This window comes from Ictidomys tridecemlineatus, chromosome 14 (genome assembly GCF_052094955.1).
Source record: "Ictidomys tridecemlineatus isolate mIctTri1 chromosome 14, mIctTri1.hap1, whole genome shotgun sequence".
Taxonomy (NCBI): Eukaryota; Metazoa; Chordata; class Mammalia; order Rodentia; family Sciuridae; genus Ictidomys; species Ictidomys tridecemlineatus.
This window is the reverse complement of record NC_135490.1, coordinates 38,415,393-38,534,250: the sequence shown is the minus strand read 5'-3', so window position 1 is coordinate 38,534,250 and position 118,858 is coordinate 38,415,393. Positions and strand designations below refer to the sequence as shown.

Genomic DNA, 118,858 nt, shown 5'->3' with positions numbered 1-118,858 from the left:
TGGAAAAAATACTTCCTTTTATTTTAAAATCCTCTAGAGGATTTTCTAATGTGTAATAGGTGACTTGTTAACTCTGTTAGTCATGTTGTGCAATAACTTCAGACTGAATATCCAGGTTCATCCTTTCTTTATTCATTCTGATGTTACTCAAGTAGTTATTTGCTCTTTGTTCTGTGGTCCCTATTTATTAACTCAGATTCCAGTAAAATAGAAGTTGTATTTTCCCTCTGTTCTTCATTGTTTACTGGGCTGGAGCACTGGCTGTGTTTGACCTTCATATTAAACATTTTCCTGCACTTTACTTGGAAATTTAGAAGGAAAAGGTAATCCTGGTGACTTGCTGGAAAGAAAAGAAAATCAATTAAGCTGAAGTGATTTACATACATGGGAGAATGCAAATCATACATTCAAAATGGCAGAGAATTCAAGTTGCTGACTTTAAATTTCAAAAGCAAAATTTGGAGTTATTTAGCTAACATGATAATTATCTCTGGTAAAATAAAATACTTTGAAATATAAATCTACTTTTCCTCCTTGTGTTCCCGTTGCTTTCTTCCCATTCCAGCAATTTGTAAACCCTATGTTTACTTCCTTGGAGGAGGGTGGATAATATTAAATAATAACTGTTCCTATCACATATGGCACACTTATTGCATGCTAGATAAAGTAACTATGTGCTCTTTCCTTTTCTTTTTCTTCTCCTCAATCTCTTCTTCCCACTCCTTCTCTGCTCCTCCTTCTTGGTGATTGAACTCAGACCTTCTACCACTGAGCTATCCACCCAGCCACAATATTAATTTTATTAACTCATTCAGTCACAATAGTTCTACAAATAGGCACTTCAAATATCTCCCAGTTCATGAATGAGGAAATTAACACAGAGAGGTTTAAGTGACTTGGTCTGAGGTCACACAGCCTAGCAAGAGGCGAAGCCAGAATTCAAAAGCAATCTGGCTCAGAATCTGTGCTTTCACTATTAAAGCCAGATTATGCTATCAATCAAAGATTTAGCTGAGGTCATTTCTTGGAGAAACTTGGGGAAAAAAACTAATCAGTAAGGACAGAATCTAGGGTCAGTATTCTGTGAAGGCATGCAAAAACTGAAATTGCTAGAAATAATATTATTCCTTCTGTCCATGATACATTGCCAGATATAGTGGAAGAATTGACAGCAAGAAAGGCCAGGGCTGGGGATGTACCTTGGTGGCAAAGCACTGTGATAGTAAAAGCAAATGGGACTCCATTTTGTTTTGTGACTCCGTTCTGTAAAACATGCCAAGGAGAAGGGTCATGACTGGTGCAAGATGTTCTTTTCCTTTTGCTATAGAAACCTTTAAGAACACAGAACTGCCTAATGGGGCATTGTTTCTGTAACTAGGGTAATGGGGCTCTGTTTCTGTAACTTGGGTGACTGGGCTAACTGTGATTGGTTAGGCTTCCTTTTGTGGTTTTCAGGCTTATAAGGAGAGCCCTTGCAATTGTTCGGGGCTGATCAGGGGAACAGCTTTATGTTCTAGTCAGTCGTCATCGGTGTGCTTCAATAAAGGCTTGATTCAATTATATGTGAGTGGTCTGGAAGTCAGTTTATGAAACCCCTGGATGAAGCTTTAACTATAACAATACTTACTTAACATGTGTGAGCCCTGAGTTTGACCTCAAGCATGAAATGTGTGTGTCTGTGCAAACACACAAACACACAAAGGTAAAAATTGGGAACTTGCATGATGGTGCCAAAGCTGTGAAATAAGAACGAGACTCGAATTCAATGGCTGTAAGAAGTGTGAAAAAATAGTAATATAAGATGAACAGTTTGGATCCAGTGTTTGAGGCAATGGACAAGAAATAGAAGTAATGCATTCTTGTAGGCATGGTTTTTAAAGGGGGTTTCCCTGAAAAGAACTGTGAGATTATTAAGGCTCACATCTCATATTCACTTGCCTAAAAGTTAGATTTTCTGCACTTAGCCTCAGAGCAATTAGTCTCTGGAGAACTGACTAAACACTTCATTTCTCAAAGGATATATAAAACAGAAATGGTAACATATTAATTTAGAAAAAGAGAATTGCCTTGTAAAATAACGCGTTCAGATATTTTGCACAGGAGACTTTCTGTGGGCAAAGTCACACTGGGTTGCAAATCAAACTAAAGGAATTTTGGAGAACAAAGAATATGAATAAAAGGTATTGGAGAATCTTGGAAGCCTCCTTGTTTTTCTCTGGTTTGAGAATATTTTCACTAGACAACAGGCAGGGTTCCATCAAGATCAGGTTGCTCTGGTTCCCAGATAGATTAGATGACCACTGACAAATTCTTCTCTTCTCCTTTTGGAAGACCTCATTCAGAGAACTCTTCAATTCACACATCAATGCGACACCATTGTCATTCAAACCCTCTGGATCCTCTACTGTGCCTGCTGACTTGGACACATGCCTTTTATGTGACATTTGACCCAGTCCCAGTACAAAGTTTTAATTTCAGGCCTCTTCATCTCCAGGACCCTCAAACCTGCAGAAGTGGCCATATCTGCTCTCAGCTCCATCATCAGCTGGACTTAGGTAACTGATCTTATGCCCGTTAGTGTATTCTGCCAGTATACTGTATTTTCCAACCTTGACTCACAATTAGTGAAATGCATCTTTTATGGGGGCTTATAAGACAGTATGTCCTCTATAAAATTATAAAATTTACACTTAAGATGTGCCTTTTATTAAAATATTTAGAACGGAACATATTTAAGTATTAAGGAAATTAAGGAATTAAGAATAGTCTTCATCCCATATTACTCTGCCTTAAAGAATGAAATTATTGCATTTGCAGGTAAATGGATAGAGTTGGAGAATATTATGCTAAGGGAAATAAGCCAAACCCCCCAAAAATCAAAGGCCAAATATTTTCTCTGACAAGTGGGTACTGATCCATAATGGGGGTGGGGGGAGGTAGGGAAGAATGGAGGAACTTTGGATTGGGCAGAAGGGAGTTGGGGTGGGGGTAAGGGGTTTGGGGGTGGGAAGGACAGTAGAATGAGATGAACATTATTACCCTATATACAGGTATGATGCAGGACTAGTGTGACTCTGCACCATGTACAGCCAGAGGAATGAGCAGTTGTGCTCCATCTGTGTACAATGTGTCAAAATGCATTCTACTGTCATGTATAACTAATAAGAACAAATTTTTAAAAAATCATTAAAAGTTAAAAAAAAAGTATAGTCTTATTCCAGACCAACAACAGAACCTTTTCAGGTGGAGATAATAAAACTTCTTTCTAAAATGTTGATTTGGATGTCATCTCAGGCAAAGTCCTGAGACGATACAATATTTGTTCTCATGTAGCAGAAGTCAGAGAAATTACAATGGAAAGGCATCTTAAAATTAGTAAAACCAATTTTACTAATTAATCACTTTTAACTATTCTTTTTTTTTAATATTTACTTTTTAGTCATAGTTAGACACAACGCCTTTATTTCACGTGTTTATTTTTGTATGTGGTGCTGAGGATCGAACCCAGGGTCTCTCATGTTCGAGGTGAGCCCTGTACCTCTGAGCCACAACCCTAGCCCTTAACTATTCTTGTTGTCAACGTAACCAGTGGAATTTATCCTGGTGCTCTAAGCAGAAAATGACAAATTGCAATGACCAAGTTAAAAACCCATACTATTGTCTTAAAAAAAAAATAGCTATTTTGCTCTGTTGCTGGTCAATTCCTGGAGTTCTGGAATCATCGGGGTCCCTTAAAGTACTACTTCTGCCACCTGGTAGATCTTAAAAGAGAATGGAGATGGTGGGAAAAGGCTACTTCTTCTTTCGAGTCTAACCCAGACTTGAAAACAAGCACCTTCCTGTCACAACACACGACTAAGTCATTCAGGGTCACTCTAGGTGGACTGGGCTGGCACGAAATAATCATACCAAGACAGAGAAAATACTTTTTTCTTGGGATTCTTCAGCCGTGGCCCCTCTTCTCCAGCTCCCACAAGGGAGGCAGACAAAAAAAGAGGAAGAAGATGTTCTGAAGCTACATTTTATTGAGGGGAAGACACTCAAGAAAGTTCCACCCAGGGAGAGTCTAGCTTCCTGATATCTTGTGGTCAGCAGATTGACTGACAACTTGGAAGGCCACACCCATCTCATGTGCTGTGTGGGGATCCTAGGCAGAGTGAGTGAAAAGAACACATTCATCGCCAGCCCAAACAGAGAGGCAACGTCAATCCAGTCCACTTATGTGCTCGTGCTCATAGTTCACACACCCACAGCCCATGGCTGGCTCACCACACCTTCTCAAAGAATCTTTTAGTAGGCTGTGATATTTAGAAAAGTGTCTGAAACCTGGGGAATAATGGAAGAAAGTTATAAAGTAGAGCAGGAAAACTGGGATTTCCTATTCTCCCTGTGTCCATGGACCCGGATGACTACCACATTGAAGGGGCTACATAACCTACGTGGCAGAAGTGACCTTTTTAATTTTTTTTATTGGTGTCTTATAATTATACCTAATAGCAGAATTCATTATGCCATGGCAGAAGCATCCTTGTTCATGTCCTACCCTTAATCCTGTCTTGCCTCATAAAAAGGGGTGAATATTCTATCTCCCCAGTCATTATAATAGTAAACACTGATAATATAGTCACGACTGCTGAAAAGACAAACATTTAGGATTATGCAGAGAAATATTGCTTCTTATTTCCACAAATTTTCTATTTCACAATATAATCTGGGATTTAATTTTATGGTAATAAAAATCTCATTAAAGCTTTTCTCCAAGAAAAGGGAATGTTTTCTCCCCCAAATAAATATAATTCTGCACCTAGATAAAAAGAAGATCATCGTCAAAACCTTCTTAATAACTATGGTGGACTGACCATACATTTTTATCTGGGTTCCCTCCCCAAATCCCTCTAAAATGACAACAAAGAAATGAAAAGGCATAAACTCACAGTGCCAAAGAAAACAGAAGTGATACATGAGAAGACAAAAGCTCATAACTACTTCTTGGAAGGAACACAAAATTCAAGGGTGAGTCAAGGCTGAAAATGGGGGTGGTAGTGAAATACTATATCAAGTGAAGTGGCCCCTACCTCCATGGAGTTCCTACTCTCTATCCACATATTGCCCACTTTTTTGCCCCTATTTTGCCCCTAAGCTAATTTGATCTGGAAAGCATTTTCATTTGGCAATGTCAAGAACATCAGAAGAGATGAGTCACTGTTGGGAGCTGCTCTGGACAGGAGCTATGTATGTGGCAAACCAGCCATGGGCTGTGTATGTGAGCTGTGAGCATCTGGAGCGCACAAAGTGGGCTGGAGATGTATGGATTCCTCTTGGGAGAAATGGAATAGCTCAGAGAAAAAAAAATGGAATGATACAAACATACAGTAGCCTTTACATAGATAATCTAGCTCACCATTTAAATTGCACATTGAAGCTTTAGGGTCCACAAAATCCATCTACGCACATAAAGCTAGCTTTCAGTTTGCGCTTTGGGTACCTCACATAGAGACAGCCAAAGAGTAGCAGACAGATGGTAAATGTCTTCACTGTGAAAAACAGATAAAAACAAGGGAAAAGAAAAAAAAGTGGGGGGAGGGATCCAGGGAAAAAGAAATATTGTTGCATATCTACTATGTGATGGTCAGTGAAAAAATGTCCCTGCCCTCCTAGAGCTTGCATTCTGATGGAGGCAGAAAGTAAACATCAAACAGAGTAAGTAGTTGTTCAATACATTAGAAGGTGATGTCGTATATTGTAAAAGACAGTGAGAGAGGGGAGATTGGGTTGCGAGGAGGAGATACAAGATTAAATAGAGTAGGTCAGGCAAGGTCTTACAGAGATGATGTTTGAGCAAACTCTTGAAGGTGATAGGAAACTCAATAATGAGGATTTCAAGAAATGGGGGAAAGGAGAGGCATTCAGACAAAGGCAATCTGACTGTCCAAGGAATAGCTCAGAAGCAAGCAATCTGTGAATTCAGAGAGTTAATGGGCATCCAGATCACACAGGGCCTACTAGTCTGTCAATTCACTTTGAGAGATGTGGAAAGCCACTGAGGGATATTTGAACCAAAGAATAGTATATTTAAAAGAAAAGACTCGGCTGGTGCCTTGGTTGTGTGTCTATTGTCTTGGATACTCAGGAGGCTTGGGCCCCTCCCCTCTGTCATCCCTTAAAAAAGGAGAAAGAAAAGACTTAATTTTGGGACCATAAAGGTAGAAGTAAAAAGACCAGTTCATGGACAAAGGGAATATGCCAGGCAAGAAATGACAGTGACTGAGAACAGGGTGGTAGTTATCAGGGTGAAGAGAAAGGATTAGATTTGGGGTATAATTTGAAAGTGAAAGAATGGTTTCATTGGATTGAATGTGAATAGTGTGGGGAAGGAGTCCAAGATAACTTTAAAGGTTTTGATCTGAGCAATTAGAAGGATGGACATACCAATTAGCTGAGGCAGGGAAGAATAAGAAATAAAACATTTGAAGCTGACGAGGAGAGATCAAGAACTCTTATTTTGGATATTTTAAGTGCACGCTGTTAAACATGCAAATAAAAATGCTGAGAAATATTTTGAAGTGAATGTCATTAAAGAATGCTATTCAAAGTCATAAGAAAGGATGAAGAAATCAAGGAAATGAATATGTATCCAAAAGAGAAGTGGTACAAAGAACAGAGCCCTGGGATTCTCAAATATTGATAGACTGGGGAGAAGAGGAGCAAGAAGCAAAGAAAAATAGATGGGAGTTCTCAGTGAGGTTGAGGGAAATCAGAAGAGAGTGGCATCCTGTAAATCAGGTAAGAAGATATTGTTGGGAAGAGGAGCTAATCTATGGGATCAATAGAGTAAAGTGAGGACCAAGAACGGATCCTTGAAATGAATCAACCTATTCTGCTACAAGTGGCAAGTAGGGTAAAGAGAGGTTGTTGTTTTTAAAATATTTATTATTTTACTATGCTCTATTTTTTGTAACAGGATCTCACCATATATCCCAGGCTGATCTGCAAGTCACACGCTCAATCCTTCTGCTTCAGCCTCTGAAATAGCTCACTACAAGGATATACCACTGTGTGTGGCTATTTTTAAATTTTTTTTAAAGGAAGATATTTGCAGAAGATAAATGTTCCCCAGACTATATTTAGTAATATTATCAGAGAAATAAAAGACAAGAATAGAATGCTATTAATTTTTAAGGGGAACAATTTGTGAAGAAGAAAGAATACAAAAAAAATTAAATATAGTAGTTAAATTTTTTTTTAAATCACTGAATCGATTAGAATATATATTCAAGGAAACCTCCCAGAAAAGTAGAATAAAGTGACAAGGATGTGGAAAACAGGAGAGAAAAAGATAAGAAAATTAGAGGTTTAATTCAGGGAATCAAGAATCCACCTACTAAAACTTTCAAAGAGAGCATAGGAAACAATGGAGAGTAAATTATCAAGGAAATAATAGAAAAATAATTCCCAGTATCAAAGGAAATGAAGTTGAAAGAACTCATGCAGTGTCCAGAAAAATCAATTAAAAATAAAATCCCACACCTTGATCAACATCATGATGAAAATTTGAAAGATAGTGATAGTGAAGAGCGGCCAAAGCTTTCAGAAGGGAAAAACTCATGTAAAAAGAACTGATGCTAAGAAAGGCAGTACCCTTTTCCACAGAAAGAATATCTTAAAAATTCAGAGGGAATTTATATTTTCCTAATAAGGTCTCTTTGTACAACCAAGCTGTTCAGTGGGATGATCGAATAGACATGAGGAATTTTAAAAATACTCTCCTGACACCAGACTTAAAAAAAAAATAAGGTAAAAATCTATAAAAAAGAAGATGGGAAAGAAGTGGGGCATGTTGGCTAGACTGAATTAAATTTCCTAGAATTCATTTCCCTTTATGTTTCTCACTGGGTGAGCCACAAGAGAGATTCATGAGGTGATATGGAGGACAGAAGGGACATGGTAACCATCTTTGTAGCTCACACATGCTGTCACTCATCTCCATAGCATAAAAGAGCCAGGCCTGTGACTGCTCCCCCCTGCCCTGGATCTTCCTTCAGCACATGACAAAGGGTCTGACTTCTGCAGGATGCCCACATCACCAAAGGTAGAGGCCACAAGAACTGACTCAGGTTTCAACGGTCCATCCTCATGGACTCCAGCTTCTTGTTGCCTTATATCCACCTACCATTCTTGTCCAGAGCCATCCGTGGACCAGCATCACAGCAAGTTAATAGGAAATCTGGTGTCTGGGAACTTCCAGTGGCAATGCTGCCAAATACATTAAGACCACCCAAATACCTGTGAATTCCTATGCAGCTCTGCCAGGTCCCACACAGCACCAGAGAAGGGGCACATGGACTCACAGAGATGGGTGTGGCTTCCCAAGATGCCAATCAACCTCTTGACTGCAAGACCTCAAGAAGCAAGATTCCACTGGTGAAACCTTTTCCCTGTCCTTAAATAAACCACCGGAGCCAATGTCTAATTGCTTTGTTCCAGCTCCTGCGTGGACTGGAAGATCCTATCAGGCGCTTCCTTAAAACTAATTCTGACTTTGTCCTATTTCTTCACTAAGTACTTCAGACTTTATTTTCTTAGGTAGCTTATCCCCTCCTGAACAGGAAAAATCACTAGACAGGTGCTAGCCACATCGCGATACCTTCTTACTTCTGTCCGTTCAAGCTCTAACATGATCTGTAAAGAGCAACTTTTCAGAGAGAGCTTAGCCAGCTCCCACAATTGCATTAAGTCAAACCCTTATAGAAGTTCTGCTTCTCTGATTGAACTCTGACCCTTGAAATAAGTCTCCCAAACAGGTAAGCTGAAGGCCAGAGAGAAATTTTCTGAGTACACTCTTGGCTCCTGGAGACCTCCCAGAGTTCTCTGAATTTTGCTCAAACCTGACTGCTCTCCCGGTAGGCCTGCTACATGAAGCATGTAAAAAATAATATTGATAGATATTTGACATATTTCTCAAAATGCATAGCTTTACTTTACACAAAACTTGTGTCCTCCCCAGTATACCAGTTAAGATAAAATGAAATGCTTATTCATTACTCTTCTTTTCAGAGATTTCTCACCTACCTGGACTTTCTTATTTCTACTCTCTCATTATCTAACCATGTCTACATTGATTTCCTAACAGGCAAAAGTGCAAAAGATGTTTTCTTATTCTATTTTTTCCTTCAAAATTAAAATGAGTTCTAGTAAAGGAATGTTTGTTTTTCTTTTACTATACTATATATACAAGAACTTTGGAGCTGCATACATTTTATGCTTTTGAACAATAACAGCTTTCTTATTAAAGAAGAATCTCCCCATAAGCTTGTATACCATTAAAATTTTTCCACCCAATAAGGTTAAATTCTAATAGAAAACAGATTTTTTACACTTAAAAGATGAAGAAGAAATTAAGCTGTATGGTATAAAAATATGGGGACAAAGAAGACAAGAGCTCATATTAAGACACATTTTTAAATGTCTTTTAAAATTAAAAAAATAATAAAAGGAATTATCCAATATTTTCCTACCAAGTGCCAGGAACTGGGCCAAGTTCAGAGTAAGCAGACGAACCCTGGTCTATACCTTCTTTGTGTTTACAGTTCATTGCCTACTGAGGGTTTCATAACCTCAGTACTAAGGACGTTTGGCTCTTGCACATTGTACTGTTTAGCAGCATTTCTGGCATCTGTCCACTGAATGCCACTGACATCTCCATCCCTGCCTTCCTAATTGTATCAACCAAAGATGAATACTGGTGTTTCCAAGTGTCCCTGGGGGTCAAAACTGCCTTCAGTTGAGGGAAAGAGAAGTTACTGGGGAATGACATTGATCGAATTACATTGATTGAATTTTTGATAAAATATGATCAAGGGCTGGGGGTTGTACTCAGAGGTGGAGCATTTGTCTAGCATGTGTGAGGCACTGGGTTTGATTCTCAGCACTGCATGTAAATAAATAAATAAATAAAGTCCATCAACAACTAAAAAAAGTATTTTAAAAAATATGATCTAAATGGATCTCTTTTCTCTGGTTTTTAGATTCTTAAAACATTATTTCCACATGAAATATCATCCAATTAACTAGAAAACACATGATGATACATACTGTTATGATATAATCTCAAACTATAGTCCCCAGCGTTGTTAGTCCTTCTGACAAAATTTTGGACTGTAGCTGAAAATTTTAAAACATAGATTTGAACCAGGGACTATGGTATGCACCTGTAGTCCTAGTCATAAGGAGGATGAGGCAGGAGGATTGCTTGAGCCCAGGAGTTGGAGGTCAGCCTGGGCAACATAGTAAAACCCTGTCTCAAAAACTTTTTTAAAAATGTGTGTGTGTGTGTGTGTGTGTGTGTGTGTGTGTGTGTTTATGAAGATAATACACATGCATATATGTACTTTGTCAAAAAATGTATTTGCACATTTAAATTTAAAATTTGACCTTGTTTTTCAAGATAAATTTTCTAAATAGAGAGCTGGTAATGTGGCTCAATGGAAGAGTGCTTACCTAACATGCACAAGGCCCTGAATTCAATCTCCAGCACTACAGATAGGGAGGAAGGGAGGGAGGAAGGAGGAGAGAGAGAGGGGAAAGAGAGAAAGAGAGAGAGAGAGAGAAACCCTAAATATCATTTTCGATGAAACAGTTTCTTGCTTTCACTTTGAAATAGCTGTATGTTATGTTGAGAACAAAGAAGTTTAATGTTCACAATTATATACACATTTTGATTAATTTATTGATTGTCCTACATATAGTTCATTTCAAACAACTTATTTTCCTACATGTGTATTAGAGATAAGAACCTAGCATATTGAGCTTTTTAAATTCTCATTTAAAATTTTTATATTTGCACTAGGATGATTTTACCAATAACTAGAAATCTCTCAGGATCCAAGGCAAAGGTATTTGCTCATATGTGCATGGCAAAAATAGTCGTCAAAGTGATTGATTCCTCTAAGACTAATACATTTTTTCATGCTCTCTCTTTAGAGTCATTAAGGGAAAATTCTAGAACTTTTAGATTAGACATTTTATGCTTGCCACCGGCCATCAAAGATTCGGAAATATTGAGGTCCAATCTCACAGTTATTTATTTATATGGTGTAGGTTTTTGTTGTTGTTGTTGCTGCTGCTGTTGTTTTGTTCTGCCATCTGCAAAGAAAAAAGACAAAAATGATAGAATTTGTGAGAGGATTTTTTTTATTTGTTGTAATTTGCAAGGACATGCAACTAAATCAATCAGGGTCACTCTGAATAAATTTGGGCTGACTAAATAAAGACACAGACACACAAAGTACCTTTTTCTTTGGGTTCAGTGACCGCTCCTCTGCCACAGCTCCCATAAGCTGAGCAAGGCAGGCAAGAAAGAGGAGGAGTATGCCCCGAACTCACGTTTATTAATGGGGGGAGCTAATCCATGGAACATTCTTTCTAAAAAAGGACAAAGGATAGGGTTACAACAAACAAGTGGGTGTAACTCAACCCCATCGGGTGACACCCATTCCTGGAGCTGCACCTTTCTTATCCAAGTGGAGGTAAGGTTCAATTACATTGCAACGGGTGCAATAACAGTTCAGTACCTCTTTACTCAGCACTTAAAAGTGTGTACATAGCTCCTTCCAGAATGGCTCCAGATGCTAATTAGTTATACATGACAGCAGAATGCATTTCAATTCATGTACACAAATGGAGCACAACTTTTCATTTCTCTGATTGTGCACGATGTAGAGTCAGTCACACCATACATCTACCTAGGGTAGTGATGTTCATTTCATTCCACCATCTTTCCTACCCCCTTGACCCTCCCCTCCCTCTGCCAATCAAAGTTCCTCCATTCTCCCCCTCCCCCATTATGGATCATCATCATCATCCACTTATCAGAAAGAACATTTAGCCTTTAGTTTTTTTGGGATTGGCTTACTTTGCTTAGCATGATATTCCCCAACTCCCATCAATTTACCTGCAAATGCCACAATTTTATGCTCTTTTAATGCTAGGTAATATTCCATTGTGTATATATACCACAGTTTCTTTATCCATTCATCTGTTGAAGGGCATCTGGGTTGGTTCCACAGTTTAGCTATTGTAAATGGAGCTGCAAAAAACATTGATGTGGCTGCATTACTATAGCATATTGATTTTATGTCCTTTGGGTATAAATCAAGGAGTGGGATAGCTGGGACAAATGGTGGTTCCATTTCAAGTTTTCCAAGGAATATTCATACTGCTTTCCATAGTAATTGCACCAATTTGCAGTGCCACCAGCAATATATGAGTGTACCTTTCCCCACACATCCTTGCCAACACTTATTAGTGCTTATTGTTTATATTCTTTTTTTTTTTTTTTTGGTGGTGCTGGGGATTGAACCAGGACCTTGCTACATGCTATGCAGGCACTCTACCAACTGAGCTAAAACCCCCGTCCCTTATTGCTTGTATTCTTGATAATTGCCATTCTGACTGGAGTGAGATGAAATCTTAGAGTAGTTTTGATTTGCAATTCTCTAATTACTAGAGATATTGAACATTTTTTCATATATTTATTGATCAAATGTATATCTTTTTCTGAGAAGTGCCTGCTCATCTCCTTAGCCCATTTATTTTTTGTTGAAGGGATATTGAAATAACAGAATCAATGACTGAGTAGAGTATTCTCCCATGTATTTGCTTTTCCTCTATCACAAATCTCTGCAGCATGCACCGAATGCCTCTCCTCACTAAAGGGAGATTGGGGTCATATTGTTGTTATTTGCATATCCATAGAAAGCAGCACATACAGACTATACAATAGGAGCTAAGAGATATTTATTTTTCATTACATAATAACATTTCCTATCAGTAATAGCATTTAAGGACTCAAACTTAGTAACCTGATCCAAATTGATAATGAATGTGAACTGCTCACTACAAAGCCTGATACACAGAATAAATGTAATAAAGTTTCATTTTCTTTTCTATCGAAACAAGATTGGGACTGTTTAATTTCATATATAGTGAGCAAGACAGCCATATATACATACAGAAAATAAAAAGAACTAGAATTATCTGTGAGATGAGAAAGCTCTGAGTCCTGATGCACATAATATAATCCTCTGAAAATCACTTTACTAACATTTTCAAATTCGTTCACATTTTGGCGCAGGAATTTTACATTCCAATAAAGAAAGTTGAGAGAAATTTCTGGTTTAATCTGTAATGAAAGATCTTGTAGCAGAAAAAAAAATAGTGTTACCTTAGATTAGGTAGAGAGAAGTGATGGGAGGGGAGGAGAGGGGATGGGAAGATAGGAAGAATAGTAGAATGAAACAGACATTATTATTACTGTGTGTATATGTGTGACTGCATGACCAATGTGATTCTGCAACCTGTATACTTAGAAAAATGAGAAAGTATATCCCATCTGATTCAAATGTATGATATGTCAAGGTCATTGTACTGTCATGTGTGACTAATTAAAACAAACAAACAAACAAAAAATGGCACCAAGAAAAAGTTGAAGACTGGGTTGGGGGAAGCTGAGTGACAGAACAGGTGCTCAGTACACATGAGGCCCTTGTTTGAGCCCCAGCATAACCAATAAATGAATAAGTAAATAACTAAACAAATGAATAAAAAGGAATGAAGTAAGAACCATCAATGAGCTACTAAGGAGTCAGGTTTTGAGGGACCAGGTTGTCAAGCAAAGAAAAAAGCTCATTTAGGTAATTAGTAATTAAGCTGCACAAGACACTGAGGCAAATTTTAATTTGCTATAACACAGCAATTAAAAGCAGAGTGGAGTTTCAGCAGCCCTTAGAGGTGAGGAGAAAGAAATCATCATTTTTTTCTTTCTTTGAAGAACCTTCAAGGAGGAGGAATTCTATGAGATACCTCAGGTTGTCTGGACAACTATAGGACCACATTTAGGATAAATGTTATACATCAGAAGTAAAGTCAGTATTGCAAAGACAACAAATCAGACACAATAAATTCACTATTGCCTAAATTAGCCCATCAGTAACCAACCAAGAATTTCAACTGATATGTTGATGTTACTATTTTCCTGCTACTCTTCATCTCCCAGATTTCTCTCCTACTCTGGCCTGTATCTATTTTTTTTTTTAGTCAATGACACAGATATATGTAGCTTTTGAAATGGACTTACATTTAGACAAAATGCATCTGTAATTTTAGATACAGACAAAGGAGTAGAAGTAGACATAGCAGATCTCTCTAGCCAGCTATTTGAGGAGTAGGATTCAGAAACAGTGGAAGTGAAGAACAGTGACATAACTTGATAGCTCTTCTGCTGTTTTCAAACATCTCTCCTGAAAAGATCCTTTTTTAGACTACTCAATCTAATATAGCACCAACAGGTATAGACAAAGACTTAGACATAAAAGGCACAACTTGTATCCAGAACATGGCATATACCCAGTTTGGCAAAAGGATGTAGTATATTTAGATGTAAAAATCCAAGGCCTAGCATCAGAAAGCCTTGGATAATGTCTGAACTAAACCTCATTTAAACTGGGGTTCTCCCAAAGCATATGAGATGAAGATATGGATGCAAGTAGTTTATTTGAGAGAAATTCCATGAAGCATACATCAGAGAGTAGAAAAAGTAGATGGAATGAAGAAGTAAATTTATAAAGGGGTTCAACTGAGTTGGGTATAACTGCAGACAATGTGGCCTCACCCTCTCACCCTATTAGAACCTACGAGAGAGCCCACATCACAATTTCCCCATGTAGTAAAAGACCTGATTATACTTATTCACCAATGCCAGCCCTTATCGCTGGAGCTTTGCTTCAATGGGTATTGATTCCTCCTGTTTTAACCTAAACAAAGTACCTGTCCTCCAAATCCCAACCCAGTTCTTCTCTAGAATTGTTCCTTTGGTTCTCATCCCCCCCACCTTTTTTGATACTGGGGATTAAACCCAGGGGGGCTTTAACACTGAGCTATATCCTTTGTCCTTTCTTACTTTTTGTTTTGAGACAGGAGCTCTCCAAATTACTGAGGCTGGCCTTGAACTTTGAACTCTTCTTCTGCCTCAGCCTCCAGAGTTGCTGGGATTACTGGTAGGTGCCACCACTCCCAGTTTGTTTACTTTGTCAACATTACTTTCATTATGTCGTCCTCTTTTTCTATGGTCTTGCCCTCTTTCCTTCTATTAGGCAAGTTCAACTCTTCCAAATTGTAGAAAATCAAAACCTCCCTTAATCCTGCCTCTAATTACCTTCCTATTTCTCTTTCTTTTTCAATTAATCTTTGTAAAAAGGACAATCTACACTCACTGACTCCACAGTGCCTCTTCACATGAACTCCTTAACCAAAGGCAATGACTTTTGCTCTATGCACTTTACAATAACTCCTTCCAAGGAGACCTCAAGTCTAATCATGCAGTTTCTTATTAATTTCTCACATTAAGCCTTCTTCATCAAAACTTATTCTTCTAAAAGTTTTCATAAAACTCATCTGCATTTGTTTTCCATTCTGTTAAAAACAAACACCCAAGATTGAGTAATTTTTAATGAAGAGAGGTTTATTTTTCTACTTTTCCTCCCAGTTTGGGAGACTGATAGTCCAAAAAGCATGGCACCAGCTCTGGGGAGGACCCTCTTTGGGCTGTGTCAGAAACAGAGAATGGAAGAAAGAGGCAGAGTGGAAGCCCAAGGCAATGGTGACTGAGGGTAACATGAACTTGGAGTGTAATATATTATGAAGAATCCCTCTCTCCATGTCAACCCAATCCTGTTCAACTCCCCTACCCAAAACACACACACATCCTTCATGAGAAGCTTTTATAGACAAGAATAAGAATCACTGCTGCAGAGGGTAATGATGGTCCCAGACCATGTGAGAATGTTTCAAATAATAACAAGAAGGCGGAATGGAAGGGAGGAAATATATCAAACAAACAAAAAATGACACCCATCTAAAGTACTGGCCACGGTCTTTAATTCCTCTCTGCCATGATTTAGACTAAAGACTGGCCCCAATAACTGAGTTAGCTGTCCCCTACTCTATTCTTGAATATCAGGTGAGGAGATGTCAGGGAAATGGAGATGTTTCTTCTCACTGTATCTGCTAATCAGGATAGTTGAGGACTTTATGCAATTAGTTTGAACATTCAAAGAGGACGTCTGTGGGGAAGCCACTATGAATTATTTGAGGGTCTTCACCTGGTATCAAAGCCAGGCAAATTTAGGTTTTTCCTTGGGAACTATCTGCAGCGGCCCTGTGCACATTAGATTGCCCAAGGCACATGACCTCAACCTCTGCTTTACTAAGAAGACCCCTCTTGTAGCTCCGAAGTTGGGCATAACCAGTTGGGAACTGAACAGCCCATCTCCTACCTTATTTGGCAAAGAATATTCCATGGAAAATCTCTGATATTCCCTGATATGAATAAAGTAAGTTAGGGCTCCATTTTGCTTTTTTTCAGTGTGGAAGCTCGATCCCTAAGATTGTCTAGCCCATCCCACCCCCACTTTCTAAAAATATTTCCTGTGTTCTGTGGTTTTTTCGCCACTCTATTTTTTTTTAGCCTTTATTTTGCAGCCAGCCTATTCCACCAAGAGGAACCCCATTTTCACTGCCCACGAAGGATGTGGGTGAAAGACAACCATTTCTTCGAACTCCATCTGGGAGTCACACAAAGTGTAGCAGTGGATAAACAGTGCTCATTTTAATACTAAGTATTGGGGTCGATAGCCAGCATCTCATTGGGGGGTTCTTTCTTCCTGTCCAGGAAAATCCAAGCCACCCTAAACTTAAAATCTCAAATAATTAGTGAATTTAAAAACACAAATATTCAGAAATGTATTTACAAAGGCGAACCCCCTCTCCGCCCATAGGTCTAGTCCACATTGGTTCTGGAATTAGACAAACAAAGAACCACCTAAGGGTGGTTTGTTTAAGGGGGTACATCAAAGGCAGAGATAAGGTTTCTTGCTTCCTGATGTCTTGCAGTCAGCAGGTTGATTGATATCTTGGCAGGTCACACCCATCTCTGGTGCTATGTGGGCCACGGCAGAGCAGGACAGAAATTCACATTGTCCCTGGGCAATTGACCAGAGAAAATGTCCACTGGTCGGTCATTCCCAGGAACCAAATGTCTCTATCCACTAGGCATTCATGCATGGTGACCCACATGCAACCAGTGGACAGCTCTTGACAAGTAGGTCTGGCTGGAAAGGGCTAAGAGCAAGCTCAAGAAAGCAAAATTTTATGTTAATGAAGAATGGAGTTTCTACAGGTAATACAAGAGAAAGAGGTGAAAACAGGAGGTGTGAATGAGACATGAATGGGGAATAGGGCCTGAAGAAAGAATCCCTAGAGATAACAAGGAACTGAGCAAGACAGAGGAGCCAGTGAGAAGTTCTAGGCTATCGTCAAAGATCTTTAAAGCACAGGAATGCTGAATAGTCAGTTTTCAGATGTTTACTGAAGGTTAATTCCTCTCTCTCTTTCCTTACCTTCCACTGTTAATTTTAAATCTTCAGTGAATATGCATCCTATCAAGATGCCTTGTGTCCATGGTATTTTGAGAAAATAATGAGAAAGAGGCTTTGTTTTGCTTTGGGAATGATATACAATGGAGAAAAAAATATAGCCAAAAAGAGACTAGATGAGAGAAATCACAGAAATTCAGTATGAAACCAGAAATGATAGAAAAAACATAAACTCCAAGGATCCTAGAAGACATCAGCCAGTCAGGTTAGGTTTCTTTCTGTATATATGATGGAGATATGTATACCCTGGCAACTTTGAGGGCTTGCAAACATTCAGGTATCTGACATTTGAAATGTATCAATAAAGTAACTCTCTCCTTCCTTCCTTCCTTCCATCCTTCCTTTCATCCTTCTTTCCTTCCTTCCTCCCTTCCTTCCTTCTTTCTTTCTTTCCTTCCTTCCTTCTTCCTTCCTTCCTTCCTACAGTGACAAGCATGAGATTTTTTATAAGGGATATGAAAAGGGAAAGAAGACACTCTCAAAGGAGGGAGTGAGAGCTAGTAGGTAGTTTCTTGTGCCATAAATTTACATGTTCCCTAAAGGCTCCATTCTACAGGCTTGGAGAAACTTAATCTCACTTACTTCAGTATTATATCCGATAATTCAGTCTCTCTCCAGTCAGGGGATTGCATGTGATTTCTGAGGATGGGGTGAGGTTTGCATAGTGCCACCATGAGCATCTATGCCTGCTACAGGTAAGGAGATCTGTTTTTAATCCACACAGATCACTTCTTCCTTTTCAGAGATGCAAGTGAAAACATCCAATTATTTTAATTTACCCCCAGTGCTTCCTCTTTCCACCCCAGAAAATCATGAGGAGGGGGATCTGCTCTGATTTTCACCTTATCTTTCTTCAACGTTTAAAATTTTATGTTTTGCTTTTGGTACATCTGGATGTGACAATTCTTTGCAGAGGAAACCTATTCTTACATCTAGTCTGGAAAGGAGATAACAAAATATATAAGAAAATATATGGTACAAACTAATACCTATAAATATTGTCCAGTTACATTTATGTTCCACATCAAATAAACACTCTGCAAAGTAATTAAACTATATTTTCTTCCATTGCTAATTTCTACTTTGATCTAACATTAATTATCTAAGAACTAAAAGTATTTAGTGCTCTATGTCACAGGTCAACAATTTTATCTCCTGTGGGCTAAATTGTAACCACTGCCTGCTTTTATATTTTTAAATGGTTTAAAATAATAAAAAAGAAGATTAATATTTGGTGATATATGAAAATCATATAAAATCTAGATTTCAGTGTTTGTAAATAGAGTGGTTGGGGGACATAGACATGCGCATCCTTTACATTTGCCAGTGGCTGCTCTCATTCTACAACCACAGAATTGATTATGGCCCACAATGTGGACAATATTTAACATCAGAACTTTTACAGAAAACATTTGTTAACCCTTGCCTTATTCCACTCTGTTTTACCTATTGTCAGGGTTTTCCTTGTTTCCTTCTCTGGATCAGGGGTAGATCCTTCATAGTCCACCCTATCACCCATTATCCCCAGTTTTTGAGCCTGAAAAATTATTTAGTTATCTGCTGTTAAAGAGAGCACATGCTAATCTTTCTCACCCGGCTAACTGGAGTTCATGCACGCTTTGCCAATTCTTCTCTGACTTTAGAATCTTTATCATGGAAGGAGAAATGCAGCATGGGAAGCCTATTTATGGTAAAAGAGGGGGGGGGGCCCACAGCATATTCAGTTGTAGCTTCCCTAAATAGTGAGTGAATTTAATGTGCATGAGTGTAATGCCAATTGTGTTGGACCCTCATTAGCCCACACTTATTTGTAGGCGTGTATCAAACCAGCAGATCTTATTTTTTTTTTTGAGGGGAAAAAACACTTTTCCGGGTGAAATTTAATGTTTTATAAAGTCACTTTAGATTACTCTCTTATAACCATGGCAACTGTGAGTCATTACTTCATACAATTTTGTTTTCCATAAAGGGTTTTTAAAATTTATTTTTTAGTTGTAGGTGGACACACAATTTTTATTTCATTTTTATGTAGTGCTCAGGATTGAACCCAATGTCTCATGTGTGGTAGGTTAGCACGCTACCACTGAGCCACAACTCCAGACCCTCCATAATGGGTTTTAAAGTAAAAGTTGTGGTTTGATTTTTATTCCTTTCTCATATTTTTCTTATGAATTAGAAAATAAAAGCCCATAATTTAATATTTTTGAAACTCTTTCATCAAATTACCTGATTTCTCTAATTAACAACCTATATCTGGTTATATTTAATAGTTTTATTCTGTAGGGATGAAAGAAGGTTAAGAAAAATATATTTTTATTGTAGACTTTTTATTTACTGCTACTCATAATCCCTCCAACTTGCTATGTCCTACAGAGGATTATACTATCCCAACCCTGACCAGTTTACAATGAATAGGGATTAGAAGGTAAAGACATATAAACCCCCAAGAATACATGCAAAAGAAATATAAGAAGTGTGTCATAATTATAGCTTTGTAGAATTAAAGCCATCAAGACTGGTGAAATACAAATGTGGATGAAGTTACCAGAATTACAAGAATTTCATTTGTTGAGTGAATGCTTTTTGAAAGAAAAGAACATAAATTGTTTCTGAAGAAAGAGACAGTTCAGATTGGTGTAGACACTAAATGCTGTATATTGAAAACAGCAATTAGGTATTTTTCTATTTAGTAATGAAGATCTGAACTAGGCGGTAATGAGAGATGTCATGGTAACCAGATATAGGAAAATGGGGGAAAGCAATAAGAGCCTTGAAACATTACTTACACGTGTGAATTTGATATAATTAGCTGATATGATTATACAATTGATTTCATTATGTATGTTAACTTCAAGTTTTTGAGCAAAAGATTTATATAAAAAATCACAATTAATGTAGTTTTATTAATGTAAAGATCAGATCAGTGTTTCTCAAGTGGGAATGATTTTTCTCTCTTCCCTGCAACTCCAAGGAACACTTGACAACCAATGCCAGGAGACATTTCTTGGCTTTCTTAACTGGGAATGGGGGTTGCTAGAGGAATCTAGTGGATAGAGGCCAGGGACACTGCTAAATATCCTGCAATGCACAGGACAATCCCCAAGAAGAAGAATCATCCTTCCCCAAATGCCAATATTGTCAAGGCCAGATAAAAGAAGAGAAGAAATAATGCTTAAATTTAACCAAAAGATATACAAGCTAGGCTAAAGGTCTTCAACTAGTCCCTTCTTTGGCATGACCAACTATTTTCCCTTCTTTGGCATGACCAACTATTTTTTCATTAAGTTACCCACTCAATTAAGTTAAAATCCTGTTACATTCTTTTAGATATATCTCAAAATATATAAATATGTTCCCATCCATCAACATGGATGAATCTCAGAAAGATATTTTGGACAAAAAGTAGTCATATAAAAATATATCCAGTATGATACCATTTACATAAAGTTTAAAAACAAGAAAAATAAGCAATATTTTGGTGAACATCCATAGTTATATGAGGAAAATGAGAGAATGATAACATTGAATTCAGGTTAGTACTTTTTTATGTCTACAGAGAAATGAGTTTGGAGAAAAGAATGAGAAGTCCCTTAACATATTAAATTCTATGTGTTAGGTGAGCTGGTGGGTTCTTGAGTGTTATTATTATTTTACCTTATAATTTACAAATTTGACATATATTTTGGGGGGTATCAAAAATCACATAAAAAACAATGATATAATTTAAGTTAATATAGTCACTGAAAATTTTTCCTTTAAGTTCTATCACCACCTGCAGGTTGAAAACAGGAATTGCATAAAACTGTTTGTTTCAAAGCCCAAATTAATGAAAATCAAAATAAAAGAACTGGGGGATATGAAGAAGTACAAAGGCATAGTTTCTGCTAAAGCCATGATTACAGTCTGTGAATAAAGAACATTACAAAATATAACAACATAAAAATAAACAACGTAATACAAAATGTTATAAGAACCACCTGATCAGTGTCCTACTAAATATCAACAGAAACAAATGGTATTTTATGCATTACAACAATATTGTTTATGTTAAAAAAATCCAAATTCCTTGTTTAATTTATCCTGTTATTACCTAATGCCAAGCCTTTCTTACTTCATACCTGCTCCCTTTTGTCTCTACCTTTACTTTTCTTTCTGGTCTGGGCTAAACGTTGCTACTAGATTGAAGTCTTAACCATTTCATTACATCATTTCCTTCTTTCCAAAATCTTTAGTGGTTTCACACTGACTGCAAAACAAAACCCAAACTCTCCAGAGCAGTAGTTCAGGTTTTCTATAGCCTGGCTCCAACCTCTTCATCAATCTTGCCTTCTCCTACATCCCCATCCTTCATTCTACACGAATGCTTTTCTTCACTTAGTCTGGTTCCTGTGTTGTCTAGTGCTCATTTTTGATGTGTTATCTGAGTTTGTGGAGTGTCATGTTTCCTTGAACCTCAATCTGTCATTTATACCCTGCATCTTAACACATGTTAAACTGTCTAAATGAGGACAATTGAAATGTGGTTTCAATATATATATATATCTTAAAGGCAACTCTTCTATTTCTGAGAGATATTTTCACATATTTCTGTCCCTAATTTCATCCTATATAGAAATTTTGGAGCTATCATAATTTCTGAGACAATATATCCCTATTTTATTCTGAATTACTAAAGCACTTTCTGCCTATAACATTTATTTGACATAGTCATGCACAACTGATACAAAATTGATTCATTGCCATAGGGTTTGCTTTTTAGATTAAACATTAAACTTTTGGAAGTTACTGTTAATTTTATAGTTTCTCTGATTTTTCTTTACTTTTTCCCCTGTAAATTTCAGTAATGCCCATATTTGAGTTTAAGAACCCTTTCCCTTTGTTTTTGTGATACTGAGAATAGAACCTAGGGCCTTGCACATGGTAGGCAAGCAGTCTATAGCTGAGCTACATTCCCAACCCTTTTTAAAATTTTTATTTGAGGCAAGCCTTGCTATATCGCACCAGCTGGTCTTCAACTTGAGTTCCTCCTGCCTCAATTTCCTGAGTAGCTGGGATTGCAGATGTTTAACACTGTGCCTGCCTAAGGATCTGTTTTTTGTTTGTTTGTAATTTTAATATTTATTTTTTAGTTGTAGTTGGACACAATACATAATAAATATTCTATTTATTTTTTATGTGGTGCTGAGGATAGAACCCAGGGCCTCACATGTGCTAGGCAAGTGCTCTAACACTGAGCCACAACCCCAGCCCAAGGATTTGTTTTTAATTTAAGAAATTTTCAAATTCTTCCCACCACTAACAGTATAGTATTGACATTCCATAAATTTAAAAATCTTAGTGGCAATAGTTTCTACATACACTTAAAAATTATATATATAGGTGGAAACTTAACAGGGGTGGGGTGTTGGAGGGGGTGAGGACTCTGACTCTGATTTTCCTTATCTGCCAAAGTTCCCCTGCCTGCCAAAAGTATCTGACAAACTCCTTCCCTAAGGTGGCCCTGCTAAACCCTATAAAATTCAGACTCTTGAGGTCTGTCTCCATTTCTTTTTCTTTTCATTTGCTTTGGTAACATATATAACAAAATGATGAGGATAGTAATGTTTGGGGGCTTTGCCATGTGTTAATACTTTTTTTTTATCCGCCCTCCCTTTTTTGGTACTGGGGATTCAACCCAGGGGCATTTAACCCACAGAGCCACATTCCCAGCCCTTTTTATATTTTTATTTTGAGAGGGTCTAAGTTACTAGGCCCTCACTAAGTTGCTGAGGCTGGCCTCAAATTTGCAATCCTCCTGCTTTAGCCTCCCAAGCCACTGGGATTGGAGACCTGTGCCACCACACCTAGCTGGCTGCCTTTTCTGTCTTAACAACAATAAGTTCCTCCAAGGAATCAGTTATACCTCAGTTTAAATCTAGTTTATACTACATGGTTCTGTCAGAACTTTATTTTACTTCTTATTTGTAAAATGGGTCCTATGCAAAACCAACCTCTTCAGGGATTTTGTGAGAATTAAGAAAATCATAGTAATGAATTAAGAAAATCACTGCCTGGTATAAAATAAACACTAAGAATAAAAGTGTTTAAATCCTTCGAAATAGGCAATATTATTCCCTTTCCCTCATTTCATAGATGGAGCAATTGAGGCTTAAAAAGGCTAAGTAACTTGCCCAAGATCTCAGAGCGATAAAAGTAGGATACAGCATTCTGGATTCCAATTAACACCTAGACAATTGGTTGCTTTCTGACCTGCGCTCTCACAGCACTTTTCTTACAACACAAATTACCTACATTAAACTCCATCATTTCCCCATCCTTCAATAAAATATTAGTTCAACGCCAGTTTTTTTTTTTAATCTCTGTACTTAGCAATATTAGAAACAACAACAAAATGTTTTTAAAGTAATAGCATCAGTGATCATTCTGGTCCTGATGACTGAACTCGGATGCAGTAGCAAATCGCAGTGGCTTGGAAGAGCTTTTTTTGAATTGTGTTCTGAGATGTAGTTCTACTAATTGGTTTTGAAAAAATTTCTGTAGGTCACTGAGAACGAATTATTGTTGGAAACCGGAAGCCCATTCTTACTTTTATTTTGCATTAAAAAAAAAGTTATCCCATAATATAAACTGTTTAAAGCTAGAATGCCTTTGCACTCAACTAAAATTGACAATTGTTTTTAACTTAAGAAGTTCTCCTCCTTTATCGAATTTGTTTTTAAAGAGATAATCCGTCAATTTGTTAATCTTAATAGAGCTGTTAACAGAAGGGTACAAATAAAAGGAATTCAAAGGCTACAGGTTATGAGAAAGTTTCCAGAGATTAAACTCTGATTAAAGATATCTTTTTCTTCTAAGGAAAAAGCAGGACGTGATTCTAAAATAGTATTTATTATTAACAATATTTATGATTCTCCCACCGACTAGGTATATATAAGGTGTGGCAAACTAATTTCCGAGGATTTATTTCCTCACGTTAACATTAGGGGGTTAGATAAGATCGTCAGGGCTGTTTTGTTTCCTTCCCTTCGCGACCAGTTTCTGGGTAAGAAAGAAAGTGCGACCTCAGTCTTTTCTTCCTCCTTGGGGCACCACCTGGAGCTGACACCCCCACAGAAAACTAGCCCCGCCCCACGCTCTATCTCCAGGGTCCGGAGGGGCCAATCCACTTCCGCACAGGCCTCGTCCTGGAAGCGCACAGACTGCTGGGATTTGTAGTCTCTCTCCCTAAAGCGGAAGGGAATTTATAACCCGGGACCGAGTTTGCATTCTGGGTTACGTAGTCTCTGGTTGTTCGTTTGTGTAATCTGTTCTGACTAAAGGCCAGAGGACAGGGTAGACGCTGGCGGGTCACGTGACTCGAGTCTAGCGCTTACTGAGATCGCATTGCGGCTCCCGCCCCGGCGAGTTCTCGCCCCCGCGCGGCCGTTTCCGAGGTGACGGCGCATGTCTCGCCTCGCGTTGCCCCCTCTGCAGTCCCCCCGCCCCGCTTCTCCCACCACAATGAGGTCCTAAGATGGCGGTGGCTGCGGCGGTTGGCGCCGAGTACCTAAAGTAGAAAGGCGGCCATTGGGCTCTAGGCAGTCAGGGAACTTGTGGACCTCCCTGCTGTGGTCTCTAAGGGAGGAACGCTGCCAGTGGCGGGTCGTGGGGGCTGACCGCCGCTGCACCCTTGGCAGGAGCGGCTGCTTCGTTTACAGGTAAACGCGTTCCCTCCGCGTTCCCGGTCCCTGGCAACCGAGGACTGCGCGCCGCAGGGGCGGGAGAGCAACGGCTCTGGGACGCTTGACCCTGTTGGGCCCGACCTGGGACCCACGCCTCCTCGGTGTCTCCTGAGACTTTTTGCTGCCTCTTTTTCGTCCCCTAGGCAGACAGTCCGCCCCTCCCCCGGACCGATCGCCGCGATCTCCGAGGTGAGCTTCTGGGGACGCGTTGGCGACTGCAGACTCCCCGTCTCTCTTGTCGTAGACTTGGGGAGGATGTCACCCCGCTTCTGGGGTGCCCCAGGAATGCCCCCTTACGGGTGGAGACAGAAGAGCGAGGGCTGTCGTTTGGGTGTCGGAGTCGAGCTCTCAAAGGAAGGCCTTGGTGGCTGGAAGCCCCTTCATCGTGCTTCCTCCTACTCCACCCCCCCCAAATTCCATTCTGTGGGGCTATGGACGTCCAGGCTCCTGGGTGGAGAAGGGCAGACGAGGAGCGTCGTGACCCTTACAGGGTTGGGTTGGCCTGTGAGCAGCCGGATTTCTGCTCTCTAGTATTCTGAAAGGAACCGAGCGAGGGTCGGCATTCCTGACTTTGGACCAGAGGTGGTTTATTACTTGCGAAGGGAATGTTGATTTAATAGCGCTCTCTCCCTCCCACTCCTCCCGTTGCCCCTGTTCCCCATCCCTTTTGCAGATCTAGTTAGGGTCAAGAATTTGGGGAAATGAAATGATGAGTGGGATTTGGGAAACCTTGCTTACTTTGCAGAAACTGGCGTTTAGGGTTTAGGTATTTGGCCCCATTGGTGGGGGGGACAGTAGAGCTCACTTTTCATCCCGCAGCCCAACATCCCGCAGCTCACCTTGTTAGGATTTTTTTTTTTTTTTTTCTGGACGGTTTGAGGTTTGGGTCGGTTGAACTGTGGGGATCTTGTTTTGGCTTTGGAAAGCGGGCTTTCTGGGCGCCCACTTCATCTCCGCCCCTTAACCGCTTTCCAGACCCCGCCTTCGGGTATTCTCTGGTTACCCGAGTGGGTGTTGCACCTGCTCCTTTCTCTCCCTATCACCTTCCTGGTGCGGGCAACTGGATGCCGTTATAATACTGAATTTTTAAACTGAAGGTACACTTTGTGTTTACATAGAGACAGGATTATTTTGTTATGAAGGAGCTAGCCTTGCATTTTTCATCATCGTATGACCAAAGTTCTTGAATAGTGATAGAAAGTTAATGACTTGATCAATCAGAATCAACTTTCTCATGGATTTTTCAATGATAATAGGAGTTAGCTGTTTTTATTACTATTACAAAATAGATGTTAAGATATCATTTTACAGTTTGGTAGGGTGTTATAGGTTTGGGGAATTTTAACATTTAAATGCACTGTTTTCCAAAAGAGTTAAGGTAGCTTAAGCTTAAAAATACAGATAAATTATATTTTTATTCTTTGTTGATTTCCTAAATATATTTTAGACCACAAATGTAATATTTATTATTCTCTGCTTCACAGTGTTAGAATTTACTGAAGTGATTTTTTTTTATCTTATGCAGACAACAACTTTAAAGTGTGAAGCAGAAAAGGAGCTGTTTCTGAGCTGCAAAACTTGTTTCTAAATAGGTAATTTGACATTATATTATTTTCCTTTGTATTATAGCTGAACACTTTATGATGGAGACTGGTATCCAGTGTATGATTGAGGGCTGTACAAACATTCTGGGGCTGCTGCCTTGTTTGCTCTGCTTTTTGGCATATTATTTTGGCCAGCCTTCCATACTATTCCTAATAACTAAATAACTAGAATGGTTTGTGAAGTATCTTCTCAAATTTCACAGAATTTCCTCAGACCATGTGAGTTCAAATTTATTGTATGACAACTATTAGTATAACCTCTTTCAAAATCCATTTAATCTGAAATGTCCTTCCACAGTCTGCTAATTGGTTTTATCTTTTATTCATAAAACTGTTTTTTAAGTTTGTTATACTTGTTATTGAAATTCTTTTAGTTGTTTAAAATTACTTTTAACATGAATTTTTTGTGCCTAGTGCATTGAAACATGTTAAGTCATTACTAGGGAAAGTTCATTCAGGGAAAGTTAAGGGCACTTTGGAATTTAAATGACTAAAGGTTGAAGATCAGAAGAAATTATGTCAAAACCACTTTAGAAATAATTGGTCTTTAAAAATATCTCAGAATATGAATTTAATTCTACTGTTAAGATTTTTAAAAAGCCTATTTTCAAAATTTGTTTACTATATTCTTGCTTTCTATGAAAGCAACAGATTTTCAGCTTCCCTATGAGACTGCTGTGTAGAAATACAAATTGGTAGTTGATTTATATCTTCATTATAATTCTCAGAGTGTGTATTTGTTTTGTTTCGCTTTTTTCCTGGAAGACTATAACAGAATAGGACAAGAAAAATGGTTAGATGTGAGTGTGTCACAGGTTTTAACAGATGCTTGCTATGTAATAGGCATTTAGTGAAATAAAAAGAATTATAAAATTAATTTTCCTTTTAGCACATTAGGGAAGATAGATAAAAGAAATAAAAATAATGATAATAATCAAGTTAATTCACATTGGAAGAAATTTTCTCTTTTTTATATACCTTTAATTAATTAATTAATTTCATGTGGTGCTCTCATGTGGTAGGCGAGTGCTCTACCTCTGACCCCAACTTTCATTTTCTTAATAGGGGATGTAGCCTTTTGAAGTAAATGGTTTTGAGACTTGAAAAAAGCAAAGGGTTTAGAATGATTACACTAGTGAATTTTGTGTGAAACTAAACAGGAGAAACATAGACTATATTTATTTTATAAATCTAGTTGAATGCTCTGGTGTACTATGTAATGACCATAAAATACTGGAGATAAGACAGTGTACAAAACAGTCAAAGTGCTTTACCTCATGGTAAAGTGTATATGTATAGAATATAGTGTACCTTAATAGTGGGCACAACCAATGTCATTATTATTTCCTCACTGTTTGAGAATTTGAGGGTAGAAGCAACAAAGTAGGTAGTGGGCTTATCTAGAGTTATCAAAATGAGAAAATAGAAGAGAAAGTTGATGAAGCTAGCAAGATGTTTTTAGAATGCATTTACTTGCATTTGTGTTTGGGTAAGGAAACCAGATTAATACATTGAGAGAGAAAAAAAGATCAAGGGACTAGAAAGCATTTGGGGGAGAGCCAAGAGCAAGGTTAACAGAAATGAGGCAGTGAGAAAAAATATGAGAGAATTTATGAACAGAAAGGAATTTATTCAGAATTTCTCTGAATAAATTACCAATTCAGGATGAAAAGGTATTGGAATAGAGAAGATAAGATGGACATTGATATTGAGGCCAGAATCTAGAAAAAGTATTGTAGATGTACAATTCATGAACACAGGAGACTAAAACTAGGAGCCAGTTGTTATTAAGAAAAGTGCCTTGGGTAAGATAATAGGAAATGGTGTCCAAGACAAGAGGAGAGGCATTTTTTATGAATAATTTTTTAAAAGGAAAAGTTAAACATTAAATAAGAATAGTCTGCAAATAGTATCCTTTTAGGAGAATAGGAAAAATAGCATCTTTGTTTTGTCTTATTACTGGGATCAGAACAAGGGGCACTTTACCACTGAACTACATCCCCAGTACTTTTTGTTTTTTATTTATAGGCAGGGTCTCATTGAGTTGCTGAGGCTGGCCTCAAGCTTGCAATCGCCTTGCCTCAGTCTCTCAACTTACTGTGATTATTGACATGCTTCACCACATGCCGCAGGCTGGAGGCAGCAAAATAACCGGGGGGTGACGAGCAACTTGTGTACATTGATACAGACTCTAATAACCACACCCAGCAAGTAGCACGTTTTTTAAGAAATGATTACTAAAAAATAGTGCTTTTAGGGGCTTTGGGATTTTACTGAAGCCAAAGTAGCAGGAGGAATGTTTGGGAATAGATGGAGGATGTATGGGGAGTTTGTACTGGTCCAGTGGAAGAGATAATAGAGTTGTTATTAGTGAGTATGGGATGGAATGGCATTGAAAATAGGGATTTGAGATTGATGGCAGTACCAGGGCTTAGTGATTTTTTCCTAGGGAGGATATGTAATTCATGTAAGGAATTGATAGATTTTAGAGATAGTTGTAGGAAGGAAGAAGTCTTAACAATTAGAATTTTTTATATTGGGAGATTAATCGGCATCGATGGTTCACACTTGCTTTTGTAGAAGGCAAGAGTATATTAAACAAATTTTGTTGGCATAAAATATCCTATATAAATATTAAAATGTATACCATAAAGCATTGATAATGCTTGAGGAGATATATTTAACCTGATTTAAATATTATGTAATGTGTGTGTATATATCAAAACATCATGTTACCTTATTAAGATGTACAACTTTTTTGTTTTTATGTTATCAGTTAAACTTTTTTTAACTAAAAAAATAAATATAGTTATACCATTGGTAACTGTACCTTAAGATAGACCTAATACAAAGCTTGATATATAGTAAGGTCAAATTTTGGTTGATTCAAATTAAGCAGTATATATTTTTGAAATTTATCCATCTCTTCCCAATTTATTTGCAGTGTTAGGCTTTTTTTTTTTTTTAATTTGAAGAGGGTAATTATAGAGGTATCTTAAGTCCTAGAAATTTATTTAAAAATTGAAAAGTCTCAAATTTAAAAAGCAATGGATGGATCTGGAGACTATCATGCTAAGAGAAATCAGTTCCCAAAAGGTCGAATGGTCTTTCTGATAATGTGGAAGAAAGCTAACCCATAGAAAGGCAATAAAGTGGTGGTGGTGGAGGGTGGGTAGAAGTTCACTAGATTAGACAGTGGGGAATGGAGGGAAAGGAGGGGGGATAGGAAAAGTAAAGACAGTGGAATGAATCTGACATAAGTTTCCTATGTACATACGTGAAAACATCACAGGGAATCCCACCATCAAGTACATCCGCAAGAATGGGTTCCTAACTGCAATAAGATATATTCTATACTTGTATAATTATGTCAAATGGATTCTACTGTCATGTATAACTAAAAAGTACCAGTAAAAAAATGGAAGTACAGAGAATTGAAGAAATTCCTCAAATGAAAATTTAGTTAAATTACACATAATACTAAATACTTTTACATTTTCTCTCAGTTTTCATTAAAAGTGCTTGGTTATATACTATATTAAATCTTTCAAAACAGGCTGTTTCTTTTTTATAATCAGTAGAGGAAACACCCCGAATAGTCCAACCTTAAGAATATCCTTTAGATACATAAAATTCCAACAATTTTTATTTTGTGACTAATATTAAGAGAAAAAACTGTCCTTTCTACATTACTGAGAATTTCCTAAAATCTTGATTTTACCCCATTAGTTGAGAAGTAATGTATTTTCAGAGATGCTTATAAGTAATTAAAAAAATTATTTTAGTTGTAGTTGGACACAATATCTTTATTTTATTTATTTGTTTGTTTGTTTTTATGTGGTGCTGAGGATCAAACCCATTGCCTCATACGTGCTAGTCGAGCGCTTTACCACTGAGCCACAACCCCAGACTGCTTATGAGTAATGTAATGCCATTGAAAAAATAATACCTTAACTTTAAAAATCCAGGGGAATTTTTTAAACTTAATTACTTGATTATTTAAATCTTTTCTTTACCTTGTGTTTGATTGATTGATTTAGGTACTGGGGATTGAACCCAGGGACCCTTTAGCACTGAACCACATTCCCAGCCTTTTTTATTTTTCATATTGAGACAGGGTCTTGCTAAGTTACTTAGAGCCTCACTAAATTGCTGAGGCTAGCCTTGAGTTTGCAATCCTCCTGCCTAGGCTTCGCAAGTAGCTGGGATTATAGGTGTGCACCACCATACCCAGCTCTTTTTTTTTTTTTTTTTTTTTTCAGTTTTTGGTGGACACAACATCTTTATTTTATTTTTATGTGGTGCTGAAGATCGAACCCAGCACTCGGCACATGCTAGCTGAGCGCGCTACTGCTTGAGCCACATCCACAGCCCACACACCCAGCTCTTTACTTCATATTCTTATTTCAAAGTCAAACTTCAGTTGTAGGTATTTTCATAGTAGTAAAACTGTGATATTCTACTTGTATATGATGCTTCTCTCTAGTAAGAATTCTGTAATAGGATTTTCCTTTAAAAAGAAAAAAAAATTGCTGGGCACAATGGTGTGCGCCTGTAATCCCAGAGGCTATGGAGGCTGGGACAGAAGATCTCGAGTTCGTAGCCAGCCTCAGCATATGGCAAGGCACTAAACAATTCAGTGAGACTCCATCTGTAAATAAAATACAAAAATTGGGCTGGGATGTGGCTCAGTGGCTGAGTGCCTCTGAGTTCAATCCCTGGTTTAAAAAAAAAAGAAAGAAAGAAAAATCATGGCAAGTAGCTTAAAATTGCTATAATGTATTTACATTTTATATTTTTATTAGCAAGATAAGGAAGCCCAGTAGGACTGTCAAAATTAGATAAGTGAAACTCACAAATTTAACTGTTTCAACTTCCTTTAGTATGAGTAAGAATGCTTCTTTAAAGTAAAAGAATTTTATTCAGATGTTCATTCTTTCATCCATTACCCATACCATTTGTTTTTAGCAGCTTCAACTGTCTCATCTCATTGTATGTTGAACCTGCCTGTCAAGATCCCAATCTTGGATGAATTCAGTGGAGAATTTATTACAAGGCCTATAAGCATTTTTGGAGAAGAAAAAAAAATGTAATGCATGTTAACAAACTAGTGAATGGTCTCTGGTTTCACCTAAGTACTTAGTGCTGCCTTTAGTCTTTCTGTTCGACACTCTTTCTTTTCAGATCTCGCAGCCACTGCATCTCACCCTTTAACCTTTAACATACAATCTTTCCTACTTCACAGGACTTGTGATCTCCCGCAGTTTCCTAGTACTGAATCTGCTAACCACCGTCCAGTTACATCCTTTCCTTTCAGAGAAAGAGATGTTCCTCTGTCTGTCTAAAACTAATCATTCAACTACATGAATGGGATCCTAATTAGAATAAGTTAAGCTCCATGTATGTGTAATATGTCAAAACACATGCTACTGTCATACATAGCTGAAAAGAAATAAAAAATTAAAAGCTAATCATTTTTCTTTTGCCTTGGATCCCAGTTGCTCGTATTTTCTCAGAGACTATATCCAATCTCCTTTCTCCGCTGCATCTTCAATTTTACCCTCCTTAGGCTCTTCCTGACAAATTTTAAACATGCTTAGGATAGTTCCATTTTATTCTTCATGATCATTTCTGCTTGCTTCTCTTCATGGATTAATTTCTTAAGACTGTTGTCTAGTGATTTCCTTTATTTTTTTCTCCTTTCTCTCAATAATGCATCCTAATTATGGAATTGAACTCATTGCTTTGCTGAAGTTGCTCTTACCAAGGTCAGAGTAACCTTGTTGCTAAATCCAGGTGGACACTTCTCAGTGCTTTTCTTATTTGACAAAGGTAACATTTGGTTTCTCATCATATGCTTGTCCTTGGTAAAACACCCTCCCCTCCTTCTTGGCACACTTCCTGTTTTCTGTCCTAAACTCTGTGCCTTCTTGCTGTCCTTTTCTTCTCTCTCTCTAAATGTGAATGTCCTTTAAGATTTAATCTTTTCTTACTCATCATCTTCTTCCTGAGCCCTCTTGCCCACTTTCAAAGTACTTTTATTTATGACTGGATGACTTACAGATCTATCTCTGTAGCTGAGATTTTTCTTGTGAGAAATGTGTATTTGCTTACTAGATGAATTTAATTGGGTGTAGCATAAGTACCTCAAACCTAATATTTCTAAAATTGAATTCATCATTCTTTTCTCTCAACAATTAAAACTTGTTTCATTTCTAATCACTTTGACATGATTATCATATACCTAGTTGCTTAAGCTAGAAACCTGGGATTCATCCTGTAACTGATTCCTCATCTCCCAATTGTAATAGTCTCCAAGTTGTATTGATTCTACCACAGAAATCTTGCTTGAATTGGTCCCCCTCCCCTGCCCCACTTTACTGGAGATTGAACCCAGAGGCACCCTATCACTGATTTATATCCACAATTCTTTTTATTGTTTTATTTCTATGATCTTACAAAGTTGTGTAGACTGGCCTCAAATTGGGATCCTTCTACCTCAGCTTCCCAAGTTATTGGAGATACAGGTTTGAGTCATTGTGCAACAGCCAGATTTTTTTTTTTTTTTTTTTACATTTCTCTTTACATTCCTAGTCTTTTGATTATGGGAATCTTTTTATTATTCTAAATATTAATTTACATTTATAGGTCTATAGATTAAAATATAGAGGGCAGAGATCCATATTTGTTTTTTAATTTTTTTTTAGTTGTTGATGGACACAATACCTGTATTTATTTTTATGTGGTGCTGAGGATCAAACCCCTTGCTTCACATGTGTTAGGCAAGCGCTGTACCACTGAGCCACGACCCCAGCTGAGATCCCATATTTTTAATGGTGTCTTTGACTTGCTACTCTTTTCTTTCTTTCTTTCTTTCTTTTAATATTTATTTTTTAGTTGTAGTAGGACACAATATCTTTATTTTATGTATTTATGTCTATGTGGTGTTGAGGATTGAACCCAGGGCCTCGCACTTACTAAGCAACTGCTCTTTTACTGCTGAGCCACTACCCCAGTCCCTTGCTACTGTTTTCTACATTGTATAGGGGAGATAATTTACTATCTTTGAGAAATCTGCTGAATGTTCATGTTTTGAGAATTCATCCAAATGTAATTATTTATATTAGTAATTTGACTTCTGTTATGTGCCTTTAAATTACATTTGGTATCATTATTAAGTTAATATTCTATATGGCAATTGCAGTATAACAGTGAACAAAATTATTTTACTAACAGTAGATAAGACTTTAGTAAATAGTCTTTTAAAAGATTTTTTAAAATTCTATAATTTTTTCCCCAAATAATTATAATGTACAATTTTTGAACTGTTTTAGAAACTTACTTAATAGTATTTAGTCATTGATATATAAATTCACCTTTAGAACAAGTTCTTCATTTAAGGGTTTTTTTTTTTTTTTTTTAAATATCATGGATTGAACTGGGGTGATTAACCACTGAGTCACATCCCAGCCCTTTTTAAATTTTTTATTTTGACACAGCATCTTGCTAAGTTGCTTAGGGCTTCACTGAGCTGCTGAGGTTGACTTCAAACTTGAGATACTCCTCCTGCCTCATCCTTTGAGTTGCTGGGATTACAGGTGTGGGCCACCACCGTAGCTGGCTATAGGAAATTTATTGTAATTCAGAAATAGAATGTAAGACCTTCTCCAAATATATTGTTAATTAATTTATCTTAAAGTGAGTTTACTTTATTGTTGTTTTGACAGAAAGTAAAACATGTAGGTTGGGGATGTAGCTCAGGGATAAAATACTTGCCTAGTATGTGTGAGGCCCTGGTTTCAACCTCCAGTACAAAACACACAAAAGTAGAAAGAACAGCATACTGTATTTGAAGAAAAAGCTAGCATATGAGAATTTTTACTTAAATATCATAATTTAATCTTCTAACCTATTTACTTATTTGCAGTACTAGGAATTGAACCCAGGGCCTCTTCATGCTGGGCAAGTACTTTAGCACTAAACTATATCCCTAGCTGTCTAATTTGCATTTAAAAACAGTTTCCTTTGGGGGCTGAGGTTTGTGGCTCAGTGATAGAGTGCTCGCCTAGCATGCATGAGGCACTGGGATCAATCCTCAGCACCACATAAAAATAAAATAAAGATATTGTGTCCACCTAAAACTAAAAAATAAATATTAAAAAAATACAATTTCCTTTTAATACTATTTTTTTTTTTTTGGTCAGACTAAGGATTGAATTTAGGACCCTATATGCCAGGCAAGAACTCTGCCACCAGATGTTTTTAGTACTTTCTAAAAAGTGCACTAACACCTCTATTGCATTTGTATTTTTGGAGCTCCTTTAATATTACTGACATTAATATTCATGTCATTACTTCTAGAAAACAGTAGTTGCAGAACATTTTGTTTAAATGAGTTGTTTCAGTTCACTGGAAATAACTCTCTTAGGGTATTAACTATTTTAAAAGGCCCTAAGTATACTTCTAGGTTAAAAATAATACAAATGATTGCTTAAATATATATAAATCAGAGAAAAGAGGGGAAAAAGTAATCTCATTTCTACCCTGTAACCAATAATTAGTTTAACAAAAGCACTTTAGTATACTTCCTATTTTTTAAAAGTCTGTATACAATTTTCATATTGCTTTTTCCTCTTAATATTATGTGACTTTTTACACTATAAAGATGTTATGTTGTTTAGCCTTTGTAATTATATATTTTAAAGGGGGCTTAGTAGTCTACCTGTGGGTATAGGACAATTTGTCTAATAACATGCATCCTGTCATTTGACATTTAGTAAAATCTTAAATTTAAGGTTGTATTCTTAGGTTGGATATGGAGATTTATAAATTTTAGGTCAGAACTCTGTTTTAGTTCTTGATGCAGTATTGCCAAAATACATTTCAGAAAGATTATATCAGTTTATGTTCTCATCATAGTATCTGAGTGTTCCATTTTCCCTTTACTCTCAACCAGGATTAGGTAGTATGTAATTTATATGAAATTAACAAGTTTAATAGAGTCTTATTTTAATTTGGTGCTGTACTTTGTTAATATTCTTTATTATTTTATGTTTACTTTTTTTGTAATATCCTTAATTTTTCATGTGCTAAAGGTATTAACTAATCTTCATATTTGTTTGATCCTTTTTCCCCAGTTTGTCATTAAGGGTTTATTCTCAGAATGCTTAAGATTAACTTTTTTGTTCTTATTGTAGTGGTGCTGGGATTGAGCCCAGGAACACTGTACCACTGAGCTACATCCCTACCCCTTTTTTAAATTTTGAGACAGAGTCTCACTAATTTGCCAGGGCTGTTCTTAAACTTGTGATCCTCCTGCCTCAGCCTCCTGAGTATTCAGGATTACAAACTTAGCCATCATGCTTGGCAGGATTTATTTTTATGTGAGTAAAGTCTGTTGAATTTTTTTTCTGCGTGTATGTGTGATTTCTTTTTTGTTTTGTTTGTTTTTTGTTTTGGTACCAGAGATTGAACCCAGGGGCACTTAACCACTGAGCACATCCCAGAACTTTTATTTAGATTTTGAGACAGGATATCATTATGTTGCTTAGGGTCTTTCTGAGTTGCTTATTAGCCTAGCTTTGAACTAGTGATCCTCCTGCCTTAGAATCCTGAGTTTCTGGGATTACAGGAGTGTGCCACCATGCCTTGCTCTGTATTCTAAGTTTAGTAAAGTCTGTATTTTTAAATCCATTCTATTTTCTTATTTGTTTTTTAATTTTATATGAATTTTTGTCTTATCTGTTTTTAATTTATTTACAATATTTGTGGTTTAAGATAGCTTTCCTTAACATTAGGAGGATTAAACTTTAATGCAATAAGACATTTATTATTTACTATGAAATTAACTTCCGTGTAGAATAGTATCAGGATATGTCCATGGGAGAAATGAGAAAATAATGACTGAAGTCATTTTTCTATGTTCTGTGTTTGAGATAAAGAATTCCAGTTAAGAAAGATTACCAAGGTTCTTAATAAGTCTTGAAAATTGTTAGCAAATTGTCCTATCAACTGAATAATCCTATGTTGTAGAATTGTGAGGATAAAGTGATATAATGGACGTAAAGTATTCTGTGTGGTGCTGAGTATTTTCTTTCTTGAGCTGGTACTAATTTATATATAGATATTCATGGTTGAATGTTTTAAATTAATTCAGTACCCTCCTGACCTCTACTTGCTTTTATTTTCCATATACCAATATTTGTTCTGGCTTATTTATTTTTCCAGATGAATTTTAGAATCCTTTTTCAAGTTTAAAGAAGGATCCCGGTGGGATTTTTATTGGAATTACATTAAACATTTAGAAAAATGATATGATTGCAATATTTGGACTTCCCGTTTAATTACCTATTATGTTCTTTTATAGCATGTAATAGTGTTTCTTCACAAGGGGAAAATTATATTATTCTTAGATAATTTGTGTATATTACTGTAGCATCATTTCCCCTACATATGTAACTATATATTTGTATATTTTTTTGTGGTACTGGGGATTGAACCCAGGGTCCCACACAGATGCCAGGCAAGTGCTGGACCACTGAGCTATATCTCCAAACTTTTTAAAATTTTATTTTGAAACAGGGTCTTGCTACGTTGCCCAACTTGCCTTAAACTTGGAATCTTCTTGCATTAGCCTTCCAAGTGTCTGGGATTACAGGCATGTGCCACCACTCCTGGCTTCCATTATTTTTTTTGAGTGGGTATTGGTAATAATTTGAAGTTCTCTAAATTTTTTAATGCATGTTCTTTAAGAATATCACCTTTTTTCAATATTGATATTCATATTTTTTCTTTCTTTTTTTTCATAGAACTTTTGAAATGGTGCTTACTAAATTGAATGTGGCATTCTTATTTTGGCTTTTGTAGGATTGTCCTTCATGTCTTATTTTATGTATAATGTTGACTGTTGGTTTTAAATATACTTCTTTTCAGCTATTTGGAGAGTTATTAATGTATGCTATTTCAAAGAATACAAACAGTTTTAATATATATAACTAAGGAAAATCTCAGTGTATTTGTTTTTAAGATTTTCAAATATTTGTTGAATTTTATCACATCACTTTATTTTGAGAAGATAAGATTTAACTTGTTATGTAATCTGTTAATGTAATATGTATTCTAATAAACATTCTAGCATTAAAATATCCATGGGATTAATCCTGTTTAGTCATGGATGATAATCTTTTTGCTTTTATGCTGCAGCAAATGGATCTTAGAATTGAAGCAGTTTGGATTTGTAATCTTTTTTGCCCTTTTAGCACAATGACTATAGTAAAATTATCTAACTCTTTTGAATATTATTACTTTTGTTTGTAGTCTAATGACTCTCCCTGTCCCTTAAATTTTAGATAAAATTATCTCAACATTTCCTACTCCTACATAATTTTATAACTATTGGAAATCCAGAGTCCTCTACTAGATTATCTAGAAATCTTTTCTCATGACCATTTCTGCTTCTGAACCTTTGCTTCCACCATTGCTACTTCTGTTTCTAGTCTCTTTAACCCAGGTATGACATTAAGTTCTTGTCCTTATTTTCACATGCCCAAGCAAAAACTCCCTGGGGAGCTTGGTAGACTTCAGCAAATAAGGGAAGCTATGGTTACTACATCACTGTTCTTAAAATGTATTTTAGCCATTGCACTCTTGGATTTTATTGGCCCTTCACCCCACTTTGATCTGCTTTTGTCTCCCCACCTTCTTGTCATCTTACTTAATGTTCTGATATATCTTGTTTCTCCTTGTTCCATGCAGAGTAGTTCTAACTTTTTTGGATCTTTAGAATAAAACTAATGTCAGTTTTCTTGTCACTTTTATGCCAAGTTCATTAACAGTGCACTGGTTCTGTTAAAAAGTTCTTTCCTACCTATTTTCTTTACGTTTTAGGACTGTGTTGAGTAAGTTAAAATAATCTTAAAGCATGCCGTGCACATAATGGATATACAGAGGGTTTCTTTTCCTTCTCTACTCAAGCTGCTTAACTCATGATAACATAATATATGATAGCACCTAAAATAAAGTTGATGTTGTCTGTAACATATGGTTGATAGTGCTGCTTTTTATTTTCACAAAATTAGTGTTTCAGAAATTCCTTTATGCTGAGTTTCATAAAATGATTTAAACATTGAAACTTATTTTTATGTGTTAAAACCCTTAGTTTTTACTTGTCTTTCAGGAAATAAATTGTTAAAGCCAATATGGCCACAGGAGGAGGTCCTTTTGAAGAAGGAATGAATGATCAGGATTTACCAAACTGGAGCAATGAAAGTGTTGATGACCGACTCAACAATATGGTATGATATCTTACTATTGATGGTGTTGTTGATTTCTAATGTTAAAATGCAGCTTTCTCCATATCAAATCTAACTCACTGTTTATTAACATTGCTAGCTAATATATTAAGGTACCCTGGACTATTCATTATTAGTTGAAGACCCTTTGATTATAACTAACAAATCAATTTGACTTAGCTTAAACTAAAAAGGAGATTTGTTATAAAGGTGTTTTATGGAAACCATATGAAGGAATATAGGTGGATTTTAGGGAAGGGACTGGAAAAAGGAACTGGAAAGTTGTCAAGAATCCACTCTTTTTCTACTGTGGCTCTGCTTCTAAGTACTTTTTTTTTTTTGGTATCGGTGGGGTTGAGACCAGTGGTGGGTTAATCACTGAGCCACATCCCCAGCCCTTTTTTACTTTTTATTTTGAGATAGGGTCTAGCTAAGTTGCTAAGGCTGACCTCAAACTTGAAATCCTCCTGCCTCAGTCTCCTGAGTCACTGGGATTAAGGCATGCGCCACCATGACCAGCTTCAAAGTACTTCTTAACCCAGTTTTCTCTTCGCAGACTAGGATTATCTGCTTCTCTGGTCCATGAAGTTAAGTGTAATTGCCCCATCATTTTAAAGTTTTCAGTTATGGCTGCAATTATATGCTGATTGGTTATCTCTTATTTCCAAATTGAAAATTTGGGATAAGATTTTCCCTAATTTGGATTGCATATGTATTTCTTTTCCCTTCAGCTATGGCCAGAAGAGAGTAGGGTAAGTATAAAAGGGTTGACAGGAATACCTATATATGGAAGGGACAGTTCATAGAGAGGCAAGTTTTATTATAAATGAGGAAAGTAACCCAAATGGTTTCATTATAGTAGTAACTAATATGGATAAGGTAGGAATTATAGATGTTTTTGTTGAATGAATTAGGTTATGTGGGTGTAATTAATAAAAATATTTTATAGCAATAATGTTAAGCATATTTTAATTCTGTGTGTGGTATTATATAATACATCATTGTCTATAAAAATAATAGTTACATTCATTGCTTACTAAATGTGAAGCACTGTATTAGATGTTTATGTATTTCATTTTTAATCCCATTTTAAAGTTTAGGATTTTAGGCATTAGGAAGCAGTCTGTAGTAAGTTAAATAAATTGCCTAGGGTCACCCAGTAGAACATTTCTTTAAAAAAACAGTAATTATTTTAGAACCCAGGTTGATTTCAGATCTGTTGTCTTTTTTTATTGTGCATGCTGACTTCAATCTAAAGGAGACCAGTAAACGTGTCTATAGTTTATTTCACTATTTAATTTATAAATAGAAAAAAAATTTAAAACGCTTTTGAAAATGTTTAGATTCTAAGGTTGAGATTTGAGGATTTGTCAATGATGTATAATAGGAAAGTAATCTATTTTCTGAAGGATAGGCTGTGATTTGGCATAGATACAATAATGGGGGGAAATGGGTTAATTGACATAAATGTCTCTAAGGTGTATGTTTACACAAAAAGTGTTATTGCCTTAATCTTAAGACTGATCAAAGATTTTTAAGCTTATCAAATTATTTTCCTGATTTGATAGAGGCCAGATTAACTTATGCTTTTACTTTTTTAAAGGATTGGGGTGGCCAGCAGAAGAAGGCAAATAGATCATCAGAAAAGAATAAGAAAAAGTTTGGTGTAGAAAGCGATAAAAGGGTAACTAATGAGATTTCTCCGGAGTCATCACCAGGAGTTGGAAGGCGAAGAACAAAGACTCCACATACATTTCCACATAGTAGATATATGACTCAGATGTCTGTTCCAGAGCAGGCAGAATTAGAGAAACTTAAACAACGGATAAACTTCAGTGACTTAGATCAGGTTTGTGAATTATTTTAAAAATCAAGTTTTATCTATGGGGAAAAGTTGAAATTGATTAAGTAATTTCTCTTAAGAATAAAAGATTGAGTGTTGTGGCTGTGACTCAGTGGTGGGGTGCTTGCCTAGCATATGTGAAGACCTGGATTGGATCTTCAGCACTACATAAAAATAAATTAAAAAAATAAAGATATTATATCCATATACAACTAAAAAATATTAAAAAAAAGAATTGAGCCTTGTACTTTTTAAAAGATTTCTGTGCTGTGGAAAAAGAATTTTAATACTTGATGATACTACTATGTCTTTTGGAAGAAAACAGGTTTTTTTTTTCTTTGTTTTTAATTGGTTCTTTTAAGTTGTACATGACAACAGGTTTCATTTTGACATAATTTTTAAAAGTATGGAATATAATTTGTTCTAATTCAGTCCCCAGTATGTCCCCTTGCCCTCCCCTCCTCCTTCCCCCTGTTCCCTTCCCTCAATTCTACTGATCTTTCATTTACTTATTTTTTTAATTAATGTTTTATGGGTTAACATGATGGTGAGATTCACTTGTAGTATTCATGTATGAACATAACAAAGTTAGGTCAGATTCAATTCTCTTTCCCCATCCTATTCCTCCTTCCTTCACTTCATTCTCCTTTGTCTACTCCACTAATCAATCTACTATTTTTTTTTCTTTTAAGTCCCCTCTTCCCATGCCACCACCCAACACTTATTTTGGGTTAGCTTCTGCATATCAGAAAAAGTAGTCTATTTTTGACTTTTGGGGACTGGCTTTTTTCACTTAGCATGTTAGTCTCCAGCTCCATCTATATACTTGCAAATGCCATAATTTCTTTTTTAAGGCTGAGTAATATTCCATCACATATATATACCACATTTTCTTTATGTATTCAACTGTTGAAGGGCACCTAGGTTGGCTCCATAGCTTAGCTATTTTGAATTGTGCTGCTATAAACATTGGTGTGGCTACATCACTGAAGTGTTCTGATTTTAAATCCTTTGGGTGTATACTGAGGAGTGGAATTGATGGTTATATAATGGTTCCATTCCTGTTTTTTGACAAATCTTCATACTGCTTTCTTGAGTGGCTGCACCAATTTGCAGCCCTACCAACAATGTATGGAATGTACCCTTTTCCCCGTGTCCTTGCCAGCATTTATTGTTAATTGTATTCTTGATAATTGCCATTCTGACTGGAATGAGATCAAATTTCATTGTAGTTTTCATTTGCATTTCTCTAATTGCTAGAGGTGGGTAACAGTATTATTTCTCAGCTTGCCAAAGACATCTTTCTGGAGTTTATTACTATGCTAATAACTAATGTAAATTATTTCATTATGAAATTAAATTTTGCATGATACTAACTGAATAACATTGTTATTAAATAAGTGGAAAGGGAAGGCACAGTGGTGCATGCCTTTAATCACAGTGGCTTGGGAGGCTGAGGCAGGAGAATTGAGAGTTCAAAGCCAGCCTCAGCAAAAGTGAGACGTTGAGCAATTCAGTGAGACTCTGTCTCTAAATAAAATATAAAACAGGGCTGGAGATGTGGCTCAGTGGTCGAGTGTCCCTGAGTTCAATCCCTGTTGCCAAAAAAAGGAAAAAAAGTAAGTGGAAGTATCCAGTTTAGCTTTAGCATATTTATTGGTTAAGTGTGGGATATGCTAGATTACCTAAAATACAATTATACCAATTTGAATTGGATATGTATTTCTTTTCCAGGTCGTCTGTGACCAGGAAAGGGTAAAATAAGGTTAGCACGAATATCTACCCATGGATTGAGGTGTAGAGACAGTTCATAGAAATATGAGTTTTTAATTATAAAAGAGGAAAGTATCTATGAATGGCTTTGTTGCAACAGTAACTGAATCTCGAAATATGGATAAAATAAGAGTTTGTGGATGTTTTTGTTGAATGAATTATGTGGGTATGATTAAATAAATAAAAATATTTTGTAGTTAAAACTGACTTGTATTTATATAATCACTGAAATAAAGCTTAGATGAATTTTTATTGATCTAAAAGCCAATAGACATGATAATGAACTCTTGACCAATGTTTTACTGTCAAATGTGCTTTAAAGAGAAATGTTTCCACATTTACAGAAAAGGGAAATTATTAGTTAATACTTAATTTATATCAGATACTGAACTGAATACTTTTTTCAAAACAGTGCTGCACATAGGTCTTTATGCTGATGTTAATATTAAATAACATTGATTCGTTGGTTCCAAAGACTATAAAAATTCTGTAAGGAAATAACAAATAGCAGTATTAATTATAAATATGGCCCATAAGTTCTAATAAGTCACCTAGACTAATTTTGTTCATATTCATCAGTTGTCTGAAGAAAATGAGAACTAGGAAGTGCTAATTAAATTTTGTAGATCTGAAGCTTTTTCATATTTTATTACAAAGCTATGTCTGCTGAATCAATACTTGATGGTGAAGCTAAGAACATTCCAATTTTTAAAAAGTGGTTAAAGATTACTGTTTGTGATTTGATTTCATTTTCATGTATAGAGAAGCATTGGAAGTGATTCTCAAGGTAGAGCCACTGCAGCTAACAACAAACGGCAGCTTAGTGAAAACCGAAAGCCCTTCAACTTTTTGCCTATGCAGATTAACACTAACAAGAGCAAAGATGTGGCTGCAAGTCTTCAAAAAAGAGAAGTGATTGGATCAACACAATGTAAAGAATTGTTTGCTACTGCTTTAAGTAATGACCTTTTGCAAAACTGTCAAGTCTCTGAAGAAGATGGTAGAGGAGAGCCTGCAATGGAGAGCAGCCAGGTGATAAAACTAGTTTATTTTGCTTTTTTTCACAAACCTCAAAGAATAAACATTAATATTTAAAAACTATATTAGTTATGCACATAGGAATTTTAGTTAGGTGGAATTAAAGTATTTCCCTGACCCTCTTCCTCAATATGCCAGATAAGTAGAATAAATATTTTTTAAACTAAATGATTGGAAATATGGCATATAGGTTCACTAAGATTTCTTTTATTCACAAAATAATGAATGGCTAATTTTGGTAAAGGGAGATTAGAAACAATGTGATTAATAGATTTTCGCTAATTATTTTTTAATGGTAGTATTTTTAAAAGTACTTTTCAAAGTATAATACTTAGGCATAAAAGAGAAAACATTAGAAGGAAATTTGTATAAATAATAGTTTCTTTTATAACTAGTATTTATCAAGTAATATAAGGTAAAATAGTTTTGCAATTTACTTTCAAATTGATAGTAATTTTTAATCTTGCCAATTATATTGATTAAAATCCAAATTTGATTCAGATTTTTTGCATGTATGGATTCATATAATAAACCTAGATGTACCATTATTCTTTTTGAAGTAAAAATCTATAAAATTGTTGCTATTGAGATGATTATGTTAAGTTTTACATGTTGTGTGTCATGCTATTTTTCTTTTTAATATTTCCCCTGCAGATTGTAAGTAGACTTGTTCAAATTCGTGACTATATTACTAAAGCTAGCTCCATGCGAGAAGATCTTGTGGAGAAAAATGAAAGATCTGCTAATGTTGAACGCCTTACTCATCTAATAGATCACCTTAAAGAACAAGAAAAGTCATACATGAAATTTCTCCAAAAAATTCTTGTAAGTTTTGTATCTTTTTATAACATCGAGTTATTTTTATAATAAATCACTGATGACATTTTGATGCTATCCTAGAGGAGTTAACGTATTTTCAAAAAATCTTGCCACCCATTATAACATTTTACTGCCCTTTTTAATAGTTGTATGATTTATACCACTAAAATATTTCAGGCTAGAGAAAATGAGGAGGAGGATGTTCGGACTATAGACTCAGCTGTGGGATCTGGTTCTGTAGCTGAGAGCACATCGCTAAACATAGATGTGCAGTCTGAGGCTTCAGATACCACGGTAAGCGGCTTTTTGGTAATTAAAGTGCTGGAAATGAAGGTTTAAACTTTCCCCCCATTTTTCACAGTGATATTTTATAGGCGTTCTTTAATGAAAAGTGTATTCCAGGAAGAAACCCTCAAACTGTTAATGCTGTATGTATGTTTTAGTGGAAGTTTAAAATTTTTAATTATATTAAAGTACTTTTTAAAAAAAATTTTAATCTTTATTTTGCTTTATTTATTTTTATGTGGTGCTGAGGATCAAACCCAGTGCCTTACATGTGTGAGGCAAGCGCTCTGCCACTGAACCACAACCCCAGCCCACATTAAAGTACTTTTGATGGCTAATTTGAAAATTTAATAATTTCTGAACTTTAGCTTTCAGAAATAGTTTTTCTAATTTGTTTAAGTATAATTTTACTAATTTTAGGAGGCATTGGATAAGTTAAAATTTATTGTGGATGTAAGGGCTATTATAATCACTAATGATACCCATGATTACTAAGTCTATAATTTATTGGAAAAGTATTCATGTTATTTGCCATTGGGGATCATTTTAAGGATATTAGGATTTTTAATTTCTCAAGCCCTAGTTTGGTTCTGTAGCAAAACCAGATGATTGAAATATTTAGATAGAGTTTAAATAGGACAGGACAGCATTTGCATTATTATTTTTTTCATAGTGAGAAAAATACTGTATTTTGTGTGTGGTACTGGAGATTGAACCTAGGGGTGCTCTACCTCTACCCAGGACTTTTTATCTTTAATTTTGAGACAGAGTCTTGGTAAGTTGCTGAGACTGTTCTTGAATTTGTGACCCTCATGCCTCAGCCTCCTAAGTTGCTGGAATTACAGGTGTGCATCACAGCTCTTGCCAATACTGTAATTTCTGACTGAAAAATGAAATTTCTTTTGAAATTTCCAAAGCATGAAACCATGCTTTGGAAAATAATAATTTACAGAACTTTTGAGGAAAGGTTTGTAGAAAAGACTTTACTCACAGATATTAGTGTGCTTTAAAACTAGTATACTTGCAAGCATTTTTATTTTAACAGATACACCTATACGTTAGTAAACTTTAAAACCTATTACCAGTAAAGATTTTCTTTTGAAAGGATAACCATATATATATATATATATATATATATATATATATATATATATATATATAAATCTCCTGTTTTTGAGATTTGTTCCAAAATACCATTCAGCATTAGGAATTTGAGAGTTTGTTTCCTTTTAGTATTCACCTGCATAGTTATCTTATCTGCCTCCTTTCTCTTCCCTGCCCTTCCTAATTTGAAGAGGGAATTTGAATGTTTTTTGTTTTTTTTTTCCTCTACCTTGCTTTCACCAGGAAATGCTCAGAAGGCTTGATCCAAACAGTTGTTGAAGAATGGATTCTACTATGGGGAAATAGTTTTTCTATGTACAGTGGTGCTGGAAATAATTTCTTCCTTACATACCAGCAGAAATGGAAGGGTTGGGGCAATGTGGATAAAAAAATTTATTGGAGAGGGGTGGGAAATGATATAGTTGATTATTATAGTTTATATTCTAATTTTTGAAGTGTTCACCATGATGAGAATTTTTTGCATAATAACATAAAGCCATAACATTATGGAAATTGCTTAATAATATGTTGTAGGATAAATGTTAAAATATGCTTTAACAGCTTTGTGTAGCTAGGATATGATATTTATTAATTATAATAAGTAACAATTTAGTCTAAAAAATGTAAAGTTCTGATTGATTTTATTGCCACGTTGGGTGGGGGTGGATTACTTTTTTAAAGATGAACTGGGTAACTTTTGTGTTTATTTAAAAAAAGACTGGCTTATATGTTAAACAGAAGTTTGTATTAAGAAATTAATATGCTACACTATTTAATAAAGGAGGCATCTTTTAGTCTGAGAATTCGGCCGTGCATTGAGGACAAACTAGGGAATTCAGCCTCACGAGAACAGGTTTCAGACATTGACGTTACTACAAGTCCAAAAGGGAAAGGTGACAGACCTCCTCAGAATGACAGGGAACTGAGGCCTAATAGGAAATATAGCCGAAAACGTGGATTTCCCTCAAAGGTATACTTCACAATATTAACTTGGGAAGTCTCTAAGTAGCACCTCTTTTGTTCATATTCCTTTTCTTTATTTGCTTTCTGTTCTTGCTATTACTCTTAAATACATAAATTATTAACATGGTTAATTATTATACTGTAACTTGCTTTGGTAAAATGCTATCCCTTAGCATTTTTATTTCTTTCTGCTTTCTTATATACCTTCCCATGGATTATATGTGGCAGCTGATTTTAATTTACATTAACAAAGGATTTAAAGTGTAATTTGATTTCCTTTTTTTTTTGTTATCTAGGCTCAAAATACCTAACATTCTTAAATCCAGACTATTAGTCAGGTACCTTTTGTTTCTGATATTAGTGTTTGTGCATTATGATACTTTTCATTTTGTCTTATTTTCTGAGGTAATTCATTAAAGAAAAAGAAAATTGAGGGCTGGGGATGTGGCTCAAATGGTAATGCACTCGCCTGGCGTGCGCGGGGCATTGTAGATGTTGTGTCCACCGAAAAACTGAAAAATAAATATTAAAAAAATTCTCTCTTTCTCTCTCTCTCTTTTCTTTCTCCTCTTTCTTTAAAAAAAAAAGAAAAAGAAAATTGAGCAAGCTATTAGCTTTCTTCTCTTTGTAAGAATGATAAGCTTTATAGTTGTTTATATTTTTGTTTTTATTGGAAACTTTTTTTTTTTAGGAAAAGTAATTATGTAGTAGACTTGTTTATTAATGTTTTTGCTGGGTTTCTTTCAGTGTTTGATTTAAATGTTCTTTCTTTTAATTTTCTATGATTTGCATAAAGGTATTGAACATAAGTTTATGTAGTTCCACCTGAAACAGTTTGGATAAAAATAGCATTCATAAAAGTATTTATATCCTTTTGCAAGAGCAAAGTGTTTTAATAATTGAGTATATACAATATTAATTTCATGTTTTATTAATAGCTTATTATCTCCAACTGGATCTTTCTTTTCTATTTTGTAGATATTTATATTTTCTTTTTATGACTGTTGAAAAATCACAAACTTAATTCTAGATTTTTGGCAGTTTGTGTTTTTTGTTTGGTTTTGTAGAGTTCGAGGACACAGTTTGAAATCAGTTATGGGGATCTTGCAATTTAAAGTGTTAATTAAGTAAATGGTGCCCCAACAGAGGAGTAAAGTGGGTGATTATTTTAAAAACTAGTAGCAGTGAAGAGGAGAAAGTGAACATGAACCACAATAATATCCTTTGAAATTTTTGTCTCCTTTTATTCTGAATAGTAACAAAATTTGAGAGTTCACAGTACAGTCTAGTTTATCTTAGCTCTATTTTTATCCCCATAATGTGTTATTGAAAACTCTTTTCTATTCTTAAGTTTCTTTGAAAATTATTTTTATAAGTGAATTTGGAGTTTATTACAATTTGACTGTCTTTAATCTTGATTCTTAAGGTCATTCTAGTGAGGTTTTATTAGTACTTAGTTCCTAAAATGATTTTAATTTCCTAGGATAAAATTTATTCCCAACATTTGACTTTATTTTTTCCTCTGCTAAACAGAATCTATTATTCTCACCATTCCTTCCCTATTTTCTCTTTTTAGAATCCTTTCAAAATGTATTATGTTAGGAAAAAAAGGTTGAAGTCTGAGATTCAGAGTGGAAAACAACCTTATTAGTTGCAGCTTGATATGAAATAAGTAATATTCTGGTAACATTCACCTACAGAAGCAGATTCCATTTTATGAAATATTTTGTAGACATGATATTTTGCATAATTTTACAAAAGAAGCCTTCCACAAATACCCATACCCTCATTGTTTTCTTTTGCTATTATTTTTTCCATTTCTAATTATTTTACATGAGGTAGCCTTCTCTCTCCAACCAGCTCTGCCTCTTTAGAAATTGTATTTTATACTTCGTGTTTAGAACCCAAGCATAGTATTTAGGAGCAGACACTATGATGTAAAGAACAGTAAAAAAGAAACTAGGAACCTGACTTAGCTTAATTGTGCCCTTGGACAAATTACAGCTTTATCTTCTCTGGGTTCACAGTTCCTCACTTTTCACATGAAAAAATTATAGTAAAAATTGTCTGAAACTGTAAAAATATATTTGGATCTATGAATAATTACCAGAGGTATGCCAGATTAGTGAAAGAAAGGAAGACCTTGGACTTTCTGAAATTTGACTCACATATATTCAGTTTGGGATTTTATGACTAAGTTATTTGTTTTTATAATTTATCTGTTAAGTAAAAATGTAGTTTTATTAAACTCTTTTGAGTTTAAATAAAAGTGATACATACCTCTAATCCTAGCTACTGAGACAGGAGGATCTAGGTCAGCCTGTACAACTTAGAGACACTCTTCTCAATGTAAAAAATAAAAATAAGAAAAGGCTGGGGATGTAGCTCAATGGTGGAATATTTGTTCAGGGCCCTCTGTTCAATCCCCAGTACTGCCAAAAAAAAAAAAAAAAGTATACATTTGAAGGATAGATATAATCTTGACTTCCTTTTTGTATTTCTGTTCCAAGTACCTTCTGGGCATGTTTTTATTCCGAGGTAATTTTATTTTCATTTTGCCATCCTCACTTTCTTTGCATTTGTTCATAGTCTACACCTCTTCCTTTTACTCAGCTTTTGTAAATATCTGTCTGAAATGTTATTTACATGGGTACAAAAGTTATTAAGTGGTGATAGAACTCCACAAACTTAAAAAGTTGTTGGAAGTTTATTTTTGGATTAATGAAAAATATGAAAATTGTTGTAGTTCTCTCATTATCTCATTCCAATGAGATAATGTACCTGTTTTGTTCTTTTTTTTTTTTTTACATTTTACCAATGACTGTTGAAATTATTGTGAAATGATCTTTTACCAAATCTGAGAGGACTATTGACAATTATTCCTAGTGTTCCAGGTTTTTTCCTAAAACGTAAAGTCTTGAAATATGCCAGAACTAAGAAGATGATTTTTTTTAATAGGGATGAATATAAATAACAAATATATATTAAATAAATATATAAATATAAATAACATCCTTCCTCTTGTGTAGGATGGTAGAAAACTGAGTAAACAGTAGTTACTTTGAAAAGGGTTGTAGTTTATTAGGAATTCACAATAGAAAAGCCTTCAGTAAGTAGCAGGCTAACCAAAATTATAGATTACTTCTGTCCTATGTACATAAAGTTTAGAAATAGTCCAGAACAAGTAGATATGGCACTGATCAGGCTCTTCTGATGTGGACATTAAATATTTTTATCATAAGTCGATTTCCTATTTTATTTCTTAGTCACATATGTAAAATGTTTTCACAGTTACGCATTCTTAGTCACAATACTGATGCATTCTATCTGGGGAGTTAAAGAAAAGAGGCATTTACATAGTACTGGGAAGGGATGTCATCCAGAAAGAAACTTACTTTGAGCCATCTGTTGTTCTCCATTATTTGTCCAGAATTCAGGTGTACATATGAAAAGTAGATCAGTATGTTTTTTCTTGAAATCATTGAACTTTTTTACTCCCCTTAGTAATTTTATAGAGGGGGCGAGGATCACTTATTTAAAATATACAAAACCTCCAACAAAAATTTGTTAGCAAGACAAATTTAAAATTGCCTAAATAAAACAAAGGTGAATATTTTATGTAAATGTTAGGTAAAATCATAGAATTTTTAAATTAAAAAAATTATGGTAAATCACTGACGAAAAATACTGAGATATATTTAATGCATAATTTATCTTAAAAATTATTGTTTTGGGGGTTATATTTAAATTCATATCTTTGACTTTTTTTTTCTTGTTGGGTTACATTTTGTATGATTTTAAAATTAATGTCTAAAAGTTGATTGTTTCTTATCAACGCTGCTTGTTTAATCTCTTACTTTACTTTTAGGCAGGATGATAACTTCCTATCTATCATTTTGGGGAAATTTGTAAGTATTTACTTCTATTTTATGTCCTCAGACTCAGCTGAATGGGCATAATTTAAAAGTAAAAAAAATGTAATAGTATGATATGAAATACACAATTTTCTGCGTTTTATATGCCTAATGTGATGCACTTACATTCAAGCCTTTTTACATAAAAGATTATCAAGTAACTTTATTTTTAACGTTTTTGTCCTTGGTGAGAAAGAAATTAGTGGGTTTATTGTCTGAGTTTTTTTTTTTGTATTGTGTTATTTTGTATGCTTTGGTACTAGGGATGGAAATTGAACCCAGGGGCACTTTACCCCTTTGCTATATCCCCATTCCTTTTATCTTGAGACAGGGTCATCTTGCTAAGGTGCTGAGGCTTGCATTGTGTTTCTCATTCTCTTGCCAGAGCCTCTGAGTCTTGCATTGTGTTTGTAGCATCACTTCCAAGAGTGGGGCGAAAAGTTTCTTAGTTTGGCCTTTTTACAGAGACTTTTTGGGCATTAACCTAGTCTAAACTGTTCTCAATTTTTTATTGGCTGTGGTTCCCCTCATTCTTCTCTCTGTGTGTGTGTGTGTGTGTGTGTGTGTGTGTGTGTGTGTGTGTGTGTGTAGGTAGGTAACTCCTCTTGCCCTTGTCAATTTTTCTGTTTTATGTTTTGTATGTCTTTTTCCTTTCTTTCCTTTTGTTAATTCCTCTTCATGATAAACTATTGCTTCTGATCTTATACTATGAAATTACCTAACTCTTTAACATGGCAGGCTATCTGTATGTTATCATTCTATTCTGATTCTTTTTTATTTAGGTCTACTAAAATTGTATATAGGGTTGCATATTTAATACTAATGTATTATTTATGTACATATATTGCCATTTTTGTAGTCAAAAGGGGAAAATGGATTTTAATATAGATATAAGTATTGTTGGTCTTATTTTCCAGGCCAGAGATCCTGAACAGGAGCCTATGGAAGAGATAGAAAATTTGAAGAAACAACATGATTTATTAAAAAGGATGTTACAACAGCAGGAGCAACTGCGAGCTCTGCAGGGACGACAAGCTGCTCTTCTAGCTCTGCAGCATAAAGCAGAGCAAGCTATTGCTGTGATGGATGATTCTGGTATGATAATCTTCAAATGTTTTTATAAGCAAGCCTCAATAAACACTTATATTGCAAGGTTGATGATGTTATTATATAGTCAGGTTGTGATTGTTGATTAGTTTAGAAACCTGCATACGAGGCTTACCCTATCCTGTGCTTTTCTCTGGTTATGCAGAAAAGGTTGCAGGGACAACTCCTGGCCATCATACTGTACGATGCAGACAGACAGCTCGCTCTCCTTTTCATCAGAGAGTACCCTTAAGAGGTAAAAGGGACAGGCTGTAGTTCTGTTTTTGTGCCTCAGATTGATAGGGCTCTTGATAATTTTATTTCCAGTTTTTGTACTTTATTCAACTAGGATTGCCATTCTTTGTTTGCCTCCTAAGGAAGTATTAAAAACCTTAAGTGAGGTTATAAATAAATTTATAGAGCACTTTACCATTCAATGTTAGTAGTAGCTCAGTTATTTCAATTAGATCTCCAATTTTGTATACTAGCTTTTTTCGAATATAATTTCATATTAGTTTTCTTGAGACTCAGAAATGTTCATTTCTTCTTTTTCTCATCATAGCTATGTATCATTTAGTTGAAAGTTTTATTGAATTGTTTAGTATTTAGTATTGTAGTTTGTCTCATTACCTTCACCTGAATGTTTTAATTTTTTTTGTTGTTAAATTAAGATAATTACTTAATTAAGTTCAGTTAGGCTATTTTTTTAGTTTTATTTTTAATTGACAAATAATAATTGTGTATTTAGGGGGTAAAAAGTGATAGGAGTTTATGACACACTCTTCTAGTGGCTAAATTATGTTTCCTAATAGAGTATTCTATCATTACATTCTAATATTTTTTTTCCTTTGAGCGTCTCATTTTTGCTAGTGAACTTACGTCCCGAGACTACTTTTTTTGTCAGTTATTTTATACTGCTCTCCAGATCTAGCCTACCAACTCAGCTGTCTGATCACTGTTGTTATATCTTATTTAATATATGTTGTGTGTATTAATAATTATACTAATTTTTCCTCATAAAATGCAGGGTACTATTGTATTTATATTTATACTTAGAAAGTACATAATTTTGGAAAATAAATTATTTCAATATGAAGACAATCCTAGTTAAGAAGTAACTCTTTAAATATTTTCAAGTTTGAAGTATCAGACTTTAAAGACTTCCCATGATATTTACATTAATCTTGAATATTTACATCATCTCATTTGATTATGATAGAATTATAGGTTAGTACCTGTTTTAGTTAGCTTTCTTTGCTACTGTTACAAAAGATTTGACAACAGCAGTATAGAGAAGGAAAAGTTTGTTTGGGTCTCAGGGTTTCAGAGGTCTCAATCCATAGATGACTGGCTGATTCCATTTCCTCGGGGCTCAAGGTGAGGCAGGTCATCATGGTGAAAGGGCATGGCAGAGGAAGACAGCTAGGAAAAATGGAACCAAGAAGCAAAAAGACTTCTCTACCCACCAAGGAGGAGAAATATATATCCCAAGGGCATATTCACAGTTACCCACCTCCTCCACCCAGTTATGACCCAGTTAATCTCTATCAGGAAAATAAGTGCACTGATTAGGTTAAGCTTTTCACAACCCGATTATTCCACCTCCGAAACGTTCTTGAGCTTTTCGGAACACCTCATCCAAATTATAACCATACCTAAAACTTTTATTCTTATTCTTGTTTTATATCAAAGTTTCTTTTTTCCCTAGGCTTATACAGAAAGAGTCAGATCTTTTTGAATTTTAGGCCAGAAGTCTTCTTCATATTTCTAAATATGAACCTTTTTAAGTAAACACACAGTATCTTTTAAAAAATAAACTATCACAAGGCAAGGAACAAGAATAGAATGAATATGAATTTGGATTTGAATTTATTTTATACAATACTACAAAAAGAATTTTAGTGTAGTATTTTTAAATAGATTTGCTCCTGTATGTATGAGATTTTTCAGAGGGATACTGATGAAAAGCCAGAATTACACTATTTAATCTTCTGGTGTTTAAGAGAAACAGCACAGTTGTCATGGGAAAGAGTATTTCGCAAGGTATACACTAGTTACGCACCGTAACTTCTTTATTTGTCATGTAGAGTTTGGAGTATATATGTGGAATTGTCAGCCCTAAAATTCTTATTTTTCAGGAGAGAAAGAAAGTTAGAAGTGGAGATAAGGATGGGTTGTTTGGATAAACCTGCTCCACCCCTAATGCATTGAGTCACAGGTTTTTAATTGGGTTATAACACCATTACTCCTTGTATGTTGGGTCAGAAAAAAATGAGGCACTATACTATAGTTTTGCAGTTGTGCTTTATTTTTAGAATAGACAGACACTTATAATAAAAGGATTATTTGGCAGATAAATAAGAAGGTTCATTAATTCACATTATTTTAGGTGAATTTTCCCTCACTTTATGTTTAGCTTCTCAGAACTTAAAAAATGATTTATTTATATTAATGAGTAGTTATTCATTTTTTTTCAGTTGGAGAAACTACAGGTAGCTTATCTGGAGTCAGTATAACATCTGAACTAAATGAAGAATTAAATGATTTAATTCAGCGTTTTCATAATCAGCTTCGTGATTCTCAGGTAACAATTTTTTGCATGGTTGATTTTAAAATCACATTCATTAGAACAGTGGTTTTCTGACTTTAATAAACATAAACATCACATTTGGAGTCCCTTTATCTCCAAAATTATGAATTCATAAGGTTTGAGTGGGCTTTTCTCCACATGATTTTATTGCTGCTGTTCTGGGAGACTATACTTTGAAAAACACCAAATTAGAGCAAAATGTACTTTGAATGAAGTACTAAGTGAAATTTTCTTTTTCTCTGTTATTAGATAATACTTCCTTCCCCACCCCCTGCCCCAGAAGACTATAAGGTCATAACCAATAAGATTTCTGTTAGATTCAAGTCAATGTCCTTGGAGCATTTTAAAATTGCTAACAATTTTGCCACACCTGGTGACACACACCTATAATCCCAAGGGCTCAGAAGGCTGAGACATGAGAATCTCAAGTAAAAGTTGCTAACAATTTTAAGAAAGTTCTTAAATTTAATTTGAGAATTAATAGTGTTATAATATGAGAACTTTGTAAATAATGATATAAATGCATATTTTCAATATGTAGGCTTTGGTAATTAGGGTAAATTAATACCTCTCCACTGGAAATATGTGTAATTGAAGGTGCATTGTCTCTTCGGTCTTTTTGCTGATTGATCAAGTGAAAATAAAAGAATATGATTCAACTACTTTGGAGAGTTGCTTAGCAATATTTAGTAAATTTTTTCTAATGACCCTGCCGTGATCTACCCTAAAGAATCAGATGTTTATAAGGATGTAAGTACAGGAAATGTTTATGGTAGTATGTATTAATAGCAAAAAACCAGAACCAAAAGAAATGTCTAGGAAAATGAGTTAATAAATAATTTATATGTATATATATAATATATATATTCCGTGAAATTCTGCATAGTAATTTGAATAAATGAAATAGAGCTAATGAATGAAAACTGATAAATTTAAGAAGGATACTGCTTATTTAATATTTTAAAATGTGTAAGTTTTTATGGAAACATACATAGCTGTTACAAATTTCAGATTGTGGTTACATCTGGAGTGGGTAGTGGGATTGGGGAAGCGTACTTAGAGCTTTAGCTTAGTGTCTTTGATGTTATATTTCTCTTTAAAAGTAAAGAGAATGAGGCTGAATGCAGCGGCCCATGCTTGTAATCCCAGTATCTTGGGAGGCTGAGGCTGGAGGATCTCAAGTTCAAAGCCAGCCTCAGCAACTTAGCAAGGCACTAATGCAATTCAGTGAGACCCTGTCTCTAAATAAAATACAAAATAGGAGTGAAGATGTGATTCCATGTTTGAGTGCCCTTGAGCTCCATCTCTGGTGTGCCCTCCCCCCAAATAAAAAATAAAAAGAGTGGATACAAATGTGGGGAAATTTGATGAGGCTCACTGGTAGGTATCTATTGTATGATTCCCTAAGCCTTAGTACATTCTTGATATGTTTCATAATTAAATAAAAAAGTTGGCCAGGCACACGACTGGGCATACCTCTTAGATACTCTGGAGGCTGAGGCAGGAGGATCTCAAGTTCAAGGCCTGTCTCATATTCAAGACCTTATTTCAAATTAAAATTTTTAAAAACAGGGATATGGCTCAGAAGTAGAACACTCCAGGATTCAATTCCCTTTACCACCACCACCACCCCAAAAAAAGTGTAGGAAAATTTGATAGTTAGGAAATTAAAAGCTTGTGATGGTGGTTCTAAGCAGAAATAAGAAAAAGATATTTGAAGGTTTATTCTATGTAAAATATGGCATTGTTAGCATCTATTTAGATATAGACAATAATGATAACCAGTGAACCCAGGACCCACCGTATGGTTACATATATATATGAAATCATTTATGTGTTGTGGTGGCATATCAGAAAATAGTATTTAATTTGGGAGTAGAAATGGAAGCCCACTGATACCTCTTATAAAGAATATTTTTAAGATGAGAATGCAACTTTTAATTGCCTTAATTCTATTTTTTTTTTTAAATTAGCCTCCAGCTGTTCCAGACAATAGAAGACAGGCAGAAAGTCTTTCTTTAACTAGGGAGGTTTCCCAGAGCAGGAATCCATCAATTTCAGATCATTTGCCTGATGAGAAAGTTCAACTTTTTAGCAAAATGAGAGTGCTGCAGGAAAAGAAACAAAAAATGGACAAGTTACTTGGAGAACTTCACACACTTCGAGATCAGCATCTGAACAATTCATCATGTAAGTAAATCTGGTTTAGCATTACTATATAGAGAACATGTATCTGCTGGCACTTAATAGTGTTTGATGAGTAAATGAATACAGTTTCTCAGAAATTTACAATTTTGCTGGGAAGATAAAACGAGTGTGAAAAAAGTTTTTAAGTAATAAGTCAATATATGATAAAAGCCAAATATATGGTGAATCTTCAGAAAAGAAAAAGAATAAAGTTGGGTCTTGAAAAATAGGTAGAATTTTAATAAGGGAAAGGTAGAAGAAAAGGTAACTTTGATACTTCAACGTGGTACTGCATTTTTTAGCATATACAAGAGTTTTCGTAAGGAATTACTAATCCAGTTTGTGCCTTGATTTAAAAATCTTAAAACTAGGTTGAGGTGTAAATGTAGAGTGCCTGTGTTACATGCTATGCTTGAAACCCTGGGTTGATCTACAGAACTGCAAAGAATAAAAGTTTGATTTAAATAAAAACCTTGAAACTATTAAGCAGATTTAGTTTTTAAGACACACAGACATACACACAAAGATATGAAAAATTTCTGTAGTATATGATTTAGAGCAGAAAGTCTCCAATTTATAACTACTGTACTTAAGTTCATTTTTTAAAAATATTATAAATAGCCACATCAAAGAGCTGTGACTATAGAAACCATCTTCTCTGATTTTTTTTTTTTCTTTTGGTATTGGAGATTGAATCCAGGGCTTTGTGCATGTAAAGTGCACACTCTACCTATTCTAATTCCAACCTAGTTACTAGTCTTCAGTTGCTGTCCTCAGACCTTTTTAAACCTGGATCCTGCCTCTGGAGACACAGCTAGTAATAAGGGGTAAAGCATTGGAAATTGAAGTCAGTAGGGGAAAATCTAACTTGCCTCTATTCTTTAATATTCCGGTATCTCTAATTAAAGATAAGCAATAAAAACATCTCATCTCTGAAGTCCTTTTCTTTATTCTCCACACATTTTCTGTTTCTCTGCCACTTCCAAATGAACCTTACTAATTCTGCCCTGAAACATACTCCTTTTCCCTGATCTCTCCTAATCCCCTCTTCCTCTAAGTAGAGTATAATCCCAATCCCTTTCTTATACAAGAAAAGGTGAAAACAGCTAAGAAAAACTTAAAATTTGAAAGTTGCGCTCATGTCATTGTGGTCAGTTTTATACATATAAAGAAAGTAGTACTGTGCTTTCTAATGATTTTAAAAGGTCATTTTTTCCCATTGGAAAATAGTGTGAGGGCAGCACCAACAGTTAGAAAGGTTAAGGAATAGAGTAAAAAGACTACTAGAACCTAGCTATAGTAATTGTGTTATTTAAGTGAGTAGTAAACAATGATGGTCCTTTTAAGAAAACTGACAGTAGTTTTGAAGTGATAGAAGTAGAAGTGCAAAGAATGTCTTCATTAATTGTCCATGGAGGCATAAAATATCTTTGATGTATGTGGACAGAAAAGTAATTAGATTAGTTCAAAGACTTTAGAGGATTGATTTTTATCTAGTTAAAAAATGGTGTTTCCAGGTAGCATTTCATGGTATAAATGTATCACAGTCATGTTAGCACTTTTACTTTGTCTCCTGGAATAAAGCTCAATCTTGGTATTCATAAGACCTGATTAGTTAGGGCTTCCCTATGATTTGCACATTATGAATCCACATCATACATAGGGGACCTGTTAACTTAGTCCAGAACCAAGTTTGGCAGAGTACTCTTCTAGTTATTTTCCCAGAATACAACATCATGATTCTTATCAGTGTCTATCTTGTCCACCCCCCCAACCCCAGTCGCCCAGTAACTATAATGTAAAAGACATAAAAATGCATTTTCTCTGTGTATTTTGATGTGTTTGGTTGTGGAGTATATTAATAAGCAAATTACTTGAATATATATTCAAGTTTCAAAAATTTAACTATAAAATTTAAAATGTTAATGATGTTTACTTTTTGGTCTATCTCTAAGCATATTATTAATAAGGGTTGCTTGGTGCCTTGTTTGTTTATGGTAACTGGTAATATTTTTCTTTTATATAGTTGTGCCTTCTTCAGCCTCTCCACAGAGGAGTGGAGATCAGAGAAGTACAGTTTCAGCCCCCTCTGTAGGCTTGGTACCAGTTGTCAATGGAGAGTCCAACAGCAGCCTTGTATCATCTGTTCCTTATCCTGCCGCTTCTCTAGGTCCTCAGAATGAGAATGAAAATGAAGGCCATCTGAACCCAACTGAAAAACTACAGTAAAATATTTTTTATAATCCTTATTCACATAAATTAGAATTAAATAATGGGAATAAACTTGGCATTTTTTCCCCTTTGTGTTAAAAAATTTTGGAGAAACTAAAGTTATTTAATAAGCATACTAAAGTGTGATGGTAAAAAGGAATTTATTATATGTGCATTTTATGAATAATTGAAGAGAAATATGACATTATAAAATAGGTAACTTCGGTGAGCTGATGTTTTTCTTGTTTTTTAAGAAAGGATCAGAAATAGCTAGGACTGTAGTTAAAATATTTCTATATTCAAATGATCGAGCTCAGGTCTGAAATTATATCATACAAGGTTATGTCACTGGACAAATTACTTACCATTACTAAGGCTATTTTTGCATCTGCAAAATAGGGTTAATATTTAATAACATTAAATTTTTTAAAATACAGTTTTTAATTGACACATAGTAATTGTATTTATGGCATACAATATGACATTTCAATTTATAAAGATTTTTGAAAATTACGAAACCTTGGCATAGTTCCTGGCCCTTTATAAAATTCAACAAATTTAATTTTGGTAAAAATAGCTGCATTGTATAGATCTCTACGTGTAGACTAGTTGATAATCTTTTGTAAATGCTCAATAATATCTCTATAGCTGATTTGTCTGAGAAGTAGTATTTAAATCGAGTACTTAATATAATACTTCATCCTTTTGACTCTTATAAAGAAACCTAGTATTTTTGACAATGAGTTTTTGGCTGTCAACATTTATACCTGCTTAAAGTGAACAATTAAATTGAAATGGATTTTTTTATGCCCTTGTTCCTAACACAAGAAAATAAAGTCATTAGATTTTTGAGGGAACCATACTTGAGATTAAACTTATTGCTTTATTAAACTCATGAGATTCCCAAGGTATTTGACTAGGTATAAAATGTTTTTGTGCTGACTGCTGTTATATGAAAATAATGTGTGGGCTTTTTGTTTTGTTTTGTTCTGTTAAGATGGGTGTTAATATTATATATTTTTATCAGGAAGTTAAATGAAGTTCGAAAGAGATTGAATGAATTAAGAGAATTAGTCCATTATTATGAACAAACATCAGATATGATGACAGATGCTGTAAATGAAAACACAAAAGATGAAGAAACTGAAGAGTCAGAATACGATTCTGAGCATGAAAATTCTGAACCTGTTACTAACATTCGGTAAGAACTTTATTTAGGTTTGGTTTTCAAACCTAATATTTTCAGTGTGGGGAGAAAATACCTTAATAAATTGCTGTTTACCTTTTATTTAAGTTTTTTTCTTGCAAATCTACTGTTTTGATTAGTATAATCATCCCTGCTCTATAAATAAAAATAGGGAATTATTTAATAATTTAGTAAATTTGCTGATAGGTCAAATGTAAGTAATCATAAGAAGTATTTAACAGCATTTTTCTACTTCTATATTTTTAGGTGTATTTTGATTTTTGATGTTTTTCTTCACAAATTTCCTAATAAGATAGGTGCAAAAAGCTAATGGGAAAGAGAAGCACATTATTTAGTTTGAACTCAAATAAAGTAGTTAATTGTGTTCTTAGTTTGCAGCTGTTTTACTAACACTCTGAAACTTTTTTTAAAAAACTTAAATAACTTTAGGTTGTTTTCTTTCTTGCAGAAATCCACAAGTAGCTGCTACCTGGAATGAAGTAAATAGTAATAGTAATACACAGTGTGTTTCTAATAATAGAGATGGGAGATCAGTGAATTCTAATTGTGAAATTAACAACAGATCTGCTGCCAATATTAGAGCTCTAAACATGCCTGCTTTAGGTATGATTGACTGCGTTTACAGATAATTTTGCCATATTATTCTGTGAAGAGGATTTTTTTTAATACTCAAGTTTATTTTAAAATTATTGATTTGAATGATACATGTTTTTAATAGATTGTCGATACAATAGAGAAGGAGAACAGGGAATGCATGTAACACAAGGTGAAGATGATGAGGAAGAGGAGGAGGAAGCAGAAGAGGAGGGGGTCAGTGGAGCTTCATTGTCTAGTCATAGAAGCAGTCTGGTTGATGAGGCTCCAGAAGATGCAGAATTTGAACAGAAGATTAATAGACTTATGGCTGCAAAACAGAAACTTAGACAGCTACAAGATCTTGTTGCTATGGTGCAGGTAAATACTGCATGTTTGTTAAATAGTGCAGTCTTTATAAAGTTTGTGTATGTGTTTAATAATTATGTTGGTATAATTGTACTGGTATGCATTTTTTTCCTCTTCTCTTTTCTTGTGCTAAGGATCTAACCCAGGGCCTCACAGATGCTAGAAAGCACTGTACCCCTGAGTTACATCCCCCACTGTAATTTTGTTTCTTATATGCAAGGCTTAGTAATTTACCTGATATACCCCAGACATCTGTGAGGGGTATTAGTAGGTATTTCAGTCTTTATAGTGTATACAGTCTCTTTCACAACTTTTCAGTGCAAAAGCAGCCTTATGTAGACAAAGAAGCATTGTTGTCTTCTAGTATAGCTTTATTTACAAACCAGACTATTTTGTTTTTGTTTTTGCCTATGACACTAGCCTTATGTAGATTTTATAACATCCAAATGAGATAGGTATTAAAAAGATTGAAGAGGTTTTTTTTCCACAGTTAAAGAGTAATAATAAATTTTATTTAGTCTGGTATATTATCACTTTAACTGTAATCAGTGTTAAAAATTATTAATGAAATATTCCACATTGTTTTTGTGATAAGCCTTCAAAATTGGGTGTGTATATTACATGTGTTACAGCACAATTTGGACTAGCTAAACTCAGTCACCATATGTAAGAGTTCAGGTCAAGACAACCCATGTTGTTTCTGTTCCCACCTAGCATGGGAGACAGAAGCTCTCCTGAATCTTAGTATCTTCCTGGGTATTTTGGGCCTCTATGGTCTTGAATTACCTAAATTTTAAGTCACTACTGGCAATCACTCCCAAATCCAGCCTACCATTTTCAGGGCATGAGGTCTTTTCCCAAAGACCTTTTGACATACTTTTTTGTTATATGCTATAATTCATTCTCTGAGACATGCTATATATATAACCAAGTGAAAAGAGGATGAGATAAAGGAAGAGCAAAACTCCTCAGTTTTGGGAGATATTTTTAAAGTTCCTACTCTAGACTAGAATTCACATAAATCTATTATAGCCTCTATACCAAAGAAAATTATATTAACTATAACTGGATATTCTAGCTTGCCTGAGAAAACCCCAATTTATCTCTTTTCTGGCATAATTATTATCAAGTTTCTCCTTTCATTTTCAAAACTATCTTGGTTTGGATAGTAAAGGATAAATCAAGCAATTATAGTCTACACATCATTACATTATTCTTCATATAATTCTATGAAATAAATCGTCTACATTCGTAATAAGGAAATTGAACATCAAGAAGAATTGAGAACCTAAGCTGAGTGTGGTGGCACATGTATGTAATCCCAGTGGCTCCGGAGACCACAGGAGGATTGTGAACTCAAAGCCAGCCTCAGCAACTTAGCGAGACCCTGGCTCTAATAAAATACAGAAAAGGGCTGGGGATGTGGCTCAGTGGTTAAGTGTCCCTGGGTTCAATTCCCAGTTACCACCACCCCCACAAAAAAGTACTGGTCCATAGTCACAAGTCAATCCAGAGTTAGAGTCCTTGTGAAGAGGTTTTAATTGCACAATGTTGTACAAATTTCAGGACCAGAATTTAGACTTCCTGATACTAGAGCCTGAGATTTCAACACATTTGAGGTAAAGAAGAAAAACCCTTTTATCCTAATCAGGCCAACTAAAGTTGGAATTTTATTTTTCCCCCAGTCAATGCTGGTGGTTGAACCCAGGAATTTTTTGTTAGGAAAGTGCTCTACCACTGAGCTACACCCCCAGCCTATTTTTGTTTTGTTTTGTTTTATTGGCTGTTTTAGTTTTTGAGACAGGGTTTTGCCTAAGCTATCTTCAAACCACTGACCCCCAATCTCGGCCTCCTGAGTAGGTGGGATTACAGGTGTGTACCACCATGCCCACCACAAAGTTGGAACTACTAATCATAGATTGTAAAAGGTAGTCCATATATATGAATGTGTAATTGTGTAAGTAATAATACCTCTTTATTAAAAAATATGGTCCAAAGACTTATTTGCCTTTTGTAGTTTACTAGAATGGATATAATCTATCTAGAGTGACCAAAATGATTTGACTTTTAAAATCATTCCTGTTTATCTTTTCCATCTGTTATGTATTGTTAAACTTTTTCTAGTAATGTAATCACTATAGAAATATTTTAGAGACTCTAAAGTGTTGTTATTATTTTTGGCCAAAAAACTTGTTTGTGATATCTATAACTTAGGGTAATATCAGCAGTTTTCACATCTCTGGTAAAATACTGAATGATTTATTTTCATTGAGTTTTAGCTTGAAAGTTATGGAGGATACAACATTAACATTAACCACATTAATAAGGGTATAGAAAAATGGTTTTCATCATGAGTGGAAAACTCATGTTTTATTCTTTTGAAATGCTTCTTTCTTTGAATTTTCAAGTAAAAAGTGGGTATGCTGTCATCATTAAAAGAAAATATACATTATTAGTAAACTCTCTCTTGACTTTCATTCACAACTTCTTTACACAGATTTACAAATTATATATTATGAGGTCTTTTCTTTGCATTTGTATTCTTTGGTATGCATCATTCAAAAAAATGCACATAATTTTCTTTTGTTTATTTGTTACAAATCATATAATACACTTAAGTATTATTTTATAGCTTGCTTTTCCCCCTACTTTACAATGTCTTAGAAAACCTCTCGTCAGGATTTACTGTTCTATATAATTATATAAATAACTATGAAGTAAAAAATAATTATATAGGCAATCAAGTATACCTAACACAGAGTACTTATAATACTTTTTAAATGTGGCATATTTTTCTGTAGTATCAGTGGAACCTAACTTTAGTTAATCTAGCTAGCATCCTACCAACACATACTTTTCTAATTTTTCACTATTTAGAAATGCCAGTGAGCTTTCTCTTTTTTTCTTTTCTTTTTTTCCTCTCTCTCTCTCTCTCTCTCTCTCTCTCTCTCTCTCTCTCTCGTCTCTCGTCTCTCGTCTCTCGTCTCTCGTCTCTCTCTCTCGTCTCTCTCTCTCTCTCTCTGTAGTAGGGATTGAGCTCAGGCCCTCAATGCCTAGTTGGCAAATCACTCTACCATTGTCTCATATCCTCAGCACTTTTTATTTTGCAACACGGTCTTGGTAAGTTGCCCAGGCTGACCTTGAACTTGCAATTTCCTCCTGCCTCAGCCACTAGAATAGCTGAGATTAAAAGAGATATGTGCCACTGCTCCTAGCTTTAACATTTTTTGTAAGTCTCTTTGTGTTTATGTTTCTCTAAAGTAGATATGAAAAATTTGAATTACTGTGGCCTCATTTCTGTACATTTTAATTTTAATGGACACTGTTTAATTGCTTTCCAGAGTAGTGATGTTTGATTGAGTCCTTTTCCCCATACCTTTGATGACATCTTATTATCTTTATATGCTGTGGCTTATTTAAGCATTAGTAGCATTGGCTTGGCCTTTTTTGGATTTTCCCTATTATAAGAAGAGCTGTGGAGGAAAAGAGGGTGCAGGAACACATGTAAACATGTATGCAAACATATGGAGGTATACATTCATATGTATATTTATTTTTGCTTGTATAATCAAATTGATAATATCAATTGCCTATGGAGAATGGAATCAACTGGAAGACAAAGCTGTAAAGGAGACTTTCCTAAATGTCTTACTTTTTGAAGTTCATTATATGACTATATTGCCATTTGAAAAAAAAAAAAACTTTAAAAAACTTATAAAATAAATACTAATAATGGGTTATGCTATTTCAAATATTGCATTTGCTAATTTCCCATTTTTTTCTAAGATTGTTTTCTTTAAAAGTATGGAAATCGTAGATAAGAACTGATGAATAACTTGGTGGCTTATACGGCTTAATTTCAGGCTTATATTGAATGGAATTCTTGTTGTATGAAGTTTTCTAAGACTTGAAATACATATATGAAAAATAAGAAAACTGCAGACCAGAAGGATTAAATGCCCCTTCCTGAAAGAGAGCTCTTACAGGAGTTATCTAAAACTTCCAACATTTTATATCTAACGTTATTAGTTTTTAGTCTTTTTTCATGTTGAATGTAGTACTCTTTTTCTTATACCTGTATTTATATCCTGGTTCTCAGGGACACAGGAGAAGGTTTAAACATACGTAGTTATTATGTTTATATAAACTGTTAGTCTTTCTGATTTAAAATCCTGGACAACTTAGAGTAAGGCCTTAATGAAGCCTAATGTATCAGTAAGCCTCCAGAAATTGTTTTCTTTTGTTTTTCAGTCTATGATGCATTGTATATTAAAATGTGTGTTACTTTTTCAGCTTTATTTTAATGCTGTAGTTCATATCATTTCAGTTGTTTAGGCACCCTCATACTACCATCTGAAATTTCAGGAAGCTCTGTTTTGCATTATTTCTCATGCTTTAGTTTGTCTACTTTTTATTCTGTAAAAATACTTTGTGATCCAGCTTCTCCGTTTCTGAAGTTACAATATAGTTTCTTTTCATCTTCCTATCAATATCACTAATAGGTTATGTTAGTGTTTAGATTGATGCAAAGTTGCTGAGGTATCAAAGATTAGCTTTCTGCAGAACATGAAGAGGAGAAAAAATTATCAGTGGAGCTGGGAACTCTTGATAATAGATAAATTTTTATAGTAACAATTTCAAACATCAAAATCCATTGTCACTGACCCTCTTTAAAAATTATCCCATTTCCTCTCTTTCCTCTTCAGTAAATACAAATATAGTGAGAATATCCTATCTCAAACATCATAATTACTGGAAAAAAACAAAAAGTTCATATCTTCCTAGTAAGAGTAAAATTGTACCTTTTGTTGGTCAAGATGAGAAAAGACAATTTGTTGGCGCACACCTGTAATCCCAGCAGCTCAAGAGGCTGAGGCCGGAGGATTGCAAGTTCAAAGCCAGCCTCAGCAACTTAGTGAGGTCCTAAGCAACACAATGAAACCTTGTCTCTAAATTAAAAAAATATTTAAAAAGGCCTGGGAATGTGGCTCAGTGCTTAAGTGCCCCTGGGTTAAATCCCTGGTACCAAAAAAAAAAAAAAAAATAGAATTTTGGTTATTACTAGGTTGTCTTAACTCTTGTGTTACTATATAGATATACCTGAGACTGGGTAACTTTATAGAAAAAAATAGATTTATTTCACTCGTAGTTCTGAAGGTTTAAGAGCCCATATCTGACAGTCTGTAGGCAATTCAGAGGGTTACATAGCAAGTGACAGGGAACACATATGTGTGTCTTTTGGTCTTTCCACCTTTCCTATAAACCCACCAGTATTTAGTTATTGGGATTTTACCTGGCAACTCTATCTAATTCTAATCACTTCTCAACACTAAAGTGAGATTAGTATTCACTCTCACATACTTCATAGTGGGGATTAAATTTCAGTACTTGAACCCTTGGGGGAGACACTTAAACTGTAGCAACTGAGTAGTTGGTAACCTATATTTTGAATGTGTTCGTTTTAGTCTTAGAATTCATTCCTCACCATTGGTTGAGAATGAACTTCAGTTTTCTATAAAAATTATTGTGTTTTCTCTATTGCATTAATTTGTGTTATGTAAAATTTTATGATCTAGTGCATTTGGTAAGGTGTGAATCTGATAATGTCTGTAGATATCAAGAGAGATATATCTAAGATATGTTTTAATATAATTGTGCTGTTTAAAAGGATGATGATGCAGCTCAAGGGGTTACTTCTGCCAATACATCAAATTTGGATGACTTCTACCCAGCAGAAGAAGACACCAAACAAAATTCAAATAATACTAGAGGAAATGCTAACAAAACACAGAAAGATACTGGTGGAAACGAAAAGGCAAGGTATGCAAAACTTTTGGCTTTTACTTAGTAAAAATATAGTGCTTGTTACAGAGAAAGTTCGTGTCTAGGTATTTTGTTTTATTTTGCTTAATGTTGTCATCAACTTTTATTGGGAGTCTACAAATAAAATGTCAATTTAATTATAGAGAGAAATTTTATGAGGCTAAACTACAGCAACAACAGCGAGAGCTAAAACAATTGCAGGAAGAAAGAAAGAAACTGATTGAGATTCAAGAGAAAATTCAAGCTTTGCAAAAGGCATGTCCTGACCTGCAGGTAATTAAGAATTATTTCTTTCAGTTTGCTTAGGCAAAGGGGTGTTCAAAACCTAAAGTTTAGGGATGGAATGTAGCTCAGTGGTGGAATGCTTGCCTACCAAGCACTAGGCCCTGGGCTCAATCCCCAGTATTGGAAAAACAAAACCGAACAAAACAACAACCAAAAAAAACTAATGTCAGTTGATAATATTCTTTGCCTTTTTCTAGTACTGATGTGTCAGATTTATATCTACTAATTTGAGAATTAATGAAATTGATGAAATAATGGGCTGGGGATATACTATGAAATCATGGGAATTAATCATTTTTATTTTTACTGGGCTAATAAGCCATTGATTCAGAACATGACTACTTCTAAGTGTTTATTATATTAAAATATTCTGGTTTGAACTTTGCAGTTATAAACCAGTATTTTCATATTTTATTGGCCTAGAATTACATAATAAAGGTTTTAAATCATCATAAGTTTTCTTTTCCAGTACCAGGGATTGAACTTAGGAGCACTTAACCACTGACCTACATCTTCAGTCCTTTTTTATATTTTATTTTGAAATAGGGTCTTGCTAAGTTGCTGAGAGGCTAGGTTTGAACTTGTAATTCTCCTGCCTCTGCCTCTTTAGCTGCTGAGATTTTATAGGCATGTGCCACTGCATCTGTCCTTATTATAAGTTTTCTGTAAAAATAAAATATATATGCTTTTTTTTATTAAATAGTACTGAATATGGCTCTTTCAGTTTGAACAGAAAATAAGCTATATTTGGTCATGTCAGATAACCAGGTATAGGATTGATATGGGAATGGTATAATAATTCTTTTCTGAGATTTTAATAAAATTTATTGGTTAGCTTTATTTTTAGCTATATATATAAATATTTTTTTAAACATTTATTTTTTAGTTGTAGGTTGACACAATACCTTTATTTTATTTTTTATGTGGTGCTTAGTATCGAACCAAGTTCCTCCACACATGCTGGGCAAGTGCTCTACCTTAGAGCCACAACCCCAGACCCTATATTTTGTTTTTGAAGAAAGGGAAACATACCAAAGGATATATGTTTCTGATAAAATCGTTTATTTTCAAAACTCTTACCTTTTCTACATTATCTAATCCTTTTGTCTTTTATCCCCAATCTAAATAGTATCCAGAGGAATATGTGACAGTGTTAGGTTAAGAATACAGAATTTTGATTTCTATTGCTTTTGTTGTTCCTGAGTATTACTTTTCAACTTTAACCTATGTTTTCATATGTTATTTTCAGATGATGATGGCATTTGGGGTCTAGTAATAACAGATTAAACATGTCACTAAAGATCTAGAGAAGAAGTATACTAACTACTTTTATGAAAATAATATTATTACTTTAATACCTCATAATAGTTTTGCCAATTCTTTTTTAGCTGTCAGCCACTACTGTGAGTAATTGTCCCACAAAAAAATACATACCAGCTGTTACTTCAACCCCAACTACTAATGAAAATGAGACCAATACAAGCAAATCTGTTTTTGAACCTGAAGATTCTTCAGTAGTAGATAATGAGGTATGGTAAACTTATTATATTTCCTGAGTTGGTCTTAAGACACATCATAAGATGGAGAACAGTATCTGTGAAACATAGGGTGTTTTGTTTTTGCAGTTGTTGGATTGAATGTAAGGCTTTACACATGCTGGCAGTATTCTACTTGAAACATGTTTTGTGTTTTGTGTCTTCTACTTGGAATAAACCTCTTTTATTTTATATTTATTTTTTTTAATCAATGGACTTTTATCTATTTATTATTTATTTATTTTTAGTTGTAGTTGAATACAGTACCTTCATTTCATTTATTTTTATGTGGTGCTAAGGATCGAACCTAGGACGTTGCATGTGCTAGGTGAGCATTCTCTGCTGAGCCACAACCCCAGCTCCTCTTTATTTTATTATATGCAGTGTTGAGAATTGAACCCAGTGCCTCACACATGCTAGACAAGCCCTCTACCACTGAGCTACAACCCCTGCCCTGGAGTAAAACATTTTTTTACAAAAAATAATTATGCTGGCATTGTTTCAAAATAATCATGCTCTTTATTAGCAAATACTTAGCAGAATTACATATAAGAGTGTAGTTACAGCAGACACTAATTGTTTCAATTAGACTTATCACTTAGCATTACATATATATATATATATATATATATATATATATATATATATATATATAATTTGTAGGTAATATTGTGTCTTTTCTCAAATAATTCCTGAAGTTTGAGTGCTGCTTATTTTCATTAACAATTAAAGATTACCTAGTATTTTCTTGATCATCACTAAAATATTATTTTAACCTTCAAAGAAATCTTATCATCAAAAGGATAGAGTGAAAATAGAAAGTTCTGTAGTACCAACAATATTCTTCAAGGCTATAGCAAATCCAAATATTTACTTAACTCTGATTTTTAAAATAATAGTTGTGGTCAGACATGCGAAGACATGAAATATTAAGGGAAGAGCTTCGACAGAGAAGAAAGCAGCTTGAAGCTCTAATGGCTGAACATCAAAGGAGGCAAGGTCTAGCTGAAACTACATCTCCCGTGGCCACGTCATTGAGAAGTGATGGATCTGAGAACCTGTGTACTCCTCAACAAAGTAGAACAGAAAAGTAAGAGAGTAGTTTAAATCACTTTTTAATAATGTCAAACTTTAGGCAAAGCAATTTGTTTTTCCCTCTTGATACGACAGCATAAATCTGCTGTTTCATTGAGGCTAGTGTTTTAGGTGTCACCTTTGTGACTCAATTTGACTGAATCCAGCCATTTGCTCTTTTAAAATCAGCTTTCTCAAATTATTATGGCATGTGATAAATGGTGATAACAGATTTTCTAATGTCTATAAGTCTTATTTTCTTAAAGTTTTAAGCCTATAAAAAGAAAATGCTTGATGTCTTGTTTTTCTAACAGACCAGGGGAAAAAATCAGTTTTTTACTTAAGTTGAACATCTGCTAATTGTAAGAATCTTGAGGATTTTAAAACATTTTATTATACAAAACATTTTAGATTTTAGGATTTAAGTTCACCATTTCCATATTTATAATATTTCACAAAGAGTTGGTTATCTATAAGTTGCTATATAGTAATATTTATATCTTAATTTTAGAAATCCAGATTTTTTGCAGCTTTACATTTTCCTATCCTTAGAAAACATTTCTACCACATTGTACTGTCTTCCTCTTAGAACTTATCCTATTTTTGGAGTTTTATTGATCAAACTATTTTATCAGTATTCTTTTCTGGTTATTACACATTTGTTCTTTTACAGCTTTCTTCAGATAGTTTTTATGAGCAGAACCATTGGTCTAGAGTTGTATGTTCTTTTTTGTTGTTGTTGTTATGGTGCTGGGTGTTAAATCCAAGGCCCTATGCCTGCAGAGCACAAGCTTTACCACTGTGCTACATTCCTGGACTAAAGTTGTACATCCTAAAACAGCAGCCCATAGATATTGGTGGCTCTTTAAATTAAAATGAAGTGAAAATTTTTATTTCCTATCAACCATATTTTAAGTGCCCAGTAGCTATGTGTACCTAGCATCCGCTGTGTATTGCAGCACAGATATCAATCATTATCACTATTGCAAAAAGTTGTTTTGATTGTTTGTTTGTTTGTTTATTTGTTTTTGTGGTTCTGGGATTAAACCCAGGGCCTTGTGCATGGGAGGCAAGCATTCTACCAACTGAGCTGTATTTCAATTCAATTAAAGAATTGTTTGATGGAAGGCAAACTAATCTGTATAGCAATAATTAGGAGAGTACCATTTATCTTATAGAGTTACTATTAAATGTGTGTGTTAATATATATATGCTTGATATTAAGTCTGGTGCATAAAGTATTTAGCTTACTTTCAGAATGGTAACTGTTTTATGTCTCTTAATCACTAGAACAATGGCAACTTGGGGAGGTTCTACTCAGTGTGCCTTAGATGAAGAAGGAGATGAAGATGGTTACCTTTCTGAAGGAATTGTTCGGACAGATGAAGAAGAGGAAGAAGAGCAAGATGCTAGTTCTAATGATAATTTTTCTATGTATCCTCCTAATAGTGTGAATCACAATTCCTATAATGCAAAGGAATCTAAAAATAGGTTTGTTTTAGTTTTTTTGCTTGATTTTAAGTATCTCGGGTCTTTTGACAACGGAATTATACAATTCTCCAAACTAGCTCAGTATCTTAAAATTCATTTATAGCACATTTATAGCACTCTATACAAGACTTAGTATAGACTCCATAAGTAAAGGAGCTCATTTCTATAAGAGTATCCTCATTTCAGATGTAAATGCTTGGTCCCTAGGATAATTGTACTTCTGTCCAATGTGGCTACAAATTTGAGAGTTCCCACAACCCTTCTTTCAGTAGATAATTTGTAAGAACAACTCACAGAACGCAGGAAAACACTTACTTATATTTACCAATTGTAAGTACAATTCAAGTACCATCAAGTGAAAGAAATGCATAAAGCAGTGTGGGGTGAGGAGGTGTGCAGTACTTCTGTGTCCTCTTGCTATACCACTTTCCTACACCTTGATGTGCTCACCAACCTAGAACCTTTCTGAACTACATTGTTTAGGGGTTTTATGGGCATTTCATTGCATAGGTATGATCAATAAAACCATTGTTGATTAAATGCAAGCTCTGGCTTCTTTGTCTCTTCTGGAGGTCAGGGGATGAGTCTGAAAATTATAACCCTCTAAATGGACTGGTTGGTTTTTCTAGTGACCACTCCCTTCTCCATCATGAAGATATTTAGGGCCTTCCAATAGTTACTTCATTAGTATAAACTCAGGTATGGTTGCAGTGGGCTTATTATGAATAACAAAAGACATTCTGCCACTCAGGAAATGTCAAGGGTTTTTAGAGTGTTATGCTAAAAACCAGGGACAAAGACTGCTTTTATTAATATATCACAGGTTTTGCTGGTCCCAGCTAGACTGTGTCAAGATTCATACATAAGTTTTCATTTTTGCTACTGTTTGGGGGAATTAAGCAAAAATGAAAAATGGTGGATAGTGAAAAGATGTGTCAACAAAGATATTAATTGCATTGTGGACCTGGGGGCACACTGTCTGTAATCTTTAACTATTGAGGAGGCTAAGGAGAGAGGATCACTTGAGCCCAGTTCAGGACCAACCTGGGCTCAATACTCCATCTCAAAGAAATTTTTTAAAAATATTAACTGCATTTTGATTTACAGCAGTGAAAACATTTTTTCATGAATAAAAGATGGTTAGATAGAATAGTTCCACTTAATGGAATGTTGTGTGATTAAACTTAAAGCATGAGGAATGGAAGATTGTAGTATAATCAGTGTTTTCATTTGACAGAAGAATACAGAAATAAACGGGCTCTTCTGTGTAAAGACATAAAGGAAAAAGGACAGGGAAGCAGTTTTTAAAAATGGTTTAAAACTAGAAAATTTCAGGGTTTCCCCTCTATTTTTTGTATTTTATAAGTCCTTTGAACTTCACGAGAATACTTGTTTAGAGACTAGGATATCAGGTTTATGGCTGTATTTTAAAAACCAAATTATTATATGTGATAACTTAAGGCTTTAAATTCTATGTTAGGTGGAAGAACAATCGCCCTTTTTCGGCAGATGGAAATTATCGCCCATTAGCCAAGACAAGACAACAACAGAATATCAGCATGCAACGGCAAGAAAACCTTCGGTGGGTATCAGAGCTCTCTTATGTAGAAGAGAAAGAACAATGGCAAGAACAAATTAACCAGCTTAAGAAACAACTTGACTTCAGTGTCAATATTTGTCAGACTTTGATGCAAGACCAGCAGGTAAAATTTACTACAAAAATAAGTATCTTATTTGTATTATTTTCGAAGTAATACAAATTTTCCTCAACTCATCAGTAACTGTTACCAAATTTTTTTTTTCAATAGACTCTGTCTTGTCTGCTGCAAACTCTTCTCACAGGTCCTTACAGTGTTATGCCAAGCAATGTTGCATCTCCTCAGGTACACCTCATAATGCACCAGTTGAACCAGTGCTACACACAGCTAACATGGCAACAGAATAATGTTCAGAGGTAATTGATTACTTAGAAATTTGGACACTTTTGAGTGCCAAAATTGAGTGAGAGTGTTATAGTTATCTGCTAGGAAGAAAGGGCATGAACCAAATATATATTAACACATTCTCAACCACCTGAGAAATGGATAAGCAGTGATTCATCTATTGTTCCATATTGATATTGTGGACTTTTGTTTGTAAAATTCTGAATTATTGAATTGTATACTTAACATTGGGTGAATTGTAGTGTGTAACTTATGCCAGTAATGAAGCTATAAACAAAAAAATTTACTTGTACCTGCTGTCTGACAGGAGACACTGCCTTCAGTTCTTGTTCCAAAGGCTAGCAAAACAAGCATTTATTTGTTGTAGGACCAGAACAGTCCTGCATGCTGCTGAATTATTTCTTACATATAATCTTCCTGAATATACTTTATAGATTATAATATAACTCGTTTTAAAATTACTGACTTCTTAAATTTTTGTAGGTTGAAACAAATGCTGAATGAACTTATGCGCCAACAAAATCAGCATCCAGAAAAATCTGGAAGCAAGGAAAGAGGAAGTAGTGCATCACACCCTTCATCTCCCAGTTTATTTTGTCCTTTCAGCTTTCCAACACAACCTGTAAATCTATTTAATCTGCCTGGATTTACTAATTTTTCATCATTTGCACCAGGTAGGTGACTGAAACTGAAAGAAAAAAAATTTTTTTGATATTATAATTTGTTACATGGATTTTTAAAAATTCGTTCTAATTAGTTATACATGACAGTAGAATGTATTTTGATACATCATACATAAATGAAGTATGACTTCTCATTCTTCTGGTTATACATGTTGTAGAATCACACCAGTCATGTACATAGGGTAATACTAACTGATTCGTTCTACTGTCTTTTCTAGCCCCATACCTCCTCCCCTCCCCTCATTCCCCTCTGCCTAATCCAAAGTACCTCTATTTTTTGTTAGCCCCCTCTTATTATGAATTAGCATCCACATATCAGAGAAAATATCCAGCCTTTGGTTTCTTGGGATTGGCTTGTTTTGCGTAGCATGATATTCTCCAGCTCCATACATTCACCTGCAAATGCCATAAAGTCATTCTTCTTTAAGGCTGAGTAATATTCCATGGTGTATATATACTACATTTTATTTATCCATTTTCTTGAAGGGCATCTAGGTTGGTTGTATGCTTGCTTGATATTGTGGATTGAGCTGCTATAAACATTGATGTGGCTGTGTCTCTGTAATATGCTGATTTTAAGTCATTTGAGTACAAACCGAGGAATGAGATAGCTGGGTCAAATGGTGTTTCCATTCCAAGTTTTCTGAGGAATCTCCATACTGCTTTCCAGAGTAGGTTTACCAATTTGCAGTCCCACCAGTGATGAATGAGTGTACCTTTTCTCCTACATCCTTGCCAACACTTACTATTGTTTGTATTCTTTTTTTAAAAATATATTTTTAGTTGTATGTGAACACAATACCTGTATTTTATTTTTAATGTGGTGCTGAGGATCAAATACAGTGCCTCACATGTGCTAGGCAAGTGATCTACCACTGAGCCACAACTTCAACCCCTTGTTTATATTCTTGATAATTGCCATTCTGACTAGAGTGGGATGAAATCTTAGAGTAGTTTTGATTTGCATTTCTCTAATTGCTAGAGATGCTGAACATTTTTTCATATATTTGTTGTTTGATTGTATTTCTTCTTCTACGAAGTGTCTCTTCAGTTCCTTAGCCCATTTATTGATTAGGTTATTTGTGGTTTTGGTATTGAGATTTTTGCGTTCTTTATATACCCTGAAGGTTAATGCTCTATCTGAGGTGTGTGTGGTAAAGATTTTCTCCCATTCTGTAGGCTCTCTCTTTACGATTCTTTCCTTTGCTGAGAAGAAGCTTTTTAGTTTGAATCTATCCTATTTATTGATTTTTGATTTTACTTCTTGCACTTTAGAACTCTTGTTAAGGAAATCAGTTTCTAAGCCAAAATGGTACAGAATTTGGGCCTGCTTTTTCTTCTGTTAGGTAAAGGGTCTCTGTTCTAATGCCTCTGTCTTTGATCCACTTTAAGTTTTGTGTAGAGTGAAAGATAGGGGTTTAATTTCATTTTGTTACATATGGATTTCCAGTTTTCCCAGCACCATTTTCTGAAGAGGCTATCTTTTCTCCAATTAATGTTTTTGGTGCCATGGTCCAGGATGCAATAACTGTGTTCATGTGAGTTCATTTGTCTCTGTGTCTTCTACTCTGTACCATTGGTATATGTATATCTCTTAGTGCCAGTATCATGCTGTTTTTGTTACTATGGCTCTGTAGTATAGTTTAAGGTCTGGTATTGTGATATTGCATAGATTTTTAACATTCTATTTTGAAATGGTAGGAAATGTTTTCAAGGCAAGTTAGAAACTTTTTTTCTACTTTGTTTCTTATAATGAAAACGTAAGCTTAATAATATAGTTGCTAACAAAATTAAGTAAATTACTTATGAATGATTGCTTCAGCTATTTAGAAAGAGAGAGAATCTATTTAGTGGCTGTTCTATAGCAAGCACTATGTAAAGCATTAGGAGAGTAAAGATGATTAACATAGTATACTTCTATAGAAGCACCATATCTTGTTGGTAAGTGCATTTCTCTTAGGCTTTCATTCATTTATTGGGAGTCAAAGGACTGAGATAAATCCTTTCAGGAATTAAGAATCTATTGAGGAAGCTAAGAATGTTAACAAATGCTTATAATGCAGTGCCATGAGTGATGTAGCTATTGTGCGAATGCTTGGGCAAATTAGTTTTTGAGTAAAATTTATTACCAGAGAGATTAGAAAGGAAAGGACTTTCTAATCAATGGAGCCACTTAGAGTAACAAAGCAGTGAAATAACATATCACTTAGAAAATTTAGAGGTTGTTAAGTGTGACTAGTAGGTAGGACAGAAGCCTTTTGTAATTGGCAAAAAACACTTGACTACACTGCAGAGAAGAGGAGGCCATTGAAGGACTCTGAGCAGATGTGAGATTTATATTTTAGAAATATTATACTGGTGATAGTGTGGGAGGATTGAAAAGGAAGGAAGAGCTGGTAAATAAAAGACTTTAGCAGTAATATTAGGGAAAGAATGACAACCTGATCTAAGGCATTGCTAGTAGTGGTAAAGAAAAATGAGTAATTGAAAAGACATTTTAGAAATACAATGAATAAGTTAAGTGACCAGTTAAATGAAGTGAATCATAAAGGAGAGTTGTTGTTTACAAGTGAATGTAGGAGGAGGAAAAAAGTTGGGAGAGCTTTGTGAACATAAATATTCATGTACCACAGTATATATTCTTAACAGGATTTTCAAGATGGTAGCATTAAAAAATTGAACAAGCTTTTTTAGTTCTAGATTGTGAATATTGACAGCAAACATTGAGTAGACTTTTAAGTGATAAATGAGAAGTTACCCATTCTATTCCTTTTCACTGTAAATACTCTTTATACCTATGCCAACACCATGTACAGTAATTGTTTGTTCTGTATAAACGGGTTCAGTTTTGTGAAGCCCTCCTCTCCAGGTTATTAAATAGCCCTATGCAGGGACCTGGAAGCACTGTTTGGTAAGTATGTAATGATATTTTGCTTGCCTGATTAGGGTGGGAAAAAATATAAACTTTAGATTCTTGCATACCTGAGATTTAACCAGCTCTTCTTATTAGACGTTTGATCTCTATGCCTTTTTTTCTCATGGTAAAATGAGTGTAGTATCAATTTTATAGTGTTATTTTGGACAGTAAATGAAATAATATGTAAAGTGCCTATAGTTGAGTCTGGTATCCTGTAATAATTTGATAAATATCATTTACTAATATTTATAACTTTAGTCCTTTAAGGAGTAAGGATTATTAATCATCTTTGTATGCCAATGGCTGAGTATAAATAGTGATTGAATAAATAAACATTAATTTATTAAATGAATATTTTTCTGTTTGAGTGGGTTTGAGTAGCACTTTAATTAAAAGCTGTCTTTAATTTCATTTAAAGCTAAAGACATTTCTTTATTGTTCTTTTACCCATTGCTTTTATTTATTAGGTATGAATTTCAGCCCTTTATTTCCTTCTAATTTTGGAGATTTTTCTCAGAATATTTCTACATCCACTGAACAGCAGCAGCCTTTAGCCCAGAATTCTTCAGGGAAAACAGAATATATGGCTTTCCCAAAACCTTTTGAAAGCAGTTCCTCTATTGGAGCAGAAAAGCAGAGGTACTTGATTGTGAACATGACTTGTTATTTGCTGAAGCATTCATTTTTGTAATTATGTAGTTATGTGTAATTTGAAAACACAATGGAAGGAGAATGTTTGTGATGGTTTGGCTTGATAGTATTGGAAATATGAAACTTTTATACCTTACTAGATATCTCTTAGGCATATTATATCTGCTGGTAACCCTGGTCTAAGAGTAGTTCAGAATTTTGGTCCAGGATATTCTGTGAGATTTAATTTGGAAGGATATAACCTGACCCATATAGTGTTTTGTCCTTGATTTGTTTGTCTGTAATGTTAAAAAAGTTCACTGTTCATTGACTTAGGACTAGAAAGTAATGTTAACTACTGGAAGATACTTGTTAAGTGATGGCCCATTTATTTGACTCATAGCCTCTGATTAGAATCAGTTTCTAAAGATCATTCAGATATATTATTGACTACTAATAGAATCAGTCACTAGTTAGGATTTCATTTTCTCTTTCTTATATTTATTTTTTAATGTGATACTTTTCCCAGGTACAATTTCTGACACACATAGTGTGAGAGATTAGATTGGCTCAAGATAGTCATTTTCTTTAGGCATTTTTATAGCTACATAAATAATATTTTAACAATAATGTTGATCCCCAAAATTTATTTTCATAATCAGCTGGTGAAAATCTTACAGTGTTTTTATTATTAGTTTCAGGAAAAACTTTATATTCTGTCAGAAACATCTCTTAAGATTTGCTGTCCAAGTCCTTTAAAAAAATTCACATTTGCCAGTTGCAGTGGTGTAGCTGGGCAAGGTATCACTCCTGTAATCCCAGTGATTCTAGAGGCAGAGACAGGAGGTTTACAAGTTGGAGGGCAGCCTTATCTGTTTAGTGAGATTGTCCTGAAATAAAAACTTTAGGAAAAGGGCTAAGGATGTAGCTCAATTGTAAAGTGCCCCTGAATTCAATTTCTGGTATTCCTGTTCCCCCCAAATTCACATTCCATTGACTTTTAGCTATATTTTTGGACATGTCTCAGCCTTTTAATTTAGCATTTGATACTAATTGTTATGAACTTTTAGGGATTTTATTTTAACTTGATTAACCAAAAAAATTAGAATCCTGACTTTGTAATCACCTCTAGGAATCTTACAATTAATCTCTTGGACTTTGTGGACTCTTTTTTCCTATTAACTTTGATGTTGTTCTATGAAACTATTTTTTTTTTTCATCAAAACTGAATATGCGGGGACGCCGGGGTTGTGGCTCAGCGGTAGAGCGCTCGCCTAGCACGTGCGAGACGCAAGGTTCGATCCTCAGCACCACATAAAAACAAACAAACAAATAAATAAATGAATAAAATAAAGGTATTTTGTCCAACTACAACTTAAAAAAAAATGAATATGGTGTTTAATGCACTGTTGCCATGAATCTCCATCGCAGTGAATGGGACTTCATTCTAATGCATTTCCCTACTTCATTATTATCAATGTTTTCTAAAATTGATAATAATTTCTAAAATTATTTTAGTTTTGCATTAAGTATTTGTATTTTTAGGACAGATTTGGATATCTTATTTTAGATATTTTTACCATTTCTGAATAGATAGAACTTATCTCTTAAAATCTCAACTATCGTAGGTTCCCTGAATAACTATAGAGATAACAAGTCAGATAAAACTTTTAGTTTTGAGCTAAGGTCAGAGAACTTTTCCTGTAAAGTTGCTAGGTTAGTAAACATATTAGACGTATTACCCTGTGGACAGTGTCTCCCAAACTGTTCTTTGGAACGCTGTTGTCCATGCAAGTTCTATGATAAAAAGTTGTAGAATTATTGCTCACTATTACTCTTAAGACATTTATAAAGCACACTGACATATTAAAACTTCTAAGAAATTCTACATACCTATATTAAATTTGTTTTGCCTTTTTCCCCCAACTTAGATGAATAGTGAATTTCTTTTAAATATTACGGAATGCCAGCATTCAGCAAATAAAATTTGGGAAATGATACTAGACCAACAGATGTAGGCTATACTTAATGAACAGAGTTTGTTTTCATAAATTCTGGTTATGTTAGAAGTTCTTTAGATAAAAAGAGATCCATGTATGTTCCCGAACCCTCTGCTACAGCTCTTTTTTAGTTCCCTGAACTTTTTTTTTTCCTTCTGTGTCCCATCTTGCCTTAATTTTGCTTTCCTTCTTTCTATTATAAATGCTAGATCTTTGATTTTGAGTTTCTGCCAGTAAAAATGGTTTAGTGAGAAGAGCCCAAAATTAAAGTTTCAAGTAATCCGTAATATATAGTATTTGCCAATTTAATGCATATTTAATGAAAACATTTTATAGCCAGTTGAAGATTTTATTCACCAAAATCTCCGTAGTAAACTAGTTTTTGAAGTTTTTGGTTAATAAATCTACAGTGTGATTTCTAAATACTTGTTTTCATTGGTAAGGAATCAGAAACAGCCTGAAGAGGAGGTAGAAAACATTAGGACGCCATGGTCATATGACCAAGAAGGAGAAATAGGAAAACCATTTATCAAGACTGGATTTGCAGTATCTGTAGAGAAAACTACAAATAGTAACCGCAAAAATCACTTAGACACAAGCAGGAGAAGACGCCAGTTTGATGAAGAATCATTAGAAAGCTTTAGCAGTATGCCTGACCCAGTAGATCCAACAACAGTAACTAAAACATTTAAGACAAGAAAAGCATCTGCACAAGCCAGCCTGGCATCTAAAGACAAAACACCCAAATCGAAGAGTAAAAAGAGGAATTCTACTCAGTTGAAAAGCAGAGTTAAAAATATTGGTAAGTATTGAAATTTGTTGAATGTTGATTGGCATTAGTGTTGGTAACCTAACAGTCAGTTTTAGTTACCTTTATTATTTTTTTCCAAGAGTTTAATGTAAATATTTTATAACATCATACATTGTTTTTTTGTGCTTCATAAACATTAGTATGTTTTCTGCATATATGGTTTCTGTGAGCTCACTCAGAAAGGTGTTCTCCAAATTTTCTAAGTTACTGAAAAATTCCCAAAATGTCTTTGTTTTTACTCTTTTCTGTCTTTTGTTACATCTGGACCAGTATTCCACTTTTTGTAACTTGTTAGATTTTTGATGGTTTCATTTAAAGAAATGAGGGCTTATAATTATGTTGTAATTTTTGAATATCACACAGATGAAGCCACTGTTAAAACAGCCACTGTTAGTCCTTCAAGAAAAAACAAACAAAAAAAGAACCAAACTGATATTTCATTGAATCTTGCTTTTGAGTATCATACTAAAGTTTTCTTCATAGTGCTACTACCTATACGTTTTTAAAAAAAATAGGTTTTCTTTGATTTTTTTTTTATTGTTGGTCGTTCAAAACATTACATCTTTCTTGATATATCATATTTCACAGTTTGATTCAAAAGTGTTATGAACTCCCATTTTTACCCCGTATACAGATTGCTGAATCACATCAGTTACATCAATTACATTTCCATTGATTTACATATTGCCATTCTAGTGTCTGATGAATTCTGCTCTCTATCCTATCCTCTACTATCCCCCCTCCCCTCCCCTCCCCTCCCCTTTTCTTTGATTTTTTAGAGAATTTTCTGAAGTCAAGTACTAGGTTAAAAATAGTTTTTATTCACTAAAATCTGGAATATTATAGCTAAGGGATACTTCCTCACATTTGCAAGGGATTCTTTTTGTTTATGGTTTTGAGGTTGTTGAGTTTAAGGAGATAATATTTGGTACTTCGGAATAAAGTATTCTAAGCTTATAATAAGGAAAGTTTGAAAAAATTATGTATAACTGCTGACTCCCTCTCTTGGAAGTTCTTAAAACATACAGATATACTAAAATCCCTGGGAAATCCTGTAGTAAAAAAAATATACTCATTAACTTTGGTAGCATTCTTCTTAACCATTTTTAGGTGATGGGAACCCTTAAAAAAGCCAGCAAAACCTATGGATGTAACATAAGAGAATGATTGCACTTTTTTTTGGGGGGGGGGGTCTTAGTAATTCATGCATCCTTGAAATCCTTGGCTCCTACCCCTTCCCTCATTGAAGAATCTATCTAATGGTCAAACAAGCAAGTTTGATCAGGGATGGCATTTTTCTTAGTGTACACATCATATTCTTGAAATAATTTTCTAGTAATTAAATGTTCAAGAGCAGTGGATTTATTTTGTATATTAACCAGTGCTGAAACCATTCAGACAACTACTGTGCTTTCTTCAAGATTACTTTTGGTGCCACCAGATAATGGCATTTTGAGAGAGGCCCTTCGAATACTCATATAACTTTATTCCCCAAATGCCTTGCCCCCATAAAAATGGTTTATTCTAGCTTTCTCTCATTCAGCCAGGGGATTTGGGAGTGCCGGGGTAATGATTTCTTTCTTTTGGTAACAGGGATTAAACTCTGGGGTACTTTACCATAGAGCCGCATCCCCAGCCCTTTTTTATTTTTTATTTGTTTGAGACAGTGTCTCACTAAGATGCTCTGGGCCTTGCTAAATTTTGGGCATTGATTCTTAGACTTTAATGTTTCACACAAGACTCCTTCAGAATCTATTTTAATTGCAAATTCTAGTTCACGTAACCTGGAAGGATCCTGGGGGTCTGCCTTTCTAACAGACTTGGGTATTACCAATATTGATCTGTGGAGCACACCTTGAGTAGCAGAGTTTTAGAGAACCCTTGCCAATTTAGGGCCATGTCTCCTTAAGCCTTGAAATATTGATGTGTTTGGATTTTTTGTAAACAGCTTTATTCTGAGAAGTTACAATTCCATATATATATAACATAATCTTTAACTTTAAGGCAGGGGTTGACATTGTCATCTTTATGCTTTCTTCCTTCATATTTAAGTTTACAAATGCCTGCCAAAACAAACTTTTATATTTGTTCAACAGGCATTCAAGACCCTCTGTTAGTGAGAGTACTATTTTAATCACACATACAAAAATAAAAGATTCAATAACAGAATTAAATAGTATCTAGTATCAAAATCAGATTAATATGTAGCAGAATCACATTAGTCAGCTAAATACTTGCTATTCAAAATGTGAGATATGGACAAGCAAATCAGCATTATCTGGGAACATAAATCAAAATGGAGATTTTGGACACTCATATACTAACAAAATCATACATTTTGTAAAATTATGCATTTTACCAAGATTTCATGTATTTTGTGTGAAGATGCATACATGAAAGTGTAGAAGTAGAGCTGGAGTTGTGGTTCAGTGGTAAGTGCTTGCCTAGCATGTGTGAGGCACTGGGTTCTATCCTTAGCACCACATTAAAAAAAAAAAAACTAAATAAACAAAATAAAGATATTGTGTCCATCTACAACTAAAATTATTTTTAAAAAACAAAGTCTTGAGAAGTGCTGAGATAGATCATTGATTGATGTTTTTATTCTGTTTGGAAAGGAAATGGCCAACAGTAGTTACAAGAAAAGGATGCTTTTTGCATCTTAAAAAAAAGTAGTAATGGGGTCAGAGGAGAGAAGATTTAGAAACTTTCCAAATCAGAGTAACAATAAGAATGTAGAATATATAATTGGGATGAAGCATGCTAACAGGAATTCGGAAAGGAAAAAGCATATTACAAATAGACCAGCACAGTGGTACTTAAGTTGCTATCTTGAGACAATTGAGACAGCTAGTTTACTGTCCCAAACTTACTAGACTTAACTGTTTATATATATTTTTTGCACTTATTGATATTCTTTCATTGAGTGGAATGCTAAATCTTCACTTATTTCATTCAGATGGTGGCAATTATTTTAACTGTTTGTGAGGCAAGAATTTACAAATTATATAAAATTCATTTTCTCTGCTTCAGTTCAGATTTAAACCTTATGAGCTGAAAGTGATTTCCTACTTTGCTGAGTTTTTCAGTTATCGGATATTTGGTGACACTCTACCAGGCCAGTTTCTTGTTTTGATATTCTTGAGGGGAAATAGGAACATAGTCTATATCTTCGCCTCTTCCTTCTTTTCTTGGAAAATTGAACAGACTTGTTAATGTACTGACTTCAGGGTTCTATTTATGTTTTTATGTCTTTCCTCCACCCTCTCTTATTACTCACATTAAACAGATGTAAAGAATTAGGCAAGCCAGGCACAGTAGTGCCTGCTGTAATCCCAGCAGTTTAGGAGTCTGAGGCAGGAGGATCCAGAGTTCAAAGCCAGCCTCAGCAAAAGCGAGGTGCTCAGCGAGACCCTGTCTCTAAATAAAAATACAAAATAGGGCTGGGGATGTGGCTCAGTGGTTGAGTGCCCCTGAGTTCAATCCCCAGTACCCCATTCCAATAAACAAATGGATAAATAAATAAATAAGAATTAGGCAAGGGAGCCTTTTGTGGTGGTGCACGCCTATAATTTCAGTGGCTCAGGAGGCTGAAGTAGGAGGATCACAAGTTCAATTCAGTGAGACCGAATCTCAAAAAAAAAAAAGAAAAAAGGTAAGGTAAGGCCTGAGAAATGAAGAGTAGTCAGAGATGCCAGCTTCCTTGTCTCACACTTAAAAGAGGAAAACTGAAACAAGAGGTGCCAAATGGCAGTTGTAACCTCAGTGGTAGGACACCCTATTGCTGAGAATCAGAGCCGTACTGCAGTTAAGGCATTTAATAGTCTGCAGATGTCCCCTCAGGAGTGAGGTGAAAAGATTTCATGTTTCATCAGAACCTGAATGGCAGTGCAAAACTATCTACTAATAGCCTCCCAGGGAGAGAAGACAGCAAGTAGGGAATGATCACATAGAAGCTCTGTATTCCAAGAGGGTCACATGATTTTCTGCCATGAATTAGATTCAACAGTGGTTTAGTCCTTACATCTGCTATCCTCTTTTGAAACATGTAAGGTCTTTAAGGGGCCATGGCTAAGCCATTTCCTTTCAAAGGAGGGCCATATAGAAGTACTATTTCTTCTAATTATATGAGCCACTCATACTGAGAAAAAAATGGAGATAAAGGAAAGTGTAATGAAGTGGTATAGAAGATTATACCCTTAAAGTAATGAACCTCATGTATTATTCTTGCTGCTGTTACACTAGCTGACCTAGCCAGTGTTATTCTGTACTTTTAACATTCATTAAATTCTTCTGCTGCTCCTGGAGGATTACTATAAACTACCCTCCAGTTCAATCACATGTTAGTAGCTCAACTTCAGAAATCTAGCCTTTGATGTTTTAAATTTGGGTCTCATATATAAAACAATAGTTTTTTCTTCTTCTCTCTTTATAGCATCTTAATTGTGGTATGTTTCATGTCACATTTTTGGTTGTTTGGGAGGGAGGGTTGGCTGTATATATGTATGAATTTTTCTTTCTTTCTTCCTTTCTTTCTTTCTTTCTTTTTTTTTTTTTTTTTGGTCCTTGTATGTATATCTTTTTTAAAGTACCTACTGGGGTTCCCCCAGAGATAATTTTATATATGCTAAGTAACCTGCATTGTAATTTAAATTTATTTAGCATTTTTTCATGTGATTCAGTATTAGCAATCAAAAGCTTATTTTCATTTATAAAAACATTCTTGTTAGAATAATGTGCTTAAATGGTTTTTTCTTCAGAGCATTGTGTGCTGTTAAATGACACCACCAACAATACTTTCAATTATGTCATTCTATATAATAATGTGGCAATCGTACCCTTATTTCTGATGAGTTTTATGTGAAGATCATGGTAAGGCAGCCTCAGCAAAGGCGAGGCGGTAGGCAACTCAGTGAAGCCCTGTCTGGGCTCATGCAAAATGAGTCTGGGGATGTGACTCAGTGACATAGTGCCCTTGAGTTCAATCCCTAGCACCAAAATAAATAAATAAATAAAATCTAGTAAATATGAGGGTTTAATATATTGGCCAATACACATTTTAATTCAGTGAAGAGAGGTATAATCAATTACCTATGTAAAACCACAACAACAAAAAAATTGAATTCTTACCTTGTACCATATAGCAAAATGAATGTGGGAGGGGAAAAATACATAGAAGGAAAATGTAGTAGAATATATGTATAACCTGTTGGGGGTAAGTCTTTTTAAACCAAGTCATTTGCATAAAATATATAATAAATAAGAAAGGCAGACATTTGACTAATGCCCAGTACACTTTATTATGGATATTTATATAGATTGAATATGATTCTTGTTTTTCCTAATACTGAAAACTTGTTAACTTGGAGTCTGGTAGAGCATTTGGTGGTATAAGGTCTGGGATAAAGTCTTTAATGCAAGTGTCAAAAGCTAGTGAAGTGTGTATTACTATTACCCTATGCTTCCAAAGGTTTCTGCAAAGATAGCTCCAAGATAATATTATTTAGTGTTTTATGTTCAATTGATACCAGGCCTTCATAGAAACTATAAATTAAGTTACTTGAACTATTTCACTATGGAAATCGATTTCTCTTTCACTCTGAGTTGCTGCAACTGGTAACAGCTATAACTGTTTTTTTTTTAAACTAAAGGATATGAAAGTGCCAGTATGTCTAGCACATGTGAACCTTGCAAAAGTAGAAACAGACATTCAGCTCAGACTGAAGAGCCTGTTCAAGCAAAAGTATTCTGCAGAAAGAATCATGAACAGCTGGAAAAAATAATAAAATATAATAGGTCTACAGAAATATCTTCAGGTATGTTCTCTTCTTAAATTTGCTTTAATTTAAAGAGTTCTTCATCTTGGTTTTGAAAAGCCTTATTAAAGCAAGTTTTAAAATTACCCTATCGCATTTTTATCATGCATGAGATTTTATGTAGTAGAGACTATGGTACACATTTCTTGATATTAAAAAATATAAGCTGGAAATGCTTTTGTGTTGTATAATGATACTTTTTGACACATTTTAATAAACTTATTCCTAAGCATTTCATGAATAGTTGACATTAACACGGAACTCCCAATTTGAAATTCCAAAATCTTATATAATTTAAAGAAATTAATACAGGGCTGTGATTGTGGCTCAGTGGTAGAGCGCTCGCCTAGCATGGGTGGGACCCAGGTTCAATCCTCAGCACCACATAAAAATAAAGGCATTGTGTTGTGTCCATCTACACCTAAAAAATAAATTTTTTTAAAAAAGCTTAATACAAAATCCTGTTATTCCTCTGCTTACAACTTTGTCTTTACCCTGCCTATTGGATAAAGTATGAATGCCTTAATTTAACATATATGTCCATTGGGGACTTGGTTCCATCTTGCCTTTCCAGACTCATTTCTCACCACCTTGAACTTTATTATTTTAGTGACAGGGATCTGAAGTTTTCTCATGGCTGTTAACACTGTTTCTTACCTTACCAGTTGTACTTTCTGCCTCAAGTCCTTTTTTGCCCTTTATAACCCCTTTTTTAAAAGAATATTTATTTTTTAGTAGTAGATGGACACAATACCTTTATTTTATTTTTATGTGGTGCTGAGGATCGAACCCAGGCCCTCACACATATTAGGCGAGCACTCTACTGCAGAGCTACAACCCCAACCCTATAAGCCCTTTTTAATGCTAGACTCCTACCTAAATTTTTATTTGGGACCCTGAAATTATATTTGAATTCAAGCCAGAATAACTTCCATTTCTCCTTTTTGTTTCCATTGGAGCCTGTATAAACCTACTTTGTTGCCTATATAAAACTATTTTGTTGCCTGTATCATGTAATGTGTACCTACTTAAATATCTTTATCACCTTTCCAAGTTCCTTGGCAGTGGATAATTTATGTCTTAAATTTCAGCATAATACCAGATACGTGGTTCAGTGGAGTCATATATGTTTACCACCATCTTAGTTTAAATAAGTACTACTACTTTTCTGATTTATAAAGACATCTCAAACAAATATGGAAAGGGAGTCAGGAATATAGACTAATATGTTAATAAGGTCTAGGTAAAATTATATATATTATGCTTTATTCTTAAAATTTTTCAAAATTGATTTATTTTGTTGTTTTCTGAATTTTTTACATACCATTTGAGACTTATGATGCTAAGTTGGCTTTGTTTCCATTTTTTGATGAGGAATCAGGGTACTGTCTTTTCTATCACTTATAAAGAACTAGTAATATAAATTGGTACAACTTTTGCAGAAGATTTCAAAAGTTATATCCTTAACCCAGTAACTGTTTTTATTGGTACCTATCTTAAGGAAACAGAATGAAAAAAAAATCAACATTTAGTGTTGTTTGAACAGTGTATGATTCCTTCTATATGTAAACAGAAACATGAATTTAAAAAGACTGGAAGAAAATGCATCAAAATGTTAATAGTTTTCCAGGTGCAGTGGTGGTGAATGCCTGTAATCCCAGCAGCTTGAGAAGCTGAGGCTGAAAGATTGTGAGTTCAAAGCCAGCCTCAGCAAAAGTGAGACACTAAGCAACTCAGTGAGACCCTCTCTCTAAATAAAATACAAAATAGGGCTGGGGATGTGGCTCAGTGGTCAAGTGCCCCTGAGTTCATTCCCCAGTATCAGAAAAAAAAGTTAACAGTTTAATCATCTTCTGTAAGTTCTAAGACTTTTAATAATGAGTACTTATTATTACACAGGTTTAAAAAAAAAACCTCATATTTGCTTGTATTTTGAAATGACTTTCTGTAGCTCATATTGTTAGGAGATGATAGTGCTGAATTTTGAAGCATTAAGTTCAGGTTCCTATTAGCAAAAATAATAGTTCTATTGTTCATGACCCAGAATTTTATCAAAACTTTACAATTTTCATCTCCTTTTATTTTCTTTATCAAATAGTGACATCTTTAAAGAGTAAACAGTGGGTAGAAGTTGGGAAGGGTACTAAATTGAAAGGCATTACTTAAATAATTGATAGTCATAGCGGTACTTTAGACCTTATTGTCATTTGAAAAAAACGTAATGCTTGAATTTTGGTGAATTTAACAATGTTTTGAGTAGTATAATTTAGTACTCCCTTTCATTCCCCAAAGAGATTTTTTTCATTTTAACCATTCTCTAAAATATTTTGTACATTGTATACTAACACTTGCTATTCTACCCATATTTTGTGATTATTAGAGTGTAATAACTGCTAGTATTGGATTATGCAGTTTTTTCTCTTATAGGAGTTCATCTTAATGTGTATGCTTCATAAAAATGAATGATAAAAGTTTATTAGGATAGTCATCATCAGTCACAGTAATGTAAGTTTATAATAGTAAACCTTTTGAGATTTTCCCTAATGAGATTATTTTTAAATAGAACAATAAACCATACCTTGTGATAACATTTCACTTAGGCAAATTTTTAAAAATTTCGCTTAATTCTTTTTTTCATTCACTTATTCATATTATAGACCCTGTCTTTACTACTCATACACATTTTATGTTCATCCTTATGTCTGCCCTTTCCTACAGCACATGCTAGGAGAATACTACAGCAATCTAACAGAAATGCATGCAATGAAGCGCCAGGTAACAATCTGCTTAGTTTTGGTGTCCACTTTTGTGAATTTTTTCCCATTGGCCCTAAAATTCTTAGTTATGTTGTTCTGATTTTTTTTTTTTTACAATTTAGCTTAGTGTATGTTATTTGACTATTATTAAAATGAAAAAGTTCATATTCATAAAATTCTGAAGTCTTTTATTTTAAATTGATTGGTAAAATTGGCTGCTTTTCTTGTTTTACAGTTAGTGTATGAAACCTAACCAACATATTTATAAGGGTAATAGAAACTATTTTTGAGATTTTAATATTTTAAATTAGTATGTGTTAATTTTAATTCAGTTAGTGTATGAAACCTAACCAACATATTTATAAGGGTAATAGAAACTATTTTTGAGATTTTAATATTTTAAAGTTACTTATTTTATATTTCTTTAATATTTCAAAGCATTAATATTTTTGAAACAGATATTTTTATATTATGGTTATTTTTTTATCACCAGTTAATATCTATTGAAAAATAAGAAGCCATCAAACAAAAACAACCATGACAGACTGTGATAAAGATACAAGATGGAAATTAGAAAAATTCAAGAAAACTATCTTGCTCTGTAAACTATTTTGATTAAATATGGTTCTTTGTGATTTAGCATTGTTAATATTCTTCAACTCCTGCTACAAGAGTGAAAAATGAAAGACTTTTTGAACCTTTAGGAAACTGTAAAGGACCCAGAACTGACAAAAAATATCAGTGGTAATTCCAAAGAAAAGAACTCTCAAAATATTATAAAATCAAAATAGGATAGAGAAACTTCACCAAGATCAGGGACTTTCCTAGCAAAAGCTAATTAATAATAATCTAGGAGGAGAAATTGGCATACACTTTCACTGTAGAAGGGAAGGAAGGATAATACATTATGTAGAAATAATTTTTTAAATTTAGAGTGACGATTTTATCACATATTGATATTAAAGATGACATTAAACCCTTTGTTCTTTTACCTTTGAAAGAAACATTTTCAAGATCAAACAACTATGATTAAAGAACAGGATAGTATAGCAAATCATATTTGGAATTTTACTATAAGTAGAGGTTTATTAAAGGAAGTTTTGGTTTCTGCTTATAGTAAATGTCGCTTTTATAATGTCACATTTGAACATTTTAAAACTATTAAGAAAACTTCAGCATTTCATTTCATTTTATATTCATGACTATCTGAGGCAAGATAGGAAAATTGCATTTTTGTATTACTATTATTTTATGCTTTCAGAAATTGAGACCTGAAGTTGTTCAATTACTTAATTAGCAGAAAGTTCTTCCATTAGAGCACATTCCTTTTGCATTTCCTTCTCTCTCTCTCTCTCAGAAATCAATTAAATTTATGCTCTTTGCATACGTTTTGAAAGCATGGTTCTCTGAGGTATTCCTGATTTTTGCAGAACTTGAGACTGGCTTCTTGAAGTTCTACTATTGCTCTATGAAGTTTACAGAATTTGCTAGCTAGGAAAACCACTTGGAGATTGTTTTTTTGTTTTGTTTCGTTTTGTTTTTCCCTCCAGAGAGAACTCAGTGGGAATAGTTCCTAGTTAAGAACTGTTAAGAGTATGACTGTGTACATTTGAGAGTTATCATTTCATGTTGTCAATAAATACAAAAAGTAGAATTGTAGCTTAATAATAGAGATGCTGAAATTCGAGGAAACCAAAAACTTCAGTTAGGTCACTGCCTGCTTCAATTAATACTGAGAATGTAAATAAAATACTGTAGTAAAATTGATCTGTTATGTTATAAATTTAGTTATATATCAGTATACCACTTTTCAGAATTGTAGATGAAATTTGAAAATTAGTAAACCTAATAACCATATAGACCTAAAAATAGTAGCTTTTGTTAGCAATTCTCAACATTAAAAATAAACGGATTTTCTTTTCTGTTATAAAGTTCATATTAGCAAAAAACAAGGCAGATTATTTGAGCTCATTTCATTCAAGTGCTGAAAAATTTTTACTGATTTTTTTCCCCATGAAGTGTATAAAATTTTTCAAATGTTTTTTATTGAGAAATAAATGTGGTTTTATATAGTGATTCATGTTATCCATGAATTTCAGTATTTCTTTAATATACAGTGTTGATTTTTATATTTTCAGATTGTTTTTGATAATTTTAATCTTATTTTTCTACTTGAAATGTCCTGCAACAGAAATATATTCTAATTTTTAAGAAATCTAAAGCTTAAAGTAAGGACATAAATGAAAAGAATTGTTATGAAGATATTTTATCAGTATTAACTTTCCTGATTTTTTTTTTTAACTTCCTGATTTTTTGTATCTTCCAGAAACTGGGAGTGATTTTTCTATGTTTGAAGCTTTGCGGGATACTATTTATTCTGAAGTGGCTACTTTAATATCTCAAAATGAATCTCGCCCACATTTTCTTATTGAACTTTTCCATGAGCTTCAACTACTTAATACAGACTACTTAAGGCAGAGGGCTTTATATGCATTGCAGGTATCATTCTTTTTCCAACCCTATCTATTATCACCTTACTTCATGATAATGTCTGGTTACTTTTTTAGACTGAAGCATGTCTTAATTCTACATGTATTTTGATTTGTTTTTCTTGACATTTTATTAAAAAATTATTGTATAGCATAAGTGGATTATAGATAGTCTTTGTAATTTTGCCATGTTTCATCTTTAATGTTATTTCTTACATTTAACCTGTGAGATAAGTAGTACTATATTTGTTTTTCCATTTGTAAGATAAATTTGGAATTAAGCATTATGTTTTTTCATAAATATTTTATTTCTTTATTTAGGATATAGTATCAAGACATATTTCTGAAAACCATGAAAAAGAAGGGGAAAATGTAAAGTCAGTGAACTCTGGTACTTGGATAGCTTCAAACTCAGAGCTTACTCCCAGTGAAAGCCTTGCTACTACTGATGATGTAAGCTGATAATAATTAGAAAAACATGGACTTTTTTCAATATGCAGTGAACAAAAGTTAAATAGGTTGTTGTCAAACTGTGAATATGTGTAATATATTCAATTTTTAGCTTTTTAAATTTTGTTTGTTTGTTTGTTTATTGGTTGGTTGGTTTGTACTGGGGATTAAACCCAGGGACTCTTAGCCACTGAACCATATCCATATCCCTTTTTATTTTTTATTTGAGACAGGGTTTTCGCTAAATTGTTTAAGGCCTAGCTAAATTGCTGAGGCTGGCTTTGTACTTGCTATCCTCTTGCCTCAGCTTCCCACATCACTGGGATTACAGGCTTGTATCACTTATTCTGGCTTAATTTTTAGCTATAAAAAAAAGATGAGTATAATCTATTACTTTATATTGAGGATGAAATAGAAAATACAATCAAAATATGTTGGGAAATACCAAAAAATTCTGCATAAATGATAGATAATAACATAGGGGCTGATTCCTAACAGTCATCTAATAAATGTAGCTCATGTGCCTTCAAACATTGAATAAACCAATCACAGTAAAAACCCTTGCTTAGTACAGGATAAATCAGGTCTTTTGGTGAAAAAGAGCCTGGAAAAAAGAAAATCATCAAGGGAAAATGTAATTTAATGTATTACGTTTGTTAAAAAAAAAAATTTAACCTTCATTTAATTTATTTATTTATCTATAAGCAGTGCTGAGAATCAGACCCAGTGCCTAACGTGCTAGGCAAGTGCTCTACCACTGAGTCACAACCCCAGCCCAACTTGGAGAAATTTTTAAATGAAGTAAAAAGGCCCTGGAAATGTAGAAGAGTGTGAGGAGCATGATAGAAAATAGTACTTAGTGTGCATAATTTTGATGGAATGACTTAAGTAACAAAATCACTACCATAGGGGCTAAGGCTGTAGCTCAGTGATAGAGCACTTGCCTAGCATGGGTGAGGCACTGGGTTTGATCCTCAGCACCACATTAAATTAATTAATTAAAGTTATAAAAAAATTCTTCAAAAATTGCTACCATACTAAGGAGATAATGTACTAAGTATTTTTGGAAATCACCTATTTAAAGTGTCTTGATTCTATTATAAAAGATGTATATGGTCCTGGGATAGCAAATACACTTTTTTTTTCTTTCTTTCTTTCTTTCTAAGGACAACTCTTAACATATGAAGATTTGATTCGCAAATGTTTGCTCTAGGTAGAAAGTTGGAATCATACTATGGTGTTGAAATATTAAGGTTTTTTTTAATATTTTTTTAGTTTTAGATGGACATAATACCTTTATTTAGCTTATTTATGTTTATGTGGTGCTTAGGATCAAACCCAATGCCTCACACATGCAAAGCAAGTGCTCTACTACTGAGCCCCTAACACACAGTTTTTAGAGAAGATCTTGATTTTTTTCCTTAAGATTATTTTATCTCTTCTTCAGATAGACTAAGTTCCTTAGAACTATTGTGGACTTTTTCTAATGTTTCTCTTTAGCTTAAACTCCTGTTGAAAACAATACTTCTTTATGTATTTTTTTTTCTTCTTAAAATCTTTCTCCACTAGGATCTAACTTCTAAGCTATTGTTAACAGAAACCTGTGTCTAAAACTACATGGTTTTCATTGACTATACAATTCACATATAAATTAAGAAGTACTCCTTTGGATAAATCATTATTATAGTTAACTGAAAATGTGCGCTCCTTTTTGTGAATTATATGCATAAAAATAGATTAGATTATATTAAAGTTTATTGGACATTGTAATAGTTTGGAAGAGAATGTAAAGTCTGTTCTTAAAGATCTTTTTCAGTAATTTTGTATCCCTAACTCTAGTACCTCTCCTTATTATCCAAGTTTCATATTGTCATATAGGCAGCATTATTTTCATTTATTTTGAACGATTTGAGCACATTGGTCTGCACCATCAATAGCAAATTTTGAAAATTGGACTAAATTTAAGATAAAGTTAAGTTGACAGGATTTTAAATCTACAGTAAAATGTAAACAGTGTTCTACTTATTGAATAAGTAGGAACTTGAAACAAAAAGCTTACAATTTAAAAAAAAATAATTGAATACAGTTTATTTACTTTTTCTTTCAAAACTTAAGTTCAGCATTAATGTCAACATCTTTCTACCAAAGTCATTTTACCAGCAGCAACACATCATTCAGTGTTTACAGCAGTTTACTGTAGGGACTTTTCTGCTATGATGGTAACTTAAAATAAAAGATCAATAGCTAGTTATTTTTAAGAACATGGAAAAAACATACTTTTTGAATGTTTCAGTCAGAATATAAATGAGAATATAAATAACCCCTCTATCACACTGTACACAAAATTAATTTAAAATGACAGAGTCCTATAAAAACTAAAACCTATAAAAACTCTCTAAGAGGAAATGGGGGAGAATCCTCCCAATGATATCATTGGGGGAGAAACCCCAATAATAGTAGGCATTGGGGTTTGGGGGAATTTTTTGTCATTGTATGTTTGCTTTTTTTTTTTTTAAATATTGAGGATTGAACCTAGGAGTACTTTACCCCTGAGTTTCATCCCCAGCCCATTTTATTTTTTATTTTGAGACAAGGTCTTGCTGTGTTGCTAAGGCTGGCCTCTAACTTGAAATCCTATTGCCTCAGCCTTCCAAGTTACTGGGATTATAGTAAATTGCCAGCATGTCCAGTAACACAAAAAGGACTAACTGTAAAAGAAAAAAATGAAAATTAGGTTTTATAAAAATAAAACTTTCTGCTTTTCCAAAGGTAGTGTTAGGAGAGGCTGGCCTACATAGTAACTCTACAACTTCATTATAAGACAACTTAGTAAAAAAATTGGCAGGAAGTTTGAACAGATGCTTCAAATTACTAGCATGCAAATTATAACTATATGAGATACTACTTCACACCCACTAAAATAGTTAAAATTTAAAAGATTGACCATAAGAAGTGTTGGGTAGAACATGTAACAACTGAAACTCTTTATATTGCTTTTGGGGAATGTAAAATTGCATAACCACTTTAGAAAGAAGTTTGGAGGTTTCTTTTAAAGATGAACATAAATTTGACATATGAACCAGCAATTTTTCTTCTAGGTATTCATTCAAGAGAAGTGAAAACATATCCACAAAAATACTTATACACTAATATTCATAGCATCTTTTTAGTCATTATAGCCTCAAACTGGAGATGAATGGATAAACTGATATATCCACACAAGGGAATACTGTGGATAAAAAATACAGCAGTTAAAAAATGATGAACTTCTGGAACACACAACAATTGGGGATTAATTTCAGAAACACACTGAGCAAAAGAAGTACACTAAAGAGTATTCACTGTATGTTCCATTTGTATGAAATTCTAGAACAAGCAAAGCATATCTGCAGTGAAAGAAATCATATAATTGGGGTACAATGGGATTGATTGTAAAGAGGTACAAAGGAAATTTCTGGGCTGGTGGAAGTGATCTTTATTTTCAGAAAACTGTTTATAGAAGTGTATCTTTTGTCATTATTCCTCAAACGGTACACTTAAAGTGGGAGCATTATTGTATGTAAATTATATTTAAATAAAATACTACTTTTAAAAAATATTAATCATACTTTTTTGTTTCTTTTAGAATGAGACAATGTTAAAGTAAGGTACTACATATTGTTAGGGTTTGGAGATAAGATTATGTCCATAAAGATGTAGGAATAATTTAAATTTTAATTAAAAGTTAATTTTGTCAGTTTAGAATTTTTAATCAGCTGACTTTTTAGCTACATGAAAAGTGTTCTGTAAGGTTGCTTAATATTTTAATATTTTCTGTGACTTTGCATTTATCCTTTAGTAATGTTGGTTGTCACAGTTTTGCTTGGATGGAATATCTCTTTAAGATGTATAATGTTATGCAAATATTGTTTCCTTGTTAGATCTTTAACATTAATAAAATGTTTTAAGGAAATATTAGTGATTTTTGTTTATTTATTATAACTTAGGAAACTTTTGAGAAGAACTTTGAAAGAGAAACACATAAAATAAGTGAACAAAATGATGCTGATAATGTTAGTGTCATGTCTGTATCTTCAAATTTTGAACCTTTTGCAACAGATGATCTTGGTAAGTGCATTTTTTTTTTATCATCTCAACATGACTTTAAGTTGATCTCATGCAGTCTTTGAATTGCATTAATAAGGAAACAACTGGATCGGCTAGGGCTGTAGCTCAATGGTAAAGTGCTTGCCTCACATGTGTGAGGCACTGGGTTCAATCTTCAGCACCACATAAAAATAAAGATATTGGGGCTGGGACTGTGGCACAGTGGTAGAGCGCTTGCCTAGCATGTGTGATGCCCTGGGTTTGATTCTCAGCACCACATACAAACAAATAAATAAATAAAGGTCCATCAATAACTAATAAAAATATTTTTTTAAAAATAAATGAATAAAGATACTGTGTGTCCATTTACAACTCAAAAAAAAAAAAAAAGAAAGAAAGAAAGAAAGAAACAACTGGAAAGGCAGTATGCGTTTTAAAGAATATGGACCTAAAAGTCTCAAGTCTAATTGCAGTATTCTTAACTCTTTGACCTTGAGCAGATTTTCTAATTTTCTAATTGATTCTGCAAATACTAAGGAAGCAGTGATCCTGTATACCTTGCTGTATTGTTGGGGGAAATGTATGTAACTTTCTAGCATGAATAATAAGAGTTCAAAAATGTTAATTTCCTTCTCCTTAAAGTAAAGTTTCCTTAAAGGAAATCTAGTAAATTAATGGAAGAACTTCAGGCCTATTCAAACACATTTTCACTAAAAATATTAATTTCATAGTGTGAGGTAAGAACTCACATTTCTTGGCATAAATAACCTATATAAAAATTTCAGGTAATGCTAAAACATGGCACATTGTGTTTTTCCCCCACGAGTAGTAAAAAGAATTTACATAACTTTAAAAAACAAAACAAAACTTACAGTGCTAAACTTGGAAAGGAAATCAGAGAAAAGAAAATATACCTGATAACACTTTTCTGTGCTGCAGCCTATTAAAGGATATCAAAATCGTCAGTAATTCAGATCTCCAGGGCACTTTGTTGATAAAATAATCTCATGTGCCATTATTCTAGTTGTTCATATGTGGAGAAGATGATTGATATGATTTCAAAGGCAATTTTCCACCTGAACTCTTTCCCTCTTTGCTTATCCTTCCCTTTCTGAATTACTAACTTTTAAAGTGTTGGCTATATTCTTTCTTTTACTGATTTTTTTTCTTTTTCAACAACCCTTCACTGCTAGCATTGTTTGAAGTGGACATAGGAGAATTACGAACTCTCATTGATAGGCTTTTTCCTTACCTTATTTGCTTGTGCTAGTTTGGATCATTTTCTATAGAGTTTTTGTGATGTTTTGGAATTTATTTTCTTTTTTACTATTTAAATGAAACATAATATAGTGAACAAAATGGGTTTCATAGTCAATGTGAGTTTAAATCACTACGTTTATGCTCGACTATGAAATCTTTTTGACAGGTTACTTAAGTTCTCTGAAAATGAACACACTGTTGCCTACTTTATAGGGTTACTTACTGTAAAGATTAGGTAAATAAATGTGATGATGTAAAGAAAGTTTCCCATTAATATAGACCTGGTTTAAAGCTAATTTTCTTTACTTAGGTTCAAACATTATTTTTTTAGAAATATGTGAAAAGTTTGCTTTTATGAATATTAAAATATTTCTGTTCCAAATGCAGGTAACACAGTGATTCACTTAGATCAGGCATTAGCCAGAATGAGAGAATATGAGCGTATGAAGACTGAGGCCGAAAGTAACTCAAATATGAGATGCACCTGCAGAGTTATTGAGGATACAGATGCTGCTTCCACCACCACTGTAATTAATAATTCAGAAGGTGTGTTTTAGATTGATTAGGATATTTGAAACAATTAAAGGCCTTACCTGGCATATTAATAATTTTCTTTTTATTGCTTTTTCTTAATTGTTTGGACTGTTAAAAACTGCATATATTTCCTTTTTTTAGCATAAAATTATCATAATTTAAACATTCTTTAAAATGTGGCATAAATATATATGTATAGTGACATAGGCTTCATTTTGTTAATGTATCATTTTTCTTAAAAAATAGAAACTCCCATTATTGAAAATCATAGTTCACAACAACCTGTAAGTGAAGTTTCTAGCATCCCGTGTCCTAGAATTGATACTCAGCAGCTGGATCGACAGATCAAAGCAATTATGAAAGAAGTCATTCCTTTTTTGAAGGTAAACTTATTGTTTCTAGAAGAAAAACTAACTTTCTGTATTTTGATTTTTGATTCATTTAAAAGACTCCATTATAGTAAATCCTGAAAATACAAGTAAACAAAAGAAAAAAGCCAAAAAGGACCCATTAGTTTTCACCCAGAGATAGCCCCAGAAACATTTTGTGAGCCTTTTTGTACTATTTTGTACACATGCATAGTGCTTTTTTCATTTGTTAAAACATCTTTGAAGATTATTATTTTTCTATTACATGTTTTTAATGATTACACAGTATTTATTATTCATTCAAAAATATTTGTAGAATGTCTACTTTATATCTTGTTTTGTGAACATAGCAGTAAACAAATCAAGCCCTTTGCTGTCATGGAGATTACTTGATAATAGATGTTCTTTAGACTCATCTCAGAAAGTTAACGGTAGGGGCTGGGGTTGTGGCTCATTGGTAGAGCACTTGCCTAGCATGTGAGGCACTGGGTTCTATTCTCAGTACCACATTAAAAATAAATAAATATAAAGGTTCATTCACAACTAAATATATATGTGTGTGTGTGTGTGTGTGTGTGTGTGTGTGTGTGTGTTAAAAAATTAATGGTAATTCAGATTATTTTGTAGTTCACACATAATTTTAAAGGACAGTTAAAAAGAAACATGCCTGGGGCTGGGGTTGTGACTCAGTGGTAAAGCGCTTGCCTGGCATGTGTGAGGCACTGGGTTCGATTCTCAGCACCGCATATAAAGAAATAAAGGTCCATTGACATTTTAAAAATATATAAAAAAGAAAAGAAACATACCTAAAGTGGCTTGTTAAGAAAGTTAGAGGGTATTATTGATCCAAGACATTTCATAACATCTAGAGATAGCTTTCATTGTTAGGATGAGGCCAGGGTTGTGGGTATTTTGGAGAGTAGTATAACTAACTAGCATTTAATGGATAGAGAAGCCAGTATGCTTCAAAACATCCTGTGATATACAGGATGTCTAGCATATGAAGTTTGAGAAACCCTGAATTAGAAAATAATAAGAATGGGTTGTAAAAGTAGTTGAAATTAATTGAACTATAAACAGAAAGACATGCAGATGGGAACTATAGCATGGATAGTTCTCTTTAATACAGAAAGAAAATGATAAAAGGTGTTAGATCACATAATATTTTACTAGCTTTTAACTGGTATGTTGGTCAAAATTGCAAAACTCAATGTGTGTAGGATGGGAGTTTGCTCTCATGAGTGAATCTTTCTAAAAATGTGTATGGAAATTATTTGTGCAAGAGAAATGAAATTTCATAATGTATGGATTAAAAGTTTTTAAATAGTAGATAAGTGTATATCCTAACCAGCTAGGATTTTTCTTAGGAGCACATGGATGAAATATGCTCTTCTCAGCTTCTCACTTCAGTAAGACGCATGGTATTGACCCTTACCCAGCAAAATGATGAGAGCAAGGAGTTTGTGAAGTTCTTTCATAAGCAACTTGGAAGTATATTGCAAGTAAGAGTTTATACTTCTATGTCTTACCACCTAGTTAGTTTGTTTTGTTTTGGTTTTTTTTTGCGGGGGGGAGGTGTGTTTTGGTTTTGGTGGGGTTTTTTGTTTTGTTCTTTTGTTTTTCTATTTTCTAACATTACATGATTTATTTAAGTAGTCATTCATTCTAGCAGCCTTTTAAATACTTTTTAGTTTATTTCTTCATTAAAAAAATATTAGGAATTGCATGTATCCAACTTAAAAATCTATTGGTTTGGTTTTCTTTTTCTCTACCCAGTAAGAACGTTTTAAGTTTAAAATGTTCTGTGACTTATTTCTAAGATAATTTTTGACTAATTTAGGAAATTTTAGAAGCTGGAAACCAGTTATCAATTGTAAAAACTTTTTAGCACTAATCAGATCAAAGTAATTAGCATTTCCGTTTTCTTATCATGTCTTTATGTTTAGATACTTTGAACTCCTATCTTCTAGATCTTCGTAAAGTATATAATAAGTTATTGTGAACTGCAGTTATCTCACTGTGCTTCTAACACAAGTACTTCTATTGAACTTCCTTTTGGTACCCATCAGCTAACCTCCTGTATCCCCCTTCCCTCCAACCTTTCCCAGCTTTTAGTAATCCATATTCTATATTCATATGTACAGTAACATTATATCAAGGCAGTGGTTCTCAACTAGGGGAGATTTTTGCCTTCCAGGAGACATTTGATAATGTCTAAAGACATTTTGAGTACCATACAGCAAGTATGATAGAGGGAGATAGGGAAGTGGGAGGGGGAAGTACTAGATAAAGGTCAAACATGTTGCTAAATGTCCTACAATGTACAGGGCAGTCTCTCATAACAGAATTATATAACTCTAAATATCATTAATGTCCAGTTTGAGGTGTAAAGGTGTGCTCAGTGGTAGAGTGCTTGCCCAGCATATTTAAGACCCTGCGTTCAGTCTCCAGCACCATAAAAAAGGGGGGGACAGGTTGAAAAATCCTGTGTTAAATAAGAAAATTTTATTTCTCCTTATGTCAGACACTTTTACTGTTACATTTTACCTAACATTTTCCCATTGAGATGGCTCAGTAAGATGTTGGTACTCCAAATTAGACAATGCATTTTAATTTCATTTTATTGCATAATTTTCCTATGAAATTTTGCCTTCCGTTTTTTGTGTTTATACTGGTTGTGGATATAGTATTATCACTTTGCTAGAACTTAAATTATTGTTGTCTAGTTTTCCTTTTGAAATATAGTATTATCACTTGGTTAATTTTTTAAATCCTGGATTAGATGCAAATTTCCATCATGTTAATATTAAAACTAAACTATAAATTCAGTAATAGGCTCAAACTTTCCAGACTCTACTTAATAATGCCAGTGCATAATTTATAAGGAATATAAGACATCAATGGTGGTGACATTGTAGGAATACTTTAAATAGTATTCTCTGGCAAAATTTACTGGCAGAAAACTAAAAGACTATGGAAATGTTCTTGCAGAAATATTTGAAGTATTAAAAGTGTTTAAGATAGCTTGTATATAAATGAATTTTAGTAAATTTAATCAGGTTATTTCTACAGGAAGAAATAACTTTTAGAATCTAGCTGAAAGAGAAATAATTTATTTGTAATTAACATATTTTTTTTATCAAGATCCACACAGCTCTCCCTTATTTTTACGCAGAATCCAAAGCATTAATTTGGAAAGAAGATTTTTATCTAAATCTAAGAAAATTCAAATGTGTTTTTTGTATTCATTCCTGATTTTTTTCGTAGGGCCACATATGTGAAAATACAAGTTAGTTTACGTGAAATACCACCTAGAATATTAAAATTTTTTTTATGAGCTGGAATTTAAATTATTGTTGTCTAGTTTTCATTTTGAAATCTGTTCAAGAATTTTTTCACAAAGCACTCAGCCTTGTTGAGTACTTTTTTTTTTTTTTGAGTACTTCTTTCTATGATTGAACTAGATACTATTTGTTTGGGGTAATGGGACATTGCTAGTATTTGCTTGTCTATTTCTAAATGGCATTCTATATTTTTTAAAGAAAGAAAAGGGAAGTAGTTTTAACTAGAATATAGAATAAAATAATATTGTCCCTTTCATTTGATGATGCTAAAATTCAACTTGAACTAAAGTTTACATTTAAACTTATTCTGAAGAAAATTCTAATTACAATGACTGGTTGGTTAATATAAAGGGGAAACTAAATTAATGTTACCATTTAGATGTGGAGGACTTTCTATTTTTCTCTCACAGTATTTAATGACTCATTACTGTAGTATAAAGGTATTGCATGGGTATATGCCTAGTATGTACTATCTGAAAACTTTTTTACGATTAGGAATCCCCTGTTTTGTTTGTGCCCAGGAATTATATTAATAAGGATTAAAATTATGGATGACCATAATTATTTGCTTTCCCTTGTATAATCTTTAAGCAGGACTAGCAAAATTCCTAGTAACTTAGTAATATTAACTATCTTTCCTTAGTTTTTTCAGTACTTAAAAGTAATACTACTGATTTTCTCCAAGTCAGTATTATAATTTAATCTTTTAATAATGTATATTGCTGTGCCCACAAGTGAAGTTTTCTCTGATCTTAAAATCATTTGGTTTATCTATACATAGGATTCACTGGCAAAATTTGCGGGCAGAAAACTGAAGGACTGTGGAGAAGACCTTCTTGTGGAGATATCTGAAGTGTTGTTTAATGAATTGGCTTTCTTTAAACTCATGCAAGATTTGGATAATAATAGTATAACTGTTAAACAGAGATGCAAAAGGAAAATAGAAGCAGCTGGAGTGATACAGTCTTATGCCAAGGAGGTAAATAACATTGATTTTGATTTTAGGAATAGTTATAATTAGCCTATAAATATAGTGGGTTGTGTGTGTGTGTGCACGTGCACGTGCACATGCGTATGCGTGCTAGGGCTCTAACCCAGCGCTTCATGCATGCAAAGCAAGCACTCTATTATTGAGCCAACTCCCCAGCCCTAAGTATGGTTCATGATCAGTATTAATACCTAAATTTGTTTGATCTCAGCCAAAGTAGGTATTTTTAGTAAAATCATTTAATCAGATTATAGTTCCATACATATACTACATATTAAATCTCAGAAGTAAAAACAGTAAATATTAGAAATGCAGGAGTTGGAGAGTGTAACTTAGTGGTACAGTACTTGCCTAGTAAGTGTGAAGCCCTGGGTTGGATCCCAAGCAAGCACTGCAAAAAAAAAGAAATCACGAATGCAGAATACAGATAGGAATTGATGCTAAATGTACATTGTCACACATCTATTTAACTTCATTGTGACTTATTTAGGTCTCCAAAGAGGAGAGGAGGACTGGGTATCTAGTTTTTTGGCCCTGGCTGTTACCAGTCCCCAAAGAGTCTCCAAGACTATATATCAACCAGAGGTCGTTCCAACAACAGACAGCCTTGTTTGTTGGTTAGGGTTTTAGTTTTATATTCTCCTGTAGTTTCTTTCCCTTGTCAAACTAATTTTGACCATTTGAATTTGGATGAATTGGTTCCGCCTGTATCTTAGGCTTACCAGGAAGCTTTCCCCCTAGATCTTCACCCTTTTCTTCGCCCTCTGATCATGAGAATGGAAGCAGGCCAAGACCCAGATAAAAAGAAATAACCTCTCTTTCTTAGAATCTAAAGTAGACAAAGTCAAACTATGTACTTTATACTTTTTTTTAAAAAAATTTTTTAGTAGTTGTAGATGGACAGAATGCCTTTATTTTATTTGTTTATTTTTATGTGGTACTGAGGATTGAACCCAGTGCCTCACACATGCTAGGCAAGCACTCTGCTGCTAAGCTACACCCCCAGCCCATGTACTTCATATTTTTATAACATTTATATTCCAGACATAAATTCATTTTAGCCATTGCTGTAGAGTTTAAGGAAAATAAAACAGCGTAACACCATATTAAATTATTAGAAGGAAGTCTCCTTTCAGTTTGCTTTAGCTAGGTAGTCTTCACCTTTGAGTGAAATATAAGCTAAACCATGAAAAATAAGGAGTTCATAATGAAAATGAAAGGAAATAGCTTTCCATGCAAAGATAACTTAAGTGTAACAACTCTAAGGAAGGCTTGATCATTTGGAGAACAGAAAAGGTAATGGAGGAAAGAAGCATATTGAGGGAAGTGGTAAGAATATAGGTGATGTATCTTCTTGTAGAGATGGACTAGGCTGCAGAAATATTGGTAGCAGGGAAGAGGCTAGGCTTTTTACTGCTCCAGAAACATTCAAAGGCAATTTGGTAGAAAAATAGGTTTTATTCAGAGCCAGCTTTGAAGAAAGATAGAAGCAACTTCATTTTCAAAAACTCTGGGTGTGAAGACAGCTTTTTTAAAGAGAAAAAGCAACAAAGTGAGACAAATATATGCAGATTTAGTTGTTCTGTTTTTGACAGGCAGGGGCAGGGGGGAAAAATCATTTTCAGTGCTCTTGGAACCTGTCAGGCATGGAAGTTGTCAACCTTACTGTCAGCATGGAGATGTTGTTCTCAATTTTATAGGGGCCCTTCATTTCATTCTCTTTTAAGGTCAAGTTGTTGAGCATTTTAAGCCACATAAAAACTTACTTTATTTATTTATATTTTACTTTATATGATGGAAACTCATGGGGAAGTTTGAAAAGAGCAGTGACATAATTTCACATTCAATTTTAAAGAATTTCTGAATACTACATTAAACATGTACTGGAGGAGAGTAGAGAGAGAAGTGGGGGGACCACTTATAAAACTGTTCAAATTGTCCAGGTAAGAAATTAAAAGCTAATGTCTTAGATGGGTGTACAACAACAAATGTATGGTAATCATTAAGTCAGTGAGGTGTTCATTGGTTTAGAGATGAATAATGAACGTAAGCAAAGGCTGGTTCCCAGTTTTCTAGTTTATGTATCAGGATGAATGAAGTGCCATTTAGAGGTTGGGAAGATTGAGGAAGGATGGGGTTTGGAGGAAGAAAATGATGGTTTTTATTTTTTACTTAATAAATTTGAGATGCCTTTTTATATGTCCAAGGAGTAGTGAGGTAAGTACTGCTACTTTTAGTTTTGTTAATTTAAAAGACTTAAACAAAAGAACTGACTTTACATTTCTAAGAAAGTATTCTTTTCTTTATACATGATGAAAAATGCAATATTTGTTAAAGTTTACTGAATTACCAACGTGTTTTGCTTAATGGATTTGCTAATAGGCCAAAAGGATTCTTGAAGGAGATCATGGCTCACCTGCTGGAGAGATTGATGATGAAGACAAAGTATGTGCTAATTAATTTGTGCCTATAAATAATGCTTTTGGAACATAATATGAAATAATTTTAACAGCATTTACCTTAATATTTGAGAGCAGAGTATATCATCAAATGCTATTTCTTCTGAAAAAACTTTTTTTCTTTTGAAAATCAAATTAGACTGTCAGAAATGATCTTTGTATTTCTTAACTACATACCTTTTACAGTATCTAAAGGAATTAATTATTTAAATTATTTGTTGCTAGGACAAGGATGAGACTGAAACAGTTAAGCAGATTCAGACACCTGAGGTATATGGTGCCGAAGGTCCCAAAAATGTAAGATCTGATGTTTCTGATCAAGAGGAAGATGAAGAAAGTGAAGGATGTCCAGTATCTATTAGTAAGTTTAAAAGTCTGAACTGTGGTTCTTTATTGGTCACTTATTTAAACAGTTTAGAGAAATATAATGAGAATAGAAGTAAGTGTCAAACTCTTGAATTTGAATTCTAATTTGATCTTGACTAAATTACCTATGTGGTCTTGATTAAATTACCTGGCCTTTTTATGCCACAATTTCTAGTATTTACAGTTTGAAGATTTTATATACTCTATTTTATAAAGCACCTGGCCCATAAGATTCAATGATGTGAGCCTTGTGGCAGGTGCCTGCAGTCCTGGCTACTCAGAGGCTGAAGTCATTGTACATTTGAGTCCAGGAGTTTGCAACCAGTTTCCAAAAAAGTCTTCCCCCAAACCAAAAAAGATTAAATGATGAAATTTATTAAAAATTGTGTATTCATCAACTTAGATTTATCTAAAGCGGAAACTCAAGCTTTAACTAATTATGGAAGTGGAGAAGATGAGAATGAGGATGAAGAAATAGAAGAATTTGAAGAGAGCCCTGTAGATGTCCAGACTTCACTTCAGGCTAACACTGAAACTAATGAAGAAATTGAACAGGTCAGTCAGGTATTTCAGTGTAGATGGGCAAACTTTTATCTCAGTTATTGAAAACAAGCGCCTTCTGAAAAATGTCAAAATATTTAGCTTTTCTCAATCCCATTTTCATGGATATAAGCATCTTTAGTATACTTGTTAGAATCTGAAACACTTGTTTTTATATTTAGTAATGTTTAACCTTGTTTTTTTTTGGGGGGGGGGGTTGGTGGTAATGGGGATCAAACCCAGGCCTTGTGTGTGCATGCAAGGCAAACATTCTACCAACTGAGCTATCTCCCCAGCCCAAACTATTTAAAACATTTTAATACTTAATTTTTTGGTAACATCTTAAAAAACAATGAAATGCTTTAAAAGATCTTTATATTTTTCTCCTTGTTATATATGAAAAAGTTTGTAACAAAAATGAAATCATTTCCCTTTCTGCCTTCACTTTATTCTGTCCTAAAGGCAACACTTTATATCATTTCTTTTGCTCTTTAATCTCAATATTTCTGAATATGTGTGTCTGTCTATATTTAACCATCTATTTAGACTTGATTAAACTGTTAATATTACTAACTATTGAGCAAGTAAATATTTCTTAGCCTTGTATATCTTTCTCCTGAATTTAATAAGTTCCTCACTTTTTTTATTAATTTTCTTGTAACATTTAAAGTTTTCTGCTGTACTCCCCAGTAGCAAAATTTTCTGTATAAATTAAATTTGTCTTTTTTTTTTTGGCTTCCTTTTATCTTCTGGAGCATTTTGACTTTTGCTAATTCTAAATTTGGCTCTTCTTTAGATCTACAAAATAGCTACCAATATAGAAATTACATTTATTTATTTATCTTCTTTCTCAGATCTCTGTTTCTAGAATCCAGTCTTTCTTTCTTTCGGCTAACCACCTTATTTCGGGGTACCATATCTTCAATTTTTTTTTTTTGTAATGGACATAATATCTTTATTTTATTTAAAATATTTTTTTAGTTGTAGTTAGACACGATATTTATTACACGATATTATTTACTTATTTTTATGTATTGCTGAGGATCGAACCCAAAGTCTCGCACATGCTAGGTGAGCGCTCTACTGCTAAGCCACAACCCCACCCTATTTATTTATTTATTTTTTGTGGTGCTGAGGATTGAACCCAGTGCCTCACACACACTAGGGAAGTACTCTACAACCCCAGGCCTGGTGTAGCATATTTTTTGGTAACTTTGAAAAAAAAGTGTCTTTTTGGTTTTTTTGTTGTTGTTTGTTTGGGGTGTGTGTGTGTGTGTGTGTGTGTGTGTGTGTGTGTGTGTTATGGGAATTGAACTCAGGGGCACTCTACCACTGACCGCCTTCCCAGGAGCTAGAATTACAGGGGCTTACTACCATGCCTGACAAAATACATGATATTTTTATACATTATATATCTATGCAAGTCTTAATTATTTGGTGTTGAAAATATTTTCCTTAAAATCTTTGAAGGTGCTGCTTCCTTGTCTAGTTTCCTGTGTTACTGTAGAGATAAACCATGGCTTTCTTAGTTCTCATCCTTTATCTCTTTTTTCCCCCTGCCTGTTCTAAAAGATCTTTTTTCCTGAAGTTCTGAAATACTGTAATAGTATACCTTGTTGCAAGTCTCCTTTTATTTATGTCACAAGCATACTTGTAGGTCTTTTGAATTTATATCCTATTGTTCAATTTGGTAGTTGTCGTCGTCGTTGTCTTTTCTTTTTTTTTTTTTTTTTTTTTTTAATTCCACACCATTTTTCCTTTTCTCTCCCTCTGGAATTAATATTATCAGATATTGTTAACCCTAGTGGGTTGATGAACAGCTATTTTTCTCCTTTTTCCCTTTTATTCCATTGCTTTATTTTTTTGTTGTACTTTCTGGAAGATTTCCTTGGCCTTAACATTGGTATAAAGATAATTTTACTTTCCCACTCATCTTTTGTATTTCTAGACACTTTTTTTTTTAATTGCTGTTTTTTTGTAGTGGTGTTATTTCATGGAAGCATTATTTTTTTTCTATCCCACCTGGAGGCTTGCTTCAAATAATCTCCTAAACCTTAGGTATTTATATTAAAGAATGTATAGCAGGAAACTGGTTTGGTTCCTTTTGGTTCCTCTGTGGGGCATTTCAGTAGACAGCCAGCTTTCTAATATTAATTCTGAAATGTCAGTATCTCTTGGTCTTTTCTTCAGAGTAGTGTGGTTTCTTAAAAAGAAGGGTATATAATTTTGACTACTGGTATTCTGAAGCTAAATGTGGGAATGAGGCTGAGTGTCCACTGTTAACAGACTTGCATTAAATCCTTTGGTTTTCAGTGTGACATTTTACTGTGTCCTAATTTGTGTCTTCTTTACCCCACCTTTTCCCCCAAGGTGTGCAGGCTCACTAGTTCAATTTCTGTAAAATAAAATCTTTTATTTTCTGTTGAGGTTGGGATGGGAACCTATATTTTTCTTACACAGTTTTAAAATTACCACCACCACTTCTTTTTCATCACCACTCTACCATCATATACCTTCCACCCTAGAATCTGATAACTTCCAATTGTAATTGAACCTCAGTTTTTGTTCCCTTCTCTGGCTGAAAGCAACTGGCTTTATTCATCTTCCTCTTCTCCTCATCAGCTCCTCTCCCATTCACTTAATGTCTATGTATATAGGTGTCTTTTAGTTTTATTTAAGATAAGTCTAAGGAAAAAAAAGTAATGGCATCTATTTTTATTTCAGTTTTCTGAATTGGTGTTTTTATTTTTTAGGTGGGGAGTGATATAGTGCTGGTTAAACCCAGGGAGCTTAACCACTGAGTCACATACCTAGCCTCTTTTGTATATTTTATTAGAGACAGAGTTTTGCTGAGTTGCTAAGTGCTTTGCCAAGTTGCTGGAACTGGCTTTGAACTCGTGATTCTCCTGCCTCAGCCTCCTGAGCTGCTTGGATTACAGGCGTGCTCCACTGCACCTGGCTTCTGAGTAGTTGTTTGAGGGATTTATTTATTTATTTTTCTATCTGCCTGCCTGCCTGTTTATTTGTTTGTTTATTTATTTATTTTGGGGGGTATTCTAGGGATTGAACCACCCAGGGCACTAATATTTATCACTGATCTGCATCCCTACATTATTTTCAGATAGAGTGTTGCTTAATTACTGAGGCTGACCTGGAACTTCGTCTCAGCCTCATGGGTTGTTGGGATTATATGTGTATGCCACAGCACCCAACTTTTTTGAGTTTTGTCTAAGGAAAGTAAACTTGTTTACTTAGCCATCTTGTCATTGCATCCAAAGCTTACTCAAAACATTTTTAGGAACTCTTTTTAATTTCCTTGTTTGACAAAAACCACACACATAGTAGTAACTATCTCCTTTATAGTGACCACATATTTTAAAGCCCTGTTATTAAAATATCTTTTTCTGTCTAGGTTCAACAACATAACCTTGAAGAAACAGTTGAAAGCACAAATGTTTCATCAGAACAAGAACCCACTAGTAAAGGTAAGAAATCTAAATAATTGTTCAATTTAAAGTTCACCTAAAATGCCTTTTATGGGTTTAAAACTAAAACAAATAAAATTTTTAGCTAATGTAGGTTTAAAGGCACTTGGGACTTGATGTATATCTTTTTTTTCCCCAATAAATCTTTTGTAGAAAAACATAAGAGAGCTTTGTTTCTGCAAAAGCAGTTAAAATATTTGACAGATATTTACCCACAACAAAAAATTCTGCCAGGAACATCTTTAGATAAAATGAGACTTTTTTTTTTAAACCCATACTTTGGAATGTTAGCTTTTTGTTACTGTGGTCAAAATATCTGACAAGAACAACTTAGAGAAGTAAAAGTTTATTTTGGGCTCATGGTGTCAGAGCTTTAGTCCATAGTTGGCGAACTGTATTGCTCAGGGTCCACAATAAGGCACACAGCATGGCAGAAGGGTGTGGTGGAGGATTGTGCTTGGCTCATGGCACCTGGGAAGCAGGGAGAGATCAAGGATTCAGAGACAAGATATACTAAGTCTAGGACTGGGGTTATGGCTCAGTGGTAGAGCACTTGCCTAGCATGTGTGAGGCACTGGATTGGATTCTCAGCACCACATATAAATAAATAAAGCCCATTGACAACTAAAAAAATATTAAAAAAAAAAAAAAAGATACACAGTCTAATGCCATACCCCAAGTGACCTACTTCCTCCAGCCATGCCCCACATGCCTACAATTACCACCCAGTAGTCTATTTAAATTATTAACCCATCAAATAGATTAATCTACTGGTGGGATTACAGCTCACATAATCTAATTGTTTCACTGTTGAATATTCCTGTTGCCCAACACATGAGCTTTTTGCAGGACACTTTTTATAAAACCATACAAATGAGCCTTAACTCTGGAAAATTCTGATTCACTAGAAATCAGGTGACCAGGAATCTAATTTATTTAATGTTTCCAGATTAGATCTTATGGACTAAATTTGTAAACCACAGCTAAGAAGAGATTTTAATTGCCCTTTTTGGGGGATTATAAGTGCCTTTTGATTACTCTCTTTCATGCCTATTGTATTTATTTGGTATTTTATTTATTGTATTTATTTACTATTGTAAATTTAACAGCTGTTGGTATTGCACTGATGTAAAATTAAGACTTTGTTTTGATACAGATGACCAAGATAGCTCTCCTGTGAAACCTTGTTACCTCAATATCTTGGAAAATGAACAACCTTTAAATAGTGCTGCCCATAAGGACTCGCTTACCACTATTGATTCATCTAAACAACCTAACCCTTTGCCATTACCTTTAACTGAAATTGAAACCTTAGTGCCTAGAGTCAAAGAAGTTAAATCTGCTCAGGAAACTCCTGAAAGCTCTCTCGCTGGAAGTCCTGATACGGAATCTCCAGTGTTAGTGAATGACTATGTATGTATCATTTACATTTCCAGTTATTTTTTATTTTCATTTTTGTGCATTTTTTTATATTCAGGTTAACATTTTAAGTGTATAAACCAAGCTCCGCTTTAGGTTTAGGTTTAGGTCTCTTGAGAGCATTTTTATTTCATATTCACACTTATTTTGAACTTTAGCCAAAGAGTGATAATGAATTAAGATGACCATCCCAAAACCTTAAGGCTATTCTTTTTATAGTTTTGATTATAGGTGGCAACTTTGGAAGAGTTCATTTTCAGTTCAGATCTGAAGTAATAATGATACATGAGTCATCATTAATCATTAATCTCTCATACTATCCTTTTTTGGGGGTGGGATACTGGAGATCAAAACCAGAGGCACTTTACCAGTGAGCTATATTTCAGCTCTTTCTCTCTCTCTCTCTCTCTCTCTCTCTCTCTCTCTCTCTCTCTCTCTCTCTCTTTTAAAATTTTTTTAATTTTTTAGACAGGGTCTGGCTTGGAACTTGTGGATCTCCTGCCTCAGCCTCCCGAATCGAGATTACTGGCATGCACCACCATGCCCAGCAATACACTACTCATTTTTAACTTCTCAGCTACTTAAGAAATTCTATAAGTCTTTGCTAAACCTAAAAGTTTATATTTGGTTTGTGAAATAAAATAATTTCACAGAAATAGAGTCCTTTTTCTATACAGTGAGTGGCATAAAAATATACTAGGAAATCTGTACTTATGAAAGTAGTAAGTTTAATTTTACTCTAGACAGTTGTTTCAATTAAGTTTACAGTAGCAAGTTATGTTTCGGATCTTGGGTGTATATGTTTTATAAACTTTACTCTCTCCTTAGCAAAATTGAAAAGATTTATAACAGTATTTGAACCTCAATAAGTACTTCTAGATATAAGAAAGGTACTTCATTTTTTAAAAATTAAAATTGATTTACTTTTTAAAGATAAATTCCTGAGAAAAGGTGCTTATAATGTTTTAAAAACATTAGAAGAAAGTAACCCTCTTAAACTGTTTTGTTTACCTCACCAACAGTAAATGTATGCATATAAAACATGGTGGTGCACACCGGTAATCTCAGCAGCTCAGGAGGCTGAGGCAGGAGGATCACAAGTTCAAAGCCAGCCTCAACAATTTAGCACTTAGCAACTCAGTGAGACCCTGTCTCTAAATAAAATTTTAAAAAGGATTGGGGATGTGACTCAGTGTTTAAGTGCCCCTGGGTTCAATCCCCTGTACAAAAAACTGAAAATTAGATTAATTAGCTAATTGAAATTAATTTGAAGTGAGATTTTAGAGACTTATGAAAATTTTTGTGCAAGAAAGTAAATGGTTAAATTCATGGTCTATAAAGAATAATGAATGTCAAATAAATTATAAAGGGTCAGGAGTAGTGAAGCATGCCTGTAATCCCAGTGACTTAGGAGGCTGAGGTGGGAGGATCACAAGTTCAAGGCCAGATAGCAAGGGTTAGAAATGTAGTTATTTGTACCCCTGGGTTCAATCTCTGGTACCAAAAGAAAAAAAAGAAGGAAGGTATATTAGGTGGCTCTGCTATTATATAAGTACAAAATGAATCTGAAAAAGAGTCGATGGGTAGACTTGCAGGAAAAGGAAAAGCATATGGTTTCTATTTAGTTACTAGTTCATAGAAAATTATGCTATTAAAATTAGAAGGGAAAGGCAAAAACAGTTTGAGATGATTACAAAGGTAAATTATTAAATTCATACTTTCATCAACCTTGATGGAGTCAATGTATTGAAAACTTTATAAGTATTTACTCATATTCTGCTTGATACAGTACTGATGCATTCTGTAGACATATTAAGAAACAAGTCATTTTTCTAATTAGGTTAGCCCGCTCTATAATTACTAATACATCTTTCTTCAGTCTATGTAAATCAGCTCTTGAACAAACATATCTCAACAGTATGCTCACAGCTACAGATGTGTAAACCTTCTGATGAACTCTAGGTTTCTGATATATTCATACAAGTATGGATACAGGAGAAAATCATAGAATTCCTGATATGTATTTCCATATAAGAATGCATTTATTTCTTAGGATGGATGACAGATGTAGATTAAGGGATAAAATGCTTTCGTTTTCAAGATAAATATAATTTATCTTGCAGGAAGCAGAATCTGGTAACATAAGTCAAAAGTCTGATGAAGAAGATTTTGTGAAAGTTGAGGATTTACCACTTAAACTGACAATATATTCAGAGGTATTTTCTTGTCTTTAATCAAATTTGTCTTCATATAATACACATATTGTTGAGATGAAAAAAATTATATTTTTAATCTTCATTCTAAAGGCAGATCTAAGGAAGAAAATGGTAGAAGAAGAACAGAAGAATCATTTATCTGGTGAAATATGTGAAATGCAAACTGAAGAATTAGTTGGAAATTCTCAGACACTAAAAGAACCTGGTAAGATTCATCAATTTTATTTATTTGTTTTGTTTGTTTGTTTGGTGCTAGAGATCAAACCCCAGGGCTTTGTGCATGTAAGGAAACCAACTGAGCTATATATCCACTCATCAGTTTTAATTTTATATTGAAAATTTTTTGATCATGATACTACCATTTGGATTTTTTATTTTTTTAGTGTGGTACTAGCTTCTGGGAGATTTAAGTCTAATGTTAAAGAGGAGGTATTCTGTAAAAACTTTAGTTTAGCTACTTAATTTATAAAACAGTATTCTCCTTTAATTATCAGATCATTTTTTCATCTTTCAAATTTTCAGTTTTAGCAAATTTATGCAAGCACATGGTTCAAAGAAAGGTGTAAAAAGTTAATGATAAATAGCAAACACCCACCTCTTTTCATTATTGGTTTTCTTCCCTATAATAAATATGTATTTAGACATTTTCCCTCCCCCTCAGTGTTTGTAGGTTTTTTTCCTTCTGTTTTTCATCTTTGTTATTTTAAATATATATATGTGTGTGTGTGTGTGTGTGTGTGTGTGTGTATAAATGTATAAAATATATTTGCCAGACATGGAGACACAACACTTGTAATCCCAGAAACTTCAGCGGCTGAGGCAGAAAAATTGCAGGTTCAAGGCTAGCCTAAGCAATCTAATAAGACCCTATCTTGAAATTAAAAAAAAAAAAAAGAAAAAGAAAGGACTGGGAATGTATCTTAGTTTAACGTGTTTATGGGTTTAGTACCAAAATAAATAAGCCAACAACTTTCCTTGTTTTATCAACTTGGGTGATTTTCATTCTTTTCTCTTTACCTTTTTGATTAAGTATTCTTACATTATTAAGGTTATTAAAATAAATACACATTTTGTTTTTGTAACTGTAATAAATTTTATATACTTTAACTGAAGTTGATTTTATATAACTCATTGCAGAGGCAAGTGATGGTCCCAGATTTACTCTTTTGTTATTCTCCATCAATTCATCAATTGGTTCAAATCACAGGATTTAAAAAAAAAAAAAATCTGCAAATGGGGAAGAGAAGGGAGACCATTCAGATATGAAACCTTCAGTTAACTTCCTAGTTTTTGGCTGAGTTTTCTCTGCCTGTTACATGGCAACTATCCCAGCTGCACAGTATGGGAACAATTGGACAGTACACCCATCTGCTTTGGGCATTCTGATAATTTGTTGGTGTGTCCTAGTCTCTGATTTCTTTTTGGTGGGGGCGGTGTGAGGGGGATGCGTGCCAGGAATTGAAATCGGGAGCACTTGACCATTGAGCCACATCCTGTTTTGTATTTTATTTAGAGACAGGGTCTCACTGAGTTACTTAACTTAGCATCTCACTTTTGCTGAGGCTGGATTAGAACTCTTGATCCTCCTGCCTCAGCCTCCCAAACCACTGAGATTACAGGCAAGCACCACTGTACCCAGCTTCTGATTTCTTACTATCAGCTTTGTTGTTGTTGTTGTTGGCCTAAATTTAATTCTTTTTATATAGTTATTTTCTTTTCTTCTGTTAGTTTATCTGCTCAGTATGCCATCATAAAATAGAAATCCTCGCCTATTCTTCTTTACTGTGTGTGTTATCAGGGAACTGGAGCTAAATTAGGATTCCCTTTGTGATATTTTATTCTAAAAGCTGTAATGGAAGAAAACTATTAAAAATAAATTTTAGTAACTAATGTGTTAATTCACTAAATAATTTATAAGGCATTAATTATTGTTCTGTTTTTCAGAAATAGTGGGAGCCCAGAGTGTATGAGATGTCTTCAGAGACTCATCTAACTCTGTTTATAAAGTCATCGATATATGAAAATGACCCTAAATAAACATTGTTATGATCTGTATAAAATGTAAATTAGTTTGACACTGCATTTTTGGTAGGTGTGCTAATTTCTGCCCATGGCAGTTTAAAACATCAGAAACTGAATTTTGGACAGATTTAAGCCTTGGTATATACTGTGGCTGTTCTTTGTTTTTTGTTTTTTCTCTTTTATGGTCTTGATTTTCTTCTCATTGTGATGTTTGGTAACGTTAAATTTAAAATGTAGTTTTAAATAAAGTTTGAACTTATCTGTAAAATATTTTTTGGAAATTATGTTGAATTCTCTACAGCAAATTGCTGTTCTAGGTAGTAGTAGGCAATTGAGAGAGAGCAATGGCTCAGAATTAGAGAAATATATTATTTATAAAGCCCAGCTATTGGGCCAGTCTTCCACATATGCCAGTGTTTCTGCTATTGGATATAGTTAATATTCTTTAAATACCTGCAGGTCCCATTCCTCTATATAAACAAAGCAGGACTAGGGCAGCAGGTCAGTCATAATATGGTTCCCTATCATTCACAGATCCTAGGTTTGATCCCCAGCAACACACACACACACACACACACACACACACACACATACTCACACACACACACACACACACACATACTCACACACACACACACACACACGAAGAAAAGGAAGGAAGAATAGGACAGATTATAAATGTATCCAGGATATCTGTGAAATTATCATAGAATATATGTTAGTAATCTATTCAAATTACAGAAGTTTAGAATATATGTGCTTACTACCTAGAACTTAAATACTTATCTATTAGATGAATATTTTCCAGAATTGCAACTCCTATCTATATTGCCTCAATCTGGATTTTAAAATTAGTATTTCTGCACAGTCAGTAATCTTCTGGTTAATTTTAAATGAAAAACCAAATATTTTCAAGTAGGGATAAATAAAACTAAATTTATGTAATGCAACATTAAGATTCTTGTCTTTTGAGATAATAATTTAAGACAAAAATCTAGTGGTTGATTCTGTGTGTAGTAAGAAACAGGTTCACAGATGAAGTATTAAGAAAATCTATGTGACTTCTTTATCACTAAGTAAGCCAAGTTTTAAATGGTGATTTATTGTTTTATCCCATACTTGCCATAGACAGAAATGTCAAAAGATCAGTTAATCTTATAGATTCTTCCTTGAGTAAAATATGAAGAATATGAGGAATTAATTCTTTGTTCCAAGTAGTCTTTAAATCATTACCAGTGGTCTAAAATACTTCATAATAAAAGTATTAGCTTGGTATTCCTTTAAAGTTCTTACTTGCTTGATATCTTAGTATCAAATTAATCTGTAACATCTAACAAAGGAACATTAATTGAGAATTTCCCTGTAAGGAAATTTACTGTTTATGTTTAATTTGAATTGTGTAAGACATATCTCCAATTTTATAAGACCTATATGGAAAACTATCAGTTCAGAGTCAGGATTCTTATCCAGTTGTACTGACTTAAGGGCAATTGGAACAATAAATTATATGTATATTCAGATTCTGTATTTTCTTGACTCTAATCAGGAAAGGAGAAAAACTTCATTTTGGTTCTCAAGCCAAGCCTTACATATTGCAGCTGTCTTTCTATGTCTGCATGCATATTAAGGACAGAGAGAGCAGAAGAACTTTCTGCTATCACCGTGGTACCTGTGAACCTTATCAAACTATCTTTTGTTATAGCTCCTAATCGTTTTTTGGGTTTTTTTTTTTCCTATTTTAGAAGGTATTTTAGTTTTTAAATACCCAGGCTTGAGAGCAGATAAGTTGTTTATTGTTTTCCCTAACATACTATTGGTAAAGGTTTAGGCATTTAGTATTCCTCTTTGTCTGAAAATTTAAATTAAAACTTTGGTTGGAGATAAAGGGGGGAAATGTCAAATGAGTGTGAGAGAACCCTGTGCAGGTTGAACTAAAATGATGAGCTAGCCAGTCTGTGGAGATACTCTTTGTATTTTGTAACATTCACTTTGGGTAAATGCTTTTTCACTGTTAATAAATGTAAATCCTACATACAACCCTGAATTGCATTTTTATTTAAATTGACACACTCATGAGTTTATTGCAGAACCGGCTTATTTGTCAGTGTTTAATGTAGAAAAAGAAACAAAAATCAGGACATAAAAAATGACACACTGACTAGCCAGAAAGATTTATTCAGCTTGAGACCACTGGTTTCACAATGAGCATATGCTTTATTTTTTAGTTAACATTTATTTTACATACTATTTTAAGAATGTAAATGTCGGATATGATATATAAATAATTCAGTGTGGCCAAAGGAGGAAATGAGTATGAGATTTAGAAGGAAGAAGCTTTTTATGCTCATAGGTCCCAGTGAGGGTGTTGGCACATGCCAGTCAGGAGGCAGAAGACAGGAGCCAAGGGAAAGCCTAGCTTAATTACCTTTCTGGGGAGAAACATAGCAAGGAAGAGAAGCCAAGAAAGAAATAATTGGTTAATCTGAACTTGGTGAATAACAGTTTAGAACTGGCTAATTCCATAATTCCCTTGGAGTTATTGCATATTGCAGCTATCTTTCTCAGAATGCATATTAAAGATGAGGCAATGTATGAACTATATTTCCCTTCTATGTAGAATTTAGAGTTCAGGCTATAGGAATATACTCATTTTCTGGTACCTTGATCAGGGATCATATTAAACAGGGAAAATACTGGCTTGTGTGTGGGAGTTCCATAAGATGGTTGAGGCTGGGCTGGGGATATATCTAAGTTGGTAGTGTACTTGCCTCACATGAACAAGGCCCTGAGTTCAATCCCCAGCACCACCAAAAAACTAAAATAAAGATGGTTGAGGCTATAGACCATCAGATTGCTTGGTCTGCATATCAAAGATGTGCTCCTGGCCTAGAGGAGAGCTTGACCCTTTGGGCCTGATCTCTCTCTGATCAGCAAGCTTTTAAAGGTATCAAAACAATAAAATCAGGAAATAACACAATCAATACATAACACTTGGTGAACTTTCTCATATTTACTCAAAAATTACCTATTTCTTGTCCAGCTTACTTAACTATATAAACACCTCATCTGTCAAGAAGATAGGGAGTCTGGATTTCACTATATATTTCACAAATAAGATTGCACAGTCAGCTTGACTGGAAGAGCAAGCATTTCCTGTTGTGGTTCTTATGCAACTCTGACTGTTAAATTCCTTGTCTATACATGTCTGGTTTCCACCTCAAACTCATTTCATGTTTAGGTTTATTTTTCATTTCAAGTAATTTTGGGGGGGGGTGTTTTGTATGGTATTAATATAAGGATAATTTTATTTCCCTCTTACATAAAAGTTCAGATAGCACCATTTGTTGAAAAAAAAACTGTCCTTTCCCTATTATCATTTTTGTGGAAATTGATTATATATATGTGACTATCTGGAGTCTTTATGTTCCATTGAATTATATATCTAAAATCATTATCTTGACTACTATAGCTTTGTAGTAAATCTGGAAATTAAGTTGTCTAAGTATTTGTTCTCAAAAATATTTGGCTATTCTATGTCCTTTGCAATTTTGAATTTCCAATTTTAGGACCAGCTTGCTAATTTTCACAAACCAGAAACCTGCTGGGATTTTTATTGGAATTGCATTGAATATTTAGATCGGTTTGAAGGAAATGGAATTGTAAAAAGTATTGAGTTTTCCAGTTCGTGAACATTGTATGTGTTCATTTAGGTCTTCTTTTGAGTCTGTAGAAATTTAGTTGGACAGTAATTTTTTCTCTTAGCAATGGATAATGTCCATTCATTATTTTTTGACCTGTATATATTTTTTTTCATGGAAACTAGATACTCTTTACTAGTTAATTGAAATAAAAAATTGAAGATCCTGCATTTTTAAAAAGCCCTTTACATAAAGTAGAACTTCTAATTGAGTGATATGAATTGGACACACTATGGTTGCAACACAGATGAGATTTCCTCACACCACTTCCTGGATATTGATTTGATACCCTCCTTAAAAGTGC

General features: G+C 34.1%; 1 protein-coding gene and 1 long non-coding RNA gene across 13 annotated transcripts; one reads left to right on the top strand and one right to left on the bottom strand.

Annotated features, from left to right (window-relative positions):
• Nucleotides 1-11,098: 11,098 nt before the first annotated feature.
• On the bottom strand, nt 11,099-24,763 carry LOC120883690 (uncharacterized). Its single transcript, XR_013430323.1, has 4 exons — nt 24,622-24,763; nt 11,951-12,085; nt 11,289-11,421; nt 11,099-11,142 (listed from the first exon to the last, which is right to left on the bottom strand). It is a non-coding gene; the product is annotated as an uncharacterized LOC120883690 (long non-coding RNA).
• A 39-nt stretch (nt 24,764-24,802) lies between these two features.
• Pcm1 (pericentriolar material 1) lies at nt 24,803-116,893 on the top strand. 12 transcript variants are annotated; one of them, XM_040267807.2, is made up of 44 exons: nt 24,804-25,186; nt 25,354-25,399; nt 26,736-26,802; nt 38,990-39,107; nt 40,708-40,953; nt 43,582-43,752; nt 44,413-44,583; nt 44,755-44,871; nt 46,748-46,936; nt 51,761-51,938; nt 52,096-52,185; nt 54,407-54,513; nt 56,493-56,709; nt 58,733-58,931; nt 59,945-60,118; nt 60,573-60,727; nt 60,843-61,078; nt 66,735-66,886; nt 67,033-67,162; nt 68,563-68,703; nt 69,609-69,799; nt 71,074-71,274; nt 72,755-72,977; nt 73,083-73,228; nt 73,701-73,891; nt 77,285-77,456; nt 79,891-80,249; nt 85,910-86,074; nt 88,793-88,849; nt 91,157-91,329; nt 91,641-91,772; nt 95,756-95,876; nt 97,503-97,661; nt 97,896-98,032; nt 99,385-99,519; nt 102,143-102,340; nt 104,732-104,794; nt 105,034-105,169; nt 105,578-105,729; nt 109,127-109,199; nt 110,356-110,612; nt 112,742-112,834; nt 112,925-113,039; nt 114,779-116,893. In XM_040267807.2, exons 4-44 carry the CDS (start codon nt 39,012-39,014, stop codon nt 114,802-114,804), a joined length of 6,444 nt encoding a protein of 2,147 aa, XP_040123741.1. In that variant the 5' UTR covers nt 24,804-25,186; nt 25,354-25,399; nt 26,736-26,802; nt 38,990-39,011; the 3' UTR covers nt 114,805-116,893. The 12 variants fall into 12 exon arrangements, 11 of the variants coding, with proteins under 11 accessions (XP_040123741.1, XP_040123707.1, XP_040123723.1 ...); XM_040267773.2 differs by having other exon boundaries at nt 24,805-25,186; nt 43,483-43,752; XM_040267789.2 differs by lacking the exon at nt 25,354-25,399 and having other exon boundaries at nt 24,805-25,186; nt 43,483-43,752.
• The last annotated feature ends 1,965 nt before the right edge of the window (nt 116,894-118,858 follow it).

Coding starts and splice junctions, on each gene's coding strand:
- Pcm1 (XM_040267789.2), top strand. CDS start 39,012: ATGGCCACAGGAGGAGGTCCTTTTGAAGAAGGAATGAATGATCAGGAT. Junction 40,954..43,482: donor ACTTCAGTGACTTAGATCAG/GTTTGTGAATTA, acceptor TTTCATGTATAG/AGAAGCATTGGAAGTGATTC. Junction 73,229..73,700: donor CAACAGAATAATGTTCAGAG/GTAATTGATTAC, acceptor AAATTTTTGTAG/GTTGAAACAAATGCTGAATG.